The following is a 144,179-nucleotide window of genomic DNA, read 5'->3' on the forward strand; positions in this document are numbered from 1 at the left end:
GATATCCAGATATTTGGCTAAATATTATGTGTGGTTGCGGTTCTGAGAGTACTTACAGACCAGAGAAAAATCCGAACTGGAGGATTAAATGAAATACATTGATTAATGTTGGAGGGGTCTCATACAGACTCACTGAAAGCCTTAGTAGAGAGAAAGACTTAGTGGGAAAAACAATCTTATTATAAGTGGGGTGGGTCTAGAACTTGTACCATCCCTTCTCTGTCTCCGAAGGCTTCTAGGGTCATCCTGGGGACTCTAGAGCTGGGACTATAGAACTGGTTGTCTTAGCTCCCACAATATTGTGGTCCAGTTCTTTAGAACAGATCACACACTGACACACATCCACACCCACACAATATTCCATTGGTTTTATTTCATTGAGCCTCCTCGCTAATGCACCCATGACTGTGTAGTACTAGTTCATTGTAGCGTCAATTTCTCAGACAGCTAATTAGGTGGAGCACATTTACCTCTAACAAAAATTAGCAAAAGTTACATTCAGAAGTATCTACTCAAATGCGTTGCCCATTTTCCCCACTAAAATGGGACTGTATTATTATGCGAGAAGTTCTTTATATATCCTGAATACAATTCTTTGTTAGAAGACGTGGCATTTCATATTATTTTATCTTATTTGCATTTATTCGTTTTTGGTGTGGTGGTGGGGGTCACATGAATTTTGGGCACATTCCTTACTACTACTGAACCACACGCCAAGCTCACTTTCCCCCTACTCCTCTCTCTCTGGGATATGCTCTTGCTCTGTTGTTCAGACTGGCTTCAAACTCCCAGACTCAGGAAATCCTCCTGCCTCAGTCACCCACGTAGCTCAGACTACTGTTATGTGCTGCTGTGTCCTGGGCTGCTATGGAATCTATTGATGGCGACTCTTTTGTTGTTGGGGAACAGAGCCTTTTTATTTCGATTAAGCTCAACTGATCAAGTTTCATCTTACCTGGTAGATAATGGTTTCTGTCCTCTGGCAGGATCCCTTACCTGTCCTAGAGCTGAAGTGACATTTTCGTAATTTACATGTCAGTGTATTGTATAATTTGAACTTTATTTGTGCAGTGTCAAATACTACACAAAGTAAGGGGTTATTTCCCCCCACAGATACCTAGTTATTTCGGTTCTGTTTGTTGGAGACTAGTCTTCCTTTCATCGAATTTTTTTTTTTTTTTGGTACCACTTAAGAAAATAACTTAATTGCTAAAATATGAACCTCTCTCTAGACTCCATTCTATCGTATGCCAGCACCTTTCCTCTTGTTCTCAAGTCCCCAAAGGCTTCATTTACTGTCCATCAGTGGTCTGCCCTTGTCGTCTTCCAATTGAATATTTTTTAATCAATCTATCTTAAAATTCCACGGTATTGATTTCTTGGTTGTCAAATGGGTTTTAAGACCCAGTGATTATTTATTTCTTTACATTTCACATATCCTACGTTTTCAGTTCCCAAACCCCTCATTTCACTCCTTTGTTTTTTTCTGAAGCCTTTTCCAATTCTTTATGCAAACTTTCCCATTTCTTTCCTTATGCTAACACTTTACTTTGTGTCATTGAGATACTCATCCTAACATCCAAGTGTGCTAGTGCATATCTTCTATCATTTACATGTCTTATCAGTGTCAAATGATTTTTCTGCCAAATTATAAGCTCCTTTATTGACTTCTCTCCATTTTCAATCTATTATTATTATTATTATTATTATTATTATTATTATTATTATTATTGGACTTTGGACAATTTGATAGATTTAATATAAGCTTTCATATGGCAGATCTAGTCTGTGGCCAGCGAGGGTTATTTATCCGATCTTTCTTTCTTTGGAGTCACATGAGGGCTGATATCCTGAGTGTTCTCGCGCTGGCAGAACCTCAGCCTTCCCTAGCTCCATGCCAGCTCTGGAATCCCCACACAGCTTTCCCTGCCTGGATACAGTATTACACTGCGTTGGCACTGCGAGCCGAAGGCAGGGATTTAAGGGCATCAGATTCAGCTTTGGGGAGCTCAAGTCCTTGTGGTTTTCTTCTCTCTGCTTTCTATTTCGTCCATCTCGCCAACTGTTAACTGTCCCTTTATTTTCTTTTGTCTTACAATAAATCAGGTTAGAATGTGCTTCTTGCTTATTCCTTACAGAAGGGAAAGCTGTTTTCTTATCAATTTGGAATCTAGGAGAGGCTCAAAATGTGGAGGCTTAGCTCTTGTGGAGAGTCCCTTTCTATTTTTTTCCAGAAGTAACAAAGTACACAAGGTCCTAGCTCGCACCTTTCTTTCCTAGTTTATCTAGACTTACTCTTCCCTTCCTCCACTCCCTCAATCAGCTTTAAATTGCTGCTTATTCCAAGCAGTTTCTCTCTCTCTCTCTCTCTCTCTCTCTCTCTCTCTCTCTCTCTCTCTCTCTCTCTCTCATATATATTGTTTTACTTACATTTCAAAGGTTATTCCCCTTCCCGGTTTCCTGTACATAAGCCCCCATTCCCTCCCCCCCCCCCATTCGGTTATTCCCCCCATATACATCCCCTTATTGCCCTTCCCCATATTCCCCTGCATTGGGGGTCCAACCTTGGCAAGACCAAGGGCTTTCCCTTCCATTGGTGCCCCAACAAGGCTATTCTCTGCTACACATGCATTTGGAGCCCTGGGTCAGTCCATGTATAGTCTTTTGGTAGTGGTTTAGGCCCTGGAAGCTCTGGTTGGTTGGCATTGTTATTTTTATGGCATTGCAAGCTCCTTCACCTCTTTCAATACTTTCTCTAATTCACTCCAACGGGGTCCTGTTCTCAGTTCGGTGGTTTGCTGCTAGCATTGACCTCTGTATTGGACATACTCTGGATGTGTCTCTCAGGAGAGATCTATATCCAGTCCTTTTCCATATGCATTTTTTAGCTTCATCAATCTTATCTAGTTTTGGTGGCTGTATAGATATGGGCCACATGTGTGTCAGGCTCTGAATGGCCATTCCTTGGGTCACTGTTCTAAACTTTGATTCCATATCCCCTCCTATGAATATTTCTCCCCCTTTTAAGAAGGAGTGGGATCATCTGCATTTTGGTCATCCTTCTTCTTGAGCTTCCTGTGGTCTGTAGATTGCATCTTGGGTAATTTGAGCTTTTTGGCTAATATCCACTTATCAGTGAGTACATACCAAGTGTGCTTTTCTGTGATTGAGTAAGCTCACTCAGGATGATATTTTCTAGTTCATTCCATTTGCCTATTAATTTCATGAAGTCATTGTTTTTGATAGCTGAGTAGTACTCCATTGTGTAGATGTACCACATTTTCTGTATCCATTCCTCTGTTGAAGGGCATCTGGGTTCTTTCCAGCTTCTGGCTATTATAAGTAAGTCTGCTATGAACATAGTGGGGCATGTGTGTTTGTTGTATGTTGGGGCATCTTTTGGGTATATGCCCAGGAGAGATATAGCTGGGTCCTCAGATAGTGGAATGTCCAATTTTCTGAGGAACCTCCAGACTGATTTCCAGAATGGTTGTACCAGTCTGCAATGATCTTGTCCCAGTGATGGCTTGGGTATTTTAGTCTTTACTGTTCTGAAAGCCACATGACTCTAATATCTCAGTTTCTGCTGTCTTCCCTGTTCTTGAGTTCTGAACGTCTTTTTCTTTTCTGTTTCAGAATGTGTCCTCAGATCACACCCTGGCACCCTGCAGGAAGCACCTTCTGCTGAGTTTGCAGTTCTAGTCTCATGGCACCCACCGTGCTTCAGCTTTCTCCTACGCCAGTGGGCTTTTGCCACCATGTGCTTCTATTGAGGACCTGAGAATACTTTACCATACTTTTTTGTCCATGTCATGGTTGTTGTTGTTACCCCTTTTCCTTTGCTATTTCTGTTATACTAACAGTTTATGGACAGTCACCGCCAAGGCCACCACCCTAGAATCTTTACACAATTCTCAACACAAACACGTATATTTTACTAGACGAGAGGTCACATGAATTTTAGTTATCAGATAGAAACATTGCAGTCATAAATTAGCGAATCAGAAAGAGCATCAGGTAGACTGGCGTGGTAGTTTGAATGAGAATTACCCCCACTTTAGCCATTCTGATGGGTGTAAAATGGATCGCAAAATCATTTTGATTTGCATTTCCCTGATGACTGGGACATTGAACATTTCTGTAAGTGCTTCTCAGCCATTTCAGCTTCCTCTGTTGAGAATTCTCTGTTTAGCTCTGCACCACTTTTTAAAATTGGGCCATTTGGATTGTTAGTGTTCAACATCATACAGAAAAACAAAAATCCAGGATATTTCTGGAATTCTTTATGTATTTTGGGTGTTAACCTTATGTCAGATGCAGGGTTATTGAAGGTCTTTTTCCAATTTGTAGGCTGTTGTTTTGCCCAATTGACAATGTCCTTAGTCTTACAGAAGCTTTTCAGAACAAACATGTATTTTTATCATGCAAGAGCAGAAAGATATTCATCAATTCTTACACTAAATGTTAAAATCTTCAATGTTGAATTGTAATGTATAATCTTATATAGAATTAAGTATAAGAAGTGTTTAGCAATTAGTACCTTAGTTTAAATGTACCCTACATGTCAGGATTGGAATGTATGTATGTAAGAATGAATACTAGTTAAGGAAGGGCCCAGCCATTGTCTTTGCTACTGGGAGGCCCGGCATGTCCTGACAAAACTAAATGTCCTTGTTTGCCTGGGGCCTTTCACCAGCAAATACTCTGACAATATGATTTATGACTGGGGTTGGAATATGTCACTCTGAAGGAGACTTCCTGAGGGATTATAGGCTAAGATATTAACCTGGATTGAAGATGGGAGTAAGTTAAAAAAATTAAGCCACATGAATAGTTACCTGGTTTAAATAATGATTCTAGATACTAATGGTTTAGATGAGACTTCCTCTTCAGTGGCACTGTGTAGGTACATTGTGGTCTATCAGCGTGTTGGGAGGAGAGAATATTCCAGAGGATGGTGGACGTTTGGAAAACAGAACACCTGAGGATGATCTTGCCTGGTGCATTTTTTTCCTTTAGCAAGTTCTGATCAGTATCCTTTAGCTATAATTAAACCAAGTTCCAAAGGTCAGCCTTGCATTATATTGAAAGTAAATATTTGGAAAAGAGACTTGACTTTATAGCAGCTGCTATAGTAAAAGTAGCTTGGTGTTGTGTTCTGATGATGTACCCTCCAGAACAAAGTCATAGTCAGGATGATGGCAGTATTAAGAGGTGAGGCCTTCAAGAAATTACTAAGACATGAGCTCCTCCATCCTGAATGAGATATAAGCCTGTATCAAAGATGCTTCACACAGCATTTGGTCCCTCTTATCCTTCTGCCTTCAGCTGTATGAGAACTCTGAGTCCTCCTCTGCCTCAGAGGATACAGTGACGGGTACCATTTTGAAAACAGAGAGAAACCCTCAGAGGACAATTGCCTTCAACATCCTTCTGATTCTGAGCTTCCTGCCTTCCAGTTTGTGAGAAAATAAACTTCAGCCTCAAAGTATTTTCTTACAATAGCACAAAAAGAACTAAGACACTTGCAGACTTGCATACACTGATGGGATGATAAACTCCAAAGTTAGGTCATTCTTTAAAAGATTACACAAGTTACTTATCCAATGTGGCCTTATTCCCGGGCATGTGGTGTGATTTTTAGCAAAAATCTTAAGCATATTCGACAGCTCGACATAGATGTATCATATGGTGATATAAACTAATTTAAAAAACTATGTTCTAAAATGACTTAGTAATATTGGGGCTAAAAATCTGCGACAATGAGAGAATTTAAAGAAGACATAGAGATTGAGGTAGGATTTGTAACTGTGATTCCAGTGTCAGATTCTTCCTTGCCACACATCTGCCCAGAGTTCACGATGCGGCTTCAACAGTGAGGAACAATAGGAAAATGAGACTCAAATGATAGCAAAAAGCTACCTTAGTGTAGATCTAAAGGCAAGCATTGCTGGGTCACTATCTGCACAGCTGCCTGCAAACAAAACGAGCCAGCTTTGTCTAGTCTACCCAGCACCTGGAGAGAGCCAGGCAGGAAGCACAAAAGCAAAGGAACACAATTAGACTTCGAGAAAGACTTGCATTCCACAGTCGGGAAAGGATCATTTCCCTCTTTCCCATGAAAGTGGACAGGGGAGGGGATGCCTCTCTTCCAGCAATTTATCTTTTGAGTTGGTTGGAGGCAGTCACATCAGGACAGAGATTACAACGAGGCTGAGAGACGGGAAGAATAGGGATTCTTGGTGATATGGCTGAGCTGCGGAACCAACCAGTCCTGAAACGTACTCCAGATCTGGACTTCTTGTTATGTGAGTTAAGGAAGGTTCGTGTGTGTGTGTGTGTGTGTGTGTGTGTGTGTGTGTGTGTGTGTGTGTGTGTGTGTGCGCGCGCGCGCACGCGCGTGCACAAGAGAGAGAGAGACAGAGACAGAGAGAGAGACAGAGAGAGAGACAGAGACAGAGAGACAGAGAAACAAGAGAGAGAGACGAGAGAGAAAAAGAGAGAGACAGAGATAGAGAGACAGAGAGAGAAAAGAGAGATAGACAAAGAAAGGGAGAGCAAGACACACACACACACACACACACACAGAGAGAGAGAGAGAGAGAGAGAGAGAGAGAGAGAGAGAGAGAGAGAGAGAGAGAGATGGGTATGTGTCTATCTTTAAGCTACCAAAAGATGTCACCTACTAGTTAACACAAGACAGATTTTCTCATATGAAATTTTCTACGCACCCCAAGTAGCATAAAAGACAACAAATGGAGGAGCTTAGATATCACTTGGGGTCACATCAATCGGCAAATCTCCATTTAACAAAAGAGCAAGTAGTCACCAAAGAGGTGTGTGCACATGATTGGAGGTTTTCTCCTTGACATTTTTAGCAGGCTTGGTAGTTTGCAAAGAGAAAATCACTTTGGAGCAAACCCAAGTTGTCGTTCTTATCAATATTCTAAACTTATGTAGGACACGAGGTCAATGTGCTGTTTAATGTGCTGAACAATGTGCTGTTGTTACTAGTGATGCTGGTGACCGTGAACCATGGATGTTTGTGCTGAAGCAAATTGGGGTGCGTGCACACTTGTTCAGACATGCTCTGGCTACCACGAGGCCTGTCTTTATATCACATTGCAAAACCTTTAGGCTTCAGTTTTAGGACTGGTTACTTTTTGCACTCTGACGATTAGAGCTCCATACTCTGATAGAAAGGAAGAAAATGTGAAATAGAGAAGAGCAGAATCAGGCAGTGGCATCCAGTGACATTAGAGCTCCTCTCAACGTTTTATGAACCACCACACTGCAGGGTGAGAACTGTTACCTGTGTAGAGACAATTCCACAGTTCAGTGGTAGTTTTAAATTATTTTTCTAAAAAGATTACAGTTATTTATGTGTTCGTTCCTGTGTGTGAGCATGTGTCTCTGGGCACGCCGAGCCATGATATGCGTGGTCAGGGCACAGCTTCTGAAAGCCACCTGTCTTCCTCTACCACATGGATCACAGTGATCAGACTCAGGTTGTCAGGCTTGGTGGCAAGTACCTTTCCCTACTAAGCCATCTAAAGCAACCCCCAAGGCCAATTTGAAACATTTGTTTAATGCTTGTTTCTGTCATACAGAATCATTTACTTGCCCATTTTCCCCAAGAGTAATTTCTGTCACTCCTGTATGGAACCATCTATGGTAAGAATGGCTCACTCCACTGTGGATTCACGGCCCCAAGCTTGGTCCAGTTTTGTTTTCCTTATTCCATCTCCACAGTATCACTGTGTTTTCTTATCACTTTAATATTTCAATTTAGCAAGACACGCTAAGCCTCTGGTATTCTGGGGACAAATATTTCCTTACTACCTTGTGAAGAAACCCTTCTGTTAAGGCATAACTGTAGTTACAAGGACCATATCCCTTGCCTTGATTTAAATTTCTCTCTCTGAAGCTTCTCTCCAGTAGAATGCATGACACACACCATTCCTTTCTTTAAACATGGAAGACAGTGGTCCCCAATCTTCGTAATGCCACAGCCCTTTAATACAGTCCCTGTTGTGGTGACCTCCCGAACCATAAAGCTATTCTCATTGCTACTTTGTAACTATCATTTTCTTACTATTGCGAAACTTGATGCAAATATCTGATATGCAGGATGGTTTTAGGTGACCTTTTTGAAGGGTTGTTCCAATCCTCAAAGGGGTTGTGGCCCAGAGTTTGAGAACTACTGATGTCAGGTGAAAAGACTTTCCTCGGTTGGGACCATTCAAGCAAACACAATGACTTTATGCCTTAGCCTTTGCTACTCCTTAACTCGAATGCTCATAAACATCATAGATAGCTTCATAGGCAGGGGAGATAAGACTCAGAGCAATTGCCAAATACAAATAGTGTTTTAAGTGGCAAATGGTTCTTAGACATGGTTTTTCTAAGAACGCTTCATCTCTGTGTCTTCGAAAGCTCTTTTCCTCCCACTAGTAAGTCCCCCAACCTTGAAGGGATGAGAATGGTGACAGCAGCACCTTACACATTTGTCTTACTGTTTTAGTCAAAGTTTATCTGTGTTAAAGCTTTTGGGCAAGTGGACTCTTAGGAGGGAAACTGGACAATGAAATTCATTTGGTGCCAAGCTAAGAGGTTACGCAGTAGTCTCTGGTCACGAAGCTCAAATAGAATGGCACGATGGAGGGTTTGGTGGAGAACGTCGGTTTTAACAAATTAGTGGGGTTGGGGATTTGGCTCAGTGGTAGGCGCTTACCTAGGAAGCAAGGTCCTGGGTTGGTCCCCAGCCCGGAAAAAAAAAAAAAAAAAAAAAAAAAAAAACAAATTAGTGGTGAATGAGTTAGGGGTTCTGTCTCGGACATAATAGAACATGAAGTATGCGATTTCACACGCTCACCATGCTCTGCCTGAGTCTATTCATCTTTCAAAAGCTGCTTTCCCGGGACCGGGAGTGCAGCTCAGTTGCTGGAGTGTTGCTCGGCCCGCATGAACACTGTATAAACGGGATGTTCGGGCACACAGTCTACAAGGAATAAAGTAAGAGAGCTCCCAACAGAAGGATTGAAAAATCAGGACCCCTTGGAGGTCAGCCGGTTGCTAGGCCGCAGTAGCCTTTAGAAATAACCTAGCAAAGGAGCCATTCTAGACTAAGCAACACACATAAGACTCAAAAGGGTATTCAGTAGGTGTTAACTATGGCACAATGGTGGTGACACCATTTTCCTCCCATAGTCTACAGCTTCCATTTTTTTTTTTCCAATTCACATGTATTTCTTTTCATCAAACATTGCTGGGGTTCTGCCTGGGTACATGGCTTACCCAGCCTATTTACCATGTTTCCTTGGCTGAACCCCTAGGCTCAACTTTCTAGGGTCCCATTTAAGTTGTAAACTCCATTCTTTAGCAAAATTCCTCAGACATAATAATTTTGGCTAATGAAGTTTTTTTTTTGTTTTGTTTTTAAATCCAACCAGTACTAAAGCAGTTACAGACTTCTCTGGCTTTTGAACAGTGCAGCTCATGTTGCTGACTGTTACAACAGTCTGTTGATCAGGATAAAGATTAACGGCATGGGTTCTGAAGAGCTTAGGAAAATTATTTAATTTTACTAAGAGTCAATGTTTTCATTTGCAAACTGAAAGAAACACAAGGACCCATTTTAGAAGGCTATTACAAGGGCTCAAGCAGCGTGTACACAAATCAATTAGGATGTTAAGGTCATTATTAAAACAGTCATATATAAATACCAAAATGAAAATTGTATTATTTAATAAAACTGGTGCATTTTTGCCAGCTTCCTGATAAAAATATACCTATTAAAAATCAGACCAAATAGATAATCTTCTTTGTCTCACAAGTATGTGGATATAGTTCTAGTTTTTCCTTTTCCTTTTGTTTTTTGTTTTTCCTTTTCCTTTTTTTTGTGTTTTCTTTCAGATTTTTATTTTTATTTATTTGTTTTTTGAGACAGGATTTCTCCATGTAGCCCTGGCTGTCCTGGTATTCACTCTGTAGATCAGGCTGCCTTTGAACTCAGAGATCTACCTGCTTCTGCCTCCCCAGTGCTAGGGTCAAAGGTGTCCACTAGTATCACCCAGTTTCTAGTTTTTCTGTACTGTGAATTCAGTATTTAGCTTGCTGACATTGTATTATTTGAATGTTTGGGGTTAACCCAGAAGGAACCTGGGTATAGTAACCCTGGGTATAGATTTACTCAGGGTTAAGTTTAGGGGTTTGCGATATATATGCTCAGCCCAGGGAGTGGCACTATTAGAGGTGTGGCCCTGTTGGAGTAGGTGTGTCATTGTGGGTGTGGGCTTTAAGACCCTCCTCCTAGCTGCCTGGAAGCCAGTATTCTGCTAGCAGCCTTCAGATGAAGATGTAGAACTCTCAGCTCCTCTTGTACCATGCCTGCCTGGATGCTGCCATGGTCCTGACTGAACCTTTGAGTCAGCCCCAATTAAATGTTGTCCTTCACAAGACTTGCATTGGTCATGGTGTCTGTTTGCAGCAGTAAAACCCTAACTAAGACAGTGGTGTTTCATGATAACAGAAGGTAGCATTTCATGGACCGTCCATGAGAATGTACAAAACAAGTTGTGCCGTCTTGGTAATTGAAGGCTTTATGCTCCCACAAGGGCTGCATTCCATTTGTGTAATCACGTGCATTTTCTTCTAGCTAGTGGAATCATGGTCCTGATATGCAAGGAGCAAAACCTTCAGAATATTATGAGAATATCAATTAAAATGAAGAAATAAGGAGACCATTATTCAAATTGCATCTGCAGGGACAGAGAATCCTGAGTCTTATAGCAAATGCTTTACCTCCAAACCCAGTTAAGCTTAAATATAGAGAAAAACATAAGAGACGAATTACTTCAGTGTAATGTATTTCTTGGACATACATGCAACATAAGAATTCAATCAAAATCATGGATTCGGTTGGGTATTAACCGGGGTTCTTTCTATTTTGCTGGAGTTATACGCTGTTAAGCAATTGAAATAGCAGTGCTTTTCACAGAACTGGAAATTTAGAAGCAGGCCCAACTTCAGGGTTGGCCAGTTCTTGGAGTGTCAGCTCTCTCTCTCAAACGTAATTATCTGGCTCTGTCCTCTTTCATTTGCTGACTTCACAAAAAGGCATTCTTAGTTTACCCTGTCCATAGCTTCTTCCCATGGCTCTTGTGGAAGGGTTCATTTCCAGAAACTCCCAATATGGACCTGACCTCATAGGTCAGAATCACGCCTTATTCCTCGTTGGTGAATGAGTCATAAGCAGAATAAGAAGATTACTTCTGCAGCCCATGGTAAGAAAGCAGTGTGTTCATAAATGAGAACTGGGTGTTCCTGGGAGAAAGGGAGACAGAATAGGACGAGTGGTGAATAAAGTTATCAGGAATCTTTCTGAAGGTGGAACTTTCTGTTGAGTCGAGCAAGAATTCCCCAGAGCCTCTGAAAATTTTTCAAACAATATTCCGTTTTTCTGATTACGAAGGAAAGCAATCCAAACTTTTCCCCATCTGATTTTTCTCCTTTGCTGAAATGACAACAGTAATTATAAATGGGCATAGTAACATTGATCCATGTGCTATCTATCCCCAGCTTGATTTGAGAGTTTGAAAATGGCTGTACAGACTTTTGGATAGTTGGGAGTTTTAAGGATTTAACTGCAATTTCTTCGTAATTTTGGGGATTTTTTTTAAAGATGAAAATGCAATCTGTATATAATAACCTAAATTTCAGAATGTTGCTATGGAGCAGCTATTTGATGTTTGACGAGCTTTTGACACTCCTTAATGAGCTAGTCTATATCTTTAAGAAATAAATTTACTGAGTACCCATCTGAGCGGGAGTATCACATGTTCCGCGTTTTATTCTTGAAGGGGTGGACTGTCACCTAACTCCAGGACCCCAGCTTTCAGTTTCCTTAAAGTAGAAAGTGCTTACATGTCTTATCGTTGGTTGCCACGTCGTTGCTTTTTCTTCGGCTTTTGTTTAAAGACACCCAAACAAGTGAACTAATGAAGTGAACTGAATTCACAACAACTAGAGTCCAGTCTGAAGCTTGCTCTAGAAAACTATCTCATTTACCAAAATCAGGTTTTCTTCTCAGATTGTCAAGCTCAGTGAATTAGTTCTTCATTCATTCATTCTATTCTTCTTCTACTTATTATTATTATTATTATTATTATTATTATTATTATTATTATTTCTTATTCTTATTTCTTCATTCGTCCAATGAACCTTTAGGGTTAACCCAGAAACGTAGAGAATTAGAAAACATAACAAGGCGGTCTTCACTTTTAAGGAGGTCACAGTAAAATGACACCGATGAGACGTGGCCCGAAGGACATTTTTATAGTGAGTTAAATGCAGTGATGGAGGTGTGAGCCTGTATTTTGGAATTAGCTACAAGGCATACTTGTGTCACCTGAAGACTGGAGATGAGGGAGGACAGCTTTCTTGGAGCTGCTGATAGGGAAGCTGAATTTGGAAGGGTGAGTAGGCATTCACTAGGCAAGGCAAGCTTAGGAATGAAGACATTGAGAAAGAGGAGAGACATCATGATTAAAGTATGAAGGGAAGACAACATTGTGTATCAGTGATTCATGCTACTGGGGAGAGACTGTAAAGCCTAGAGTGGGAACAGAGAACACGAGAGAGATGAATGGGAGCCAGGAGGCTTTGAGTGACTTTGCTTCTGGTAGGCAATGACTCACCAAAATTATGTCGTCACTTTAGGGTCAAATCAAAACAATTTCAGTGTTTCTACAATGTCTCCCTCTAGCCTTCTTTAATCCCAATTTTATCTTTGACATTGAAAAACATTCAGTGTTCAATACTATTTATTCTGTGCTCCCTCACCTTCCAAACACTCACCACCACTAAATCAATATGGTGGTACAATGTATATTAAATCCATCCTATTTTTTTTTTCCACCTTGCATAACCGAATCGGGAGAGTTGTGAATCTTTTTTTCTTTTTGTTTTGTTTGTTTGTCTGTTTGTTTGTTTTTGTTTAAAAAACAAAATTGTATGAATTAGTAAATTTTTGTCAAAGAAGTTCACAAAAACTCCAACTATAATTTGGGGGTAAAGAATCACTCATATTTCTTTCCATTTCCTAAGGTTAACTGTTCCCTTCTGCAACAAAGGCCCCAAAACTATCCAAGTACTCTGTTGCCTAGCCTCTCCTATCTAACATGTACAAAGCTCTAGGTATTAAAAATGAGTTTTCTCTATCTCAGTCTCTGCTCCACAACCCCCTCCGCCACCTCCTCCTTCTTTTACTTGGAAAAGTCTCCTATTAAGATGCAAATTCCTGAAGTGGAAGTCATTTTGCTATTATCTGATAATGGAAGTGTGAATTAGCTGACTGTTAGACAGCCAGAGGAAATGGAAGTTTTACAGTTCTATGAGGTTGAGTGTCCACAGGTGGCAAGGGCCCTGGATGTCTGAGAGGGAAGCCCCATGTCTCACTCAGCTCTGCTTCCTCAGTGGAGAGAGCGCCATTTTCAGCCTGATGAATCTTTTCTATAAAAACAATCAAGAGTCAGGAACTGCATAACAGTTCTAATAAAGTACTAGAAGGGTCTCAGATTTGAAGAAAAAAAAAAGCCTCAAGCTACTAAATAGCAGGGCATTTTCCCAACCCAACTGCAGAAACATCTTCTTGGATAACAATAGGATGCTTGTTTCACTGATGTGCTGGGAAATTAAACAGAAAATATTCTGAAGCTCTCTAAAAACAGACACTGCCCTTGAAATTGGGGCACCCACAGTAGTCCTCATCCTTCTGTGGGGAGATAAACTTCCTCTCATTTCCCTTCAATGAACAGTTAAGAGATACCCTGTAACCTGCCAACCATAGAGCACATTTCTTTCAGGATTCCAGAGGATGCTGTATGGAGGTCAGAACAAACTTGGAAAACGGGGAGAGCTGTTCGCAAGATAGACATGAGGAAAGTGTGCAGAGGGAGCATCAGCTTGCGGCTTCCATCTGGAAAGGCCTCCCTGTAGGCTGCAAAAATGAGTAGGTCAGAGAGAATGCCAGTGACTACTGTGCACTCTCATTGGGCTACAAAGCCAACTTCTTGGATGTACAAAATATGAATTTCATGTGTTCAATGGGCACTTCACTTAGTTCAATGCTTTGTTCTTCTTCTGTAAAATTCTTGGTTTTTTTCTCCTTTGTCAGTGAAGCCCAGTGGGACCATAGAGCATGAGTGTAGGACCCAACAAGTGTGCTGCCCTTGTCCTCCTCCTCAGTTATACATCATGTTCTGGGTATCCCACGAGCACAGGATGCTCCAGACCTAAGATATACAGAAAGGCAGAAACTCAAAGCAAGCCCAGGGCTAGCTCCTTCCTCCTCGAGGAGTATCATTATCATGGTCTTAGAGCCAAGCAGCTGTCATGAGATCCTCACAGTATCAGCATGTGTATGAGGATTAGTAGACATAAGGAGAGCATCCTCAGGAGAACTTCTCTAGGCATCTCCCACCTCCAGACACTGCAGTTCCTGCTGTTTAAGACATGACACTTCCTTTCAGCAGTTTCCTTAGAGTCATCAGTATCCCGGAAACTGATAGGGTCACAAAGACATACTTAAATAGGCTCGTTTTTCTTTCTTCCTTCCTTTCTTTCTTTCTTTCTTTCTTTCTTCCTTCCTTTCTTTCTTTCTTTCTTTCTTTCCTTTTTTTTAAAATCTCTTGGTGCCCTCTGTATTTAGGGTGACTTAGATTTCTCTATGTTGCCTTCAGAAGAGTCACCCAACTACACATTTGTTGCATTGTGTCTTAGTAAGCCGAGGCTCTAATGGTGGCAGGAGGCTAGGCTTCCTGCCTGAGTGAGAACACACAGTGAGCAGAGAAACAAGGCAAAAATGAGGAGATGTGTGCAGAAGGAACACATAACAGAAGACACTAGCTTACAAACCGCACATCTGAGAAGTGATTAATACAAAAAACATAGGGAAAACAACCATTTGTTTATATCATTCATGGTGTTCATTTCCTCCTTTGTGGTCAAGGGCCCTATTGATTTTGTAATGGAACTCATATCTTATGTATCTCTTCCTGCTGTTAGACCTTTTTAAGAATTGCTGCATTTTCTTACTCGTGTGTGTGTGTGTGTGTGTGTGTGTGTGTGTGTGCGCGCGCGCATGTGCTCGCATGCACACGATGGTGTGTATATGTTAATCAGAAGACACCTTGCTTGAATTGGTTCTCTGCTGTGTGGGTTTCAGTAATCAAAGTCAAGTTGTTGGCCTTGGTGCCAAACACGTTTACCTACCAAGCCACTTCTCAGTCCTGCCTCACCTCCTGACAACTATCTGAACAGTCAAAATAAATTTTAATATACTTATAACGTATCAGAGTGTTTCATCTATTGTGGTATTTGTCTCCAGCATGCTTCATATCAATCATTCTTAGCATTGGGAACAAAGTAGGAAGAATACTGTATGGAAAAACAACTTGTTGGCATTGTTAATGAATTATTGGAAAGTGAACTTTGATTGAGAGACAATAGGTCCGTTGTTTTGATGGCTCTCATAAGTAAGAACATTTCTTAAGATAAGAAAACTTGAGGAAAGTTCAAAGAGAAGTTGAAATCTACTGTCCTTAACACACTTGATTAACTATTACATAGCATTATATTTCTATCTAAAGCTCACTGAAACAATCTGGCTTTTCTACAACAAAATTTATACTTGTAGCATCTTGCTTTGCCAGGGCAGTGAGGAGAGAGTGGGTGGGTGGGAGGAGGATCACCCTCATAGAAGCAGGAGGGGGGAAGGGACAGAGGGGTTCTGGAGGGGAAACCAGGAAAGAGGATTGCATTTGAAATGTAAATACATAAAATATCCAATAAAAAAGGTAAAAAAAAGAAATGTCATATATTATAATTTGCTTCAAATTCAACTGACAGAAAGAGACTCCAGACCCCATCAAATGGGGGTGATTTCATTATCTGTTCTCTTAACTCTGAATTGTAAGTCTAGGAGCAAGGAAATAGAGGTTAGTATGTGTTCCACCACTTATGGCACAGGTCCCTTCTATTCATGGCTCAGCTATATGTAGCCTCCATCACCAACTACCAAAGATAGGTTCAGAGACCTAGGAAGGAAAGAAGGAAGGAGGGAGGGAAGGAGGGAGGGAGGGAGGAAGAGGGAAGGAAAAATGGGAATGAAAGACGTCTCCTCCCCTTAACATACTTTCAGACATTGATAGAGACGCCATTACTGACCTATTAGGGAAAAGTCTAAGCCTATTGCCACATTAGTCATAAGAGACTGGTAAATATAATTCTGTAATGTCAGCCCAAAGCACAGTTCCCAAGGAAAATCAGGAGAATGGAACCAATACACAGTATAATTTTAAGTCATTCGTGACAGTTCTACAAGGTTTCTCTTTTCAGTAAATCATAGCAGCATGGATGGCTCCTGATATATAATATTGTAGATCATCAATGGGTGTTGTTCAATTGATTTGTCAATTGTCACAACATAAACTTGTATAATTTGCTAATTTGTCTAAAACCTCCTTGTTTTATGTGGTAATCCAGAAGCTAATAAAAGCACAATTTAGTCATAATATAGACCATTTTTAATAAAAACAATCATACCCCATTTGCAAACTATAGTCTGATACATGCACCTGTCTTAGAAACTAGATTTGTTTTCTAGTGTCAAATGATGTGACAGAAAATGACAAGCACATCTAAGTATACATTGCACTGTCCGGGCACTCCTTGGAAGGCTGATTTGGGGATGATATTCACAATGGTTTATACTCAGAGCCCAGGATATGGGTTTTCAGTCAGTGACCAGGCAAGCAGCAATGAGAGACACTGTTGCAGGATGCAGCACTTTGCTCTGTCTCTCTCTGAAGACTGTTTCCCAGAGAGCCCAGCCTAGGACCAAATCTGTAAATGGACACTTGCAAAACCTGTCCTATTTTCAGGCAATCTTTGCAAATCCCAGGCCCCTTCGTCTGTCCCTTCTTGTTTCTACTTTATTTCTGCCTTCCTCTTCCTCTTCCCTATAGCATCTGACCTCATCCACTGAACAGGAAGAGACTCCTGGGATTTTCTTTCCTTTCTACCTACCCAAGGGAGTACAGAGTAGGTGAGTCAGGGAAGAGGAGAATGTAAGCCATCTGCCACTATATTTGCTTGTATTCCCAGTAGGCAAGTAAAATACCAATTTCTTTACGTGGTGTTTCAATTACAGTTCACAAGGGTAGACACTAATCTTACAGCTGTGAAACAGTTTTTAGATAGCTATTATTCTGATATTGATTTATCCTATAGTTTAGTATTTCCAAGGGTGTTCTATATATCTTATATACACAACGTATTTAGAAGGGGCACCTTTGCAGCTTCTAAACTCCAGTGGCTTCCCACTTACTTTTGTTCCGATTCTGAGTTTATGGCAAGCTTCTCTGAATTTCTATTAATGGGAATAATATAAACTAAAAATGTGAGTTAACATAAGGGAGATGCTAAGTAAGAGCCACTTGGGCAAAAATAGAATCACATTCTAAAAGTTTATAGTTGGGTGACCTTGGAATGTATCACTCACACCTCTAATCCTACTTCTTTATTTGTAAAATGTGAATTTAGGGGCTTTGGATTAAATAATGCACATATACATAGTAACTATTCAGTATTAATTGCTATAGTTCATATTAATCTTATTAATTTCTATAGGATTACCATGAGCATTATCATAATATTTAGTGTGAGTTCTGTCTACCTACACAGAGAATGTTTTTTAAAAGATGGTAGTCATTTACAAAGATAGTGAAGGTTTCTTTAGGAAGATATTAAAGATATCTTTATAAAGATATATTTAGAAAAGATGATCGTCTTCTACAAAGAAAAATTGGGGCCTCAAGGATGACCTAAAAAATTGAGATATCAAAAGCCAATTAATATGGTCCATGTTGACTAAATTAGGATTTACCCATTAAGTGGAATCCTCTATCCTATGCAGTCATTAAAGAAAATAGAATTAGCTAGAAGGCAGGTATGAAGAGAGGCACAGGGATGAGGGGATGGGTGGTGTCACAGAGGCAAGTTAGACAGGCTTTATAGAGGAAGCAGAGGCAGAACATCTTGGAACTGTGAAGCCAGCAGTCTGACCAATGAACGTCAAGTATCGCAGACAGAGGAAGTACCAGGGGCAAAGAAAATCTCAGCTCCTCTGTAGAAATGCAGAGTGTGGTTGGAGTGTGGTATGTACACTGGTACACAGCTGGGTTTGTGTCTGGACTGGTTGGTGGCAGACTGTAGAAAGCCTGGGTGTCATTTTAAGTCAGGACAATGGGAGGCCATCGATGGCTCCAAGTAAGGCAGCAACTCCATCATAAGAGTGACCTTAAACAATATTGTCAGTGAGGGATGGTTACTTAAGACGAAGTCGGTATCCCAGTGTAGACCAGAAATGGCAGTCGCGTTAGGGGAGACCCTAAGCAGCGTGAAGCAGCGACAAGGATGAGAAGCCACGACTAACTTCCAGGTCTCTTAACTGTTAGAAAATACAGAGAGACAAAGAGGAGATACAGTGGCAATGATTGGCTCTGCCTGAGGTGCTTACAAAACATCTTAGGGCCCATTAGCGTACGTAAGCCTATGTGGAAGACAGAAACGAACGGCTGCGGTCTGTCAGCCTTAACAACAACCTACATTGGTATATTTCAGTGATTACCTGCCTGTCTTCTGTGCATGTGCATGCAAGTGCATGCGTTTGTGTGTGTGTGTGTGTGTGTGTGTGTGTGTGTGTGTGTGTGTGTGTACATGTGTGTGGAGGCCAGAGAGTGGTCAACAACCTCAGATGTTATTCCGCAGGACCACTGCACATTTTTCTTCGAAAACAAATGCATTTGTGTATTTATCTTCAGGCAGGGTAGCTCACTGGGATCTGGAGATTCCTGATTCAGCTTAGCTGGCTCCCTAGTATGTCCCAACCTGGACCTGCAAGCATGTGCAGCTGTGTGCAGCCTTTGTTCATGTGTGTTCTGAACCTGGGTCCTCCTGCTTGCAAGCACTTTCCCAATCACTGGGCTCCCAAGCCCTGACGAAGTATCGTTATTACCGACGAGCCAGCGTTGTAAGTGTTTTTTTGCCTCGTGTTGCACCTTCCCCCAGAGTGGGTCTTACTACTTGGAGGCTAATGCGCCAAGGCAGGCCTTATTTCAGACTTCTCTGCTAGGCATTGGCTGCCGGTCCAGTCCCTTCCACCTGATTAAAATCTCACAGCCTACTCTACCAGGCATTCCAGGGAGGGCTCCGAGATGCCATTCCCATTCTGAGAGCCACATGAGCCTGTTTGGATGGGGTATCAAAATGAAAGGAGTTCTAAAATGTAGGCCAAAGACCCCCTTCTTATACCTTGCTCACTGAATCTGCAGAAACTCGGTTTTGTGGTGAGGAGTGGAGGGTTTTGAAAGCTGCAGGAAAACCGAGGAGCCCCCTTTAAAAGAGGCCAGATCCATTAGAGTCAGAGGAACAGTGCCATGCCTGTGAAGCTTACAATAATACTTGGCTTTGCCTGGTGTTGAAAGTGACCAAAACTAATCAGGTCCAGAAGAGCATCCCGCAAAGCTGCTTTTCTGACTCTCTGCCTCTGCCCTGCTCGCTTTTGCTGCTGAGCAGATTGCTGGAGCTGGTGCCAAGCCTACATTGCTTAATAATAATTCTCATTAGCATGCTGCCTTGGATGTGTATCGCAGAGCAAAATTTAGCTTCTCCTTGGTGTGAATCAAGAGAGGAGCATGAAATTCTTAGCCGAAGCAAAGGGTTTAAGGACCTTGGACGGGGTTACATTTGCACAGAGTAGCGGCCCCCTCTGCTCCCCAATCAGGGGCCAGGGAGACAAAGAGGAATTTTACTCCCAAATGGGGAGCTTTGTGCTCTTTCTTCCTCTCCACTTGCAGCCTCTGAGATGGCACTGGTTTGTGCCTTGCTATTGAATAGTCTGATACATTCCAAACACCCAGGGCCCGTCCCAGTCCAGAGCTCCGTGGAGTGAATGCTCCTAGCTCGCGCAGTTGCATCTACCCAGCGCAGCAGCTGGCCCAGTGTACCTGCCGTTCCATGACTTTCCTGAGGTCGCTCACATTAGCTTTGGTTACGAAAGTGAGCAAGAGGCTGTTTACTCTCCTGCAGATGCCAGGGTGACTTGAACGGCACTCTGAGGAGACACGCACAACCTTGCACATTCACAGCCTGCTTAACAGGGGCCGTCTTCCCCACAATGGCTTTCACATGCCATCTGCCGTCACATGGTACCAAGTGCCAGGTCCTTACAAGATATGTATTCAATCACTCTCCTTCTCACCCCTCCTTTGGAAATGGCAAATTGAAGACAACTTTAAGCAAGGTTTCACACTGAAGGAATTATGTGCATATCAAATGTATTGAATTAAAAGAGGATTTTTTTTCTTTTTATTGTCATTCCCGGCAGCAAAATGGCAATCAGACACCCTCATGAAAATTTTAGAGAAGTTATCAGACTCAGTGGGTAGTGGAAAAGACATCACTAAAAAAGTAATCTTTTTTGTGTGTGAATCTACTTGCCAAAAGAATGACAGCTACAGAAAAAGGATTGGAAGGAAACAGTCCAAGGTATTTCATAATTCTACCCTCCCTTTTCCTTTGGGCTGGGGACGGAACTCGGGGCTCCATGCACACTGCAAAGCCGCTGAGCTGCCTCGCTGTACCCCCAGCCCCTGTTGATTTCCATTCTCCTGTTGGCGTGTGTGCCCTTCCTCTGATCTGGTATAGCTCTGAGCTCAGTGGTAGAGGAGAGACACTTTCTGAGCGGGTGAAGGGACTGGTACAAAGCCTACCAGGAACAAATGAATTAGCACATCCCGTCACGGCTTGCCCTTGAATGATGGCGCCTCCTTTGTTAATTGAAAAGAAATGTAAAACGGGAGAAAAGGCAAAAGGAAACGAAACAGAACAAACAAACAAACAAAAAAAAATGAAATAGAAAAGATCCCAGTCTCTTCTCTCCTCCTCCGTGACCTGTGACAGCACACTGTAAGGTCTCGAGGCCGTGCATCTTCATGCACTATTCGGATGCTGTCTGTAGGGAGCCTAGAACAGGAGGCTGGCGAGCCGGTCTGTAATTGAAAGTTCTTTCAGGAGAGGCGTTCTACTAGGCCTGCTAAGGGACTGAGCTGCACCTGCTGGCTTTTTTTATGTTGAGCGGCTCTGAAAGGATTCGAAGCATAAAGAAATTGAATGGTGTTATTTCTTTTATAATCTCTCAGCGGAAATACAGTTTTCAAAATTATTGATAAGATGTACCAGTCAGACCGAGGTTTTTTTTTTTTTTTTTTTTTTTTCGGAGCTGGCGAGGTTTTTAAGATGAAGCTGCAATCTATAGCTTGTTTTAAGCTGGTGGATCGTGCTCGGCTTCCCTGACATGCTCTGAACAATTACTATAACCCGTAACCATATACGAACCTGTAAGTTGCTGCCACTGAGGCTCTTAGGGAGGGCTCGGCGTTTCAGATATCGCCTCTCTCAGCCATAGATACTGTACTGTCCATATGTGTGTTGTTTTAAGAAGATTTAGTCTCTTGTGAGTAGCTTAGAAGAATCTATTTAGGATCTAAGGGAAACAATAGTATTTTAACCAGCATAGACTTATCTGAGTACCGCTCCACGTTTCCGAGTGCAGCCACGTACAGTTCCCATACTGCTGTTCTTGGCCTTGAAGGCAATTGCCGAGAGGCACATGAAATGCATTGCCAGCCTGCTTGAGTCTTAATTCCCTGGACAAGGAGATCCCTGAGGGCAGGCATGTGTCTGTGCCTCTTCCAGTCCGCATGCTGTGAGTCTCAGTGCCCATTCAGAGTTTGCTCGTGGGTAAACGGACAAGCTACATTTCTGGTTGGATTCAAACAGGAGGGGGAAAACATCCTTATTTACGGTTCAGGTTTTGTGCGCAGAAAGGCATCTTTACATTATTTTTTATGTGGCCATATTGTAAGTCTTATCGGAGGTGGAAGATGTTAACATACGGCATCCTCCCAGACCCTATACAACAGAACTCACTAAACTGAGACGATTTCTTGTGGGAGTCTCAGCTTGTTTTTTCAGCCTTGCTAACAAGGCTGACACGTGTCCCCAAGTTTCGTCATCTAGTAGCACAACATGCAGTCCTAAAGTGACCAACAACCTGGTCTTCAGAAGTGGTCACATGACCCAGACCCCGTGGTCCAATTAGAGTTCTGCCCTGGACCCCAGGTCCAATCAGAGTGCTGCCCTGGGATTCATGCCCACACGGGAGAGCAAAGACGCTGTCTTCTTGCTCAGTGAGAAGTTGTTACCTTGCAACTGCCTGTGGTCATGTTCTCTTCCAGGTAAAGGGTAGAATAACAAGGCAGAGAGAGCAGTGGCAATGACAAACAGTGGCCGAGAAAAGACCAACAGCATTCTCGGTCCTGTTCAGTTCTGAGCCTGGCTTCCTGAAGCCCTTTTATCTGTTCCTGGTGAATCCGATGGCCAGATTCCGTGAGTCTGTGGTGAGTTTCTGTTATTTGCAACCTGAAGAGGCCTGCAGCATTGCTCTTACAATAGAAAGAAATGCCAGTGGCTGAAACACACTTACAGTGAAGTGAAGGGCCATTCTCTCCCAAGGCTGGAATTAAGGGGAAGAAGAGAAACAGTGCTTTCTCAAGAGCACCTGATAACAACAGGAACTAACCTGGGTGCGGCTGTCCAGTAGTTTTCAACAGTAGTTCCCCAATTCCTTTCTCCTGTGATCTTATATCTGCAGAGGAGAGAGGGTGACATGGCGGGGTAATGTACCAGAAAGCGGCAGGGGGGAGAGTGGAAGTTTGCTTCAAGGCCCATGGCTGAGAAGAAAGGACCCTGCACCCTTTCCTCCTGAGCCCAAGGTTTGGGGCCCAGTCCCTCTGCTTATGACTTTTTCCCTGTAAGGGCCAGTTCAGAAAATTCACACAGTGAATTCCAAACCCTAGGGGCCCCAATGGAATCTTTTGTGGCTATGAGGCATCTTCTGAGATAGAGGCTTAGTTCCCCTGTAGGCTCACCTTGCTGCCCTAAGTGGTGGGGGTGGAGGTAAGGAAAACAGAGAAAGGGGAGCTGAAAGCTAAGGCACTGGGGGCATTTGCCCCAGCCACAGGCGGAGTTAGGAGTTAAGCTGAGGTTGGAAAATCAGCACCAAGGTTAATACTCCAGCATGCTTCACAAGGACCTGCTGGGACTCAGGAAGTCTAAGGAACCCAGGGTTCTGCACTTCCAACAGGTTTCTCATTGATACTGATAGACTTGGTCCCATGATTCCTTGTATGGAAACTGCTAATCTAGGACATCTCCTTCAAATCCTGGACTCCATGTACACAGTCACAGCCACAGCTGCATAGCATCTATTTTATTTTTAAACAGTGCACCAGGCAAGGTAGCATCCCCTATCCTCTTGCAACACTGACATCTCATCAATATTTCAAAAACGTGAGATATTGGGGAGTAACGGTTCGTATCAAATGCTCGCTTCCTGAACACTTCTGCGATTTTGTGCTGTGCATCTGAAACCTGACAAATGGTATTCTGGACCCCGGCGACAACCGCTGAGTCCGGAAGGGAAAAGATGCTAAACCCTGTCGTCCACGCTCCCTCTAAGCACATTTTAACTGAGGAGAGTGTGGTTTGGGAGCCGGGCTAAGCAGCAGCAGAATGTATGGGAAGTGATAAGTTCAGTTCTTCACATAAAATGTACATCAAGGGAAAAAATAAACAAGACGAACTCAAAATACTGCAGCAAATGTTGGGCTGAAATACTGCCAGGTGTGGAGGTGTAGAAAAATGAACACACATTTTGGTGGCAAAGCACAAAACTGTTTAAATCCTTCTACAGAAGTTTCAGAGGACTGTAGTTTTGGCACGGATCTACGAGCACAGTCACCAGGTTTACCACATAGGTATGCCAATGGGATCTGTAAGTATTGCCTTGTCCAGCCTGGGATATTGCATAACTCCTCCAAACATCGCCTTCACATATGCCAAAGAATACAACATGGAGAAAGAAGTCAGAACATTTCTGCATAAAAAAAAAAATCCCCAACACAGAAGGTGTGAATTCTGCATAAGTGGTAGCAAGCTTGTGCTCTCTTCACAAAGTAATATTCTTACAAAGGACTCAAGTGGATATATTTGAGTACATGCAAATATGTGTGTAAATATATACATATACACACATATATATATTTCTTAAGTTTAGCTCACTATGAAATGTAACACTGATAACTTCTGCTCATCATTGATGCTGAAGTAAAAGTTTGAGATGGGAGGATCTAGAGTACCCTGTGTGATGGTGACCTCCATCTTTCAAATGTGAGAATCTGAAATGTGTCCTCCCCCAAATGGTTGGTAAAGGGTAGGGGTAGAGACTTGCGTACCCCAACGCATGTACTCTAAAAATGAACAAAGCCTTTTAGCTATGACCGTTGTTACTTCTGGTTGATACTACCTGCTCCCTGTGCAGTGTTCATGACTGTCTCCAGTGTTTAGCAGCATAGCTGAAGGACAGCAGGGTGGCATGAGGCCTGGGGACCACGCGTTCTCACGTTCCTCATATCCTTATTGTGTTTAGAACCGAAGGGCCAGAGCCCAACCACTCACACATGTGAGCACCCGGCCCATACAGATCGTAACACTAGCTGTGAGGTGGCTTTCGTTGGGCAGGTTTTCCAAATACTGAGATGTTATTTTGGAAGAAAAAAAAGAGGCAGAAGATTCTAGAACAATAGTATGAACAAGGAACAATGAGGACAGTGTGTACTAGTAAAGCCTTTTAGAGAAATGCCTTTGAGTTTGTTCTAAGTTTTCTCCTTCACCACTTCCCAAACTGAAAAGTTTATCTACTATACATCTACTATATACTTGTGTGTGCTGTGTAATACATATTACACACACACGCATGCACGCATGCACGCACGCGCTAGCTTCTAATCTTTACTGTAGTGCTCACGAAGAGGTGTTATTGTAATCTGATAGGTGAGAAGATGTGAGGGAGGGCTTGCACACGATTAATAAATGTGAGAAGCAGGATTGCAAACCGGCCGTCTCAGGCCCAGAGAACTGACATTTCTGCCTGCCTATTGCTCCCTCATGCTGCAGAATTGTCATGAAGGTTATTTTTGGATCCATCCTGTGATAGATTTCAATGATAGTGACCAGGACTTGGGCTAAGCACAAAGGTAGTAGGGTTAGAACAAAGAAAGGTAACGGAAATTTAAGAAAGTCTATAGAGACAGCTCCTTCCAGAAGAAAGATGTCTTGAAGGTTTGCCAGTCCTTGGATTTAGCCTGGACCTGTCCCTGACTGTCAAGTAATGAAGTAATGAAGTGATGAATGTCTTGGGCACACATTTATCAAGTGTTTGTTTTATATTAAGCACAATCCTTGGGCCTTAGGAACAGTCCCCACTCATACAGCTTTCGGGTAAAGATTCTCAAGCTGTCACAATATTCCGATCACTTCTGAAGAGTTCTGATGACAGTGACCTACCTCTAACCAACTTGGATTCACTTCCTGTGGTGGTTTGAGTCCCAGGCCATTTGCTTAGTCCCCAGCTGATAAAGTGTTTGAGAAGGTTTAGGAGGTGTGCCTTGGAGGAGGTGGGTCACTGTCCTAGAGTCTCTGTCTGTCTTTATGTCATTCTCTGCCTCTTAGTTTGCTGCCTGTGGATCTGGACATAAATCTGTAAGGCTGTCAGCTACTGGTCCAATGCTATGCCCGTCTGCTTCTCACTATGATGACCACGGACTCTTAAACTATTAGCAAGCTCCTAATTAAATGCTTCCTTTTCTAGGAGTTGCCTAGGTCATGGTGTCTCTTCACAGCAATAAAACCATGACTAAGATACTTGCTCTTGAGTGAAATCTAGATAGTAACTTTTCAAAAACTCCCAGGCTCAGTGATTAAAATGTAGGGTCAGATCTGAGTACCTGGTTGTGTGTGAGGAAACTCAGGAAGAGGAGAGTGAAGATGAATTTTATAGAAGGAATACTGAGTGTTATAGAGTTTGTAAAAATATTGTTAATTGTTATTCCTTGATTTGATGTAGAAAAAGAACTGGAATACACTGAAATAGTTAGCAAATAGGTCATTCTGCAAAAGATGTACCATGCATCCTAACCTGTAAATGAACACGGATTGTGTGCCTCCATGTGCATGTGTGTTGTGCATGCACACGTGTGTTTCTCTGAAGAGTCAATGAGAAATCTGAAACACAATCTGAAGTACTTGTTCTGAGTAAGAAAAAATATTTTTTTTTTGCAAAATTTCCCTGAGTAGAGCAAATATAGCTGATAAAATCAGAACACAAAGAGGGATCGTAGAAGCTGTCTTCCAGTGCAATCTCTTTTGTCTCTGGAGAGAGGCAGCTACTTCAAATCACAGAAAAAGGCAGGGATGGAGTTTGGCACAGAACCCACTCTTTTGAACATTTCTGGGTAGCTTGACTGTAGAATACATCCCTGGATAGGATGCAGCATTTAATTGCATGCAGTACAAAATTAAATGCTCCATCCCAGTTATATCTTTACGGCGCACCACCCCGCAACGGACACCTATCCTTGTGTCCCTGTCTTCACTCCAGACTCCACATAGTAGGGAAAGTGACAGTCCAAGAAGTAGACGTTCAAGGAGCCAGATCTCCAGAGGCACTGATTATTTCCTTACGATCCACACAGACACAAAAAGAAGAAAAATGACACATGAGGTTTTCCCCAGGTAGATAAAGTGCCAAGCGCCTGCCAACCTTTCTTTCCTCTCCCTGGGTCACCTCCCCCGGTCCCTCTGCCTCCTGCTGTTTCCATTGCTATCATTATTTCTGTTTCTCTGAGGAGAGAGAGTGCTGCCAACCTGCTCTGTCCTTCTCACTCGCTGTCATCTGACGGTTCTCTGAGCTCCCTTCCATCTAGCGCAGCTCACGTCTCCCTCCAGCTCCTACATTATTCTTCACTCTTCCTGCGCCGTTCACCATCCTATCAGTCACTCTCTGCCACGGCTGTTATGGCTGCTGCCATCCTCTGCTGGCTCTGTGGCTTTAATCACCACCATTTCCAGCTGCCCTGATTATAAGATTCTAGTCCTTCACCCCGATCTTGTTTGACGGGACCTCACTAACTGGGCTGACAACACATACTGGCTGCAAACACTTGTTCCTATCTGATGCTCCTATCTGTTCCCCAGTCCTTTGCCCCGCCCTTTGCTACTCTACCCTTCCTCAGGCCCTTCTTCCGCATGTTATTCCTAGATTTTCAGAGTCTCCACGATTGTGTGATAGCTACAGTGACATAGTATTGTTGACTTTGAGGGCTTCAACCTCATCATCTTGCTGAACAGTGCCACAACACTGCTACAACATGTGACCTCAGCCAAGTCATTGACCCTTTTGCTCTCTAATAAAGGGATAATAATATTATAAAAAGATAATAATATTGATTCATTAATGATGTTGTGGATATCAACGGGGAACATACAGTGGAAGCGCATAGCATACATGGGATGTAGAATAGTAACTGCTCACTGACATCAGACGCTATTATTTGGTTATAACTATCAACTCCCTATTTACAGATCCTTCAGTCTCTACATAGTAGAACACACTATTTAAAAAGCCTAGAAATGTAGTCTGTGGTTCTCGGATACTTTATTGGCAAACCATGAAAGGAAGAATAGACTTTGGAGAACTCAAGTGACCTTTATCAGAAGTTCAACAAGACGGAGAGTTCGGTGTGAAGAGAACGGTCATGTACAGGAATGGCTGGGATCTGCTCTGTTCCTCCTCACCTAAATCTGCTCATCTTAAATATTAACTCCATTCAAAACCAAGAGTAGCCCAATTCTTTTGTCTTCTGGTGGGATTGTTGATCAGATCATTTGTTTATCTCTCAGTAGTATTTTATAGATTATAAATAGTCTCTTTAAACAGTATTTATCAATGTAATGCTTAACTCACTACATCCTATAGTTGTGAACCAGGTGATTTGAGCCAACCCCTTTGTAAAAGGCAATGAAAGAAGTTGAAGTATACACATTTCTGAAAGCATAAAAGAAGGCAAGACATTGGAGAAACTTGGGGTAAAATATATAAGAAAATATGGGAAACTAGAAAGGGGGGAACATAGGTCTCAAAATAGATTTTCTTCCTTTGGGCTTTTATCAAGTCTAGGGGTGGGTGGGTGGGGGTTTACAGTGCTAGGCAGCCTTAGTGTTATCCTTTGACCAACATGTAAGCTGAAAACTAAAATGTTCTTGGAGCAAATCCCTTTAAGCTGAGAACATGGCTGCATAGCTATTGATCTCTCTGTCTGTCTTGTCTGTCTACCTACCTACCTACCTACCTTTCTACAATCTATCATCTATCTATAATCTATCATCTTTCTTTCTTTTTCTTTCCCTTCCTTCCTTCCTTCCTTCCTTCCTTCCTTCCTTCCTTCCTTCCTTCCTTCCTGTCTATCTTCAAGGATAGGTAATAAACCCAGGGCCTTGTCCAAGCAAGACACACGAGCTTTTCAACAGGGCTACATCCTCAACTGAAGCCACACTGCTGCCCTGAGGAATCACTTCAAGTGCACCCATCTCGCATGAATTTGTAACAAGTCCTGCCTCACTTTGCACTATTTAATGGTACAAGTAAACTCCAAGTCTGAAATTATAATATTCCTGGAATGGTAACACGCTGCTCCTTGGAATGAAGATATCGTGTCACCGGGCCTAAACGCTTCTTCCAGAGAGTTTGTAAACTATAATATCCAGCATGTGTTGAGGAAAACCTACTAGGCTTACAGAGCAACAGGACATAGTGGATGAGTCCTAGGAAGGACAGAAATCCCAGCGAGCTGTACCCAACACATGAGTTATCGCATTTGTCAGATATGCTGCACAAAAAGAGCTTGGCTTGCTACGTTATGGAATAAATTTTACTTCTGAAAATATCGGAAGTAAACCAGAAGCTCTGCAGTTTCAGGTCACATAGTAAGAAAAACAATTAAAACGTCAAAACTACAGTTCTTAAAAAAATCAATTTGAAGGAGAAATATAAAGGATGGATTGAAAATAAAAGAATATCCAGTTGTGCCATGGTGGCCCACACCTTTAATCCCAGCACTCAGGAGGCAGAAGCAGGTGGATCTCTGAATTGGAGGCCACCCTGGACTACAGAGAAAAATTCTGGGACAACCAGAACTAAACAGAGACTCCTCCATCTTAAAACTAAACAAACAAAGAAAACCCTTAAAAAGACTAAAACAAAACAAAACCCAGTGATATGTGCTCAATAATGGAAAACGTACAGAAAAGGATACAGAAAGTTCACAGGAAAAAGATTCTTTCAAACGCTCACCAGAAGGAATGAACCATGGCTATGGCTAATCCAGTGTAGTCCGCATGGCCTTTAGAGTAATGGGCATTGCTTATGTAGGTTTTGTAAATGTTTAGAACAATGTATGTTGATAAAACATCCTATTTACCATAAAAAAATTACAAGTTGTGAGTTTCCAAGTGCCCAGTAACATGGCCTCAAAACACAGGAAGCCAAGCACTGAAATTATTAAAGCAGAAATCCCACAAATCTACAAGCACAGTGGAAGGTTTTTCAGTTCACAGCTTGGTTATGCATGGAATGAAGCTCCCGAAAGAAGAGTAATGTGAATGATTCAAAGAACACATTCTGTTCTCAAGTAACAGAAACTGTCCTGAGAAAGAACGAGTCTTACTATGCAGCTCTGGCTAGACCAGAGCTCACTATAGAGACCAGGCTAGCCTGGAAGACACGAGATCCCTCTGCCTCTTGTCTTTCATGTGCTGAGATTAAAGATATGGACTCCCGTTCTGGGTCCAACCTACACATGCATTCTTTTCAAGCTCGAAGCCCAGAAACTCCTCAACAGAATGGTCCTCTAATCCAATGACATAATATTATATGTTAATAAAAACATATACAATTTCCTAGACTTTTGGAAATTGAGAGATGCCCTACCAAAGAATTCATAAGAGAAAACAAAAAAACAAAACAAAACAAAAAAAATAAAACAGAGCAGGGGGTGGCAACTCAAGCCTTTAACCTCAGCCCTTGGGTGGCAGAGGCAAGTATATCTTTATGAGTTCAAGGCCAGCCTAGTCTACAAAACAGGCTTCAGGATAGCCAGACCTATATAGACAAACCAACCAACCAATCAACCAACTAACCAAAGTAAATCATGATTAGAAAACAAGTCAAAACTTCTGAGTTGTAGCTCACACAGCAGCCTAATAAATATGCTAGAAAAGAAAAAAGGCTAATTTATACATCAGTGCTTTAGAGCATCGACTGTCTGAGGACAGAAAGTTAAACTGAGATAAACCATGATGAAAACAGAACCAAAGCAAGGAAACAAACACATGGGATGATGAAGACGATGGGCAAAGCCACAAATCGGTCCTCTGAACAGGAGATAAAACAGATAAGGCCCCGGTGGGATTGGGCTAGGGGTCAAAGAACGAACATTACTGGACCACGGAAAGGAAGTCATTGCTATAGATTCTATGATGTTAAGTTGAAAAGCAGGGGTTCTGTCAAGACTTTCAGATGGAGAAATTCCTAGGCAAATTTCCCTCGCCATTAAAAAGTAAACAGACTGTGAAAAGACTCCGTTCAAACCCTTCTCGGGAGAAGTGAGGAGTCAGCAAGAGTCAGAGGGGAGGGACCGTGAGTATACATGTCACAGTGCACTCTGCACATGCATGTACAGAAACTGTAGAATCTTATTCTGGATCCACCCGGAGAGTTTCACTGTTGAGTTTGCCAAGTGTTTAAGGATGAAATTATTATAGGCTTTAAAAAGAAAAAAAAAAAACCTTCTACAAAGTAAAATGCAGGATGCAGTCCCAAAATTACTGTGTAAGACCAGAATAACCTGATAACAGACACTGACAAGTGGAGAAGGAGAAGGGGGATCTGCCAGCCATTCTCACGCACCACACAGATGCCGGTTCTAAATAAAATATAAGCATTCTCATCAACGCATACGTCCTAAAGAATGGGAGAGACGCTCCCACCGAGTTCAATCTCCACTCACCGTGAAACAAGACTTAAACAAGAGCATTCTCACGTCCACGAAGCCATCTGCAGGAAGTCACCTATGTCACATTCCCTGAGGACAAAGTTGACATTTTCTCCTCAGTAGCCACATCTATCCGATATTTCATCTTATAATTCATTTAAATTTATTACTGTTGTGCATGTCGGGGTGTATGTGTGAGTACATCATGGTTGATAAGTAGAGATCAGAGGACAACTTTGTGGAGTCATTTCTCTTCTCCCACCTTTACATGGATTCTGGGTACCAAACCCAACTGACCAAACTTCAGTGGCAAGTTCTTTAGTGTTGAACCATTTTGAAAGCCCCCCTTTTGTCTTTTAAAAATTACTTGGTAATTATTTCATACAAGACAAAGGAGGAAAAAAAAGAAAAATATAGGGAAAAAGAATTATTTACAGAAGAATACAAATTTTTTATGTAGAAAATCCAAAAGAACAAAACATAAATCATTGTAATTCACAGCTGAATATAGAAGTTTGCTGACTAATATTCAATATACACCATGTCAATATACACCAAAGAACTTACAGTATTTTAGAGACTCAATTTTAAGTTACAGCAAAATACTATAGACTCAAGAACACTCCAAATAAAATATGCCTAAGGCTTTTTCACATACAAACATAACCATTGATCATGAGACATTTTGGAAGCTCTAATAAATGGGGGGTTATAAACATAAATTATAAATTGGGATCATAATTATAAAAATTATGTATTTGACCATTCTGGACCTAAACATAAAAGTAGCCACAAGTGGAAAATTCTATGCCATGAAATTCTGTTATGTGTAGAACATTATTTGAAAGCAAAGTATAGACTTACCTGCAGGCTATGCACATATGGTGTGCATGAAACATGGATCAACTTCATCGTCAGGCTGAGGTGAAAGCCCTGAGGGCATCTCATTATGCACACACAGACTATGAAATCTGAAGCACTTTTGCTTTGAAACGCTTTAGATAAAGGATATGGAATTAGGAATTCTTCTAAAATAATATATTCAACATAATCTTCCTCAAAAAACCCGAGGTAAATTAGTAGAACTGCATAAAGCTGCCTTAAAATTTTATATTTAAATGAAAATGGCTGACAGTATCTATGAGGAGCAAGGACAGAGAATTTGCTTTCCTAATGCTGTGCGAATGTGCCAGTGATAGAAGTTCGAGAGAGACTGATTAAAGAAGCAAGCATACACACACATTAGGGCATTTTGACACCTCAGGGAAGAAGAGTATGGTCTTTCAATAAAAGGAAGTGAGCCTATTAGTCAGTCAATGGGAAGAGAAGTTACTTGTAAGTCAACAGTCATCTTGACTATCAACTAGATTGGATCTAGAGACACTTAGTTTAGTAAAGGGTGTCTTCTGGGAGTATTTCTGAGTGTGTTACCAGAGACTGTAAGATACTAAGAGTCTATCCTGATTTATGGTTTAACTCATAGGCTGATGAATATTTTGAATAGACTATTAGGAACCATAGACCTGTGCACCAGAAGACTTAGTTGGAGGAAATGTGTTAGCAGGTGTGCCCTTGAATGTTATACCTGGGCCTTCCTATAGCACTTCTTGGCCACCCCCAGGTGAGCCACTTCATGATGTTTCTTCCTCACCTCAGGCCCAAAGTGATGAGGTCAGCCAAGCACAGACTGGACCCTCTGAAAACAACACTCGAAACACCCTTTCTTCCTTATGTTGTTTCTCCCGGGTCTCCACTGCAGTGCTGAACATCTGCCTAACATTACATCACTTATAGATGGAACGTGGACCTACTGTGAAAGGCAAGGCACCATCATTTATAGATGGCTGCTACGAGAGACTGTCTTCATAACTTCTGTTTTAGTGGAAGCTGCATCTGCACCAGGGACCTGAGCCAATGACACTGATATAAGCTTAAGTGGGCAAGCATTTGGTCAGTCTGCCTGTGACATTCCTGGAGGCTTTTGGCTAGCCTCATCTGGCTATATATATCCTTGGAAGATGTCTCTCCACCATATTTAGTTAGGACTACTAAGACCACAGAAACCTCTGGGGCCTCATGTGATGTAGATAAGCTCAGAACATCTTTATTTAGGGATAGAACTGGTTATTTTCTGACCTGAGAATCCAAGTACCAAATGCCAACTTTACAACAAAGAAGTAGCACGGAGGAAAGAACAAAAAAAAAAATGGTTACTTTCTCCGAACCCTTTATTTTATTGATACCAGCTTACTGTATGTGCATTTATTTGGGGTTCACAAAGTGGAATTAAAGAAACAGAAAATATAGTATCTGCTAGATAGGGTTGGTTTTTTTAATGTTTGGTGTCCTACTTAACTAGAATTTGTATTAACTTGAGTCAAGAAAACCTCAGCATGTAAGCAAAGCAGGTGGAATTTAAACAAATACAGAATGCAAAAGACGGAGGAGCAGGTGGGGACTAAGGAGAGTTCAAAGCCTGAGCAGCCTCTCATCATCCTGAGAGAGGAGAATAAAGGTAGGCAAAGCTAGCAATGCCCTGGTGGGATTTGAGAGTTTTACGTCTTCCCTGATCCTCCAGCTTCCTCCTCTTAGGTTTCTGACATTTTCCATACTGTTGCAACTCTACCTTGGTGGAGTTCCTTTAGTGTAAATGCAAATACAAGAGAAACAACAACATCGCAGTGACTTTCACATAAATAACCCTATAAGGAAATGCTGATGGGAGCACAGAATAAAGCATTCACGGGAGTGAAGGAATGGCTATCCCAGGAATGAAGAAGTCACAGAGTCAGAAGCAGGGGACAGGCATAAGGGGTTGGAGGTAGCTCAGGCTGAGAGACTGAGGGAACAGCTGGTTGGAATTGTGGACAGAGTAGGCAAGTGACTCAGCCCATCATAGCCCCATTTTCCTCAGCTGTAAAATCTAACACCTGCTTTTGTCCAGGGACTAAATGATTCTGTCCATTCTGCAGAAGTTTTTGTATTTTTTTTTGTCATTATTTTGTTGGTGGTGGTGGTGCCTATATTACAGTCTTTGTTTTGTTTTTCTGAGACCATTCTGAGTCCACTCTTTTGTCCCAACCTATTTAAGCATTACAATTCTTCTATTCATCCGATGCTATTGAATAACTTGGGAAATATTCTTTAGAAAAAGAAAGTGGAGTGAGTTTACTTTCTATTTCTTGTGATATGTTGGGAGGCTACCTTTCAGAGAACCTACCAAGCATTCAAAGAAAAATTGCAAAAATCATTTACTTTCACGTGTGCTTTTTTTCCTTACTTAATTTGACAATGCTTTTTTTTAACCTCTGTCCTGATGGAATGGATGGATATATTGCTATTGCTACGGGTACATCGTGATCTGAAATAATTCTTGTACAGCTTGGAACTGACTCAAGGACAAGGACCTCGAGATGGAAGTCTGTAGTCCGTAGAAGCAAAGACTGTGTCTTTGAACAAGGCCAAGAGAGAATCTAATTTACTGAAAAGGAGCCTAGATATTTCTTTGCTTTTGAGCAGTCGCCTTTACACTTTATTTTAAATCACAATCTACCGTAGCAATATGCTTTACATTGTAGCTTGACATGCGCATCTGCCTTGTGTGTTTGTATATCAGAACTAAATATTTCCCATGACAAAGCATGTCCTTACTGTGCCATCCAATTCTGTTCTAAGGTTTTCAAATCCCCATTTGAGAAAATGGCATTAGGTTCCCTGTTCCAAACTCTCGGGGCCTCTACTATTTGTTTTATTTCTCTGAATGAAAAGTCTCCTCAAGTTAGGTTTTTTTGTCATTTAGTTTGATCATTTTTTTTCTGGGGTCTGTGTCTACAAATGGAAATGTGATGAGGGGAGCAGGTAAAATGAAAGAGTATTGAAAGTAGTGAATTTATGACCAACTTGGTTAATTTACCCACACTGTGAACTAAGGCACCAAACACCCACCATCTTTCACGCTCGATTATCCATTCAGTTTCTTTTCACATTTCCCACAAAGACTGGCTTTTCAGGTGTTAGGCACAATAGGCTTCTCTTTGAAAATGGGGTAGCTAAGATACAGTGATCGCCAATTATGCACTTTGACCACATCGTTTCCTCTCATTGACTGTGTAGGACCCTGGCTGCAGTGATGATGCAGTGATGACGTCTCTGAAAGCATGAGCCCCTGAATTTGCACCTCTGACACCCACAGGTAAGCAGGGTGTGGAAGCATGAGGACGTAATCCCCGAGCTGGAGGAGGAGGAACCATGACAGGAGGGTCCCTGAAATGCTTTGAATATTATACTGTTTTCAAAAATAAGGGGGGATCAGTTGCAGAAGACCCCAATCATTGAATTCTGACTTCCACAATCATGTACTTATGCCTACACAGTCATACACACAAACACACACACACTCACACACACAAACACACACAAACACACACACTCACACACACAAACACACACACGAAACACACACATACACACGTATATTCACACACACATAAACTCACACAAGCACAAATAATCACACACTGACACACATATACACATACTCACATGCATACATAAATGTACACATACACACACAGACAGACATACACTTACATACACATATACTCACACACTGACTCACAACACACATATACACATACATACTCACAGACACACATACACTCACACACAGACACACTCTCTCATACACACATTCACACACACACACACACACACACACACACACACACATACAAACAACAACAACAAAAACCTAGGAAGTAAAGAACTTGTCCAGAGTAAAAAACAAAGAAATAAAAACCCTCCAATGCTAGTGTGTGGGAGAGCTGAGCTACAAGCTACAAACCATCAGAATCACTGAAAGGATTTATCTCCTTAATATCAAAGTATGTTAAAACCGTGAAAAGAACATTTAAAAAAAAAGAAAGAAAAAGTAGACCGTATGTTTTTAATCTGTTAACACCAGCCACGCTTGTTTGCATGCTTCTCTTTGAATTGGTTTTTGCTCTTAGGCCCTTATATTTACCAATCATCATGAGGAACACATGCTGAACTTCACATCATGTTTGTGCCTGTGTGTTCTCGTCTCTCCCAGAACATCCTTGAGTGTAGCTGGTAGCCAGCTTAGGCGATGTTCCTCATAAAGATTCCTAGCTGCCCGTGTCTTAACAAAGAAACTCAGAATTCTAGCTTACCTTTTGAACACAGCACTCGTTTTCATTAATTTCCTTAGTAATTGAAGAGAAGATAAAAATAAATGTTCTCATGTACCTTAGTTCTAAGCGGAAACCAGTAGTGACTTTAGTTACTTCATATTATGGTTGTCTTTAGCATGGGAAAGGGCACACATGCCACAGCGCATGTATGCAAGGAAGTTGGGGACCACTTTGTGGAGTCATGGCTCCCTCTCCATCCTTACACGTGTCCCAGGGATTAAATCCGGGTCATCAGGCTTCCGGGGCAATCACCTTTCCTGGCTGAATCATCTTCCTCACTCTTTCAACTGCTTTTAAAGCAGATGCTTGCATTGGAAAATATTTTGCATGATGTGAAATCAGTTTTGCATGCTTTAGAAGAGAGTGGATTGATGGATTGACCCAGGGCTCCAACTGCATATGTAGCAGAGAATAGCCTTGTTGGGGCACCAGTGGAAGAGGAAGCCCTTGGTCCTGCAAAGGTTGGACCCGCAGTGCAGGGGAATGTTTGGGGGGAGGCGGTAAGGGGGAGTGGATGGGGGAGAACACCCTTATGGGGGAGGGAGCGGAGAGAGAGGGCTTATGGACAGCCTTCGAATGAGTAGGCTTTCACCCTTTAGGGGAATAACATTTGAGATGTAAATAAAGAAATATATCTAATAAATAAAAAAAGGAGAGAGTGGATTGAATTAAAATATGGTGGAGGTGAGCAGTGGTATTCACTATCCTATGCCCAATATGCTGAGAAACCTGGACTGAAATTCCAGAACACTGGTCAAGTTCCTGGGGACACTACTTCTAAAGTGGAAGCGAGTAACCAGTGTTGCTGCTGTCTTTCGTTGTTGTTTGATCCGTTTTGTTAAGATAAAGCATACATACTCTATCAGAACGCTAGTGCTGTGTCGACCTACAACGCAAGTCCCAGCTCCCAAATCGTGTTCCAGCTCTTCATTCATGCTTTCACTGTTTGCATGAAGCTAATCTCTTTTATAAATTTGTTCTCTCCCCTACCAGGACTCTCCCCAAGGACCTGCGGGGATTGGATATTGACATGCAGAATGCAGATCTGGGTGTTTTCACACACAAGCTTCCATCACTGGGTGGATTGGGTTTCCAGGCAGGAGCAAGGGGAGCAACTTCATAATGCTCAATGATCGTACAATCACCTCAAGGATACCTGACAACGCCTTCTCTCTGGAGAAAAGCAAAATGCCTCAGAAAAAGGATATTTGAAGTTTAATTCCGAACACCATTAACAATCAACATCTCGTGTGTCTCTTACAACCGCTGGATGGTGGCTCAGATAGGGATGCCCGGGTCCAGTAAGAGTCTGTCAGCCTGTGACGATGCTAAAGTGAGAACACGGGAGTCATTTTCGGCACAGTGTCTTCCATGATGGTAAGGCAGTTCTCATCTTAACTCCGCAGCTCACCCAGGATGCCAGGCACACGGACATTGCTTTAATATCCAAAAATCTTATAAAGAGTAAAAATAAGACATGGCCTCTTCAAGCGGATCGGAAGCCCCTGTCACTCGCAGGTGACAATGGTGTAGAAGATGTTCTGTACCAAGGTGATACACAGGAGATGGAGTCCTCCTCTGGGGAGAAATGTGCCAAAGAAGCAGCTTTGGAGCACCCATTTAGGAAGAGGGGAGAGAGGTGGATGGGACATCCTGGAAGTTGGGTCTGGAAGTGCGATGCTGGAAAGGGCTCTGGGAAAATTGTCAGATGAGACTGCATACCTGGCACTTAGAGGGGACAGATGACACGGAAACGCTGCCTTCGAACCAGTAGGCTTTCACCCTTTAAAGAAGAAGTAACATCAGGCAACCTAGTTATTCAAGTCAGAAAAGAGAAGGTTATCCAAACCGGAGTAGGAAAAACAAAAGCAAAGCAAAACAACAACAAAAACCAAACCAAAACTCCGTGGTACAAGCTAAGTATGACAAGGGCTGAAAACCACTAGGGAAGTTTTGGTGTAGGCCAAAGTGTCAGGGGCTGTGTTTCTCAGAGGTCCACAAAAGCTGGGATGTCTAGGACTGCAGAGGGGAGCAGCATCTTCCCTGACATGCAAATGACCAGCTCACCATAGCAGCACAGAGGGGAGGGAGAAGGTGCCTCATTGATGTTGATGCTGAAATGGCAGTTTTGGCTTATATAACACCCAGGATGTCCTCTCTCTCTCTCTCTCTCTCTCTCTCTCTCTCTCTCTCTCTCTCTCTCTCTTGCTCTCGCTCTTCCTTCTCTTGATAATTTATGGAAACAAGATGTGTCAGTTTCTTCTCACTGCTATCAGCCCTCCCCACAAAGTCTGTGTTGCTTTAGTTGCTTAAGAAATACAAATGGATTATCTTGCAGCTCTCTAGGTCTGAAGTACAAACTAGCTCCCAGTGGGCTAGAGTCCGGGTGTTACAAGGATGTATTACTCCCCCTGGAAACTCTTTGCCTTGTTCAGCACCCTGAAACTGCCCCAGTCTTGGCTTGTGACTCCCCCCTCCCCCCTCCGGGCAACATCAGGCTGAACCTTTCTCACACTGTCATATTTCTGCCTCCCTTTCCCCTGCCTCTCTCGTCCACTCAGAAAGACCCTGTGGACTGCATTGGGCTTATTTCAATAACTCTCTGCTTTTAGGTTAGCTGATTAGAGACATTAATGTTATTTGTGATCTTATTTCTCCTTTGTCATGTAAGCTAACAGTCACCAATTCCGGGGATAGCTAGAGAGGAAGTGTCATTTAGGATGCCATGCAGAGGGTAAGTCCTAGTAGTTAAGTCCTGAAGTTTCTGGTGCTGGGGTTGGTAGGAAAACAGCACAAGCTAACAAAGGGATAGATTTCAGGGCTAGTTCAGAGCCCGCTGCTGTGACATTATGGGAAAGGCCATGGCAAGTAGTCACAATGAGGTGAAACCATTTTTTTTGTTTGTTTGTTTGTTTGTTTGATGGAGGAGTTCCAGGCATGATGAAGTTAGGAAACTGAGCTGCATGACCCAGGAGGATTTTACACGCCACCAGGGCTGCAGAACACTTAATGCATTGATGCAGGATGTAAGTTTGCATATGAGCTCTAGGGCATGAGGACGGAAACCCAGATAACACGTGACTGAAAATCTTTTGTTCTTTTCCGAGTCCCATCAGGAACTTTTGTAAGATGCTACTCTCTGCTTCTCTATCTCATGCTATCAAATTTAGCGTCTGGCCTTCCCGGATACCAAATTCACTTGGGGAAAATAGTATTCTAAACTGAGCCATTATACACTGAAATCATTCTGTCAATCCATCTAAGTTTGTTCACAACACTTAAGAAGGAAAACTACATCATCGAAGTTCACCAACAGCCGTTTATGTCACAATCCCTAGACCATATACTGAAGAGTTAGGATGTGTTTCCATCTCATGTTAGTAAGATCTGCTTCCATTAGACTCCATTCTGTAATATTTACTATGTAAAGCCTTCCTGGTATTTGAATCATTTTACGTATTTTTTTCTAGTTTTGTCTCTTTTCTTTTTATTTTATTTCCTTCTTGCATATAAAAATTGTTGGTAGTTACCATGGCGATTCTAATTGATTTCTTTCCCTGTTTTTTGCAGGCTTTAAAAAAGATTTGCACAATACATCCTTCATATTGTTATTTTTATCTTTGTGAGTCTGTAATGGCCTCTCAAAGGATAAACAAAAGCAAGCAACAAGAACAGCTGACACTACCTTGCTTGGTGTCAAAGGCTTAGGGGAGCAGAAGAAAACCCAAGAAGAGGAAGAACGGCCGAGCCAGGGAAGACAATGAGGAAAGGGTCAGAGATCAGAAGTAAAACTGTGTGTCGCACAAGAGAAAGTTCAGGCACCAGAGGCGTCAGCCGTGCATGGCAAGAAATGTGCTTTTGGAGAGGATGAACTGTGGATATAACTAGAGCCTAGAAGTCCTGTAAATAGTGGTGAGGGGGCCAAAGAGGGAAACTAGGTAGGTGTCACTGTTTTGTTTGTTTTGTCTTCAGGTAGATCAAAAACTTCCATTACACACACACACACACACACACACACACACACACACACACACACACACACACACTTACCTATGAGCATAGGCTTCCAAGGTGCTCTGTATGTCTGTAACCCCAGGTAGGACCAACTTATCGTCTTACGTTTAGGAAGTTAAAAAGTGTTCTTTGGCACGATTGTTACTTAGCGATGCCTTTGGTCACCTGCCTTCTACACAAAAGAGAATGATGCAAATGAATGTAGTCATAGAGGTAAGAAAAGTGAAACAAGTTTCTTGGAGCTCTGGAATGATCTGGTGTGTTTTAGGGTTTTGTATACCTCCGGATCATTTGCATTTTAAATTAGGCCATATACTTACCCAAAGGTAGTAGTTATAGATGTGGAAAACTATAGTCATATCCAGGCCAAATGTGGCGGTACAGGCCTGTGACCTCAGACCTTGGGAGGAGGAAGTTGGAAGGTCAAGAGGGTAAGGGCATCCACAGTTACATACGGAGTTCAAGGTCCAGCCTGGGCAACATGAAATCCCGGCTCAACAAACAAACAAACAAACTCAGCAGGGAAAAAAACCTCTTGCAGTAAATGGTAAATTCCAGATGTAAACATACAGGAAGAGTTCTAGACAACAAAGATCACGCAGGCATTCTCTCCTCTGTGCTTCCAACTGGCCAAAGCAAAGAGAAAACCTGTCCACAATTGAGGTTGACATCCTGGAGGTATAAAGTACTTCCAAGAATTGAAACACGTAAATTTCCTCAAGGAAAGGATATATTTATTTTATTTTATCTTACTTCTGAGATTATAACTCAATTACATTTTCCCTTCACTCCCTCCAAACCCTTCCATATATTCCCCCCACTCTCCTTCAAGTTTACGGCCTCTTTTTTCACTCTTATTTTGTTCATATGTTCATATATGTTTGCATAGACATCTACAAATACAGCCTGCTAAGTCCATGCCATGTTACGTGTATGTATGTTTCCGGGGCTGACCATTTGGCACTGGACAACCAATTGGTGTGCTCTTCCTGGGGAAGGCTACCTCTCACCTTCCCCTTTAATTTTCAATGAAAAATTAAAGGATGTTTTAGTCTACAATGTTCTCAATAACATTCCTGCGAATATGAAACAGCAAGTTCCACCCAGTTATACTTTAAATATTTCCATGAGTAGGTTTCAAAGTATAATCTTAGGAGGAAGAATAGCAGACGCCATTACAAGATGGTCAAGAGCCCAGAGGGCCAAAGATTGTGCACACGTATGAGCTCGTTGCCTGGAGAATTATTCTATACTGGCCTCCAAAGCTGGAATGTCTAATTCAGAGGACGTTTGAACCCCACATGCCCTTCCGTTTGTGCTACAGTCCAGAGGCTGCATCTATAAGCCACTTCAGATCCCCAGCTTATAGCGAAGAAGCATCAGCTCGTGTCCTCCACACCTGGATAAAAAAGATCCTGGGGATGGCAAATGTGATTTATTCAAGAAACACATTGTAAAAATTACATTACACAGGCTTATGTGAAATATGCGAAGGCTTTGGGAGATAAATGCCTAGAATAATCCACCATGAAACTTGTAGATAGATTCTATGACCCTGTTCTTCTGGTGCAAACATAAATGTGTTTCTGATAAATATGTTTTATTACGTTTTGCTTCATAAGATCACCCTATTATAAATTCACAATGGTTAAAAGAAAAATTTAAGAACCTCTCTTCCTCTGGCAGCCAGAACAAGGTTTTTGAAACCAAAAACATATGTTTAAATTTAGCTCCACATGTGCCAGCTGGCCATTGACTGAACACTGACATGTGTTTGAGCTCTAGGGACCCCAAATCTCTCAGAGCAGTAATGCTAAGTAAGGGAGGTTCTTTACCCAGTGATGGAGGACTCAAAGTATGACTTCCCAAGTCTCTTTTAAAAAATGACTGTGGGGTAAGTGTGTGATTGCTTGCATGTGTGCACGTATGTATGTGTGGTGTGGGGGGGGCAAGTATGTATGGTGTGTATGTGTGTGTGCATATGCATACATGTGTGGGGTGTGTGTGGCATGGTGTGTTATTGTATGTATGTATGTATATGTGTGTGTTATGTGGTATATGTATGTTATATTGTGTGTATGTAGTGTGGGTATGTATATGTGCAAGTGTGTATGGTATACATGTGTATGCATCTGCATGTGTATGTGTATGTGTTGTGTGTGGTGCTTTTATGGCATGGTGTGGCCCATGTGTGTATGTGCATGTGTGGGTGCATATGTAGTGTGTGTGTGTGTGTGTGTGTGTGTGTGTGTTATGGTGCAGCATGTGTATACATACGGTGGCACATTCACTGAGCTCGACGAAGACATCAGGTATCCTGCTCTATCCATCCCTTGGCTTATTCTCTTGAGATTGGATAGTTCAGTGAACTAAAACTAGACTAATGGCCAGCGAGCCCCTCCTCTGAGCCTCCTGCCTCCACTGCCTTAATACCCAACCCCACACTCAGCCTTCTCTGTGGGTGCTGGGGATTTGAACTCAGGTCATCATGCTTGCACAGTAAGTGCTGTTGGCTGCTGGGCATTTCCCTAGCCCCAGGCCACTCCTGTTTAATCTTTATGTTTTCCTCCCTTTCTTCTCCATTTGACAAATGCCCTATCAGACAGTGCTCATCGTTGTCCAGTTCCCTCCTCAGTTTTGCTCATAAAGGGCCATCCCCCCAGTCATCCTTGGCTTACTCAGTCCTGTCTGCTGACTCCACTTTAGGGATGGAGAAGCTAACACTCTAGCAGAGGAGAGCCATGCTGTTGCACTATTCACCCAGGGGAAGGCCGACTCCAATTACTCCTCTGCTGGGAAAGTCTGTCAGTTTCAACGGAATATTGCCTGTCTTTGGTTTGGACATAGTCTGAGCCAAGTTCAAGTTCATGAATGACCTTGAAAATAAAAACCTGTCGATTCTCTTGTCTAAGAAGCCAGGATGCTCTATTTAATCCCAGAGCCGTCAGGAATGTGCTCTAATAATGCTGGATTTCGCTCTCCAGGACCCTCCTCTCAGGTAGATCTTACCTACAAATTCTATTGGTTAGATTTTGCTCTGATTAGATATGTTCTGTGGCCTAAGCCACAACCTCCATCTTCCACATGATCAATAGTCCTGGAAATGTGTCTTCTTCCATTGTTGCCCTATGAGAATTCTATCTGAAACAACGTGGACAGGCCCGTGGGAACTGACGACTCTTCTGGAAAAATCCAGCTTTTGCGGGGATTTTCCGAAGTTAACAGGAGTCTACCCTTACTCTGTCTGAATTTAGAACCACTGAAAACACAGATAATGGAATTCCACAGAGGCCAAAATGTCTGCCCCTCAACACTTCATAGACCCAGTCCCCAGGCCATGCATGACTCCCCATTAACCCTATACAGTACAGATAGAACTGTGGGGGTGTGGCTGTGAGCCCCAGGACGGAATGGAAAAACAGTGGCAGGGGGACAGATTACAGACCGAAGAACAAATACTGAGACCAGGCTAGCTCAAAAGTTCAGTTCCCAGCAAAGGGCTAGTGTGGCTTGGGGCACAGTGAGGGGGTAGCAGAAAAACAGATTGGAATTCTTTTGAAATGACAGCAGACTGACTGTGTGGGCCGCACCAAAGACTCTTAAGAGAGGGAAAGACCTTTGCCATAAGACTCCAAGTCCTGGGCTGCCCATGTTGGTCAACGGAATCAGCTCTGCACGTCAAAGCCACAGCGGCATCCGGCTACTTCAAGCATATGGCCAGGCCAGGACAGATGCTGAGAGGAAGGAAAACAAGCAAGCTCCCTTCTCTCCTTCATCACTCTCCACATGTTTGAGAACAATTCATTCAGGATTCACATAAAGTTAGCTATGGGCTTTTCTAAATAGAGCTCTTACATCTTAAAAATAAATCCCAGGCTTTTAAAGCCCTGCAATTATCTTGTCTGTTATCTCATCTGCTGCTTCATCTTTCATTCCCTCCCTTGATCTTCTGTCTGTATGGGGTGTTGCCGTTTCTGCATAGCTTTTAAAGCAAAATTCTGGGTATTTTCAGAGGTGGGGGGAGGGGCGGGAGAATAGATATGTCACGATTTATGTTACTTGCTCGTTTTTTCTGGAAATTAACTCCTTAGCCGCAGGACAAGTTCCAGATACCCGGGCATTTGGTTTGGCATTTTAATTGTATCATTTTTTTTTTATATCTCTGTGATCATACTTCAGGATGAACGCGCTTACAATTCCCTTTACCCAGGCATCCTTACTTTGACTGAAACGATGCTTCTAAGACACACATCTTACGGATCTTGCGATTCATGCTTTAGATCCGGAATTTGCAGCTTAGTGAGGTCTTCACGTACACTAACTTTTCAGAGGTGGAAAATGTATAAGGAAAAAAAAAGTTCTGTTTGACTAAATGCTGCATAAAGAAGTGCAAATTTATGCGGAGCGTTTGGTTTGGAAAGAATCAAATACTCCTGCAAAATTTAGAGATCACAAAATTTATAAAATAGAGGAGAAAAACATAAAATTGGGGAAAAGTCGTTTAAGCTATGCTTTGATAAAGCCGTTGTTAATAGACTGGCGTCTATCTTTATAATATTTAATAACACACTCATCATGTCTATAGATTTGGGGTCTCAGAAACTTAAGTTTTATATCTTTTTCATTTAACATTGTGAGCATGGCTCATGTAAAATGATTCCTAAAATCTTTACTTCTTAATAAGTGTACGTGCACCGTAATGTACATGTATTGTGTGTGGAATCGGTGGCGGTATGCTTAGAGACCAGAGCCGTGACAATACCCCTAGAACTACAGTTATAGGCAGTTGTGATTAGGACCAAACTTCAGTCCTGTGTGAGAGAAGCACACACTGCAGTCCTAACTACTGAGCCATCTCTCCAGCTTCACATGAAATGCTCTTTAATGTCAGCATATATAAGAATCTCTCAAGGTTGGGGATTTAGCTCAGTGGTAGAGCGCTTGCCTAGCAAGCACAAGGCCCTGGGTTCGGTCCCCAGCTCCGAAAAAAAGAAAAGAAAAAAAAAGAATCTCTCAAGGATTTTATTAAGACATTTTTATAGCTATAACTTGCTACTTGTTACACGAACATTTTACTGGCTACAAATGTTGTTATAAACATTGTTATATAACATTTTCACTGTAGTGCATTGTTGGTTACTTCCATAGGAAAGTGTTAGTAGGATAAAAGAATTAATGTTTAGAAAGCAAAAATCCTCTTGATCTTAATTAATAGGCCAAGAAGTGACTAAAACAACGTTCAAAAGAACAATTACAAACTTACTTTGGGAAATTAAAACAATGTTCAAAGGAACAATTACAAACTTACTCTGGGAAATAGTTTTGTAGAAACAGGATCAGTTGAAAGCCAAATGAATAATCAAGGTGTTTGCTCAGGAGTGCAGAATCAGGGCAAATGCTGAGGGGTCTTGAATATTTCCTCTCAGCCATGGTGAGACCCGATGGATAAGACTTCTTCAGCTCAATTGATGTCTTTATGCTGAAATAATTGGTCAGTACCGTCCTTATTCATATTGCAATCCAGATTGGCTCTTGGCTTGCAATATTTCCCATCTTAGGAAGCACTTCAGATCTCTCTGCGAGTGCCCAGATGACTTTGCACAATCAACAAAGAGCATCGTTTTTCCCAGCTGCAGGGCCATTGCTGGACCGGAGCTGCCAGATGAGTGCATGTTCTGGGATGCGGGAAGAGAGTTGACCTAGATCAAGAGAACTCAAGAACTAAATGTTCATAAGGGGGAACAGAGCAACTTAAGAACTGAGATCGACAGCTTCACATGTCACAAACTGAAGAGGAGGGCAATGTATTGACCACTTGGATGTGGTTATGATAGTGTGTTCTGTTAGACGGGTGGTTATTTCCATTTTTCCACATTTGGTATTTACATATGAGGTAATAATACTTTTTACCATTCTATTATTTTCCCAGTGTATTTTATAGGGCTTTGTTTCTCTTGGGAATGGGGTTACGTGTCTATGCATCTATCTCCTGATCCAAGTTCAGATTTGGGTACAGATTAAGAAAACTTGCAAGGAAAAAAGTCCAAGGTGGCTCAGACCTAGAAAACTCACTGTCATCTCGGTAGTCACCTGAATGCCTTTCTCTGCCTGTCTACAAGGCCAAGAGAAATTCAGGCACCCTGAGTGGAGCTCTTTGGAAACAAAATTAGACGAACTTTTTCCTTCCTTCATTGTTGTCTTAGTCAGGGTTTCTATTCCTGCACAAATATCATGACCAAGAAGCAAGTTGGGGAGGAAAGGGTTTTTTCAGCTTACACTTCCATGTTGCTGGTCATCACCAAAGGAAGTCAGGACTGGAACTCACACAGGGCAGGAAGCAGGAGCTGATGCAGAGGCCATGGAGGGATGTTACTCACTGACTTACTTCCCCTAGTTTGCCCAGCTTGGTCTCTTACAGAACCCAAGATTATCAGCCCAGGCAGGGCACCACCCATAATGGTCTGGGTCCTTCCCCTTGGATCACTAGTTGAAAAAAATGCCTTACAGCTGGGTCTCATGGAGGCATTTCCTCAAGTGAGGCTCCTTTCTCTGTGATAACTCCAGCTTGTGTCACGTTGACACACAAAACCAGCCAGTACAATTGTCTTTTGGGAGTTTATAGGCTATCAAAGAAGATTATCTAAAGCATGCATGTAACAGAGCGAGTATGATACAAATGCAGAAGAAACAAATATATGATAGGGTGAAGATACCTCATTCATTGCTTCAGGATGAGTGTCTAGAAAGATGCTTACACTATTTTTTTTTTAATTCACAGCGTGGTAGGCAGAATAGAAAACTAACATGCACAGAGAGGATACAGGTTTAAGGGATATGTGCTGGAGGATGAAGAGGTCTGTGTAAATGGATGGAGAGGGGATAGGGTGCTGTTTACCTGAGGGATTTCAGGAGAGAGGAACGGGAGGAGACAGAAGAAGGGAACAGAGGCGAGCAGAGGAAGGAAGTTGAAATCTGGCCACGTGCCAACATTTAGAGGTCATTAAGAACCACGCTAAGCAGGTTGGGAAAGAACAGAGACGTGGCCAGTAAAGCTGACAACGTGGAGGTCATGGGTTGGATGATTTATTGTCCATGTAATTTATAGTTCAATGCACAAGTTTTTTTTGAGAGTGAGAGGGAAGTTATTAATAATTTGCCAAGACAGTGTGCAAACTGGGTCTGTCCTGGCAAACAAGAACATATGGTCACCCCCTGCCATTGTTGACCTTGATAAGACTAGTTTCATTGAAGGTGGAGTAATGGCGATCTGATTGGTGTGGGCTGGGAGGAGGAGTTGAGTAAAACACACAGAAAAAGGAAACACAGAGGTACCGCTTTGAAGGAAATTTCGCAATAAAGAAAGGAGGGGAAAAATGGGACAGAACTAGAGAGGATTTGAAGCCCAGGAAAGATTGTTTTAAAGTGAAGGTTGTGAGTGTCAGTGTGTGTAGGGCAGATGATTGAGGAGTAGAAGGGAGCCACTGGAGAACAGAGGGAGACGAGCAGAGCTGCAGAGGGGTTTGAGGGGGATTCTGTGACCATCTGAGTGACCATTGTTTGGTATGAATAAGAGCGATTGCACTGTTCAGTGCAGGGAAGCAAAGTATGTGGGCATGCGTGGGCATAAGAAGAAATTTTTTCTTAACTAAAGCAAGAGAGTCTACTCTCTGTGGAAAGTCTCCTTTCCCTCCCATGAGGAGTCCCAGCTTACCACTTGAGGGCAATTTTCTTTACAGGCATTAAGAAGATACGTATGAGCTATGGCTTCTCCTGGGAAAATGTCCCAATGTGGAAACTTCTATGCTTTTGCAGCAAATGTAGAAATTCTCCCAGGTCCAATTTAGATCAGGCAAAGAAGATGGATATTACACTGGTCAGCAATTGCCGGATCACAGTGGGGTCGGCTGAATGTGGACGGCAACAGTTGTCATTGGTCTTTCAGATTTAGAATTAAGAAATAAAGGAAAAGTGCCCAGGGTACATGGTGATCCAGGTGAGAATCAGTCTTTGATTGGATCCACAGAATGTAATTTCTAGTGAGAGTTTTAGCACCTAGGAACTCTGTGAACCTGGGGCTCTAGCTGGGCCTTCACTGCTTTGTGTGGAAAAAGAAAATAGGTGTCCAACAGAACAAAGGCTGTGTACACATAGACACACTCACACACTCACACACACACACACATACTCACACATGCATGCACACACACACTCACACACATATGCATGCACACACACACACACACGCACACACACACATACAAATACGCATACACATCTTAGGAATTCTAGGAAAATGTAAGCTTCTTAGAGGGGCAGCAGAAAATAAAACACGTAAATGGGCATTTTCAGCGATTAGGTGAAGAACACAGGAGTTAAACAGTTTAGATGCCAAATAGCATTCTTTCCAGAGTCGATCCCTCTTGAATAGGCTCCAAGCGGGGATAACAGCGAAGACTATTTTCTCCTACTTTTCTGAGATAAACTTTCATTTCCCCAGTCAGCCAGGAACAGTTGCTTAAAGAGAATTTATTCATCCGCCAAATAGTACCTGGGCAGCTATCTTTGGATGTTCCTTCAGCTACTGCAGGCATTGGCTGTGCACAACAGAGTCACAGTGTGGCCCGTTGCCATCGGCCACTTAAGTCATGCCTGTGTAGGTGCTGCAGGAGAACTACGACCTCCACTAGGGACTTCCTGAAGCATGTTCCTCTCCTATCACCTACGGTGTCTTCCCAGCTAATCAGTTGCCTCTGAGAAAGATGTGGCTTCTCTCGATTGGTTCTTTTCACTGTTGTGACTGAGTTCTAAAGAACAGGCTTTTTTTTAATGGCAGGGGAATACCAATGTATGGGTACAATGTTGCAAGATTAAAGGCTTGCTACTGTTCCTAGTGACTGATCGTCTGGACCATGCTCCGACCTGTATCCTTGGTTTGTGATATTTATTGCATCCAAACTTGTTCTTTGACAGAGAGGGTGGTACCAGAAACATGTGCAGACAAAAACTACTTTATCTTGTACTGATAAAGTCAGTTACAGAGAAATGTATACCATGGGACGGTTTCCCAGCAATATCATTGATTTTAAAATTGAAACTTGTTTATTAAACTTTCCTCTATAAACACAATGTAAACTTGGAAAGAATACAGTCCCTAAAGGATGGGAGGCTCTACGTTCAGCTCTCAATCAGGATTTATGCTTAGATGCTTAAAGCCTGAGGCAGCTGGAGGCGTTTTCAATGTCTCCCGCCAGCCATTCAGATTTCCTGTATAAGTTGCAGAGACCAAAGGCATCCTTGTGGGACTCATGCTGGATGGTAGAGTTAGCTGGTTTTGATGGTTCAGAGGATCTGTGACCTCTCACTTTTGGAGGCCTCGTTATCATATGTTACACGTATTAGAGTGCACTTATATCACCAATTAAGTGTAATATACATAGAAGAATTGAATTGAATTACCACTGTGACCTCATGTCGCAGTTTAGACACATGGAGTCAGAGGCTTGTCATTTCCAGTGAGGCTAACTTCATTGCGTACTACTGAGTAGATAAAGTATGTATCTGTTCCACACAGAATGGGTTATAATTTTGCTATTTCCTTTTCTAGTTTTAGAGTCAATGAGTCCCCTACCACCACCTCTCTCTCTCTCTCTCTCTCTCTCTCTCTCTCTCTCTCTCTCTCTCTCTCTCTCTCTCTCTCTGTATGTTTACATACATACAGGCGTTTGTAAAATTCATGGCCTGGATTTTTAGGCTTGAACAATGTGCAAAGCTTCAGCTTTGAAAAACATCAGAGAAGTTTCAGCAGAATATAAATATTTCTTTCTTCCATCCAGATTTCAAGTTGTCAGGTCCAGTGCAGCATTTGTTTTTTGAAAGGCTGATTTGTCTTCATTTTGTGCATGTGTTTGCCTGCATTTATATATACATAACATGTACATGCCTGGGGCCCATAGACCAAAGAGTGTGTCCCCTTCCCCAGAAATGGAGTTATGAAAGATTGTGAGTCACCATGTGGGTGCTAGGAACTGAACCCAAGTCCTGTACAAGAATAACAAGTGCTCTTACCACTGAGCCATCTCTCTAGCCCATATACATTTTTAAAAGAAACATTTCATCTATCATCGGAGTTTTCTTCTTCAACGACATTTACACAGATGCCTATCATGTCAGACACAATTTTTACAACTGGTTTTTATTTTGCTCTGCTGTCTGAAGGTCTTTCACCAGAGGACAAGCCGATCAGGCTCACTAAAAAGCTAGTCAGCCAAATAATTATAGACAATTTAATTAGCCAATGGAACAATCAAACAAAATCACAGTTATTTGATAGTAATTTACTGTATATGTTTTTTTTCTGTTTGCTTGGCTTTATCTAAACTGTCTCTTAATCGTCCAACAATACCACTCTCCTCCTCCTCCTCCTCCCCTTCCTCCTCCTCTTCTTCCTCCTTCTCCTCCTCCTCTCTCCTTCTCCTTCTCCCTCCTTCTCCTCTCCTCCTCCTCCCTTCCTCCTCCTCCTCTCCTCCTCCTTCTCCTCCTCCTCCCTCCTCCCCTCCTTTCCTCCTTCTCCTCCCCTCCTCTCCCCTTCTCTTCCTCCTCCTCCTCCTCCTCCTCCTCCTCCTCCTCCTCCTCCCCCTTCCTGAACTGCACTGAACACTTCCGCACCCCATCTGTCCTTTAATTTATTCATTCAACAAATAGGGTTTTGGACTCAGAGTCACTGAGGACCCAGCAATGAGTCAGCGTGATCCCTGCCCTTATGCTTCCCTAGCTAAGGTGAAGGTTGAGCTGGGAATGGCATTGCTTTCTTGAAAAGGCTGAGTGTGGATGACAGTGAAGAGTAGGAAGGCAGTGTGGTCCTTAGGTCTGGTGGGACTGGCCCAGCGAGGAGAATCTTACTTCCAGGAACTGTTAATTACTCTCCTGGTTCAAACAGCCTTTGAAAATGTTACTGAATCAATGAATTTATATTTGTTAAATCTAAGAGAGTGAGTGATAATAAAATAATTTAAATTCAAGTGGTATGCAGTTTAATATGCTTACATTTTAATGTTCTTTTCCAGCTATCTTAATATTCTGGGAGATAATTGTTTTGTTTTGTTTTGTTTTTTAAAAAAAGCATGTGCTTTTAGCTGGCCATGGTAGTGCCTAACTGTGGGTTTTATGCAGGAGGAACTTTGGGGTCCAGGAGTCAAGGGTCATCTGGTATCTTAGGAAACTACTCCTTACTTGTCTTGGGCTCTGACTGGAATTAGCAGCGCTCTATCAGATCCCATTTTCATTTTCAATTCTGATGCTTGTTCATCACAGGCTTCGTTCACTAATTTTGGTTCATCGGCAAAGTTTTATTTAAATGTGTTATGTTGGTGCTCTGTCTTCCAACAGTGCCTTACATTTTACCTCCAGTGTGAATCCTTCCCACACCTCTCCCCCTTCTAAGGCAAGAAAATGACATATCTGAGAAAATGGAGGCAAATTCAACATTGATTATCTGAGTTGATGTGAAAACCAAGAGCTATCTAAACCAAAATAGCAAAAGGGATGGACGGGAGGCAGTGAGAGTAGCATCTATGGTCAGGGACCGGGAGAGTTTGATAGGAACCACATGTCCGAGGACGCTCTCTAGCACAAGTGCACTCTCCATTCATGAGGCTCCTGAGAGTGACCTCTTCTTCCAGGGATTCTGTACAGAGCATTTCACAGGGCAGACGCTCCCTTCCTCTTCCTCATGTTTGTCGCAACTCTTTATTGTGATCTCTTGGCTGACACTGACTAATTCACTCATTTAATTGTTTCTCTGATCGTGTAATAAGCACAGTAGATGCTCAGTAAATACTTGTCAAAGGACTAACCCATTGGTGATTGTTCATATTGCCCTAGGGAGAACCTGCAATAATTAAGCATACCGTTGAAGAATTTGAATCTTTTTCCTACAAGATACATGTGTATATATATACATACATATATATATATATGAATATGTGGATATATATATGTATGTATATATATATATATATATATATATATATATATATATATATATATGGTTAGGGCACTCATTTATCCATCAAACATGGCACAAATGAGTTCTTAGGGCCCTTCCAGTGACATGATTAACCACCCTTTCTGAGAAGAGTTTTATATATGTTACTGCTAATAGCAAGAGAACTTCTCCTGGGGCCATTTTCCCTTTTATGTGATTACACTGATATTTTAGAGTAAATGAAATTACTGCATCCCAGATGGGAAGTTCTTTTGAATTTATGAAGCACAGAGATTGCTATAAGGACTCTAAAGTTGAGGAAGGTCTCTTATCCAATCATCAGTGGATAATTTTGGTTATTATCACCCTCCTTACAAAAGTTCCTCTGTGGTTACCAAAGTCCAAAATTTGACATTAGTGTTGCCCTTGACAACTGCATCCGGACAGCTTCTGAGGGAAATACTCTGGCTATAGTGAAAAGATAATTACAATTGTAAAAAAAAAAAAATCTTAATATGTCTGAGGGTGATTTTATTAGATTTCCTTTTGTGGCACTCTCTTGATCCATTCCACTAGAAATTACTATTATTATTCACTATTATTGTCATTACTATTATTTTAGACCAAGGTTCTGCAGTAAAGATTCTTAGAGACTAGATCAATCCCGCACATTCACTTTCTGTCCCACCTTTATCCTTCAATGACGGACACAATGCCGAAGGTAGAGCATATCTACCTGCTTAGGCCGTGTGTTAGCCACATCCAGGCTTCTCAAATAAAATTGTTAATGTGTTTAGGCTGCTGCTTCCCAATCCATTCTGATTCAGAGCTGGCTATAATGGCAGTCTGAGCAGAATACGTTGTGTAGGAGAGAAGTGCTTCGTGCAGAGCTAAGACAGAATTGACTTTGCGGGAGAAAGGAAGAATTGCAAACTCCAAGCAGGAAAGCTGGGATCATTCCTGTGTACTTGATTGAATTGCTGCCTGTATTTCAGAAAAGCTGGGGCCCCTTGATTAGGAGGAACTGGGGCAAAGCCTTTGTGTACTGCCCTGTGCTGGTGCCAGCACTTTTCAGCAAGGCCTTGCTTGTGAGGCCTCGCCAGACTCACGGTGGGGCTGCCAGCAGGGGAGGAAGACACTGTCTTGGTCTCTGGAGTCCTCTTTCCATACCTGGGGTCTCCATATATGAGGGGGAAGATGATTTGAATGCAGCCACTGCGACTATCATAGTAACTGACACACAGTACCCAAAGCCTGATGTTGCTGCTGCCGCTGCTGGTAGTGGTGTGTGTGTGTGTGTGTGTGTGTGTGTGTGTGTGTGTGTGTGTGTGTGTGTGTCTGTTGGAGGTGGAGACCATCTAATGTGCTGCTTCCCTGGAGATGACTGACTGACTGACTGTGCTCCCAGCCAGCAAGAAGGGTAGAGCAGGGACCTGGAGCTAAGAGAGGAGGTTCCTTCTGTTTCCACTCCATAACTAAACAAAGTGCTGGACTGCCCTTCCCTCAAACTCGCAACTTATTAGATTAACAGAGAAAAACTGAAATAATACTAAAGGAAACTATACTTCTAATGTATATTCCTCCCACACTAGTCTGAAAAACACCTATGGCTAATATGATGTTGGGGTTAATAGTCAACTTGGCAAAGTGTCCAGTCACCTGGATGACGGGCCTCTGGGCACACATGCGGGGAACTATCTTTCGTACATTTATTGATATTGGAGACCCATGTTGTAGGCAGGGCCTAGGCTGTAGAACTGGAAAAGGCAGAACTGTGTGAGCCTTCATGGTTCTCTTGTTCTACCACAGAATGAGAAGACAGATACGTCTAGAGTTCCTGACTGTGAGTTCCCCAAATGGTGCCCTGGAACCTGGAACTGTGAGTTAAACTATCCTAAGTTGCATTTTATCACGGCAAGAGGAAAAGAAACTAAGATAGCCAAGAGCCCCTAAAACAATCCCTAATCCCTAGAACAAATTCGCCAAGTTGGCTGGAAGACCCATGTAGCCTGTAAAGGCATCCCCACCGGGCATTTTAAGAAAGACAGCAAATGAGTATGAGGGCAAAGGGAGCCTAGTAGATCCTTCCAGGGAAAGAGACCAGGTCCTGTCCAGCTAGCCAAGCAGAGGAGCAATCCCACGGCAAGGAAGGTCTGGAGAGATGGCTCAGTGAGAAGAGTACCGACTGTTCTTCCAGAGGACCCAGGTTCGGGTCCCAGCACCCACATGGACCATTTGTAAATCCACTCCCAGGGGATCGAGGACACTGCACACAGTGGTGCACATACATGCAGGCAAAACACCCGGAATGTATAAATAACAATTTATTCTTTTTAAAAAATGAAAAGAGAAAGAAAGGGAGTTGGTGTTCCTGCCATGTGACATTTGCTGACCCACCACTGTGGAAGAGTGACTGCTCCCCTTCATCGCCAATGGGAGCATCTCATACCATTTCTGTTCCTTCTGTGCACACTACAGGGAGATGGCTTGCCCTTCGGGGTCTATAGGCCAGCCGAGCCATAGGAAACCAAACAGATTCCCATCTCATTTGTATCCGATTAAAGACTGTATACCAGTACCTGGCCATGTGAAATTGGATTGGAGAAGGCTGTGGGCAGAAAGGTTTAGTGGGGAACAGGGAGATGGAGAAGAGACAAGGCTCAAACAAATCCAAGCATGTATGTATAACAGGGCCATGAAGAAGTCTGTGATGCTGTAGATGCTAATTCAAAAGGCCAGATGCAAGAAACAAGACAGGCTTAGAGGTGACCTCCTTTGGGATGGCCTTTATCTGAAAAGGAAGTGGGTAACGACAAAACTTTAACACTGGCTGGAATCAGGCTGTGCATATTTGCACACAGATATATGTTTATTATAAGTTTTACTGGTTACAGGTGAGCAGTACATAATTTATAAATAATGATAGAGAACAATTACAATAATATGACCTGGTCCTCACAGGATTTTTTTTCAAACAAGCCAACTGACACATGAGTGTCTTCCTACACGAATGCTCCTCGTTATGTTCGTGTGCTCATGAGAAAATTAAAAGCGACATGATGAAACCGCGTGTCACAGCTTTCCTGGTTCGTCAAGACTATCAGTCACATTTTTCAGGTCATCCTTTTCAAACAGGGAACCTGTTTCCTTCTGGGGCAGTTCATGAGACAGGGCCTGAAGTCCCAGAATACGTTCAAGTCTAACTTGCACTAGCAACGCCTTCGTCGTCACCACCCTAAATGTGGACAACCAACAGGACAATGCATCAAACTCAACGCAGGAGCTGATTCTCAGACTGTAGCTCCTCTCTCTGGGGCTGATGTAAGTTTACCATGGCCCTGTTGCTGAGGACAGAACCGGGACACAAAGTGCCACCTCTTCCCCTATACGTAGATGACCCGTACCAGGTTAGCATCGTAAAGTAATTAGGAAGTGATAAAATTTTAAGCAGAGTTTATGCTTTTCTTATGATTTATTAACTCTACATTTGAATAGTTTAACTCTTAATTGTCTCGTTCTAACTGCCAATATGCAAAATTCTTGCAACGTAAACTTAATGGCTTTTATGAGTGGCTATAGACTCCCTTTCCTTACCACTGTACATAATTTGAGTGACGGTAGCAAAGGAATACATTACAGTACACAGTGGTTTTCTGCCTAATGCCAGTCCTCTTATTTTTCTTCTTACTAACAAAATCCAGCCATACTAAGTGCATGAAACGCCAAATTAAGGAATGATATTTCCTCATCTTCTGTTTATAATAGGGTAGCCCATAAGAACATTGTTGAGTAAGACAAATTAAGGATATTAAGTGGGACTTCCATGGCATCTTCCTAAAAGTGGGTAGGAGGAAGCAGATGTGTGTCTTTTGTGATCGGTTCGTCCATTTGTATCTGTCAGGGTAGACTACAGTAGGCTGGAGGACAATTTAATCTCAGCATCTTCAGTCTAAACAGAAGCAGATTCCTCGCTTTGTGTGCGTGGCGGGTTACATGGGTCGCTCTGATCCGTGTGGCAGTGAGGGACACAGTGTGACAAGTCCATCCTTCAACTGTAAAATCCGGAATGCAAGGGTTCACTTGTTGTCAAGGCTGTTCTTTCTCCTCCTCTTCAGCCCAGAACGGAGCCACTTCAAATCCACACAGACCATTAGTTCAAATTATTCAAATAGTTCTATTAATTGAAGGGTGGACTAGGACCCTACCTTCGCTATGTGGGGAAAACAAACATCTGATTTGTGTAAGAGCATTATTTTTAGATTTCTCTCATAATCAAATGCAATTCCTAAGGGACAAATGGACAATACATTTTGTAAGTGTGCTATGTAGAGTCAATGGCATAGACTGTGCTAGAGTTGAATTCTACATACACAAAGGCAATAAGTGGAGCCAACTTGAAGGCTGTGGAATAAACTGACCCCGTATTATAACATGCAGCACAGACCTTGTGTACAGGTGGCCCTCCGAATCCATGGGACCCCGCTCTGTGGACCCAATTAGGTTGAAAACTTGCAGCTGTGTTGAATGTGTTGCATACTTTTCCTGGCATTGCTTCCCAAACAATGCAGTTTAAGGTGATTTTTTGAATGTTTTTGTATTACTTATTATGAATAATATAGAGATGGTTTAGAAGCCTATACAGGAGCATGCCAAGGCTTTCTAAGGGCTTTGAGCATCACGGACTTAGGCATCTGTGGAGTTGCTAGAATCATTGTTGTGTATACTTACAGATCACCGAGCTTTAAAAGAAGAGGGAGGCTTAGCTGGCCGTGGTGGCACTCCTGCAATGCCAGCATTTGGGAGAACAAGACAAGAGGACTGCCTTTAGTTCAAAGCTAGCCTGTACTACACAGCGAGGAAAGACAATCAACGCAAAATAAAGAAACTTATGAGCATCACCGTTCTTACATAAAAATTAGTTTTAAACCCTTAAGTGGTTTTCTCTTCTGCCTTCCTGATGATAAAAACATTTACCCTAATCTGCCCTGTGCATCCATCTGTGAGAGGAGATTAGAAATTGAAGCAGAGGTAATATTCAGTTCTTGACAATCAGAATCCACTTGTGCCCCACCAGTCAGGTTACTTTTTCTTGAGATAGGATTTTCTAAATCCGGCGAGCTCCTTTGGCATATCAACTGCCATGCTTGTCTGTGAGGCGGGCCTGAGGTTAAAAAACACAAAAAGATGCTGTGGGATTAATAGAAAACCCATCCATCTCACTCCTGAAACTATGAGGAAGAGAAAGAAGGAAAGGAGATCGGAGTTTATACCTAGACAGGAGTGTTCTGGCTTTGCCCTCCTTGGGACTAGTTTAAGAGCACACAGGAAGCTCACAGAAAGCATGTAGGAAGTACATAGGAAGCAGGCAGGAAGTGTTCAGGAAGCATGCAGGAAGGACGCAGAAAGTGTGCAGAAAGTACACAGGAAGTATGGAGAAAGCATGTAGGAAGTAAATGGGATGCAAGCAGAAAGTGTTCAGGAAACATGGAGGAAGCTCGCAGAAATATGCAGGAAACATGCAGAAAGCACACAAAGTATGCAGGAAACATACAGGAAAAATCCAGGAAGTATGCAGAGGCACGCTTCACAAACGATGCATTTCTGAAGATAAAAAGGTTATGCCCCTGCAGCTTAGCACTGTCAGCACTGTCCTTGACTCTTACCCTAGACAGGCAGCTGTTGAGTGACAACCTCTGGGCAGTCCATGGGTCTGCCTGGCAAAGGGAACTGCTGAGGTAAAGGACAGGAAAGTGACAGCTAGAGACTGAGTGGGACCTGAGACCTGGGAAGCTGAGGCAAGAAGGCAAGGCACAAACAGCATAGGAGCATCCATGGGGTTAAAATAACGGATCTAATGAAACCTCCCTCGTAGAAGGCAGTAGGGAAAAGATTGTACGAACAGCCCTAGAAGCACATCCCTGAGTTTCTGGCCAGGCAGCCCAGCATCATCCTCCCCAAAGATGACTCTCATGCCCCTAAACACAAAAATGGCATCTGAAATAGGAGAGCTAGGGGAAAGTCGCTTCTGAGGCCAGACACATTTCATCCAGAAAGACTCCAGGAGAGCATTTCAATTGTAGAGCTATATTTAATCGGGAACAGATTATACAGTTAATCTATGTTCCTCCTATCTGGCTGGCGTATACCACATTGTGATTTTATTTTTTCAGGAGAATGTAGGTTATAGCAGAGTCAAAGAACCAATCAATGTTCCGTGTAGTGATATTAAATTTTGTGCACTCACTATGGAATATTTCTGCCAGCCCCTCCTCCACTCCCCTTTTCGTATGTTCAGTTTTTATGATATTTTCACATACACTTTGCTTTTATAATCCACTTCCCTCTCCCTTGTTCCTCTGCATATATTCCTGCAGGTCCTCCTTGTCCCCTGAGTCCCCCCCTCTTTTGCTTTCTTATTGCATATTTGACGATCGTGTCTTCCTTTATTAAGATCCCTGTCTTCCCTCTCATAGTCAATTCCTGTTCAAGTTTGATGACCTATGGCCGCCCATCCCCATATATATAATATGTATATTAAAACTGAGGAGAGCATATAAGAGAAAACATTGGCATTTATCTTTCTGAGTCTGGACCACATCCCTTAATATAATTTCTAGCTCCATCCATTTTCCTTCAAATGTCATGATTCCGGGTATTTTTTTTTTTCCTTTTGCAGATGAATAAAAATCCCATTGTGTGTGTCTACTATATTTTCTGCATTTGTTCCTTCATTGACGGACATCGAGGCTGTTTCCTGCTACTGCGACGAGGGCTGTGGTTTCTGTGGATGAGCAAGTGTTTCTGTGGCTGCTGACCTAGCATGCTGTGGGGATACGTGCCAGAGCGGCCTCACTGGATCAGACGGCCCTGTATGCAGTGGTCTGGGCTTTGTTTTTAGATTATTTTACTTTTATTTATACGTATCTATATATAAATGTGGAGGGGGGTGCGGTGTGTGGTGTGTGCGCATGCGCTTGCGCGTGCGCATGTGTATGTATGTAAGTGTACGGGTGCCCCTGGAGGCCAGAATTGGACGTTAGATCTTATAGAGTTGTAAGCAGTTGTGAACCTCCTAGATTGAGTGCTGGTCATTGAACTTTCTTTGGTCCTGTATATGAGCTGCAAGCTATCCTAACCACTGAGACCTGTTTCTCCAGCCCAATGTTTTTCATTTTTTGAGAAACCCTATGTAAGAGAAACAAGTCTTCCTGCCCACTTATCTGTCTCTCCGGCCCACTCGTTTTAATTTCCTCAGAACTCCTTGCAATGTGCATTTGGTAAATTGTCATGAGCTGTTTGAACTCACTGAAAACTGACACTTGGAGCAGGCTTGCCCTCTCTTACCAGTTACCTCTCCGAAGCACCTCTGTGCTCCAAGTGTCCTCCAGGGCCCCTTGTCCAGGAATGGGCTGCCCCCCACACACACATACACATTAACCCTGCAACTGAGGGAGGTAGGGGGAAAACGGGCAGAACAGCACAAGAGTAAAATATTATATCCCTGAGAGTACCCAGAAAGTGAATCACCTCCAGCAGAAATTAGTACTGTGCATCCCATGATATAAGAATGTCTGCTGTAATGATGGGAAACCAGAAGCTGAGCATAGAAATCCTACCCTTGGGAAGGATGTTCAGTTGGGAGTTCCCACGACTAAACCAACATCCCTGGTCAGTTCTGCTGAGTGTTTGTAGCCTTTAGCCTCTGACTCAGCTATGTTTCTCTGTTATCTACGTCTCAATATCTGCTGCTTACTATTTATGCACTTGCTATTTATACTTTTCCATTTGCTTGCTGTATACCTAGAAAGTTCATCCACTTGAACCAGAAAGTACCGCTGTCATAGACCATTCTCCCGACTACACAGGGCACCCCCATATTGGATTCCATAGTGGCTGTACCATATTACTCTCCCATCTGCAATGAATAAGGGTTCAAGTTTCTCTTGAGAGGATTAGTTTGTTCAGTAGGCTGCTGGTACTGCCCAGAGTGCAAGTTTGTCCTTATGTAGGGATGACTTTTCCCTAGTAAAGATGCTCACTTGAACCTCATACACCAGCCTTCCATTGCTCTAACAATCACTGAATAGTCTAAGACATACCAGTTAACAGTCATGGTATTATTTTCAGGTAATAATACCATCTCTCCTATCTCCAACACATATGCAGAGACAGAAAGAGAAGTAGGGAAGAGCAAGGGAGGGGAGATGGATGGGTAAGATTTGTCAGCAAGTTTACAGGACATAGTGTAAAATGAAAATGTGGAATTCCCTGTCTGAACATCATTAAGAATTTTAATACAGAATAATTGCAAAATATTATACTAACAACAGAGAGGTCCTTATAAGAGCATGCTTCTCTGCTAACTACTCATCAATGTCTGCTAGTTGCTATTTATGCTTTTACTTTTGCTTGATGTATATTTAATAAGTTCATTTAGGCTGTTTATACCTGTGATGTCTGTCTGTCTGTCTATCTCTCTCTCTGTCTCTCTCTCTGTCTCTCTCTCTCTCTCTCTCTCTCTCTCGTGTGTGTGTGTGTGTGTGTGTGTGTGTGTTTGTATGTTTGTCCATCTATTCATCCCATACACATAAAAATCCTGTGCATTCTTACACAGGAAGAATGTCCCGTCCATTTTGTTTTTTAGAGCATCGCATTGAAGTGGTGGTTTGAATGAGAAATATGTCCCATAAGCCCTGGTATTTGGACACTAGGCTCCCAGTTAACAACAGTTCTGTTTGGGGAGGTTTAGGTGTTACGGGCTAGCTGGAGGAAGTACATCCCTGAGGGTGGGCTGTGAGATTTTCAGCTGTGTTCCATGTCCAATTCCCTCGCTCTGTGCTGTGATTTTGAGGAAGAGCTCTCAGCTTCCCACTCCAGCATCCATGCCTGCAGCTTGCTGCCTGTCGTACCTCCCTCCCATGATGCACTCACCCCTCTGGAGCCACTGGCCAAAATCAACTCTCTCCTCTTTGGCTACCGTGCTTTATCACAGCAATGGAAAAGTAGCAGGCACACAGCATCGTATTTTGTGTTCCCCAACCTGATTCTTCAGAGTTGAGCTGGATCTCCACAGGAGGACTTAACCATTCTGTTTTCAGCCTGGCATGGTGGTGAAGAACAGGTACACACTGATTTGTTTCTAGTCAGGGATGGTGGGACATGTTACTTGTTTTCTCTGAGTCCCATCTTTCTGATATGCAAAATTAAGGATTAAAAGTTATTAAGAGGGCTTTAATATTTTTTTTGTTTGCAAAGTGTTAGATGTTGTGTTATGTAATAGACACAATTATAATCAAACTCCTGAAGACTTTACTGTATGATATATAATTCCCCTTCCTTATTCAGGACTGAAGAGAGTTGTAAACTTCTTTCTGAAGGGGACTACTTGGGACCACGGGGTTCTTGACTTGAGAAGGACCAGGCCCAAGGGAACCTCCTGTGTTAATGGATGCAAACCAAGATTCCTTCTTTGGAATGCAAAGGACACCTGGGGTTGCTCCACTGCTCCCTTACTGGTGTTTCCTGTTTGGTTAAGCATAAAGTAAATAAGTCAAAATCAACCACAACAAAACAACAACAAGATGTCAATCAACGCTTTTAGCCATCATGGACTGTTGAAAGTTTAGTGTATTGTAGAGAAGGCCAAAACAAGAAACTGCACAGATGCTTAAGTTAGTCTTCCATTACAGTGAGGGAATGGCTACGGGGAATCACACTGCTCAGCGGGCTGTGAACTGGCTGAGCTGTGTCCTGCAGTGTCTGGACAGCAGAGAAGACAGTGCAGCAGGCTGGAAGGAGGCAGAGGGAAAGACAGAACGACTCTACTTTGCTGATTCTTTAAACCCTGTTCAGGGATGACCTTTGCATGTCTTTCGAAGCCATTAAGCTTCCTCCGTTCATGATCACAGCTCCCGGTGTCCTTGATTTGTCTCCTCCTTCATTTTGTCTCAGCTCTTCAAAGTTTAAATGAACTCATTTGGTCTTTCCAAAGACTTCTTTTTTTTTTTTTTTCTTCTTTTTTTCGGAGCTGGGGACCGAACCCAGGGCCTTGTGGTTGCTAGGCAAGCGCTCTACCACTGAGCCAAATCCCCAATCCCCAAAGACTTCTTTAAAAAAAGTTTTAAAGAGCATAGGAGGTTGTGGTTTTTGAAAATTTATTTTCTCTCTAGAATTATACTTAAATGACTATGCAATCGTGTATCCACCCCTCCACTGATCAATATTGAGAAGTCCCCAGTAAGAAAACACGGACAACGGACTGAACAACTTAAAAGTATAGGCCTTTATTTGGGGGATGGGGCTGCTTTTACGGGATTCTCTGTAAAGAAAAATTAGAGCCCACTGTTTGCTTAGAAGATGGTTTGTATAGGGAGAAGCAGGGCTGGACATAGGAGGTGGAAAGGTTTCCCTTTCTGGTCTGCAGTCGGCCTTTGAAAGAGTAACCACACTCAGTTAAAGAATGTTAGGTTATTGGTAAGCATCACTCCTAGCTGACCACTCTAGGGTTCTACAAAACAGGGCAGTGAAGAATCTAGAAAAACAAATCAATGAACTTCTAGAAATCAAATTTTTCTAGTCACTGGAGTTGTCAAAGTTTACAAAATGGTGTGGTCCTGGTTAACAAGTACATCTCTTAAAAATCTCTTCAACAGCTGGAGTTCAGCTTATACTCCTGTGAAGTTAATCACTCCTTGGTTCATATATACATATATATATATATATATATATATATACATACATACATACATACATACATACATATACATACATACATATATATCATTGCTGTCTTCAGATACACCAGAAGAAAGCATCAGCATCAGATCCCATTACAGATGGTTGTGAGCCACCATGAGGTTGCTGGGAATTGAACTCAAGTCTTCTGGAAGAGCAGTTGGTGCTCTTAACCACTGGGCCATCTCTCCAGCCCTCACTCCTTGATTCCTAAACAGAAAGTGTCACAGAGGTGTGGGGAGCAGGTAGTCTCAACATTAGGTATCCACCACTTTCCTGAAGTAGGAAATCAGCTAGGTTTCACTTCTCTTCCTCCACAAAAAATGCTGACAGACACATGGTGAAGTGAGCATTCATGGCTGCTGTATAGAGTTAGTGTGAAATATAAACAAGAAGAAAGACTGGGCCAAACCATGTCCATCTACTGGACTCAAAAAATGGTGAGCAGAGAGGCTCGGAACGTCTTGACAGCCTCCAGACTTTGCCCCTCCAGACTTGCAGCAGAAGCAGTCAGGACAGGAGACCAGAAGGCTCAGAGGTTCCAGGGTTCTAGAACGAGTGCCTTGGGGATGATGCGTATCTCTCAACACAACCCTCTCTTTAATCAAACCCTCCTTTTAATGAGGAAAAGGACATCCCTCCTTTTGACAAGAGCTTCGAAATGCATAAGAAGTACCTTGTAAAAATTTACAGGCTTTTTTGAAGGATTGCTTTTTTTTTTTCTTTTAAATACTTCCAATTACAGATTTACAACAGAGCTCTTCCTAGGCCTCAGTCGTGCATTTTAATATTCAAATGACTCTTGCAGGGAGACATCTGTTCCATGACCAGGCATGGAAATTCTTTCCAGGGCTTTACATCAGCCTGGGCTGATGTTTGTCATGCTCTAGATTTCCTCAGGCACCTGTGTTTCGATTTAGGAGAGCAAGGTTAGGGGCTTGAAGGCAGGGCATGATGTCTTCCTGATTATTCAGTGGCTGCCACTAAAAACACCTTGTTCGGCATATGTCTCATTCATTGTCTTTCCCCACCAACTACCCTCAATGTTTTCCCTCACTGTGCTAACACAATATTCTGAGAAGAGGACATTTTGTTAATCTTTGAATCTCTTCTAAGAATACGCTTTGCTCATTGCATTAATCAACACATTTTTCCAAAAGTGCTCTATCTTTAAATGTGTGTGTGTGTGTGTGTGTGTGTGTGTGTGTGTGTGTGTGTGTGTGTGTGTGTTTTCAGCTCACTGTCCCCTGAGTACCACTCCTCCAACTGCTGTTATATTTGAACCACATCTATTTTGCTGAATAGGCTTCATCTTTTGTACTCATTCTGGTTGGGATCTGCCTCGAAAGTGTGATGACGGGAAGGGTCTGAGAGTCTGAGATCAGGCTCAGTAAAGAGCAGGAAGATTGAGTACTGTGTCGGATGGGTAGAGTGTGGCTCATATCTGCCATTGGTTTGCCATTTCCTCCCACTGTGCTTTACCTCATCTCCCTCTTCCTGCTCATTAATAAGCATTGTGAACTGGCCAACCTTGAAGCAAGGATAGAGTAAAATTAACTCCTCTAGGTGGGAGATGAACCTGACCTGACAGTAACACGAACAACGGTAATAATGGCAGCTACAGTTGTTGAACATTTGCTGTGTTATAAATATCACTGTTGCTAACTTACAAGCCTTCCATCATTTCATTTACTCCTCGGGAACATCCCACGGGATTGAACGTTTACTCCTCAGGAACAGTTCCCACTTTTTCAGTCTCAGAGAAGAGTGGACGAAAGTTCTAGAAGGTTACCTAGTTTTACCGAATTCATCACTCATATATTCTTATTCGTACCGCTCTGGGTCTTGTCTCTGACAACCACTTTGTCACTCCTCCCTCACATGCAAATTCCAGCTCAGCTGCTCCGTCCACGTGAATCTCCCATGCTAGTTCCCTGTTAAAGGGGAACAGTGGAGCCAGGATGGACCCCTCTGAGTTCAGAATGACTCTTCAGTCTGGCTGTGACATACTAACCCATATGGCCCGTTCTGGGTCATTCACCTGAATTATCAGTTAATCTAATTCAATGAAACACTTCTGTTTCAATTTTTAGCACATTGTCTGAATGTTTCACTTACTGTTATGTAACCCGTTTAAATAACGCAATCAAGACATTTATCTGGGTCCAACATGTACTTTTCTGTAGCTGGTCACTCACCCTCATGTCCTTCGATGTGGTAAAAATACAGCTAGACGTTGTCACTTCCTTGTACATACGAGTAGCCAGGACACAATGATACATTTTTCAATGGTGACTCTGCCCAGTTCCTATCTGTAGTTCCTGCTGCCAAGAGGGCCAACAGCTTGGCAATGTTGATGACTAACTTTTCAATTTTCTAGAAGGAGTTAACTAGTCCACGACACAGTCCCATCTAATTTGCCTGAAGGTACAGATTTTTGCCCAGGGTAGATTTTAATTACACCTCCTCAAGAATCAATGGTATTTCACGTCTTGTAAAAGGCAGCATGGATACCAAAAGGAAACAGTCCCATGGTGTAGAGGCAACACTGGGCAAATGGTGTCCTGCAGTTTATGTGCAGTCGGGTACCAGGAAGGAAGGAAGGAAAACATACCCCCGGAGCTGTCTGTGGGTCTGTTTGCAAGGCTGTTCCTGCTACTTTGCCTAAGCAAAGCTTTTGTTTGCCATGGTGAGGTTTACTTTTTTTTTGCTTTGAGATGTTAGCACAAAAAAGGCTGGCCAACTTGTCCTTTTGAAGCAAGAATTGAGAAGTGAGAAATTCAGACACTTGTAATTTGCTTTTGCTAAAATGCATTTTGAATTTAATCTAGGTTCAAGCTCTTTCTCCATCAACTGCTTGGAGAGAAGTGGGAACACACCCAGTTCACTCTGGGGTTCCTCTATGGCCCAAGAGAGACAATGGCTGATATTTTGACCTACAAAGCTCGGTTTCCTTTATAATGAAGCAGGTCTGTGTGTGTGTGTGTGTGTGTGTGTGTGTGTGTGTGTGTGGTATGTACTGTGTGTGTGGTATGTGGGGTGTGTGTGTGTGTGTGTGTGTGTGGGTATGTGGGGGGTGTGTGTGTTATGTGGGATGTGTGTGTGTGTGTGTGTGTGTGAGTATGATTGCGTGTGCGCGGTGTGCTGATAGGATAAGGAAAAAAGGGCCTTGTGCAACTGTGTGTGCTGTGTGTGTGTGTGTGTGGGGGGTGTGTATGTGCTGTGTGTGTGTTATGTGGGGTGTGTGTGTGTGTGTGGTATGTGGGGGGGTGTGTGTGTTATGTGGGATGTGTGTGTCTATGTGGGTGTCTGTCTGTCTGTCTGTCTGTCTCTCTCTCTCTCTCTCTCTCTCTCTCTGTGTGTGTGTGTGTGTGTGTGTGTGTGTGTGTGTGTGTGTGAAGTAATGAAAGAGATTTGTATCAGTGTTCTCTCCATTTTGGTTTTCTCCAGGATAAGTTACTATCATCTTGATGACTTCAGCAAGACACCCAGCTCCTGTTCTATTTTCCTAATTCCCCAGTTTAGCAAAATCCTGGTTTCCCCCCTATTTCTTCCCCTACCTCTCCAGTGCCAGGAGTGGAGCAATCTCCTTCCTTCCGGGCCTGTATCAAGGATGTGTAACATTTTGGGGTAATAAAAATAAAATCCTTTTTGTTGTCCGTGTCATGTATTTGGATCAAGGCAGCCAGTCTCATTTGCAGACTGAACTCAGGTAACCTCTTTTTCTCCACTGCTCACAGACTCAGGATTTCTACTCACCACAAGTCCCCGCCACCCCCCACAATCCTCTTACCCAACGTTTCCCCTCCATTGCTGCATACAACATGTTAAAACAGGATTGCCTGTCTGCCGACCACTCATCCTGCCATAATTTTTTAGTAGAGTGGCATCCGGAATCGTGGCCACCTGGAAGTCAGCTTCTCTACCAGAAGCCTCTATCTCACTCTCTTTTCCCTCGCCACAACCCCCAACCCCTTTGCCTGCCTGTTCCCTTTAAATTCCACAGCCAGACTCTTGGGCTACACAGAGAGGACAGGGGCCTCAACATCCGCCAATCACCTTGACCTCTCTTGTTTTCCTTTTTTTTTGCTTACTTGCCAACTGGATTGATATGAAAAGGATTTAAAGGGAATGAGGTCTCATTCCTTCCATGTTCTTCAGAGTATTAAAGTGAAAGAATTTTTGAATTAGTTTAGTGCCAGCCACTACATAAAGACTTAAAATCTCTTAACCTATTCATATCCTTAATACTTTTCCATTAAAAATCTTTTTATAATATGTTAGTACACTTAGTATGTTTTCTAGACCCAAGAACTAATTAAGTGTTAGAAACTACTTTTGGGTTATGCTCAGGGGAAAGGGAGATCTGTATTGTTCTGTTTTTTCACTGTAGACCAAGGAAGAATCAGGAAAGAGCGTTCCCTTCCTAGGACCTACATGTCCTTGCTGTTACAGAAAGTATCTGGTAGTTCCTGTGTCTGCTGTAGCATTGCCTGGGGGAAGGGACAACGCATGTGTCCACTCTTCTCTCTGGTTCCTCAGAGGAACACGGTCATTAGCTCCTCCAATCTTTAAACTAGGGAACAAAATGATGAGCCCAGTCTTTATTGCTGCCTCCTCCCTTTTCTCACCCACAGGTCATAGTTATTTCATAGCCAAGAATTCAGTTGATAGTTGGTAGAAAGTCTGTCCTAAGTCATCTATAGCAATATTTCCTGTGGGAAGGGGGACATGAACAAATTGTATGACACATATTTGAATGTTCCTATTAAACAACCACTTAAAAATATTTGATGATCTCAATTCTTCTTAAACATTATTTTTCCACATAGTAATTTCCTGTGGCCTACTGTCAACTATATTCTTTAAGCACTGTAGTAGATATCTCTCGATAGATATCCACATTCTTTCAAAATGTTATGTGTATAGTTGTTTTGCTAGCATGTATGTCTGTTTACCACACGTGTGCCTGGTACCCAGTGAGGTCAAAAAAGGTGTTGTGTCCTCTAGAACCCAAGTTCCAGATGGTTGTGAGCCACTGTTTGGGTGCTGGGAATCAAACAAGGGTTATCTGGAAAGACCAGCCATTGTTTTAAATCTCAAAACCATTGAACCATGTCTCCGACCCACACAGTTTAAATTTTTTTAAATTCTTGTTTACCTCTATTTCAGAAACATTTGTTAGATAATTAGGTAGTTTTAGATTCCAAAGTAAAGCATTTTTTGAGTATAAAATTAGAGTCAAATAACATTGAGTCATACTTTAAGGTACCAAATGGTAAAAAGACTATATTCAGTGAAAAATGTAATAAAGCAACAAGTACAAAGAAATCATTTCATCAACTATTACCTATCATCTGCAGGTCTGTCTATCTGTCCATCCATATATCTTCTACTTATCTACCATCTGCTTGACCCCATCATTATCATCTGTCTTTCACACACATATTTAGAGAAAGCTACCTACACTAGCTCATTAAAGTCTTAGGAGGCAATAGATTTATTACAGCTGATCTTCGACTTTTTCTCCAATTTTATTTTGCACAAACGATATACTGCTCGCATTAGAGTGTTTTAAAGTTAAGAGCATGTCTCACCCTCTTCTGCATGCATCCCATGGCTGACCTTCCAGCAGGACAATGTTGGACTCTCTCATTGTCAATGATTCTGAATGATTAAGGCCACTGCTTTACCTCCCCCATCCTCTCCCGTTTAACAATGTCACTGATAATTTACCAGAGTCAATAAAGAAAACAAGTGAACAGAAGGACGAGATAGAATCAGCTCACTCTTCTGAGCACACGAAACAATCAGAGAACACCCAGCTCTCTGCCAGCTGTCTACTCAGGCACATGGTGGAGAGAAGCATTCTGTTCCAACATGGAGAGAAGGTACGTCAGACATGGAAAGAATTTGGAAGCTTCTTCCCTCAATCGTTCTGAAGACCCTGCCCTGGATATCTAATCTGTAAAAATGTCAAATGTATGAAGGATATGTAGGCTCTTACATGATTCCCATTGTTCCCTCCCAAGTCTATGTGGTGAGAACAACGAATGCCTTCATTTTTCAAATACAAAAGCTGTGGGACAGAGACGTGGCAACCGGCCAACGCTTCCACTAGGAAGCCACACAACTTGGATTGGAGTCAGCACTGCACCCCAAGACTTGTGCTGGTGAGGGTTGTTCTTAGTGCTTTTCGTTTTTTCTCTTGAAGACTCTTTAAACCTCTAGCAATCAGAAATGCCCTCATCTCCAACGATGACAGAGTCCACCTCCACAGTCTCTGTCCTAACAAAAGTTGTGGTGACCTATATGGGTACCCAGGCAGCAGAGCAGGTAGAGGGGTGGTCCTGTCTGCCTCAGCCTTTTTGAAAGCAGGCTGCAGTGGTACACAGAGGCTTTCACTTTTCCTAGAAGGGGTATATCTAAGTTTGAAGTACAATACATAATAAAAGAGAATCCTTCTAACAATGTTTTTTCAGTAGAAGCTATGAGAATATACTCTCTTTTGTTGACTGTGGGTAACTGAAATTCCAGAAAACAAAGCCATAAGCAAAGGAAATTACTGGAGGTGGTTCAGAGGGACTGGGAAGCAGGAAGTGGTAGCAGAGAAACAGGGTAATGATGGAAGAGAAAGAAGTGAAGAGGTTGTTAATTTTGTTGGACACGCTTGCTGGTCAATCTTCCCGGGGCTCTGGGGAATCATAGAAAGCTAGTCTTGGGGCTTTCCCACTCAAGGATACCAGATCTGGATTTACACATCAGTGGTCATTTCTTTTCATCTGATGGTGTTCAGTTGGGGTGAAGCTTCCCAACCTTTCCGTAGGCAGACTGGCTGAGCAAGAAGGCTAAGAATTTACATGGGACACTGTTGACCTGTGTGAGACTCCAGGTCAGAGCTTTGGGAGAATTCAGGGTGGGCTGAACCACGCCTCCCATGGTGACCTTTAAAAATAAGATACATTCCTTTGGTATGTTATGGAAGGAAAAACCAGAGTATAGTCAGGAAATCTCAAAGATTGATCCTGTTAGTGGCATCCTCCTCACCCGGGCTTGTGAAATATTCTCAGGCCTTCCTAAACCTGACTTAGAAACCCAGACTGAGTGACCAGGCAGGAGTTGTGATTTAAAAGCCCTAAGCTAAGGTTTTTGGTTTTTTATAATTTAAATTTAGTTAGATATATGGGTGTTTTGCCTGTAGAAGTGTTTTGCCTGTTTTTATATCTGTCCACCACTTACATGCCTGGTGGCCACAAGGGCCTGAAGATGGCGTCAGATCCCCTTGGACTGGAGTTAGAGATGGACGAGAGCTGCCAGAGTTTGGGAACTGAATTTGGATCCTTTGGAAAAGCAGACAGTGCTCTGAATTGCTGAACCAACCACCTTAAAAATCTTAAGAACCAGAGTTTTAGAGGTACAGAAGATACCTTTCACAAGTTAGTTTTTCCTCTGGAGAAGACTGAGATATGGAACATTCTCGAATGCCCAGATTAAGGTATCCCCCAAGTTAACAAGCTAGCTATAGGGATGATACACTGCTACAACAAAAGAGGACCTAATAAGACAGAAATGTATTCTTCTCTCAAATATAGTTTAGTCAGTATAGGCTTGCAGGGTCTGCAGGATCTGCTACAAAATCCTTTAGGGACCCAGGTTCCTTTTTCTTTTCAGGACCCTGATATCTCCTGGGGTGATTTCCTTCTCCTAGTGGCAAAAGCTAGTCATTGTCACATCCAAAGCTGACCAAAGGATATTGGGTTGGGAAGAGAGAAAATACCTGAAATCTAAGGCTCCTTTTATTTTGCAAGTGACATTTGAATGGCTTTTGGTCTCTCAAATTCCTTTGCTGCATAACTAGCCATGGGGTTGCTTATGACCACAATGGAAGTTGAGCTGTGTAGTCTCTGGCTTGACATTTTTGTTTCCAGGAAAGGGCACTAGAGGACATCCATCTCCACATGAGCTACAGCTCAGACTTTTCTAATGCTGGGGACGTGGCTGCTGTCATCTTGGTTGTTTTGTACCTACTGAGTCATGCAGGCTCCAGCAAGGGAGGAAGGAATGGACTGAGAAGACAGTGGTCAGGTGGCTTAGTTAGATTCATTTATTTCCCCTGGGGAGAGAAATATGACCCATCAGGATCCTTTAAATAGATCCAACCTGAGGCATTCCAGTGAGGTATTCACTATCCTGGACAGATGCCACTGTGAGAATGGGAGGCACTTAGAGCTGTCCTAGAGAAAGCTGAGGTTGAAATTTAGCATCAAAAATCTCAACTGCAGATAAGGGAAAGAGGGGAGCAAATACAGGGAAAAAAAATCCCCAAAGAAGTTGATAGAATTCAAACCTGTGCCAACCAAGGTGTCCTTGCTTGGGAAAGGAATGGATGGATATATCCGTTCCTTATGCATGAGATCCGAATATACCCAGCCAAGTCAGTTGTCTGGCAGGATAGTTCTAAACTTTGTCTTCCACTGGACTAAAATTGGATGATCCTAATCTGCAACCTCTGTCAAGACAAGGAAGAACCTGAAGGCCACGTCAGTGCTGAACGCTGAAGGATCCCAAGGATCCTGGTACAGAAACGTGAATGTCCCAGGAGTTCAAAGGTTACAAGTTCAGAGGAGATCAGTGGAAAGAGAAGGTGAGAACAGCCCATAATTAAACAAGGTGGAAATGAAAGCGAAATGGGCAGTTCCTGAGCACAGTGTTGAATGTTACATGTGATTGATGGACAAGGTCAGTGGATGACTTAAAACATTAAAAAAAAAAAAAAAAGAAGAAGCCAGGTCGAGTTTGGGAGAGGGAAGCCCAGAGACAAAGCTTTTCTGAACAATGTAACTCTCAGAGCCAAAGGCAGAGAACCAGATCCCTATTATTCCTTGAGTAATATGTCAACCTCAATGTAGTCTCTGGGCATGGATTTAAAGTAACAATTTAGAATAAATCATAATTAGAAAGCTAATTAACTGAAGCAATGCATAATAAAAGACATAGGCCTTGAATTGTGCCTCCAAAGCCAGCTGACTTTTGCTTTTGTATTTCTGGTAGGAGGGACTATAGATTATCTCTAAATATATCACAGTAACCCTAACAAACAGGCATGGGCACAATTAAAGCCACTCGACACAAAGCAAAAAGCTTCCCCAATGTCAGCAAGCAGCGGTGCTCTTTTAAATTTAAGGCTTCTATAAAACCTAAAAGGAAGCACTAATCAGCAACCCTTTATCCTTTTAATGAAGGCCAGCAGCTCTCATATATATATTTTTTTAATCTCTCTTTGCTTTACAGTACACAGAAATAGCCCCTGAGAATGTTGTTTTCTCTGTGCTTACCACAGAATTAGCAGAAAACTATGCATTCAAAACAATGCCTCTTACATCCCTTGCTTTTAGAATCTTCTCTTTCAATGATTGAGAAATCTTCAGCAGCACTTGAATATACTCACCTGAGAGGATAACACACTCAGTTTCTCAGACGTACAAAAGAAGCAAGCCTTTGCAGGTTTAGAGCCATAGCACACTCTGGAGTTTAATAACTACATAAAGCTTTGTCCTTGGTAGAATAGCAAGATGGGAAGAGGTTGTCTTCGTACCCCATCTCTCCTTTCATGTTATCATCATCATCATCATCATCATCATCATCATCATCATCACCACCACCACCACCACCACCACCACCACCACCACCCTCACTATCATCACCACCACCATCATCAGAGTTGTCATCTTCATTGTTCATTGTCTTCCTCACTCCTCTCCCCAGGACCTGACACTCTCTGATGATGTGTGGTGTGATATGCATGACCTAGAAGTTTAGACTCGGGTTATTCTGCCCGAGGTCATCCTGTAGTTCTGTCACTAATAAATTGGATTGTAGAAGCTACCTAAGCTCTCAGAGTCCCTATTCCTCATTTGTGGAAAGAGGAGGAAATGGCTGGATTGATTGTGAGGGTTGTGTTAATTCTGATAAGCCTGCTAGAATAGCTCTCAGAGCAGAGAAGCACTATGCCTGTGATGTGTCTTTCATTGGTTCATCTCGTTGGTCAGCATATCTATAACTGTACCCCAACCTTGCCTAAACTATGAGCACTTCAACTCTATAGTCGTTATCCTGCCAGCCTTGTCTTCTGGGAGGTTTAGCTTCCTTTGTGTCCTTCTTTCAGGCAGCGGATGGAAAGAACAGGTTGAGCATAAGCTGGAACATGGCCACTAAATTTGAATCCATGCAAATCATGCACTGGCCTTGTTGAAGTGTAGGGTTGGACTTAGCTGGTCCAGAGCCTGATACTATATTGATGCTGTTCTGTGGACCACACTAAGGAACGGAAGAAGTTCAATTCACCAGAATCCAAGTTCTGATCCACTCACGGGCTTTTGGACCTTATGAAGATTTCTCAAGTTCATCTACTATATCTTTAAGCTACAGATCTTTATTGGATTTATACAAATATTAAACTAATAAATAAATACAATGTGTTTAGCCAAGTGTCTCACCTTTAACAGCCAGCCTCCAATAGGTAAGTTGTTAAGAGCAGGTTGCTAGACACTAATTCCCAAGGGTAATTTCATTTTAGAGATAGCTACTTAGACTAAAGGAAATGCTATAATTCCCAATTGTATTATCAAATGAGGAATTATCAGGTGTTTATTGCAACCAGCTTCCAGGATGCCAAAGAAAAAAATACACAAATCAAGATTGTAATTTCTAAACAAAATCCCCACTTTGGCTCCAGCCTCACCTAATCTATAGCCCAAGCACATATGTTAGGAGCCAAAATTAAGTAATATGGAGAGTTATTTCCCACCTAAAATATTCAAACATCTACAGCAGTGATTCTCAACCTATGAGTATCATACCCTTTGGGGGTCACCTAACAGATATCCTGCATCATCAGATATTAAAATTATAGTTTATAACAGTTGCAAAATTAGTTATGAAGTGGCAATGAAATTTGTAGGGGGTTGTTCTCAAACTAAGGTCCTGTTCCCCAATTGGTTCTTGACCTATCAATAGAGATGCTAGTGGCCAATTGTTGGAAAGAAGGAAAGAAATGGGATTTCTGAGTCCCCACAGGAGGAGGTGAGGAGATGCAGGGAGAGGAAGAGAGATTTTCACCATTTTTCAGAGGGAGAAAAGGTGAGATCTAGGGTAGAGTGGCCATTAGCCACCTCCCTGACTGGGCCTGGAGTAGCAACTAAAGTTGAGGGAATATATAGGGTGTTGAGCTAATAGTATTGGGAAGAGCACACTAGCCACAGGAAGTTAGATGGACCCAGCAATTGAACTAAGAAGGCAGGTTGAAAATAAATTAGTGTGTGTGTGTGTGTGTGTGTGTGTGTGTGTGTGTGTGTGTGTGTGTGTGTTCCGAGGATCCAAGGGAACTAGGGTGGGGCTTGGAGCATGTTCCTTCTAGAGCTTATATCAGAGTAGCAAAAATTACACATTACAGAAATAATTTTATGGTCGTATATCACTACAGCATAAGGAATATATTAAAGGGTCACAGCATCAGAAAGGTTGAGAACCACTTCACAAAAGATCATTCTAGGAACAGAATAGCATGTGGGTTGAGGTATGTTGATGAAGAGTCTGTCTAGGGTTTGGAAAGAGCCAAATGAAAGGACCAAAAAAGTACAGACCTGACACTCTCAAAGGGCCAGAAACACTGACTGTTCCTACAGCTCGCTGAACAATGACATAGTGTATATTGCATTTGGGCAGAATAACTCACAGGTCTACCTCTGTAATGGTCATCAGATACCTAAACTAAATATTGCTTTAGTTCTACCTAAAAAAAATTATAAAAGACCCACAAAGACCAAATGAATTCCAAAGTAATTTGACTGCATCACAGACAAACACATTCAACACCCAGCAAAGTAGAAATGATGAAATCTGGCATAGAGTCAGATTATGAAGCACAAAAAAGAAAGCAAGAGAAATACAGTATGTAATAAAGAGGAAAATCAACCCAGAAACCTGATTTGGAAATAACATTATTGTTAGAATTAATGGAGAAAACAGTTATATGCATTTAGTTGTTAAAAAAATTCATGCAGACACAAAAGATATAAAAAAAAAACCTCATAGAGATGTAAACTAGAAGTATCACAGATGGAAAAAATGTGCTGAATAAAATTAATGGCAAGCTAGATATTGTGAAAGAAACAATCAGCAAAGCTACAAGTCTTTGAGTGAAAACCATCCACACTAAAAACAGAAAGAAAAAAGAAAATTACTTAAAAGACAAACAAAGTACCACTAAGATAGGAGAAATTTTCAGATGGCCAAAAGTATGTACAGCTGGAACTGAGTTCTACACACTGGGACAAAGAACACAAACAGTAAGAACATTATATGATCTTTTCTTATTATTTTAATTACTTTAAAGAATAACTGAAAGGGCTGGGGAGATGGCTCCGTTGTTAAAGTGCTTCCCTGTAAGGCATCAGAACCTGAGTTCAAGTCTCCCACATCAAAAAGTCAGTAACAGCCATAGCCAACTATAATCCCAGCCACTGATGAACACAAGGGAGCTGTGAAGCGGGTTTGCTAGCCAGCCAGTTCAAACAGTGAACTCCATACTCAACGAGAAAGCTTGCCTCAGAAATTAAGGTGGAGAGCAATTGAAGAAGACACAATTTGAACACACACACACAATTCTGATCTCCGGCCTTCTCGTGGAAATACATACATATCTTGTATACACAATAAAGGTAATGGATGACATGTTATGAAATTTGTAACACTATAAAGTGTGACAATATAGGTTGAAAAGGTGGTGGTGGAAATATACTCATCTACAGTAAATAAGATCATTGTAATGTCTAGTATAAGTTAAAGATGTTTACTCTAAGCCCTAAGGCAACAGATAACTGAAGTGTTATAGCTAATAAACTACAAGAACAATGAATACATTTTTTAAAAAAATTAATTAAAAAGAAAAGAGCATAGTAGATGGGATAAATAGAAAGCAAATTACTAAACAGTGTATTTAAGTCTTAATATATTGATAGATACATAAATGTGAGTGGCCTAAACCTTGTAAACCAAAGGTAAAAGACCAAACTGGGTAAGAAGCCAAAACCAATACAAATAAAGGGAAATCAGAAATCACTTTCGAATTAAGTGAAAAAGAAAATGCAGCTTTTCCAAACAGTTCAGTCCATTAAATCAGGAGAAAACCTGTAACAACATGCATATTGGAAAAAATAAAGGTCTCAAGTCACTGGCACCAGCTTCTTCCTTAGGAATAGGGGGGAAAGGAGCAAATTAAACCCAAATAAATAAAGAGAAAGGGAATAACAATGAGACGTCAGATGATAAATTAGAAAACAGAAACTAGAATGTCATGGAGAAAATCCATGTACTAAAATATTAATTATTGAAAAGGGTCAATAAAATTGATGAGTTTTAAACCTGACTAATGAGAGGCAGGGAGGGAGGAAAGGGGGTGCTGTGAGATGGAACAACACACAGGGCACCACTACTGACTCCATTTCGTGGTAAGAAATTCAACAACTTTAATAAATCACTGTCCATACAAGATAAACAACCAGATTTCACTCATAAGAAGAATAGGTAACAGGGATTGCCCTAAATCAATTATAAAGTTTGAATTTATAGTTAAATATTTACCTATGGAGAGAACCCCATGACTAAGAGTTCAATATTGAATACTATCAATCATTTATAGAGAAAACTAATGTCAATGTTACACACACGCTCAGAAGATGGAGGAGGGCAGACAAATTCCAAACCCATTTCTTGAGGCCAGCATCATCTTGAGAGCAACACCAAAGCTACCATAGAAAACAAAGCAAAAAATCAAAAGCATAGATAAATGTCACAAAAATAAATGTAACATTTTGAAAAGTAGCTTAGCAAATCAAACCCAATAACACAGAGAAAGGGAAATAATTTTATGAAGCTCAACAGAGCAATGTATCATTGGTTTGTCATTTCAAAACTGATAGGATTTTTGTTAGATTAGCAAACTTGAGAAGAGAAAACTGTGTCATCAAGTCAATAGTAAATTCATTTTTAAAGCATTTTTAAGGTTGAGTCATTTTTTATTTACAAAAGATAACTTCTCAACAAAATAGGAAAATATCTATGAATGATTATCACCCAATATAATCTTCAATGGACTCTCCTCTCTAAGGATGCAGATCAGGGCATTGATGTTCGTCTTCACCTTTTCTTCTCAGCAGTGTACATATGGCTCTAATCAATGAAGAGACCAGTGGAAAGAACCAAGAAGCATCTGTTGTGCAAGAAAGAAGTAAAACCCCTTTTTATTCATAGAGATATGACAATATAGAAGATTCTGGGAAAATATATATATATCGATATATATTATATATATATATATATATATCGTGGAACGGACAGTTTTAGAGTAACTGAAAAATATAATGTCTGTGTTTCTATGTATCAGCCTCAAATGATCATAGTAGAATTTAATAATTCCATTTGCAACAGTATCAACATGCAAGATAATAAGAGATAAATGAAAACATGGGCAAGGTGCGCACGCTGAAATTATAAAACATTATTATTAGATATGAAAGATTAACTTATTCATCGGTTAAGACCTCTTCTTGTTAAGCCATTACTTCTCTACGATTTGTTGTAAGGATTTAATGTAATTGGTATTAAAATCTCAACAGATTTTTTTTCCTTTTGGTATAAAATTCATTTAGCTTTGAAAGAGAGCTCGGTTGGAAGGACAGATACCAATAGCTAGTTTCATGACTTACACAACTGTACGTTCTCTCGGCTACCTTTCTGAGTCATGTCAAAAAATACAACTTTAAAATAACTTCAAATTTAGTTCTCTCTGATAATTTTGCTCCTAACAACAAGAAAGATGTCTAACATTTAGGGGTTTCGTCTATTTAAGGTATTTTTTATTTAAGTCTTTGATAATCTCATACATTATGTTTCGATCGTACTTGCCCTCCTCCCCCAGATCAGATTCATCCCCGTTCTTTACCTGCCCACCTCTGTGTCTTTATTTTATGTTTTGTTTTTAAACTCATCTATCAAGTCCAGTTAGCACTGCTCGTAGAATACTCTCATGTGTGGCCTTCCACTGAAGTGTGCTAGACTTATCAAGGGTCGCATCCTTAAAGAAAACTGACTCTCTCCCTCCCATCCATTATCAGTTGCCAAAACTCCTCAGCTAGGAATGAAATTCATGACCACCTCCCCACTTTTCTTCTCCATCATGGAATTCTGTGTGGCTTGATCTTGTTCAGGTCACAATGGAGGTTCTATGAGCAACTGTTCTGTTGTTTCTGGAAACACTCTTTTCTTTGACTCATTCTGTCTTACAGTCTTTCTGACCCATCTTTTACAATGATACTAAGCATTGGGATGAGGGGGTAGGGTATAGGTGTTCCTATGCTCACTCTGCAGTCATTGACTTAGTTGTAGGTATCTGTATGAACCAGGCACTCTTTACTGCAAAAAGAACCTTCTCTCATGAAATCGGGGGAAAAATGCACTAATCTGTCAGTCTGATCAGCTGTTAGGAGTCAGTCAATTTAATATTTTGTTCCATTAATGGAGTAACAGTAGTAGGCTCTACTGTAGGACCTATGATCAGTCCAACCACACATTCCCAGACCCAACAACTGTGCTGGCATGGGCTCCATTTTGTGGCGCATACTTTAAATATAGTCAGAAGGTGGTGGGTTACTTGCACGGTATTCGTGCCACCCTCCTGTCAGTGGGCATGTCTTCACAGGACAGTTGTCACTGCAACTTGCACGTTTCAGAGCTGGATAAGATTGATGGAGACTTTCATCCTCTGGTACAATATGCATAGCACCTTCCAGAACTGTGAAAGATAGCTAATAGAAATGAAGTATCCTAGTAAATATCAGTTTAATGTCTTTATGATCAGTGTGTGTGATATCTTCAATGATAGAGTCTAGACGGTAACTAAAGCAATGACATTAGCCCATAACATTTGAGGTTCTCAGGTCCTTACTGACCAACAACTGCAGTTAGAGGACACTTATTCCTGGCCTTGAATTTCTACTTGTTAGCCTGTGATATTTAGTAGGGGTATTAATGCCCTGTTCTATAAACTGCTCTAATGTTATCTGTGTTCACATTTAAGAAGATTTTGTGGTAGCAGTTCTTTCATAAGCCCTTCAGTGTTGATTATTCCCCTCCATATTCTTTTATCTCCCCTTCCCTTCCATTGTCCCCACACCATCTGACCCTTCTGTCACCATCTGACTCATGATTCCCCTTTCCCTTCTTTATATTACTGTATTATATCTTTCTTTCCTCGAAACTTCCTCCGTGGCCCATTACCCAGAATCCTTCTGCACTCCCATCCATCCTCATATCCCACCACCACTGCTTCATAATATCTAATATTTTTTAAATGGCTACCACGAAAGAGGCCTTGGAGTACCAAGAACAGGCTGGGTTCTGAGCTTAAAAATTTAGTAACTCATCTAGGGCAAAACTGTCAAAAATGATTTTTAATATATGTATTAAGTTGACATACATCATGGTTAGTCTTTTGGTCAAAGTCTTTCTTTTGGATTTAGGTCCTTATATATTTTACTCCTATCCCCTCAGCCTTAAAAATATACATCCCATTATCTTGTTCCATGAAAGCTCCATAGAGACACACAGATAATTCATTCCATAATATTTCACCATACATTTTACATGAGGGCTACTTCAGATGAAAAACACCCTTAGTTGTGACGAGAATTAGAGGGCTAAATACACTTTTTAAACCTCTCTGAAGTCTATTGATTTTGCCTTGATCTAAGCAACTAACTCCATTCTTTCATGGGGCAGTCACAGCCTTAACTCCATTTCTGCCTCACCTGTTAGAATCTCTGTGCAGCTCAGATAACAGAATCGTCCACCAAAGGTGGAAGTCAGACCATGCGCTCCTCTCAGTTTTGCATTCCCTTCAGAGGCCCACACAACTGCATGCCCTAGCGTTTCCCTCTGTTTAACTCTCAGAGCCGCCGAGATTCTACCCCTGACACTGGCTAAGCACATTGGTGCCGTGGGATCTTCTCATCCTCATCGAGCCCACTTGTTACCCAATACATCATGAACAGGGCTGACCCCACTACTCTCTGAGTCTTTGCTCCAGGCGGCTTACCTCAATGAGACCCAGCTTCAACTGTCATTTTAAAACTGCAACCCACCTCTCCTTTAGCTTACTTTCTTATTATTTTCTATCTTCTATAGAGGCAGTGATTTTTTTTATGTGTTTTCTTTGAGAAGAGTGTCCTAGCAGACAGCGAAGATGGATAAATATTTGTTGAATCAGTGACTAATTTTGCCAGACATACATGAGAATCATGAAATGACCTTGCCCTGCCCATACACAAACAACCCAAGGCGACCTTTCCTAAGGACAAAAGAACCAGTATTGTCACCGAGGTCAGGTTAGGGTGAGTCCAGGTGGGCACCTCTGGTCATAGTCCAGAAGCTGGGGAGGCCAAGCTCTTAGCCTTTTAACATTCTCCTTGAATTGTTTTTACACGTTCTTATTATGGCTCTCCTGCTTGTTCTGAGAGAGGCCCATCTGTCTCCTCTCTCTTCCCCACTCCATCTGTCTTCCCTTTGCAAGCTCTCTCTCCCACTTTCTCTCTTTGACCTTATGATTTGAATAAGTGCAAAATGTCTTTGGCACTATCCAGAGTGAACGAGAAGCTGAAGGCTCTGTCTGTTGATACAACAAAGAGAAGCCAAGTAAATCAATTAGGGGAACGGGGTGGAAGAGAGAGTGGGATGGGAAGTTTGTTTGCTTGCTTATTAATATACGTGTGTGTGTGTGTGTGTGTGTGTGTGTGTGTGTGTGTGTGTGTGTGTGTGTGTGTTTAAACCTCACTCCGTCTAAAAAAAGATCTTTATTTGAGCCAAGGATAGGATTTGTTCTTTTTACTTCAATTGAAAGAGGAGACTCAATATTTTAAACATCTATAATTTGTGATTAGCGTCTGCATATATAAATATATGCTTTTGGTACATATGAAATATAGGTTAAAAACTGTATTTTATTCATTTTTGGAAGACAAAGGGTTTTATTTGTTGTTCGCCATGGCCCAAAGAAAAAATTTATTAAAAACTGTATTTTTAAGCGAAAGACTTTTTACACTTATTGAAATACCTTAAGCAAACAGAAAAGTAGAAAAGCCATAAAATGATCAATCATATTTTTATCAGTTAGTTATATTTTAGTGTATTTTGATCTATAAATTCCACCTATCACGTATACACTTATCTATAATTTAATGGCATAATCCGCTAATCTGTTTAGACATAAATCAGAGGCACCAGTACACATCACTCGTAACCATTTTAGAATCCATTCCTAAAAGGCAAGGGCTGGCTCCGAGGTACTCACAATAGTGTCCTGACACCTTGTCTCGGCTTCTTTTCTCTCGCTGTGATGAAGCTAGTGACTGAGGCAACTTAGAAACGAAAGCATTTGTTTTGGGGCTTCAGAGGGTTAGCGCTCATGATGGAAGAACAAAGGCATGGTGGCAGGAACATCTGAGATTCACGTCTCAGGAGACAGAGAGCATGCTGGGAGGGGCAGGAGTCAAACAGAGAGCATGCTGGGAGGGGCAGGAGTCAGACAGAGAGCATGCTGGGAGGGGCAGGAGTCAGACAGAGAGCATGCTGGGGGGGGGGGCAGGAGTCGTCTAAGCCCACACCCAGTGGCACACCTCCTCCAAAAAGGCCACAGGTCCTAATTCTTCCCAAACAGTCCCAGCAACTGGAAACCACATATTCAAAGATGAGTCTCTGGAAGCCATTCTCTTTTTTTTTTTTAAAGATTTATTTATTTATTTTGTGTATGTGGGTACATTGTCACTGTCTTCAGACACCAGAAGAGGGCATCGGATCCCATGACAGACGGTTGTGAGCCACCATGTGGTTGCTGGGAACTGAACTCAGGCCCTCTGGAAGAGCAGTCAGTGCTCTTAACCGCTGAGCCATCTCTCCAGCCCTCTGGAAGCCATTCTTATCCAAACTACCTAAAAAAGATAATTGCCTAATATCCAATCCATACTTAAGTTTCCTGAATGGAGCCCCAAACTTACCAATCCAAGACTATATAATCATTAATTACATGATTTATATCTCGATCAATTTTCCTTTTTTTTTCTCCTACAATATTAACTCTTTGAAGAATGGGCCAGTTGCATCATAAAAACAGCAAAGAGACCCACCCTGTCACAATCAAAGTGGAAGGCAAGAGCCAACGCCTGAGGTGGCCCTCTGCTTTCCACACACATGTTACAATATCCATGCATACACATGCACATCATACAAATCTCTCTCTCTCTCTCTCTCTCTCTCTCTCTCTCTCTCTCTCTCTCTCCACATACACACTTGCATGTGCATGTTCGTGCACACACATGCACACATGCATATGCACACACACATGCACATGCATATGCACACACACTTACCCATAAATAATGGGTAGGACTTTTCTGACAATGAAATACAAAGGGACATACTTTTAAACTATTCACACACTTTATTCCACCCAATGCTGCTTTGTATAGCGTTTTATTTAATGTATAGGAGAATCAACAGTAGTAAGAAAGTAGTTGTAGTAAGAAATAAAATATAAGATGTGCAAAATGAAAAAAAGACAAATCTTGCATGGGCAAACATAGACATGAGCCAAAATGAAGGGATATGTCATTTTAAAAGGATTTAGTAATATTTCCATTTACAAAGTCCAACTATATAAAGGTTTTCTCTTAATCTCAAGTTCAGAGTCCTTGGACTCAATTTTCAGATCTGCAAAATGGGAATGGTTATCAGCTGCCTTTTTCCATTCCTAAGAGAAATTTGTGAGACTTTCATGAATGACAAAAAGCTGTGGGATTGAGGTGTTATGAATTAAAAAATAAGTGTTGTAGAAGGAAAGCTGCGTAAGGCATAGTTTAAAGATAGATTTCATGCAATACCAAAATTAAGAGATAACAAAATAAAGGTGGCTTCTACAGAAGAAACATTAATTTGAAGGGTGCTGCTGACCAGGTTAGTGGTACTCACAAAACCACTCTGTTGCAGTTACCAGGCTGATTTTGCAACTTTGATTTTCTGTCTATGTGTATGGGTCTTTCCCCTCTGTGTATGTGGTACATGTGAGTGCAATGCCACTGGAGGCCAAAAGAGGGCAGCACATCAAATGACTCAGGAGTTACAGTTGATGGGTATCATGGTGGGAATTAAACCAAAGCCACCTGGGAAAGCAGACAGTACTCTTAATTGCTCAGCCCTCTCTCCAGCTCCCAATTTTGTCATTTTAAAGCCAGATTGTTTTGCTGAGACAAAGTTATAACCAATTATGTTGTCTCAGATTATACGCATACGTGTTGTCTTTCCTGAGTTATGTTTTCCCCCATATACAACAGACATGACATAGCACAAGGATCATGGAGAAAGGCTTCTAGAAAGTCTGTTGCATATTTAACATGAAGCCGGCATTTTATAGTGAAGATGGATTGAATGTATTATAATCTTAAGAATGAGTTTATTAATCCGTGGAGCGTGAAGACTTACCTGCTGTTCAAATTTTGTCTCCTCTCATTACAGACAGTCGGCACCCAGATGGTCCTTTGAAAGTCTGACTCACTTAATTCACTTAAAAGATGTCATCTTATCACCTGGATGCTGGTAGGTCACAAAATTACCTCCGATGTCACATCTTTCTTAGGCCTCAGTCTCACATATCTGGTGGGTAATTCCATCAAAGGACTGGCCCAGCATACACCCATCATGTTCTTTCTGAGCCTTTACTCTCCTGGTTTTATTATTTGAATAGCATTACCCTCCCTCAATATGACAAAGCTAATGCTTCTGGATTCTCTCAGATCACCAGTCGGTGATCAAACTCTTCTCTAACATGTCACTTGAACAAGCTATTTGCTAATTCTTAGGATCTCAATTCAGATTTGGAGTCAGGTTTGCTTTTATTTAGACTGTCAATATAACTTATTTTTCTCTTGAGTTTTTATCTTTTTACAACTGTCTTCTTTTGGAAACTATCTGGATATTATGGCAAGAATTCAAAGTACTTCCTACCTACCAACCTCGGGACCGAGCAGCTTCCGTATTTGATCTTGTATCGTCATAAGACATAGATACCAATCATTTCACTTTCTGTCCCCACAACCTGCACCCTCACTGCTTCCTCAATACAATAAAAGCTATTTTAGTTCCTCCAACACAGAGCCTCAGGACAAGTCTCCAAACACCCCTTCCTGATTTCTCCAAGTTCAACAGCATAGGACTGTTGTTATTTTCCTAATGCATTGGTTCTTGGTTTTTGGTTATTTTTTCTTTTAACCAACAACTCTACTTAGCCTTTCCAATTTTTACCACTGCATGAACTTTAAACTACAACAAAATTACTATCTTTTTCACCACCAAACTTTGATTAAGAAAAGCAAATGCTGAGTGAATAAATACATTTTCAACAAGGATTTCGTTTCTTATGCTAACAGAGCATTTTGCATCCCCGGCACCAGCCTAGAAGTTGTCTTTGATAAGGGTGAATGTAACATGCTTATTTATTCTCTTAACTGTTATAATCTCCTTGAGGATAAAGGCTGTGTCTTCATTTTTGATAGTTCAATGCACTACCTCTTTGACACGATGCTTGAAATGTTCCTTCATTTAAAAGAGTTGACAAAGCCCGCCACGTTCTGGGAACTGGGGAGAAAGAGCAAATGCCATAGGCATCACAACTAGGTGTTTGTAGTTCAGACGGTTGGAGAAACCAGCTTACAAAAGGTTGATATTCAATATGAAATGTGTGGGGGAAATAGTGATTGATCATGGTGGTGGTGGGAGGGGGGAGCATGTAAGCAGATCTTCAGGAGGGAGGAGGAGCTTATTGAGAGAGGAAGTAATCCAAAAAGCAGAAAGAGCATCCCAAGGACCATGGTAATGAGTTTAGGAAAGGATCAGTTACCCTGAATCATGGTGGCGAGAGATATGGCTTAGTGGGTATAGCTCTTGCTATCCAAGCCTGAGAACCCGAGTTTGGATCACTAGAGCCACATAAGATTGGGAAGTGGTGGGGTACCCGTTTGTGATCCCAGCATGCCTATTGGTGGGTATGTGGGAATTGGGGGGGAGGGGAAGGGAATCTGCTAAGGCTCCTTCCTAACCAGCTTGCCTGTCAAATGCATGAGAAACAGCAAAGCAAGCCAGTCTCAAACCAGGTGGAAGGCGATCGCCAGCGCTCAAGCTTGTCCTCTCACCTCTTCCCATGTGCAAGTGTCCACAGATACATGGCCACCCCAACACATGCCCCACACCCACACACCCACCATATATATACACACCCACACACACACTCTCACACATCCAGACACACACACACATCACACACACATATACACACTACACACACATATACACCATACATACATACACACCACACACACCACACACACACACATACACACACACAGACACACACACAGACACACACATAGACACACTCACACACAGACACACACAGACACACTCACACACAGACACACAGACACACACACACACACACACACACACACACACACACACACACACACACACACACACACACACACACACACACACACACACACACCCACACACACACACACACACACACACACACACACACACCCAACACACACAACACACCCACACACACACACCACACACACACCCAACACACCACACACACACCCCACACCCACCCAAAACACACACACACAACCCACACCCACACACAACACACACACCACACCACACACACACACCACACACCCACACAACACACACACACAACACACCCACAAACAAACACCCGACACATACACTCCCCCCACACACATACACACACACACACTCTACACACACACACACACACACTCTACACATACACTCCACACACACACACATACACACACACACACACCACACACACACACACACATATACACACACACACACACACATGTACACACACACACACACACACACACACACACACACACACATACCATACACACCACACATACACACACACAAACACTAAACACACAGAAATAAACGCACCACAATACATATACACACAATACACATACGAATACATATTACACATAGAGATACACATTGTACACACAAATGAATTAATTGCATAAATCATTCTGTACCTTCAGAACTCTCGGGTTCAATGGAAGGAGGTCAAGTAAAATAGTGAATCACGGCCAGATTAAAAGATCTTAGTTGCCACTCACATCAAGTGACATCACTGGGATAATGTAAGGTAACATTCACTAGTTATTTATTGCACTAAATAACTCGTTTCTCTAGGTAGCTGACTTGCATTTTCTTGACAGTTGTGTGGCTCTTGAGTTTCTGGCCCCAGTGTAGATCAATTCCTTTTACTCGACTGCATCATTGTTTAAACACAACTTCTGCAATCCAGAGTTTGTTCGGCTCCATGCTACTCACAGAACAGTTCTCATCGTTAGCAAACACTGCCGTGCTGTTAACCTGTCCCCAGAGAGGAAGGGACAGTGAGATGCATGTAGGTAGAACAGGCAGCCTCCTTCCAGCCCCCATGGTTCTCATGCAATCTTCCAAGGAAGGCTGAACTGCTGGAGATGACGTAAGCACACGTGTGCATCGCACACCTAAGGTCAAGGGCTTTGCTTTGTTTTTCTCTTTTTCAACTGGGGAGTGTCTCTTCTGTAAACCAGTGGGTGAACTGTTAACGTTCCTTGGCACAGTATATAAAGAATGAATGCTCCAAGCTGCTCCTCCTATCAGTATTTTTTTTTACAAAAAGAATTATTTAAACCTAAACCTGGCCTTCTAAGAAGCAAATCTAGGATCAGGCATTTGCTATATAACTGTTCTCCCGCCTTACCACACACGCAGTCACCAAGCGTCCAAGCTCTTCAAAGACTTGTTTAGGAGAGGACTGAGAATCTATAACTGAGATTATAGTGAAGGTTAGGGTTAGGGTTAGTGTGTGTGTGTGTGTGTGTGTGTGTGTGTGTGTGTGTGTGTGTGTGTCTATTGAATCCTGCTTGGATCTGGGGATGGATGTTTATTCTTTGGAAGATGCTCCTGGTTGGACATTGTAATGAGTTCTTCACTTAGCTCTAGGTCACAATATTGAGGTATGGTCAATTTTATCACTACCATATAATAGGTCTGAGGAACATAAGGTCACAGTCAGAGAGAACTAAAGGCAGTTGTCCTTAGGCTCCCTGTGATCTGCCCAAAATAGTCTGTCTAGCTAGAAAGTGCAAGTCAACATTTCAGGTTTCTACAGCTTTCTCCATTCAACTCCACTACTTCAGTCATGCTGGAGGGGTCAGCATTCAAAGGCAACCATTGATGTTAGTATAAGAATGTGTACAGGCCCAGCTCATCTTTGAAAGAAGATTCTTTGAGTTTGGGATGGTAGAGAGTGTCTTACAACTCTTAGTGGCTTTATAGCATGTGAGTTTGAGTTTGAAAGCAATTTGGAAGTGGCTTCCAATCCTTTTTGCAAAGCTACGCCTCTGTCCCAGTGAGCAGCTAGCATTATAAAGGGAGAGATGTTTTAATGGTAGATTTTCTCAGTCAAGATACTTACTTTATATGCATGTGAGAGATGAGTGGACTTCAAGCACAACATAAAGATTTTAAAATGCAATGCTTCTGGAAATACTTGACAATGGTACGGCGGAGAGCCTTAGGAATTTGTCCTTCAGCTACACAGTAGACAATAGAAATGTTCAGGCAACAGTAATATCATGACAAACCTCTGAAAGACTGTGTTCTATATGGACTCTTGTCACTAAAACACAATGAAGTGCTAAACACAGAGTCTGTAATTAAGATCAAAACTGATTTGCTAATTGGAAAAACAAAGGTTAATGATCACAGAGATTGGTTTCAAATTGGGTCACTTCTCAAATTCTTACCACGGCTTCACTATTTGCCCTCCTCATTCTCTTGGTGCCCAACCGTTGTCTCCAGGTACAATGGCCTCAACCAAGGTGCACATGTTCAACATGCTTGAGGGAGGCAGTGACAGGGGTGACCGCCGTCTGGACTGGAAAGCAACAGATGCAAGCTCAGCTATTCTCTATTAGAATTATTGCCTAATTCTAGGCTTTGGTGCTATAGGAACTGAAAAGGGCAACTTCAGAGATTCAGTCTTTGCCATCATGAACCTCTGTCAGGTTGACTAAACTCTCTGGCTTCCTGGATCTCACCTGGGTGACCACAACTTTTTACAGCTCTGCTGAAAATCAGACAAGAAAAAGAGAGTTCCCTTCTGTGTCTGCCCAGTGACCCCCCTGGGGAGACCAGGATGTTTATGCTAGGCTTGATATAGGGGTTTTTTTTCCTTAGTTTAAAAGGTTAAGTTAGTTTTATTAGAAAGGAAAGCATTCTTTGGTTTGTGGTAATTAAAAAAGGAGGAAAGGGAGACAGAAAAAAAAAAAATCCAGCAGCCCAACAATGAGGATCTGAGAGATAGTTTTAAAAAGCTCATTTAAATTCATCTAAGTGTAGGCGCTACACCATGAATTCTATCCCGGAAAACAAACAAGCAAAAAGAACCAATCCAAGATTGGAAACCATAAACACCAGTAATCATGGTGCACGGTGGCTGCTTAGTATAAACTGGGAGTTCTAAACTCCATTTTAAGGCCACCAGGTAGGTGTCATTCTGGGTGACTACAAATACACACTTGGCACCACCGCTTGTAAAATCGGACGCCTGGAGAATACAGTAAAAATGCACATATTTTTCTTCCATCCTTCTTTTAGGTAACAAAGTTCCTTCATCTTCTGCATGCTGACAAAATACAGACTGGTTTTTGGCTCACAAGTACCCCATGCTGGTCATATATAGCTGTTTAGAAAAAACAGACTTGACCTCAGGAAAGAGCTCTTTAGGCTGGGACTGGGGAGTAAAAGACAAGGGGCCCCCTCCAAATGCTGGCTTTAATTTGGGTTACGGAACAAGGATGATTGACTCTTCGTAACTTTCTCGGAACAACACAAACACACATGAAACGTGAAAGCGACTCAGAAATCTGGCTGTATGGGAGGCCACTGAGTTCTCTCGCGTCCTATAAATAACACGGCTCACGCTGGGAAGTCACTACCGCACACATAGGAGACAGTGCATGTGCACACGTTTAATCTCCACTGACAGAGAGCGCCAAAGTGAGGCTTGTTTAGAGGGATACAGATGCCTGAAGTCTGAAAGAAAGGTCTGCCTTACAAATGAAACGGGGCGCTCGGGGAAAATCTCCTCTGGTTTCTGGAGAGCAGAAGCGAGCAGGGGCTACTGAGCTGAAACCGTGGCTCGGGCTGCATCGCCGCTGCAATGCAGTGCTAAGTTTATTCACCAGGGGTCATCAAAGGTCTGGGTTTTTCTTTGTCTACTTGTTGACACACGTACACTGTATACTTAAGAACTCCCGAATGGCTCAGCATTGCTCACAGGGACACATGTCTTCCTACTGTCCCCCACCCCCACCAGCACTCCAGCCCACCCTACCCCCATTACAGAGCATCCAGTTTCTCTTCGCTAGAGATCTTTACCAACACATTACAGGTACAACGTCCATTAGCTACACCAACAGAAATACCTTTTGTTACTAAACCAACCTGCTCAACACAGAGGCAAGCTGACATTTAATTAGATTTTCATTTATTTATTTATTTATTTATTTATTTATTTATTTATTTATTTATAATACAAAGAAAGAAAGAAAAGCATTTTTCAAAGCTAGGAAGTGAAAGGCTGATCTCACTATTGTTTTCCAGACTGCAAGTGAGTTGTGACCCCATCGCTGAAGACTTCAGTCAGTCCCTCAGGAGCTAGGATCTGAGGTCCAAGCAGGCCCGTGAGAGACCAGGCCAACATTATGTGTGGAGATTTGCACCATTAAACAGTAAAGAATGGAGAACCTGTTCTCAAGGATGATCTTTGGAACTGGCCTGAGGTGCAAGGTCTCACAGGACTTGGTGATGCTGGCTGTGTCTGGAGGGAAGGTTCCCCTTTGAGCAGCATGGAGTGCCTAATCACAGCTTTCCTTCAAGCACCTCCTGAATGTGCTGAGAACAGGCCTACTGTGGGCAGTTTCATTCTTTCTTATCCAGTCCTCTGTGTAGACCAAATTACGACCCTGGAAAGCTCAAAGGTGAAATGTTCTTCAACCACGAGGAAGGGATTCTTCTAGATGTTTCCAGGGCTTCGCAACTCCTATCTAAGGACCCGGGGCCCTCCCCCTTCCCTGAAGGAGGCGGGACAACCACAGTAAGGAGGCAGGGGTGTCTAATCTGTATTCCTTCAGACTATACTTAAAATGCAACATTGCAACACCCCAAATACCTGGTGACAGGTGACAGTGACTTCCAAATACAACTTAGTCCTTTTGTGTTATGCTTTTTGAACACAAGATATGCTCTTTAAGTCAGTTGCGGACAAAAATGGTCTGTATACTTTATCCCCTTCTACCTCGACCCTCTCAAATGAGATGGAAAGACACCTTACACTGCGAGGCTATGCCGCATTAAGAGATGAGTGAGACGCACGGCATGTAAAGCAAGTGGAGTAGACCTAACCATTCAACTGATGCTTTTAGCTCCCAGCCCTCTGCAGAAAGCCAGGCACCGAGATGCCCCTTCCACTTGGCAGTTGTGTCAGCGATGCTGTAAAATTACCGAACACACGAGTATGTGGGTGTGTCCACAGGAGAAGGTCTGCTAAAGTTTGTTATTTGGGGAAGGATTGTGAAACCGATACAAGATGGGGGGTGGCTAGAGGCAGTGAGAATCCAGAGGCTTTGGAAATCTCCACTCAGCCCTAGGGCAGAACAAACATCCAAGCAAATGGAGCAAGCGACAGCAATAGCACTTAACTCTTAAGCCGTTACCCAGCCCCTTAACCTCATGCTGTAATGTGGATTTTACAGTCCTGGGAAAAGGGAGTGGGGAGAGGCAAGACAAGATTGGTCGCTCTTTATTTTCCTCCTGGTATGGAACATTTCTCAAAGGACGAACGAGGCAGGACTTACCCACTGACCTTATTCTGTTTAATGTGAAACCGCATAGCCCAGCGCCAACTCCTGTGACAGCACCTCCTGCGTAAGGCTCCTCCAGCTAAATAGCAGGGACAGTTATTTCAAAAGTGACATTTACACTGTCAATGGGGATCAGAATGGCTGAAGGGTAAGATAGTGATCAAGAGAGGATTAAATCCCAGAACCAAAAGGAGGCAGATATCTGTAAAAGAGATAAGAGTGTCTGAAGCCGTCCAAGCACTTTCTGTTTAAGCAGCTGGGGAAACACTGCAGTTGCAGGTGGCTTTACCAGCTGGGGGTGTGTGTGTGTGTGTGTGTGTGTGTGTGTGTGTGTGTGTGTGTGTGTGTGTGTGTATTTTGGAGGGACAAGAAGCTACTGACTTGGTCCAATATTATTTAGTTGCTTCTTTGTTGTCTGTTCATTGAATGATGGTCAATTTTGCCATTTCCACATTCATCAGTTTGGGTCGACCCTAAGTACCCAGAGAACAGTCAATCGTAAGTATTGTATTGAGTCCAGCAGGTAACAGACACTGGGGGAATGGGCTTACTTTTTTTTAAATCCATAGGTCTTCTCTCATTTTTGGCTGGGGGATTAAACACTTGGTAGTATATATCAAAATTCAGACCTGTTCATGGAATCGTATATTTCATATAGTTCTTCCAGGTAGGGAGAGTGGAGTTCAGTTTACTGCTTGAGGTTGACCGGATGTTTTTAAAGAGGTTTTCAAAGCAAAGATGAAAAAACTGGTGAGTTTCTGCCTTGTAAGAAGAGGGAAAGATCTCAGTGGGCAAAGACTGCAGCTGCTAACTGCTAAAATGCATGTATAGTAGATTCTGCCCTCTGTTTTCTGTTAACACGCAACAACCACAAACAAAGATGGTTGAGAATCTTGACTGGAGGCACAGCTCATTATTAGATTGCTTGCCCAGGATGAGTAAGGCTCTGGCTTCGAGTCCTAGCCATTGTTACATGTCAAAGATTGGTCATGTCGTCTAGGGCTTACTTGAGAAGAAGAGGAAGGGAAAGAGCGGTTACCAGAAGAGTTTGGCAAAGGCAAGCACTGTGGAGGACATGTTGGCTCTCTTGAATAACCACAAGGACTATCAAGAAACAAGTTCAATCAGGAAAAGTTCCATTGGAAGTTTTCAGTAGGAAGGTTCAAATCAAAAAAGTACCTCCCATCAACTCCTATCCTCAGTACTTTCTCACTAGACATTAGAGCAGAGGCCAGATGACCTCTGCTGGATTATCACACGCAGGATTCCTGCAATAACCAGGTGGAGTATTAAATAAGTCCAAGAACTTCTCAGCTAAACTCTGCAGAATTGATATACCAAGTAGATGGTAGGCATTGAGAAACGTGCATTAAACCCGGAAGTAAATAAGTTACAAGGCAGGTACATATGGCTGCCCTGTTCTGTCTACCTTTACTGAAAATTATACAAAGTTAGAGTGAAAAGTGAGACAACTTTCTCCTCCATCACCATACTGCTGATCCACATCTTCCACCATTCCCGTTCAAAGTCAGTGAGTAAGAATGAACTTTGAAAATCACTACTGGATTTTTTGGTGAATTTTGAAGAACATATTAAATGGGATGAAGCAGGGCTGATAAGAAGACTTAGCAGGTAAAGGTGCAGGCTGCCAAGTCTGATGGACTACGCTCTATCCCTGAGATAAGTACATGGGGAGGACAGAATTGCCTTCTGGAAGATGTCCTTTGACCTTCAACAAAGCAACATGGCATGTGTACACACACACACACACACACACACACACACACACACATAAACACACACACATACACACACCACCACATATACACACATACACACAACACACACACTCACACACACAACACACACACTCGCATACATCCACAGAAAAACACACACACACACACAAACATACACACAAACACACACACACATGCTCACAAACACACACACACATGCTCACAAACACACACACACGAACATATACAAACATACACACACATAAACACACACACACACACACACACACACACACACACACACAAAGTAGCAAAAGGCTAAATGTAATTAACTGCAATTATTTGCCAAAACCCTAAAATAACAAGTTTACTGGGATAATTATTACTTTGTTTTCTGATACATAACAAACTCCTGAAGCAAGCATCTGGACACTAGTGAATGTCACAGTGGGGTTGAGGATCCTGAAGTCTAATTGTCTTCTGTATGTGTCTTTTGCTTCATTGTCCGAGATAGATGTTGGAGCTCTTGAGTCTGAAATAGACTCAAATTCCCAAATGTGATGAAGTTTTAGAAATGGACACTGCTCCTTCATAAAGAGGGACGTTTACAGTGACTAAGCCCAAAGTTCATTGTTTAGTATTTTATGTTTGAAAAACCCTTATTTCTCTGGACAATTTAAGGATAAGAATTGAGATAAAGTCTTGAGTAATGAGGACTTTCTATTTTTATGTTTTACTTGGGTAGTTAGGAAGCTAATAAAATTATATATGTGTATAATATATAAGTACTTATCTTGTGTATATATATGTAAAAATAATTGTATATTTATATACATATACACATATATATGTTCATATAGATCTTGAACATTTACCATACACTAAGTATTATGCTAGAAGAATTTTATGTTCTATTTCACATAATATAAACCTATAAAGTTTTAATTTCTAGATTTAAATCATAAGACCTGGAGAATATAAGTAATTTATAAGTATGTAGTGATATAGAGTTTGGGGGAAATCCAAGGTTATCTGACTCCAAGACTTTTGCTATTTACCTTAAAACCATGCTACGCTTCACGGCCTTTATCAATGTGCTTTTAATAGCTTATCATTAATGGAAGAGAAAGGCAGAGAGGAAAGAGTGTTTCTTCCCTGGAAGGCAGAGTGTTTACATCCTCGTGGGTTTCTCAGCACCTACACATACAAGCTAAGATGCTTTCACACTGCAACTCATTGAAACCCTTGATTCAATGGACTTTAGATCAATGATCATCCCGATTTAACCTTTAGATCAGCAAAAACAGAATCAGCTGCGACCCTGGCCCAATGAGATGGCTCAGTTGATAAAAACCACTTGCTGCCAAGCCTAATGACACTGAGTTCAATCCCCGGGACCTACATGACAGAAAGCTTGAACTGTCAGTTGTAAGCTGTCCTTTGACGGCCACACACAAGCTGTGGTATGCATGCACACACACATATACACACAGAGAGAGACAAGTAGATAGAATTTTTAAAATGTAAAAAATAAATTGGGGTTTTATGTTGAAGGCACCCTGACGATACCAATCAAGTCTCTGAGTAGAGTCAGACAGAACCCTGGCTCTCCGATCTCTTCAGGTGATTCAGAAGAGCAGAAAAGTTTGCAAACCACTGGCTGACTTAGCCTGTGGGGAAACCGATTTTCTTGGTAAGCATCAAGTACAAAGGCAGGACGTCTCTGGATACAGCAGGAACAACCTTATTCAGTTTCTCCTCTAATGGTTTCCTTATTTCTATCCATTTGAACAGGTTACCTCTGCTAAGGCTGACTTGCCCACAGCCTTATCAGTCAGAGACAGAAAATGACCCATCTGTTCTTTCCCAGACACCTTCCCCAAAAGTTTCACCAGCGTTTCAACTTTCAAAACGCTGTTACCGGACCCGATCTTCAGTCAATTACTGGAACAGAGTGGGACCTGCATGACTGGCTGAAACTCTCGAAAACACAGCAGTTTCTCTGATCAGGCCAAAGATGAAGACAGCTGAACCCAGAAAGGTCTCAGGGAGGGAAAACTGCAGAGCAAGGGGGTGTTGCACGGAAACGGACAGGGCATAGTCACCAGCAAACGTGTTGGTGGACATTCCAGTGAATTCTCCTGCTCCATGAAGACACCAACTTGGACCATGAAAACTTGATTTAATAAATGGACTGTTGTAGATGATTAGCCTTTGAAAGCTTCAGGTCAGTGTCAATAACCAAACAGCACAACATTTCCCCATTTTGATGATTATGGTCTAACATTTCAAAGCAGCTGAGCATCCTCATATATTAGAGAGGCATTTAGCCGCGTCAGCTAGAGATCTGTTCCATCTATTTTAGTTAAATGCTCTATATTTTTACACCAGGGCTCTGAAATAATTATAATTAAAGGACACAAAACTGTGAGTAAAATATGTATTTCCCTTCTACAAGGCCCTCGTGCTTCCTCAAATGGCAGGCGTTTCTTAAGAAAGTAAATTCTTTCCATGGCTACCTTTGCTATAGCAAAAAAACCCAAACCAAAACAACAACAACAACAACAACAAAACCACCTTGAATTTTAAATAATGACTTTTTAAAAGAGAGACGCTCTGAAGTGATGAACAGATTTCTTTGATCAGTGCTTTGCCGAACAGGGCGAACAGTTGTTTGAAGACAGGTAGGGCACATCAAACATTTCATTTTTGCTCGACTAGCACATGAAGCTCTTAGTCGGGAAGATTAGTAATTACCAAATCCTCTACTCAATCAGACATGAATGCCTCACAGCTCTGCAACTGTTTAGCTGTAATATGGAACCGATCTCCGCAGATGTAGTAAACTGTAGCTCCGATCCATAACAGACTAGAAAATATTCACACAGCCTGTGTCTCATTGTGGGTCTGTGCTCCAGCCTTCCCCGGGCCCTCTCGCTGCTTGAGTCTTTCAATTAAGTGCTCGCCTCATTTATATTCTACATCTGATCAAACACCAAAAAAATGTGGATTAGTCACATTCCTACATAAATTTGAACATTATGTAACGAGTGTCCCAGCAGTTTGAGAACAACTCTCGATGTGGTATTTTGGAAAGAGCCCTGGGCCGGAATACTGAAGCTCACACTAGCTCCATAGACCCCACCCCCAATCTGCCTGGAAATGTGTGCCGATCCATTCCCTTTATACCCCTGGACCTTAGATTTCTGGGGCAAATGTAGGGGCCTGGACTCCGTTGTTTCTGGATTCCCCATCTGTTCTATTGTCCCGGACACCGGATGATTGGTTTGCAAGGCGAGCTGGCATAGTGTGAAAAACCCTTCCCGTCACATCTCAGCTCAGCTACTTATTAACTGTGTGACCTTGGGCAAATTATTTAAAAATCTCCGAAAGTGTTTTCTCATGGGTAGAGAGAGATAATATCAACCTCGCTCTCGGTTGTTACAAGCTTGAAAAAAAAAAATAGACTGGACACATCTAGCATGGCTGGTGCTATATTAATAGCATAATTGAAAAGAAAAGGAGGCAAGTCACCCTATTCTCTCATTTTCTCTAAAAATCTTGGAGAAAAAAAAAAGGTAAAATAAAATAAAAGGCACTGAGCTGAAGAGATGGCTCGGCCGTTAAGAATACTTGCTGTCCTTGCAGAAGACCAACTTCAATACCCAGCACTCATGCCACAGTTCACAACTACCTGTAACTCGGGTTTTGGGGGCTCCACGGCCCTTCTCTAGGACACATGGGCACCAGGCTTGCACATGATACATGTACATACATGTAGGCAAAGTACTCATGCATGTAACATTTAAAGAAGCTCTTAAAAATTGAAGATAAGTAAATAAACAGACAGATGGATGGACAGACGGACGGATGGTATTGTCAGGTCCATTCATGCATCAACCCCTTGCTATTTAGAAGTTGGTTGCTCCTGACAAGTTGCTCTGGGAATGGTACCTGTGTGTGTCTCTAATTTAGAATTCAGGGCTTGCTCGATTCCAGGTTGCAGACGCCAAGCTTCAGGATTTGTGGTACAAGAGATGTGAGAACCTGGATTTCTTAACATTCGCACAGCTAAAGTTACTGTTGGTGAGGGTCACAACTGGCCAGCAGAATGTGAAAAGTTCACAACAGAAGAACAGTTTCAGGACCTTTTCATGGAAGTGTTGGCTCAGGGAGGAAGCCTGGGCCCTGTGGATCTAACTTGAAAACTCCTCAGTTGTTCTCATGTTCAGCCAGTTTGATGGCACCTGTTGTCACCAACTCTGTGTTCCCAAAGTCACCTGGTAGTTTTAATAGTTTCTCTTCATCTTCACTGTCAACGATCATCAGAGTCACCTCATCCTTTCCTGAGTTTTGGGATTTCTTCTTACGTTGATCTGGGCTATTGTCAGAAACTAGGATTCTTGGTGTCTTAAGACTCTCAAGTTTCTGCCTTTGAAGATACTGATCTTTCTGTATCTTTTACTTGTGAGAGAGAGAGAGAGAGAGAGAGAGAGAGAGAGAGAGAGAGAGTGTCTTTAATTTTTCTTTGACCCTGATCTTTTCTCCACATACCTAATAAGATCGTTCAGTGCAAAGATTAAATTCTATTCAAAGCATGTTCTAGAACAGAGCAGCAAACAGCACGTGATCAAAACTAAGTTGCTGACCACACAGAAAAGCCAGTCATGACCAGCTCCACCATCACCCTCAGAAGCCTGTGCCTCTCACAAATGTTGCTATAGCAATAACTGACATTTGTGGAGCTAACTTTATTGCTTTTTGAGTGTGAGGCACTAGCCCAAACATTTATTCTGTATCAACTGGCATAGTCCAGTTAGCCAGCTCAAGGTATCCGACATCCATCAAGGACATAAGTTAAGGAGTCCTTGTCCTCCTTAACTCTGCCTTTCGAGTGAAAATAACCACACCCATCCCTGGAGGTGAGTGAAAATGAGGAGACCAGATGGAAGAGGAACGAGGAAGAGGTCCTAGGCTGAGGGACTGTGTGTCTCAGGCTCTGAGATTCCCAGTCTCTAGAGTCAGCAGCCCTGTGCTTGGACCCTCCACAGAAACAAGCTAACACCTCTTTAAAAATAAAGAGATCTTATTGTCTAGTGGAGGTTTGGGTTCACAGAAGAACTAGGCAGTGAGGTCTGGAGAGTTCCCATAGCCCATCCTCCAACCTGCAACCTTCTTGCCATCAATGTTCCTAACTAGAACAGCACACTTGTCACAACTGATGAGCACACAAACACCTCACAGTCCTGGAGACTTTCCCTGTGTCCTGGGGCCCTCTCTTGGTGCTGCGTATTACAGGTCTGTCTAGACATGTATTTGCTACGCATGCGCTCTTACATAGAGAACACCTTCTGTACCTGCCCACTCATCCCATCTCCTCTAACCTCCATGCCTGTATAGAGTGTCAGCACCAGTCAGAACTTGAAGTCAAATAGGGTAACATGTGGATGGGCACCATAAATTACAGCCTGTACATTTAAGCTCCCTAAGTCTATTTGATTTGTGGATGAAGCTTGAAAGGAAGGACGAACAGAGAGAGAGAGAGAGAGAGAGAGAGAGAGAGAGAGAGAGAGAGAGAGAGAGAGAGAGAGAGTGAATCACTGGAACCTATTTGACAATACCATGTAAAAGAGACATTTTAGAAAATAACCATCCATGTAAGGAATTTGGAAGGGGCACAGCCCTGAGTGCAGGACATTGTGGAAGTCTGCAGTGTTTGTCTTATCAGAGTATCTGTGGATATCCATGATTTGGGGAGCACTTGCTTGTTGGGAACCAAGGCTTTCATATATCCTGCAATGGGCTGACGGTCCTGACCTGTGTACTGAAGGACTATTCTCTCTTAACTGAGTTTTCTAGTCACAGACTTTTTTAGTTTGAGTAGCCAATCATGTAATTAAAATAGTTGTTTATGGGGATCCACATGAAGATCCTTACTTGTTTTAATATAAAAACACCACAAAGTTTTACGTGGTTGTAATATGCACTGAGTTTTCTAGATGAAAACTGCCATGGGTTATTACCCATCTAATTGGAACCATAAGACCATAAGTATTAAGAATGGTTTGTCTGTTTTTATACCATATATGTAGAACATATTCATAAATATACAATATTCATATATACATAAAAATGCATTTATTCGAGTGCTCAGCACTATTACATTATATAACATATTTCACTATGTATTCACATCACCTTTATTTTTAAAACATAAAAAAATAACTTAAATGGAGCGATACTAGCCAAGTGCTACTTTATCGCTTCAACCTTCTGGATCTTAAGTTTGTGCAAGCATTTCCATTGTTATCGTCATTATAGCAGAGCTGTTCCCACACATTTACATACTTAAAACACAGGACTTTGTTCTAAAACCACTGTCTCTTCATTGCCCCTTGTGGTAGAGTAAAAGTACTATACTGATATTTTTTAATTTGTGTTCCAAGAGAAGGGGTTTCACCTGAAGGTTAATTTCAGAATAGTGGAGAGGACTAACACAAATCGGTCAGTCTACAGGGAAGTTGGGAGCAGAATGTGCAGAAATACTGAGTAAAGAAAGGCAAAGACAGGACTGGAGAGATGGCTCAGAGGTTAAGAACACTGGCTGCTCTTCCAGAGGTCCTTCATTCAATTCCCAGCAACCACATGGTGGCTCACAACCATCTCTAATGGGATCTGATGTCCTCTTCTGGTGTGTCTGAAATTGGGATACCCTTTCCCTCAAATGTGTCAGGGGGTTTGTTGAAATGTGTTTGCATATTTAAGAGAGTAAAGAAATGTTAAACTGAAAGCTCAGAGAGACTCGTCCTCCTTTCATATGTAAGCAATTACAATTTAACCAGGAATACGTTCATTCTACTGCTGTCTGAATGGGGACAGACTACCTGAGCTTACTTCAGAGAAACACAGGCTCAGGTGTACACTTGGAGTTTTTTTTTTTAATACGTGTAAAACTAGGGAATCAAGCCTATAGCATGTTGTGCCACAGCCTCTGGCCACACCAGGGAAGGTCTTCTGTGTCTCCAGCTCACACGGACCTGTTAGTTTATCAAAACAATCCGATCCCTGATTGTGAGAAAGATGCAGTGAAAGATTCAACATTGGTTCTGCCTTGTGATATATTCAAAGAATTACATGCTAAGACCACAAACTGGAACATTGCCAGCCACCACTCTACCTTGCCTATCTGGGCACGCCACTCCATGCATCGAGAGGAGAAATCTGTTTTCCACTTCTTTCAATCTGGACAGCATTTGTGACTTGTTTTGGGCTCAAAGGATATGACATACATCTGGCTGTATCATCTCATTACATAGATCTTAAGATCTGTTCAAGATCTAAGATGCTCTACCAAAATACTCAACCACCCCTCTAGATAACGAAGTCAAACCATCCTCTAGCTATCCAAGCTTCCACATCTGAGGCACCAGACATAGGATGGAGCCATAGAGGGTGTTCCGACCCAGTAGAAATGTTTCTAGCTAGTGCTACACAGAAGAGAGGAGCCCTGCTTAAATCCCTGGTCCATACAGCAAAAGCCCCAAGTGTCCTATTTTTTAAGCCATTAACTTTGGGCTTGCTTATTACATGGAAGTATACATTAGAGATAGAAGATAGAAATAGAGACAGGCACTATGGAAGAGAAAGTGTCCTAAAGGGAAGGTGAGAGGGATTCAGAGGAACAGAGTTTAAACTGAAGTTTGAAGGGATTAGCAGCTCCGGAGTCACATTTCCATAGTCTCCCCACCACCACCACCACTCTCCACCCTAAGATAGGAGCGCTTGTCCTAGAAGCAAAACTGCACAAATGAGAATTGATTAAAAATTTGTACAAGAAAAAGGCCTGATGGCCAGAATCTCTGCCACATGGATAAGGTGATGGCCCTGAACCTTAGTCCTCAGTGTGCTGTCCCTCCTCCCCCCATCTCATGTCCCCCTGGCTTTTCTTCACTGACATCTTTCCATTTCTCTTCAAAGGTGCCCCTCAACTTACCCAAGCACTTCTATTTCCTGCCATAACATTCTAATATTTTCCCCATGTCTTAATTTTTATGACTTCAGAAAAGGAGTGCTTTTCCCTAGCAGGTACCCTTGTAGGGGTTGTGGAATTATATGGTGTCCAGTGGGCAATTAATTTGCTATGAAGAAGAAGAAAAAAAAGTGTGTGTGTGTGTGTGTGTGTGTGTGTGTGTGTGTGTGTGTGTGTTTCCTACAAGGGAAGCAATAAAAGTGACTTTTGCTAACTTTCTTCTCACAATTTCTAATGAGTCAACATGTGTTGAGGAGAAATTAGTCAGAGCAGAATGAATCCTGTCATGCAGTTCCACTTTTGTAAGCATGAGTCAGAGATTCCTCTGTGGCTGTGCCGTGAGTGCTGGGCTGCGATGAGAAGGATTGGGGGTAAAAGAACCCTTTCTTAAAAACTTAGAAAAATAGCAGAGAATCCCTCAGGGTGTGAAGAAGAAAAAGAACAAATGCTGTGGTCAGAATTTAGTTTCATTATTATGGGAAAATGCATGGCATTGCTCTCTCCTACCCCTGTACCCTGGTGAATGGTCACGACCCTTATTTGACCAGGTGAAACCCCTATTTTACTACATAAAGTAAACAGAAGTGAGGTGAGAATTCAGCAGATCTGACCTCTACACACACACACACACACACACACACACACACACACACACACACCTTTGACCATAATACCCTTCACATGCTTGCTTTGCATTGTCATCTATGTAAAGCATTGAGTTGATAGAAGGGAGGAAGCTCAAGATGGATGAGACATTGCCTGTCTGCTCAGAGGTTGGTAGCTAAGTGGAGATAATATCCAGGTGGGAATTAGTGGGGTGCCTGTATTCACAGGATATTTGTGACAACACTGTACCTTCAGACGCGATAGGGCTTTGTTAAAACCTTACACTATGCAACACAGGATCTAGGTTAAAAAGTATGAGCTATCATCTTACTTTGAACAAGTGCACACACACTGTATTTCTGGAACTCCAACTGGGAACCCATTGGCTAATTTATTCCAGAACGACAAGGTTTTTAAAGGCTGAAAACCAAAGGTAGTAGTAATACAAAGTAGTCCGAACACAATGAAGTTGGAAACATAGTATGTCAAGGCTGAGTTCACAGCCTTTGCTGTTGCACACAGTTTCAAGTACGCCTGGTAAAATGGATCTTTCCAGTAACTAATATTGTCAAGGTAGGGCAACAGTGTATTTGAATAGTCATAGTATTAAACACTCAAATTCTTTGATTTTTTTTTTTTTTTTTACAAACAAGATTGAATTCGTCAGTAGAAGGAGAAACATATGGGAGGGCACAGAAGTGGCAAGCAATTATTTTTAAGTTGGATATATTCAAGCCTCACTTCGGCAAGGACCCAACCAGTAAATATCACTGTGGGAACGCTAACATGGAAACTGGTTTCCTCTTTGTTTATTTTGTATTGAATAAACATTGATGGGGAAGCTGTGTGCAGGGTGTTGTGCCTCCTACAGACCTGCTCATCCATCTGCCTGGTCAACCTTTCTGTGGAGATAGAGTTGCCAGGACCACAAACTCAGCGTGTCCAATTGAAACTCAGCTGGCCCCAAACCTGTTCAAGCCGTCTGTGTTTCCTATCTGGGTCTATGATGTCATCAGCATCCCAAATGCTCAAGTGTACCCTTGTCATCAACTTCAGCCTTCACCACCTCCATTGCAACTCCCCACACACCATACCAATGGCCAAATAGGATCACATCACTTCCCTGTTTCTATTTAATAGTTCTAGCAACTCCTTGCCTGGTCTGTTTAATCTCCTAGTAGGTAGTCTTTCCATAGGGACCTTGCGAGGTTTTTGCCACTATGTATTTATCTGTGTAGGAACAGGTTAGCTATGGGAGGAGAGAGAGCTCTTCCTGCTCTTGCCAATTTGAATAGGAGAAGACAGGAAAGAGCCAGGACAGAGCCCCAAAGCTACTCGATCTGTAAAAAAAAGAAGCCAACACATCTAGTCTTCATGCCTTGGGAGATACTTAGCTTTGGTCAGACATTCATATTCTCACCCTTCCTTCCAGTTAGCTCCTCACCTCACAGCTTGTTACCCTGCCACAGTCAAGGGCACACTGGTTATAACTATAGATATATGCCCTGTCAGATAAGGGCTAGATTCCATTTAGAATCTAAGTCCAATCTACTTTTCTTCCATGTGCTAATCTCTCTGAGAAGATTGCTTAAGTATTTAAGTGCATGTAAGCCCTACATTTAGACTCGCATCTCTCGCGCCTCAGAAACTGTTTCTCCACAGTTTTGTATCTCTTCTAGGAATATTCTTTCTCCCATATTTATGTTGTAAATTCCTATTGAAACTGTGATGTCCTCCTCAACTGCTGTAGTCAGTATAAAGCTCTCTTTGCTCTAATACCTTGTCATCAGGTTTAATCCATAGCTTTCCCCATGCATGAAACTGTGATCATGTAGGTACAGCTCCCTGCTCTCACTTTCAGCAGCTTGAGGCATTTCCCTAGAGTTTTAGGGATCTCCCTTCAGGCCAAAACAGAGTTCATGGCTTAGGGAATGTCAAGATTAGTCTGCTTATGAAGCAGAGATGGAGATTTTATTAAAGATAATTGAATATAGGCTTGAGCACAAGACTTGAGAGAAAGAGAATCACTAAAAAGAAATCCAGACACACCTATGTGTGACTCACACTGCACAGCCCATCAACTTCACAAGAGTCACATACAGGATTTTGAAGATACTAATTTTTAGTTACTTTTCTATTGTTATGAAGAGATACCACAACCAACACAACGTATAGAAGGAAGAGTTTATTATGTCTCACAGTTTCAGAGGTTGAGTCCATCATGGCGGGGAGCATGGCAGCAGGCAGGCACAACACTGAACTCACATCTTGATTCATAAGCATGAATCAGAGAGAGAACTAACTGAGAATGACAATGGTGTGAACTTTGGAAACCTCAATCACCCCCCCCTGCCACCCCACCCCTCACAGTGACACACCTCCTACAACAAGGCCACACCTCCTAATCCTTTCCAAACAGTTCCATGAACTGGTAACAAAGTATTCAAATACATAAGCCTATGGGAGACATTCTTATTCAAATCACCAAGCTATCTTATACAGGTTTGCTCTTGAGGGACATCTGGTAGAACAACATCCTATAAGGTAAAATTCAGACACACAAGAGACACAGAAGTTGTGTGTCTTTATTGTAAAATGTTCTGAGATTCTTAGGCAATGTCTGAGGAACAGAATCCCGCCCCGCTCCAAGTGATATACAATCAAGTCTTAGGCGTAAGTTACTGCTACTCTAACAGAACACATTTATGTAATTTCATGGCATTATTAATTGTGCTGAGCAGGAGAGATGCTTTACCAGTACTCCAAGGGTACCAAGTTGCTCTCCCTCTTCATGTCCCCATCATTTCCTTGTGTTTCTATCCTGCCTCAAACCACTATGCCTACCATGCTGGGTTTTCTACTTTGCATACCCCTTTTCCTCCTCAGTAATAAATGCTATCCTGAGTCCTTCAATTGTTTGTTGCATCAATAAATAATCTTATTTTCCTTTCAGTATATCATAAATATTTACCAGCATTTGATCCTAGACATTCTGTTGTCTTAATCATCAGAGTAATGACGAAAATTTACATAGTCCTCATTATCTGCCAGGCACAATTTTCAACTCTGTGAATTGCATTATTTAACATTCATAATGCCTAGTACCATAGGTATTATGGTACTAGGACTCAAGTTCAAACAAACCAAATCCAAAATCAGTACCATTAGCTCTACACTCCTCTTCGTACTATAAGACTGCAGGAAAATAGTGCGGCTTGCTTTCATTGCAACCACATGGTTACAAATGCAGATGCTGCCTGATAACGGCACTTCTAAAAAGATCTGACAATTCCAACCATGAAGAAGTGAACAGCATGGGACTACCAGGTACTCCTGATGGCAGTACGGAGCAGAGACACCTGTCTGAAAAACAGTTTAGCACTGATAGTAAAGTTAAAGGTAAAATGGACTTCTAATCCACAGAGTCTATGATAGGGACCATAGAGAAACCTGTGTCCATGTGCACACTGCACAGAATGCAAGTCTGCCCATGCCAACACTGTGCTTTGGAATCCAAACAGCCAAGGGTGTTGTCAGTGGAAGGATGGATGAGCATACCATAATTAGATTCACATCTGTGACTATTTCAAAACAATGAAAATTAATGAATTGTAGTCCTCCCCCCATTCCCACATAAAATGCACCAAGAAAAGGCTGAGTGGATGAAGCTAGCTAGGGCTGAACACCATGTCTGATTTCAATTAAAGAATGAAACTGGGCAAAATAGGAGCTGACTACGGAGTCATACTCACACGATGAAGGTAAAAGTCAGCAGGATGACTAATACGGAAGTCACACTAAGGGTGGCCCTGGGGAAGGCGGGAATCTAGACAAGGTCTGACCAAAGGCTGCAAGGTTAAGACAAAGAGGACTACCTTTTGACTTGACACATCATTTGCCTTAAAATAATTGGTTAAGTTCTAACAAATATAACACTTCTTTCCCGTCAATTAAATTTCACAACAAATAATAACTTTTTGAAAGACAAATGGGGTAACGTATTTCCTGGACCCGTTCCTGATACTTGGAAGCTCTGTTCTGTCTGTCTGTCTGTCTGTCTGTCTACTTTCTTCCTCTGTCTCTGTCTCTGTCTCCATCTCTCTCCCTCTCTGTCTGTCTCTCTGTCTCTCTCTCCCTCTCTGTCTCTGTCTCTCTCCCTCTCTCTCCCTCTCTGTCTCTCTGTCTCTCTGTTTCTGTCTCTCTCTTCCTCCTCTTCCTCTTCCTCCTCCTCCTCCCCCCCCACTTTCTCTTTTCCTTCCTCTCAGGTTCCCCATAGAAGTCTATAATAAACAAGTAAGCACTGAGAGAAGCAGGGAAAAGAAAGATCGTGAGGAGACAATGACGAACCATAGGTGGTTTCTCTGGTCCCTTCATGTCCTGGTACATGAGCTGATACCACACACCTGTATCTTCAAAGGAAGGAGAGGGAGGGAGGGAGGGATAGGCCCTACTTACTGGGAGGCCCTCCCTGCCATACCAAGGAACTGAAAAGCATGGGTTTGAACCTACCTCCAACCCACAGTATCTTGTGAAAGTTCTAGACCTTCCAGAGTTTTTAAACAGAAAGCAACCCTTAGTGTTGTCTTCTCTTTGAATCTGAAAACCCTGCATAAAGCTGGGAGAAGTCTTTATCTGACATTGCCACCCAGAGTGGATAGCCCAAGATATGCTCTTATATTTCTGGTAAGCCCCGGAAAAAGTGACTCCATTTCTAGAAACAAGAGTGGTTGTGGCTAACCTGGCAGAACACACCGAATGGAAAACAACTTTGAAAACAAGCAAGATAATCAAATTTAAATAATCAGTTCATTCTTTCTGTCCTTCCTAAGCATTGAGGCTGGTGAGTTTGGGCCACTTTGCCATGGACCAAACCACAGAAGTGTACTGCCTTCAAATACAGTATTATGGCGGTGGTGGTTTGGAAAGCAGGAACCCGCTGTGTCATTCATTCCAGAAATCTTCCAGGGGTTTTATTTTCCCTTTCAAGAAAGCAGAGAACAACAACATTCCACACGTTCTTTCATAGAAATGATTGACCAGCCCAGAGGGTAATTTTGCTATGCTACCTTGCCTGGTACAGAGACACTGGTAACAAATCCGAAAGGCATGGAACCCCTGTGATCTGGCTGCACATTGGTAGAAGCATAGCACCGTCCCACAGGGAGTAGGACATGTTCTTCCATGTTTTCTCCCCAAACTGAGCAGTCCTCACATAGGTCGAGGGCTCGTGACTTTCAGGCATTCAGCCCCTTTTCCTCTCCTTTGCCTCTCTTGTCTTGGACAAACTCTGCAAGCCTGCCGCAGTATGATGGACAAGTCAAGGTCATTACCCCATTTAGAAGGAATGCTGTGAGGGAGAAGAGAGCAGGCTGTGCGCATAGGCAGATGATGCTTCTTGGATCTTAGCACCGCACGGAGCCAACAATTTCCCGACAAGCACTATCCTTTGTTGTGCAAATAGATGTAGTTTAGGCAAAGCTCAGTGTCCCAATCACTAAACGTTAAACCGTCTTATCTGGAAAATGTAGGTGTGTTTCTGCCGCAGTGTGGGTTAGGCAGCACTTAAGATTTCTTTGTTTGTGTTATGAAAACCTCTATGCACTGAAGAACTTGAAGAATATAGAAACTGAAGTTCACTTGGGAAGTTAAAAATATCACTCATCACCCCTCTACCAGATAACTGTTCAGGAATACAGTGTGTTTGCTAAGTTATATTATAGTCATTTCCTGTATTTACTGGATTTCATTAGAAGCTACATGATACATCTAAATAAAATACGTGAAAGCCCTTATATTTAGACATGCTAATTCATCTCATTCTTAAATTTATACAATTATAGGAAATTAGTCTCAAGTCCAGTAAGTAACAAATCAGTTGAGCCACTCATCCCTACTGCCTCGGTTTCTCCCTCTGCTCCATCATAGCTGATGGTTCTCACTGTGAGCCTCCTATGGCCAGAGTTTGGTCAGATTCTACTATGGCCTGGCTTGTGTCTCTCTGTCTTCTTCCAGAAAAAAGCAAACTGCTCGTACCTTCCAATCCTCAAGCTCCCTTGACAATGTCTTCCCAGAGCCTCCAGAATGGAATGGAAACAAATGTTTCCTACGTCAGCATTAGCATCTCCAGTGTTGCCTTTGTCGCTTCCTACCTTCCAGGAGGAATGGAGGGACATATCTGCAACCACCCCTTTCCCTTCCCTACATTCATACACTCTATCCTTTTTATCTGGTTAATGCTGGTTTTGGAAGCTGACATTTTTATTTATTTCTTTTGAGGGATATGCGATTAAATCTGCAGATATTTCCCCTGCGATGTGCTCTGTTTGAGGCTTTGCTTATTTTATTTCTAAGCAGTTAACAAAGGCCTACACCAAGGTTGTTGTTTACTGTATTGCAGCCTCAATGTTCCCAGCTACTCATTTGAGCTTGCCAGCCACCAGTATGGGATCTAACTGACTCAATTCTACCAATGGGACTTCTGGTCTGAAAACACCTTGTGACTGTGGAAAGGGAATGAGACAGGGACCATGTCTACTGTCTGGACACAGGCACAATTTCCTGTGGGGAGAGATAGGGGTTTGCTTCTTAACATACCTTCTGGAGGCTCCATGACAGATTACCACACTGTGTATTAGGGCAACACCTGCGTGGTAGGGTCTCCCGGCATTTAATGTGTCCTGAAGAGTCCCTTCTCCACACTCGCCTTCCCAAATCCACTCCCAGAGTCATGGATTTTGTCATGTGAGTCTTCTACTTCCTCCCTCTGCCTCTGTCCATCTATTTCCCAGTTCCTAGTCCTTGGTCTGAGCAAAGGAACTAATTATTTCACCCCTGGGAAGCCTAGAAACAAAATCTACCAATGGCAGAGCTGGCCACCTTTTCCCGTATCTTTCACCTTTGGCTTCCTCTGAGGGTTTTAGGGCCAACCTACTGTGGGATCTCTCTCCTCTAGCTTAAGATGGTCAAAGGCTTCCAATGTTGCAAATACCAAGGGAAGAAGACAAAGGCACATTTACTTCAATATTCAAATAAGTTAAATCAAAACAAAGAAAATGCCTTCGGATAAAAGAGCTACATTGAGATAAGGTCAGTCTCTAATGTCAATGGTAAAAATCCTGTCAATCATCCCAAGTGGAATTGCACTGAGCACGCATATGTTTGTTCTTCACATGGTAAGGGAAGGGAAAAGTGAATAATCTATCTGTTGATATCAAGACATTCTAACTCTTCTATCTGTCTCATAGGAATGTGTCAATCTCTGTCGCAGTAAATATTAAAAAATGGCTATACCTTTAACCCCACACTAGCGCAGGCACCCGTGGTGCTGCATGGCATTATGGGCTATCTTTATCCTAGCAGCTCCACGTTGTCCCCAAGTACTTTGTGATCCAGGCAGTCCATGGGCTGTTTCAGTGTGGCATCTTGCCATGCTGGTCTCTAGTGTTAGTTCTGGTACCTGTAGGGCCAAATGGAACCAACCATATTTTATCTCTGGTTAGTATCTCTCCTGGCAGCTCTCTGCTAGCCATGTATTCTCTGGTTCTAGCTACCCGGTAAAATCAGGGCACAAGAAATCCAGCATGGACTGGCCTATCACAGCTCCCTACCACAGACTCTGCTCATACTCCCAACAACCCAGTGAAATCATGACTCAATAAACTGTAATTTATCAATCAGATTTATTTATATGTTAAATTCTCAATCTACGATACATCCTCAAAATGAACTCACAACCAATTGATAAGGATATAAACCGCCCACCTAGATAAGATAAATTTGCCTACAGAAATTCATCCCTTAAATATACATAACTACCTTGACAAATCAAGACCGCCCAGATCTGGGTCAATCTTTTCTGTCTCCATCTTGATTCTCCCCCCTTACCCTTCTTTCCCGCCTTACAAAAGCTTTGTCCCTGCCTTATTTATTTATTTATTTATTTATTTATTTATTTATTTATTTATTTTAACCAATCATGGCCTTGACCTAACTGGTGCCAGCCCTCACCTACCTATAGACATAGTCTCCACCAACTCTGTCTAGAAATAGGTAAAGAATGTTGAAAAGCTTCTGGTTTTCTTCAGGCTCTGCTCTGTGTGGCTGCAACACTAAACCTATAACCTTAATCCACAGGAGGAGGTTTAAGTGATGCTGGGGCTGGAGGAGGTTGTGGTACAGCATTTGTGGTCACTTCTGCTTGATCTTCAGCCAAGAAATTAAAAGGATATTAAAAGATTACAGGACATAGAGGAGTGAGTGACAGTGTACCAGGAGTTAAGTTACCAAGTAAACAAGTCAATCTAATACATATCTATAATGGAGAAATTTACACATTTACATACATGTCGAATGAACTGCATTTAACGTTCTGTAGCTACATATTTTCACATCCCCTAATTATTTCTTAAGTTCATTTTCTTTGAAATGTATGTGTTTTCTCTTTAAATAGAGAAATTTAAACTTATTTTGTAATCAAATCTAGCAATCAAACCCTGAGACAGGCTCTGACTATGTAGCCCTGGCTAGCCCAGAACTTACTATGTAGACCAGGCTGTTTTTGAACTCATAGAGTCCCACCTGCCTTTGCCTCCTTGAGATTGAAGGTATGGGCCACTAAATATAAATTTAAATGGAGTGGAATTTCTATTAGTGTTCTGTTTTCAAAAATCAAATTCCAAAATAAGATTATTATCAATCCGTATCCCTCTATTAATGATCTTGTGTGCCTTTTCATATACAGCCCCTTTCTTAAGGACTTTTATGGTATAAGGTGTTAGGGAATCAAACTTTCTCTAAAAGTGTTAGCAGGTTTCATGGTCTTCTCTTTTTTCCTTTAAATAAATTGGTATTTGAAACGTCCCTCCTAACACTCTGAGCTGTTCTACTCTCAGTGGTTTGTGACATCTGTTTGTTTAAATCCAAGATCAGACTGTTTTAATTATCAGTTTTAAGAAACATTTTATATGTAGAAAATTCATTGTTCTTCCTGGGCACATATTTCAAACCCTAACCCATAGTTCCTAGATTCCTCAACAGCAAGCTCTACGCCATTTAAACACTGTATTTATTGAGCCTGTATTTGGACCTAACACATTAACAGTCGAAATATTTTGAATGTGGTTAGATGGCTTGGTAGGTGAAGTGCTTACTTCCAAGCCTGGTGACCTGAGTTCTGTTCCTGGGACCTACCTGGTGAAAGGAGTGAGCCAGCTGCCTAGGGTCGTCCTCTGACCTCTGCATGGGAAACATGGTGGGCACCCCCCCCCACTCCCCCACACGGCACACACATATACACACACCACATGCACACAGGCGTACATGCACTCACATGCACACCAATATATAAATGCAAGAGACTTTTTAAATATTTTGTTTGTTTTTGAGACAGGGTGTCACCACGTAGTCAAGTTTGGCTTGGAACTCAGTATATATGTAGTCCCAGCCTCCGGGGTGCTATAATTGCAGCATGAGCCACTATGCCTGGCTCAAAATGCTTTTGAAACGTATACTCTCTTCGCTTTCAAAGCATTCTTTGTGTGCTTTTCACCACATCCTAATTCCCTCACAGGAGACAATAGGTATAAGGCAGGTTAGACTGAATGGGCAAAGCTCCTTTGTGTTTCAAAGCCGGGATACAGTACATCCGCAGAGAATTCCTATTTGCTGGCCCATATCGCCTTCTGTTGTAGTCAAGTAGGTACAAGCTGGAAACCAAGGTGAGAATCATTATTTACCACCAGTGAGTTAACACATTGAGGGGCTCCAGTATGTCGAAGAGAAAGCAGCCCTGCTGTAGGGTAAATCAAGATATGAAGTCAAAGAATTAACACCCAGGTCTGCTGTCCTGGAAGGCCATTGACCAGACCAAACAGCGCAAAGGTATGACACCCAGGAAGCAAAGGACAGATGGACAGGTCCTTTCTTTGAGGCCGTTGAAAGAAACCCACCAGCCTAGTGTCCTAAAATATGCATGTATTCACCAACAGCTCTGGAGGGAAGGCTGAAATCAGTGTCACTAAGTGAAGCCTGGGGTGGGTCATCCTCCTGAGACACTGAGGAGAAAATCCATGTCCGTGCCAGAAACCTTCCTTCAGATCTATATTTCCTGCATCTCCTAGCCACACCCATGCCCTGCATCTTCATAGCCAGGGATAGAGTCTTCTGGAATCCATTCTCTGTTAGTTCCAGCTTCAGTCAAATCTCCCTGGACCTCCTTCTCTTCAGGACACATGGAATTACATTTAGGGCTTGCTCCAGATAACATAGGGCAATGTGTTTGTTTCCACATCCTTAACACCTGTAAAGTCCCCAGCAGTTGCTAGAGATCAAATTTATAAGCTAGGTAAACATGCAGTCACTGAGCTACATAGCTTCCCCTTTATTCTTATGGATATAAGCCCCGCTTCCTTGAAACTTCCATTTTAGTTGTCGAAGAGTAGCACACATGCTCACACACACACACACAGGCATACACACTCCTACTTCAACCAAACATATATGCAAAATAACATATATTAGAGCTATTTTTCAAAAAGTGAGGTAACAGACAGTGGTAGAGCAGAGATAGTAGTACTGTTTTCTGTAGGGCATCAGAGACACTCTTTATTTAACATTTCATCCAAGAAAGAATAAGCCAGATCTCTGGCTAGCTGCAGGATATTCTAGGCTACGAAGCCGGAGCATACAGAAAACCTGATCCTTAAGTTCGCTCCTATGTCTAAAGAACAGGGAAGACATAGTCCCAGCCTTTCTCATGGATCCTATCCGACCTCTTCTCGGACTCTCTACTTCTCTTGAAGTGTTTGGTCGATTTATGAGCTCTTTACAAGCAAAGGGAGTCAGTACTGTCATCCTCAAATGTGCCATTTTGAGATACAGGTAATAATGACTCAGTAGATGCAGGAAAAGTTTTTTGTCTTGTTTTGTTTTGTTTTTGCCTAAAGGCAGAGCCTCAATTTCCCAGAGATAATAACACCGTCACCCCCAATATTCCTGTGTCAGGATGTGAGAACATTTCTCGTCCTAAGATACGGACCTCAGAGATGGGCAGAGAAGCACAAAGTCGTCTTTCATTACTGCTCTCGATGTACTGCCAGCCATTTCTCTGATCCTAGGGCCATCAATCCACTTCACTGTTTCAGTCAGCTTCCCAGACTTCCTACCTCTTGCTAGGAGGGCAGACAGACCTCCGAGTCTAAGTATATCTTCCAGCTCTTACTTTTTTTTTCTACGATGTCCCTGTTCATAGGAAAATTTTGACATAAATAAAAATATAAACCCATTTGATTTTTGTCATCTTAATCCACAGGCGCTGACTCTACAAGGGTAGCTGAATGTTTCCGCCTCTCGGACAGTAGCCATTTTTATAATTCTTCTAAAGTAATTCCTTCTAATTGCCCAGTATGTGAGAAGTAACATTCTAACTACAGTCTACAGTTAACCCCCCTTTAACAAATGAGCAAACTAAAGAGAGGTCTGGGCTGGAACTAAATCCAAGCAGTTTGGTTCGCACAGAGCATGCGTACACTGTGCTACCTCCCACAGTTCCCTCCACCCGGCAGTGGGGCTTTCTCTCTCCAACATGATTCTACACATTCTCTTCAGATTCCTCCTAGCTTGCACTTCTTTGCAGAGCTCTGCACAGCCCTGCCCATGACAGTAGGTAGCTAATTTAGCCTGTGATTCCATGTGTGTTCATCTCTCTCAAAGGGAATCTACATTCCCCGGCCTCAGGTCACATCTCCCACACTACGTGCGTTTCTGTTACATTGAACATCTCCAAAGTCAGTGAGTCTGTGGATAATGTGTTGGAGTTAATGTCAGAGAGTTAATTTCTCTTTCTTTATTTCTTTCTCCTTCACAGCCCTCATAGATTTGAGAAAATACGGCCATTAAAAAAAAAAAAAATCTCGTGACAGCCCCCGTAAGATGGCTTAGTGGATAAAGACACCTGTCATCAAGTCAGAGACGATGTGAGTTTGATGCCCCAGACTCTCCATGGTGGAAGGAGAGAACAGACTTGTCGAAGCTGTCCTTGGACCTCCAAATGTACGGGGTAGCATATGCTCACAAAACAAATGAGTAAAAAGAAAATTTAAAAAAACCCAGCCCTTGTCTTGAGTTTTTGTTAGGAGGTTGCTGTGGTCTGCTTCAGCATGATGGGGTAGCGAGGAGGCCGGTGGATGTGCTCACCTCCCCAGTGCTTTATCAGAAAGCTTTTGCACACTATTCAGCAGTGGGTACATGTCCATTTAAGAGACCACTTATGTGACTCTTGAAATAAAAATAAATAAATAAATAATAAATAAATAAATAAATAAATAAATAAATAACTTACACGTAGGAACCCAGAGTAAAAGCCTTAGACCCTTTTTAAAGCATTTAAACCCGGTTGACCAACTGTAAAAACAGAAGCCCCGCAGGGTGGGAAATGTCTCTGAAGCACACAGATAATGGTGTCTACGATTTATTTTCTCTTCCGAAAAAGGGAAACTCGAGCAGGAAATGTTCTAAAACCGAGTCAGTGAAACAGAGATGCCCAGAATCTCCCGCAAGGGTGATTAAAAATAAGAACTCTGCAATCGCAAGGGCCGCTTCTCTGGCAGCTGCGAGGCCCTGTGCACCTCTGGAAGCTGCAAGTGTCGGCGGCTGCACACAGCTGTGCGCAGCAGGTGCCCGTGCATGCCTGTGGGGTGGGGGAAAGGCTACGCTCCACGGCTGATATGAGAAAACACATCAGTTGTTTTTAAAAGGTTTTGGTACTGATGATCGAATCCAAGGCAACGTGTGTGCTAAGGACATTCTCTGCCACCGAGCCTCCTCCCTAGCAGAGGCTTAAACATAGGCCTTTGAGTTCTAGTCAGTAAGCACTCTAGACTGTGTTATATCCACAGCCGATGCTACTTTTGACAAATTTCATTTTTAATTTTTATGCATGTGTATATTCTTGTGTTTACATGTGCATATGTGTGGACAGATAGGTGCTAGAGCCCCGTGTATTAGGGAGGCCAGATGTTTGGTGTCTCCCTCAGTCACTTCACTTTTTTATCTGTCTGTCTGTCTGTCTGTCTACCTATCATCTATCTATCATTTATTAATCATCAATCAATCATCTCTACTATCTATCATCCACCCATCCATCATCCATCCATCCATCCATCTACCCATTCATCATCCATCTATCCATCCATCTACCCATCCATCATCCATTCATCTGTCCATCTATCTATGTATCTATCTATCTATGTATCTATCTATCTATGTATCTATCTATGTATCTATCTATCTATCTATCTATCTATCTATCTATCTATCTATCTATCTATTTATGTACCATCTACCTATCTATCATCTATCTATTTGTGTATCATCTATCTATCTATCTATGTATCTATCTATGTATCTATGTATCTATCTATCTATCTATCTATCTATTTATGTATCATCTACCTATCTATCATCTATCTATTTGTGTATCATCTATCTATCTATCTATCTATCTATCTATCTATCTATCTATCTCTAATCTATCTATCATTTAACTTAGACTGGCCTAATTGACTAGCTTGGCTGGCTAAAGAGAGGCCCCGTGTTTCTAGCTCCTCAACCTGGCATTGCTGGTAGCCATTTTTTTTTTAAATGTGAGTTCTAGAAATCAAACTCATGTCCTCGTTTTCGTGTGCCATGCCACTGAGCTCTCTCTCTAGACTCCAAGTTACTGCTTAATAACTAAAGGTAGGAGTCAAAAACTCATTTTTTTTTTCTTATTTCTATTCTTTTCCAAGCCCCATAATCCTGCACAGCTCTCTCAGGTGAATTCTATCCTCTCATATTAGAGAGACTGAAGTTTCTACCAAAAAGAGGTTGACAAGCAAACATTTGATTTTTTTTCACTTTCCCCTCCCACACCCAAAATACCACACATCACTGCATATGCTCCCTCTGGTACAAACACTCATGGTTGTCCGTCCTTCCTTCCTTCTCCCCCCTTCCCCGAGCTCCTTCTCCTGAATTGCAGCACTCTGGCTGCATCTTCAAAGCAACGCCCAGGGTTTAAGCTGAACAGTTCTCATCGAAGCCTATGGGAGGCACACAGCAAGAATCCTGTAATATCTCAGAGGATTTACTCCTTTTTAAGTTCTTTAGATGAAGCCTTTGCAAAGGGATTTACGAGAACTGAAGATTATTTGGTGATAATGGATGAGAAATGCAGCTGGAAGTGTAAAAGGCAGCCGCATTCCCACCGAAGAAAGAATTCCTTCCGAGCCCAGCAATGTCATTACGGAGCAAAGAATGCCAAATGAATTTAATCATTAGCTTCTAATTGAAGGCCTTGGCTAAACTTGATTCTCCTTGCTACGTTAGCGATTTTCTCTCCGGTGGGACTCTGACAGGTGTAAACAAAGAGAAGATGAAGGCACTCAATTAATCACCAAGTGGGCGAGACAGGCCTGGGCCAGTGAGTCCCGGAAAGAAGCCATCTTTGAGTGCCCTCTTGCCTCTACCACTTACCCCATGAGTTCCCAGAGGGCCTCCTAATGAATGGGTCTGGGCCAGAGGAAGTCAAAGGAGGACTGTTCACGTGTGCCAGGGCGGGAGTCTCTCAAAGTTAAGAACACAATAATGCTTCCTGCTTGAAATTGACTTCTGTCCTTCAGTTCCGAGTTTTCACTAGAAGGAAAAAAAATTGTAATTTGGTACCATACAAACACTTGAAGGCAAAAGTTTTACAGCCAAATAAATGTTTCTAGGAATTCTGAAGGAGGCATGTATAGAAGAGCTTTGCATATGAATCGTCACACAGTTTCAATTACTCAGAGTTCATGACCCAAATCTACTGAGTTGTGTCATTAATTAAACATTAATCCAAAAATGTCACACTTGAACCTCTAACCCTGCAGTTTTTTTTTGAAATGCTTAACCCTCCTCTGTGTCTTATTCCCTGTGGTAATTGAATGACTGCTGAATGCTTTTCTTTTGGTGACTGGAGGTTGGGGTGGGGGTGGGGGAGCTGTCTTCCTGGTTCTTGAGTTTATCTTCCTAAATATTTAGACTATTCCTACAGAAACAGAGATTTAGCGAGAAAATGGATTCCAAGAAATAACCTGGAAATGATTTAGAAGTCCTTGCTATGAGTACAATGTCACCTCTCCTAAAGACAGCTAGAGATCTGGGTTAAAAGAGTCACTTGAGGGGTGCCTGAGAGATGGCCCAGTATTTAAAATGGCTGACATCACTTTCAGGGGACCTGGGTTTGGTTCCCAGCACCAGAATCAGGCAGCTCCTCACTGCCTATAACTTCAGTTCCAGAGGATCCAATGCCCTCTGGTCAGTCTCCAGGGGCATCTGTAAGCACACAGTTCTCAGAAACTTATGCAGGTACACATACACATAAAATCAAAATAAATTTATAAACCATTTAAAGCAGATGCTGAATGCTCACAGTCCTGCATTCTTCTACCAACGTCCGTTCACATAAGACAGCAGTAGGAAGGTTTTCCTCAGGGTCTTCTGATGGACCCTTCACAACTATCAAGGCCTGGGTTGGAAGCAAGGTCCTGTGACAGGGCAGCACATCCTAGAGAGCTGCTTTTGTGTATAATGACGCCATGTTCTTGTGTTTTCCCAAGTGAGGCTGGTGTGGAATGGAGGCCCTCTGCCATCCTACAGAGGAACTGGCCTGTGATGAGCTGGAGACAAGAAGCCAGGTTTGCCTCAGCATGGAGGAGAGAACGGAGAGCTAAAGCCTGTAAAGAAAGGACAGTCTCTCAGAGGAACAGTTGGCATTTGATACACCAAGGTGAACCCATGTCTTTTGAGAGCTTTGCTGAGCAGAGACAATGTATCTATTCTGGTCTCACGCGGTCAAGAACTCCAGAGTAAATTCACTCAGACCTTGCACAGATGGCTGTCAGGGTAAGGGTGACATCAGGACGGACAGCTGAGAATGACTCAAAAGATCAATGCTGCTGAGATACCTCTCCTCAAGTCTGCATGTGAGCCATCAAGACATAGACCACTCCACGCTAGAAACCAAGTAGCCTCCTCTCCAGTGTTACTGAAAGCAAGTTCTGCCCCTGTCACATATTTGGTTGTTATTTAAAGACTTAGCTTTTGGTTTGCGTGTATGAATATTTTGCCTATATGTATGTATGTGTGGATGCATGCATGCATGTATGTGTAGCGTGTGCATATGTAGTATCTATGGAGGTCAAAATGGAGTCAGATCTCCCCAACCTGGAGTTTCAGACACTTGTAAGCTGTCAGGTGGATATTGGGATTGAACCCTACTCTGGAGGATCAGCAAGGGCCCTTAATCATTGAGCTGCCTCAAAAGGGCCTTTCAGTCCTAAATACAGACTCAACTCAGGGTTTCCCTGGTTTGTCTCACCCATCATCATCTTCATTTCCACCTATGGTTTTCCTCTGGCTTCACCACAGAGACAAAGTCCGTGCCTAACCACTATCCATATTCTCACAGTGCAGACCTGCAGAATCCAAAGGATGCTCGGAATGCAGATAGAGTCGTTCAGAGGCACCACACTTGAATAATAGTTGTGAGGCTCTGGGTGCGACCTCAAAGACTAAGACAAACAACACCGAAACCAAACAAAAACCACAAAAGAGAACCAAATAACTAGAAATTTGAACAGATCCCATGAAACCTTCAGCCCACATATGAAGGGGAGTAGCCCCAAAGTGAACCACGCCATCGATCAATGATGTTATCACCTTCTACTGTGAAAACAAACTGCTCATGCCGAATGGCATAATATATACATACATTTTTTGTACAAGGTCCTATATTCAACTCTTCATTAGATAAGCAACATAAAACAGAGCCATTTTAAAGTCTATAGTTCTGTGAGCTTTTTTCTGTGTAATCACTGATATCTAATCCCACAATGTTTGCCACTCAATAAAACAAAACAAAACAAAAACAAGAAAACACACTGAAGCTATTAGCGATCTTTCCCGATTGTACCCCCTTTCCTAGTCCTCTGGTAACCACTGATCTATCTACCTTCTGTCTATATTGCTACTTGTCATCTGGCTCCCTTGGCTTAAAATTATGTTCCAAGTCCAATCCAGGCTGTGGCATGGGTTAGTAATTCATTTGCTCCTTTTGTTTGGCTGAAAAAATTCCATTGTACATATATACTAGATTAGTCAATTTCATATTTTCATCTACACTTTTATTTACTGAGTCAATGACTATTGGACGTGTTTCCACTTTGAGGCTACTGTGAATAACAGTGTTCATTCATGTACGAGTTCTTATGGGAACATGTGTGCCTAGTTCTCTTGGGTTTACAACTAGGGGTGGAGTTTTGAGTCATATGATAATTCTATTTTTAATTAGCAAAGTATTTTCTATAACATCTGCATCTCAAATGTCTGTTGGAAATGCACAAGAGTTCCTATTTTGGTCAGTTTGGGCTGCTATAACTAGTTACCATAGTCAGCGTGACTCACAAATTATAGTGTTTTCTCACAGTTCTGAACTGGAAGGCCAAGTTCAGGGTACAACATAGTAGTGTTCTCGTAAGGGCCCTCAGCTGGGTGGTAAACTACTGCCTTCTGTTTTCACTGGAAGAAGAGTGAAGAGTACAGTACAGTTTCTACATACATCTGAGTTACCTTGGAATTTTCTGCCCTATTATTCCACTGGTCTATAGTATTATACTAACATAGTGATGGCCCATTCACCTGCCAGTGCCATGCTGTTTTAATAATAGAGCTTCATGCTATATTCTAATGTCAGGCAGTGGTAGTCTTTGTCTCTTGGTTGTCCTTCAGTGTCTCCTGATGACTTTTGAATGCTTATTTTTCTATATTAAATTTAACAGCCACTTATCCATAAAACAGATTCTTGGTGTTTTCCTTCTTTGGGAATTATATCTAGTTAATAAATCCATCTAAGAAGAGCCCACCTCTTCAGAATGTTCTCATACTCAAGAGAAAGGAGTAGCTTTTTAGCTGCCAAAATCTATGTTCTTCACATTCAAAATATTTCACAATTACTTTTACATACTCCTAGCCAAATGGATTTGTATTTCATCTGTATCAATTATAAATGGCTAATTAGTACCATATGTATATATGTTTGTATATGTCTACATATGTAGTCTACTGGTTCTACATGCTGATTTTATATCCTATTTTTCTGCATGTGTTGTTTGAGTTAATTTTATTATTGATTTGATGGAGTTTTCAATGTGTTCTATGGTGTTATCTGCAGTCCAATTCCTTCATTCCTGTTCAATGTCTCTAATTGAACTGTCCTGTCTAATGGCATTGGCCTAACACATTTAATATAATGTTTAATTCTTGTCTTACTGTCAATCTTAATGAAAATACCTCCAGTGTACTCCTTTAGATAGAATACTTGAGTTAGGACTAAGGTGCACTTCTTTATAATTCTGAGAACATTTTTCACCTTTTCTACATCCCTGAATGTCTTTTTTATTAATAAGTTATTGATTTAATCAAAAGCTTTCTCAGTATTTATAGAAATTGTCATATGATTTTCCTGAGTTCTTTTTTAATATTTATGCATTTTATTGTATGTTCTAAGTGTTTGCCTGCAGGAATGTATGTGCCCATGGAGGCCACAAGAGAGTCTTTGAGTCCCTGGAACTAGCTTCAGGTAGGAGTAGGAATTGAACCCAGATCCTCTTCATGAATAATAAGTGTTCTAAACCACTGAACCATCTCTTCAGTACCCTGAGCTCTATCCATAGTAGACGGTGTGGATTCTTCATGACAAGCAAACCGTGCATTCTTTCACTCTCCCCTGCCTGATTTCATTGTGTTCTTCTTGCTGTTGGGTCTGACTGTGTCCTGCTGTGTCCTATTGTGCTCTTTGGCTCCCTAACTTTTTCACGCCTATATCGATTCCATGCAATACATTTTCTTCCAAAGTTCAAATTACATTGAAAATTTTTGTTGTTCAGAATTGTTTGAACATTGTAGATCGTATTTATTATTTTCTTTCTTTCTTCAGCTTCTAGCTGTACAATGCTCAGTTTAACATTCACTTCAGAAAAGGATTTAGGAATTTTCCCCCTATCTTTTCAATCTTCTACTAATTCAAAACATTGCATCAGCACAATACAGGCTCTGAGGATTAGGTAAAATTCCTTTATGAAACCAACTAGTCGTGACAGCTTTCTGGTGTGGATTAGTTCCTTATTAATTATATTTACTTTGTAGACATTGGTATGATTAAGCATTTTTGATCTCTTGTTCTAGAAAGTCATCGGTGTTGGCGTGGGGTACAGCTCCACAGTTGGACACTTGCCTGGCATGCGTGAGGCCCTGGGTTGGATGAGTTGGATGACTAGCAGGGCAACACCACTCCATCTAGGCCTTCAGATTTCTTTGCATAGGAACCTGAAAAGGACATGATGTTTTCAAACTTGGTGTCCTCTAGTGATTCTATCCTCCTGTCACTTCTTAATTAGTATGTTTATGTTGCCTCTGATAACAACTATTACTGGTTTACCTATTTTGATGATTTCTTTTCTCTTTTTAAAATTAGGTGTGTGTGAGGGGAGTGTTGGGTGTATGTGAGTGTGTCTGTGTGTGTCTATGTGTATGCCTGTGGGGATGCCATGTGTTTGTGCTTGTCAGAGTGTCTGTGTGTCTGTGCGTCTGTGTGTCTCTCTGTGAGTCTGTATGAGTGTGGGTGATGGGTGTGTCTTTGTATGTATCTGTGTGTTTGTGTCTGTTATTGTGGTGTGCTTGTGTGTGTGTGTGTGTTATGATGTGTGTCTCTGTGTGTGAATGTTTGTGTGTGTGAGATATGTCTGAGTGTATGGTATGTATCTGCCTGTGTGTCTTCATGTGCCATGTATATGTCTGTCCCTGTGTGTGTGTATGTCTGTATGTTTTGTGTGTCTGTGTGTGGTGTGTGTGTGTGTGTGTGTGTGGTATGTGTGTGTGTGGTATGTGTGTGTCTATGGTGTGTGTGTGTATTGTATCTTTCATATGTCTGCATATGTCATGTGTTTGTGTCTGTGTGGTATGTGTGTGTGCCTGTATCATGTGTATGTGTCTGTGTCTGTGTGTGTGTATGTCTATGTGTGTGTACATGTAGAGTCACAGGACAACTCACTCTCCTTTCACAGTGCAGGTGCCAGGGATCAAACTCAGAACAGGTCAGAAACTTGGTGTCAAGTACTTTTACCCACCAAGCCATCTCTCAAGCCTGATGGTTTATTTCTTTAAATATTATAATTTCGACTTGTTAGGGCTGTTACTCTGGTCATTGAGGACTGTATTCCAGCAGCTCCATACAGCTGCAATCTCTGTATACTTTACAGTTCTGACTTCTAGGTATTAATTCTACATTACCTCAGTCCCTCTTTATCGGTAATTCTTTACATTGAACTTTTGATTCAAATCACTTTCTAGTTTTGTTCCCATATTAGATCCTTGGATGTGGTACCTTTACTCTGCCTGTGCAGTTACCAGACTCTTCTAGCCTGTATCATGACAGGTCTAGATTATTTCAGTATTCTTACAACATCTTTCTAATTTCCAAATCTCCAATTACAATCCTTGCCTTAGGTTCACCTCACAATGACATCATACTAAAACACTGTTAATCCAATCATGTTTCTACTCAACTTTAAGGTTCAAAGTCAGCAGTGCCCTAAATGTGAACTCTGATCTCCCCCTAAGCACATTAACACAGGGCTCTTCCCACCCTAGCATCTTCTTAACTCCCCTGCAAGTCTGGTCTTGCCCACTACCTTCTATTCCTCTCAGTTGGACTTGAGACATGATAGATGATTTTATGTTCCTTTATGAAGTAGGGTCATTTCTTTTTTTTTTTTTCTTTTTTCTTTTTTTCGGAGCTGAGGACTGAACCCAGGGCCTTGCGCTTGCTAGGCAAGCGCTCTACCACTGAGCTAAGTCCCCAACCCCAAGTAGGGTCATTTCAATCTCTTCTTCGAACTATTGTTACATTGTTCCCTCTGTATGGGTTTCTGTCTCTATCTTCTGTCTATACAATAAGTTTCTATGTATCCTTCAAGACCTAATTCAGGGATTTTCATATTCATTTCTTAGCTCTGTCCCCATGTTCTATATAGAGAAATAGCCTCAAAGACAAGAATCATATCTTACTTTGAATTTCCAAAGACTGCTTCAAAACAGACACAAACTTATTCTGACTCTTGGACAAGTGGGTGAGTTTTGGTAAATGTGTTCATTGTTGGTATAATACTCAGCTGGGGAAGCTAAGTCTCATAAGAAGTAAGAGCATGTGACTTCTCCAAGATTTCTATTTTCCATGATGGAAGCACAGCGTGCATGCCCTGGCCTGTTCCTGGCTTCTCTGGTTTATAGCTTGGATGGTCTCATGTAAGCCAATCTGAACATGAGTCCCAGTTTCCAGAATAACTCAAGATCACAACAAGAATTACTCAGAGAGCCGGAGAGATGGGTCAGCACTTAAGAGCATTTGCTGTTCTTGCAGAGTACCAGGGTTTGATTCCCAGTGACCACATCAGCTGCTCACAATGACCTGGAACTTTAGTTCCAGAGGGTCTTATGACCTCTTTTGACCTCCAGTGGCGTGTCTCCCACATGCTGCACATACAGACAAGCAGGGACACACATCTACACAAATAAATGTAAACGAAACAAGTGTGCTCACTTTGGATTTAGAAGAAATTATTTATTGGAGTTCTATACATGTTTGGAAAGGGTGGAGAAGGGACACCAGGGCTTTGAGAAACTTGAAGCAATGAGAAGCTATTAGTACCTCCTCACAAGGGGAAACTGAGCAAATAGTGCTTTTGAACCCAGTGAAGACAAGGGACATAGATTTGAAGTGGCAGTTGCCAAAACAAAGCAGCAAGCAAGCAGGTGGCAGGTAGGGAACACCAGGAGCTCTCTCCTCTGCAGTTCGATTCACCGCATGTATTTCCATTGGGCTGAACACAATTAGAGGCCAGGGCCTAGGGAGTCTGGTGAGCCAGGCTGGTAAGTCACCAATGCCCTCCACTAAGTTCAGAGGAGGGCATAGAGGGCAAGGGATGAATAGGGGAGTGCAGATGAAGAACAACTAGTAAACCCTGTGTGTGTGTGTGTGTCTGTGTGTGTGTGTGTGTGTGTGTGTGTGTCTGTGTGTCTGTGTGTCTGTGTGTGTCTGTGTGTGTGTGTGTGTGTCTGTGTGTGTGTGTGTGTTTAAAAGTGATGCCTATTATAAATTTTATGCAGAAAGGTTACTTGGCAAATTTAACATCAACAGATTATTCCAAAGACTCAATAGTTAAATTTGTTATTGTCTTTTTATTTATTTATTTTTAACTGTTGAATTTTTTATTGGATATTTCATTTATGTACATTCCAAATGTTATCCCCTTTCCCAATTTCTCCTCCACAAAACCCCATCCCATCCCCTCTCCCCCTGCTTCTATGAGGGTACTGCCCCACCCACCCACTCCCACCTCACCTCCCTGGCATTCCTCTATACTGGGACATTGAGCCTTCACAGGACCAAGGGCCTCTCCTCCCATTGGTGCCAGACAAGTCCACATATGCAACTGGAGCCATAGGTCCCTCCATGTGTACTTTTTGGTTGGTGGTTTAGTCCCTGGGAGTTCTGGGGGGTGTCTGGGTGTCTGGTTGGTTGATATTGTTTGTTGTTCTTCCTATGGGATTGCAAACCCCTTCAGCTCCTTTAGTCCTTTCTCTACTTCCTCCATTGGGGTCCCCATGCTCAGTCCAATGGTTGGCTATGAGCATCCACATCTGTATTTGTCAAGCTCTGGCAGAGCCTCTCCAGAGACAGCTTTATCAGACTCCTGTCAGCATGCATTTCTTGGCATCCACAACAGTAACTAGGTTTGGTGAGTGTATATGGGATGGTTCCCCAGGCAGGGCAGTCTCTGGATAGCCTTTCCTTCAGTCTCTGCTCCACACTTAGTCCCTGTATTTCCTTTAGACAGGAGCAATTCTGGATTAAAAATTTGGAGATTAATGGGTGGCCCCATCCCTCAACCAGACATCTTGACTAATCTCTGGCTATGGTCTCTACATGTTTTCCCTCCCCTTTGTTGGGCATTTCAGCTAATCTCCCCTTTGGGTCCTGGGAGCCTCTTGCTTTTCTGATATCTAGGACTTTCTGGATGCTACCCTAAGTTCCCCATCCCCCATTGCTACACACCTCTGTTCCTGACCCTCTGTATGTCATCCCAGTCTACTCCCATACCTGATTCTGCCCCCTTTTCCCCTCCCCATCCTCTCTTCCTCCCACCCTCTGCATCCTGTGAGTATTTTGTTCCCCCTTCTAAGAAGGACTGAAGTATCCACACTTTGGTTTTCATTCTTCTTGAGTTTCATATGGTCTGTGAGTTGTATCATGGGTATTCCCAGCTTTTTGCCTAATATCCACTTATCAGTGAGTGCATACCATGTGTGTTCTTTTGTGACTGGGTTACCTCACTCAGGATATTTTCTAGTTCCATCCATTTACATGCAAATTTCATTACTTACGTCATTGTTTTTGATAGCTGAGTGGTATTCCATTGTGTAATATACCACATTTTCTGTATCCATTCCTCTGTTGAAGGACATCTGGGTTCTTTCCAGCTTCTGGCTATTGTAAATAAGGCTGCGATGAACATAGTGGAGCATGGGTGCTTGTTGTATGTTGGAGCATCTTTTGGGTATATGCCCAGGAGTGGTATAGCTGGGTCCTCCTCAGGTAGTACTATGTCCAATTTTTTGAGGAACCTCCAGACTGATTTCCAAAGTGGTTGTACCAGCTTGCAATACCATCAACATTGAAGGAGTGTTTCTCTTTTTCCACATCCTTGCTAGCATCTGTTGTCAACTGAGTTTTTGATCTTAGCCATTCTGACTGGTATGAGGTGGAATCTTAGAGTTGTTTTGATTTGCATTTCCCTGATGACTGAGGATATTGAACATTTCTTTAGGTGCTTCATGGCCATTCAATATTCCTCATTGAGAATTCTTGTTTAGCTCTGTAGCCCAGTTTTTAATAGGGTTATTTGGATCTCTGGAGTCTAACTTTTTAAGGTCTTTGTGTATATTGGAAATTAGCCCTCTATCAGATGTAGGATTGATAAAGAACTTTTCCCAATCTCTTGGTTGCTGTTTTGTCCTAATGACAGAGTCCTTTGCCTTACAGAAGCTTTTCAATTCTATGAGGTCTCAGTTTTGATTGTTAATCTTAGAGCGTAAGCCATTGGTGTTCTTGGGAAAATTTTCCCCTCACTTTCTCTTCTATTACATTCAGTGTATATCATTTTATGTGGAGGTCCTTAATCCACTTGTACTTGTGCTTTGTACAAGAAGATAAGAATGGATCAATTTGCATTCTTCTACATGCTGACATCCAGTTGCACCAGCACCATTTGCTGAAAATGAAGGGCATTTAAGACAAATATGAGACACATGCTTACTTGTCTACTATCGGTAGTGGCATATTTCCTTCAAGTTGAGTTTGATGTCTACAAGATCAATTTGACTAGCTCAGCATCACAGACATAGTCATAGACATGGCTCGGACTCCACCCATAAATACACTGTAGTAATGTATATCAATCTATAAACATGGTCATTATCAGAAACATCTTTTACAATGTAGAAAAAGTTAAGCAATTCCTAATATATATTTAAAAATAACAACAACCACTAAATTCCATATTTAATGTTTCGTGGAGGGCAAGAGCACAGTCTTGGTTATGATGTGATAGTCACCTCAAAATCCCCTGAAAGTTTTTACCCAGCCCATTTTTCTCTGCCTGTGCATTTCTAATGTGAAATGCCTTAAGATTTTCATGTTACTGGCTCTCTTTGGGGTCAGTGCAACAGGACAAGAGTCCCATTGCCAAACACACTACACACAGGTACTCCAAATTGATTGCATAAGTGCAAGCCACTGTATGGTTTTATTTGTCAATTCAGCTATGTGATCTGTTCACTCAGAAAACGAGTGCAGCTAGCCTTCTCTACCTTCAATCCCAGATCTGCAAATTCAGCCCACTGTGGATAGAAAATACTGGTTTTCTTTTAAGTTTGTACTGAAATGTACAAACTTGTCATCATTTCCTAAATAATATAGCATGCAAACTATTCCTATAGCATTGGCATTGGAAGAGATATTAAAGAAGTGCAGAGATAATAGAAAGCATGCAGGAGGATATGTGCAGGTTGTGTGCAAATCTGATATCATCTCACATGAGGGATGAGGACATCCTGGTATCTTTTTACCCTGAACCCAATCTCCCATGAACACCTAGGGATGGAAATTGTCTGACAGCCAACTCAGTACCAATTTCAATTCTTAGTGCCTTCACCCATGGCAAGAAAAGCACAATGACGTAGGTTTACTGGGGATGCACAGTGGGTAAAGAGAACACACAAGGCATTTGGAACTTTTGACCTTCTCAGAGAAGATGCAATGGAGCATTGTGTATGTGCCTGGCAAGTCTCCTTAGGGAATGAAGGGAGACAGCTGTGTGACTGGGGCAGAGACAAATATGAGCTCATCTTGGTTTGGCAAGGAGTTATGTCTGATGAGATTATTTAAATCGTAATGATACAATTATGTGAGCATTTATTATGTGCCTGGTAGATGTTACCATGCTAGAGGTTTCTTTTATCACTGGATTTTCCCTTGTGTGATGGCTATTGAAACACTTATTCTTTCAATGGGAAATCAGTCTAAGACAGGATGTGATTCACTGTAGTCCAAGAGGCTGATAGATGGCAGTGTTGGGAATAGAATCCAATTCTGCCTTTAGAGGCTGGGCTCTCTCCAGTCTACAGCACCATCCTCACAATGGCATGAGAAACAGATTAGTTAATTAAAAATATGTCTTTACCTAAAACGTAGCCATTTAAAAATGCCTAAACAGTAGTGAGAACACACTAAGGCAGGGTGTGTGTGTGTGTGGGGGTCCCTTCCTGGCACCCTCATGAGTTTTGTTTTCTGAAGAAAACTAAGGAGACACACCAACCGGTTACTCAACAAATGTTTGGGGAATGAATAGCTCTGTAATTAAGCAGTTGGAAGTCATGCAACTTTTTATAACACGTAAAACACAAGAAGATGTCTCAATTCCTTTCCGAGAGTCATTTCCCATTAAATTCCAATTTTCCACTTGATGAGCTGCAGACCCTCCCAATATCAACAGAGATTAGGCAGCGTTTCTGTGCCAGCCTGAGCTTCTCCTTCGCTCGCTGTTGAGCAGCAAACTATAACACGTTGCAGATGAACCGACTACAGAATCCACAAATGAGCTAACTTCACTAGGTGACCTTCTGGCTTCCCTGGCTTGCCCCGTTCTCTGGAAATTTAAAACAGGGCAGAGCAGGTGACCCATATGTTTCAGGAAGTCCTTATCCCTTTCTTGGAACAACCCAATAGGGTTAGTTCCCATGGATGGCCTGATCTTCTTCCTGACACATGGTCAGGCCAAGAGCCATGAAGAATTCGTAGGTCTATAGGCAAGTGTTTGGGAAACCAAAATTCACTAGGATCCTGCCCCCAACCCCCACATCGCAGGAAAAGAAAAAATAAAAAGATGTCTAGACTTGTTGCTTCTGCAGATGTGGCTGCTCCTAACCCAATGTTTGTTTCCAGGATATGTCTGACGTAACTCAGGATTAAATGTCAAATCAGTGGAAAAGCAACAGGATACAGAGAGGGAGGGAAGGAGAGAGAGTGGGACAGAAATACAGAGTGAAACAATAAAAGCCTTCCCAATCCAGAAGCTAACAAAGTCCCAGATCTTGCTTACTTTTCTATTGCTGTGAAAGTTCTGCGATAGGGTTAGAGTTCATAACCACCATGGTAGGGAATATGGCAGCAGGCAGGTAGGCACAGCACCGGAGCAGTAACTAAGAGCTTATATCTGACCTACAGGTGGCAGGCAGAGAAAAGGAGAAACTGAGATTTGCTTTTGTTGCTTTTTCTTTTTAATATTTATTTATTGATTGATTATGTATACATCCTACAGCTTTCTACCTGCATGTATGCCTGCAGGCCAGAAGAGGGCACCAGATCTCATTACAGGTGAGCCACCATATGGTCACTGGGAATTGAACTCAGGACCTTGGGAAGAGTAAACAGTGCTCTTAACCTCTGAGCCACCTCTCCAGCAGTTTGCTTTTGTAACAATCTCAACTCCGCCACTGACCTATGAACTGACACGCATCCTCCAACAAGGCCACACCTCCTGATCCTTCTCAAACAGTTCTACCAACCGCTAATCAAACATTCAAATATATGAGCCTTTGGAGGCCATTCTTACTCAAACCATCACATTCCATTCCCTGGCCCCCATAGTTCCATGGTCATATTCTAATGAATATAGTTCACTGGAGTGACCAAGGATCCTTATTCCCATTTCCTGCTTAACACTATAGATCCAGATTCCATCCAGTAATGAGACCCCCGTGACTCATTCTTCCAGCCTTAAAAGCAATGAGAATTCCTGTTCTTACTAAGTCTTGGGTTGTCTCAGGATCTCACCTGGCTTCTCAGCTTCTCCGCCACTTCTGAACGTGTGTAACCAATCCTCTTATGGGGTCCTTCTGTTGTCAACTCTGAGCGTGGCTTCCTTATCAGGCTTCAATGCCCATGGCTTCTTTTCTTTATTGACACAGCATTACTCAGAAAGTTAGTTAATTAAATACAATCTCTCTTTAAAGTCAACACTCACCCTGCCCCACCTGGCTGCCCGCTAGACTACAGACTCGTATTGATAGTGTGAGGAAACAGAATTGTGCCAGAGGCAACTCAAGAAATATCTGCTGGACAAACAACTCTCTGTGCCTCTCTGGCTGTCCCTATGTCTCTGTGTCACTCTGATTCTCTGTCTCTCTGTCTCTGTCTCTGTCTCTGTCTCTGTCTCTGTCTCTCTCTCTCTCTCTCTCTGTGTGTGTGTGTGTGTGTGTGTGTGTGTGTGTGTGTGTGTGTGTGTGTGTTTCAAGATAGGGCTTTTCTATATAGATCTGGTTGTCTTGGGACTCTTTGTGGAGTCAGATGTGCTACCATTCTGCAATGAAGCCACACTTGCGACTGCTCTCTGTGGACCAAGCTGCCTACAAACTCAGAGATCTGCCTGTCTTTGTCTCCCAAGAGCTGGGAAACAGGCCTTTCTCGCAGGGTATAATATCTAAGGCTTCTCTGTCCTCGGAGGTAAATCTTCCCTCAGAGCTCTAGCCACCTCTGAGACCTGAGGTACTGACTGGTGTACTGGTAAATTACTCTACAAATAAACGTTACACTAGGACATGTGTGCTATAGGCTGGATCCGTTAATAGTGCTAGAACAGAAATGATCTAACCACAGTGTCGTAGAGGTGGGACCTTCAGGAAGTGACTAGGATCAGACAATGGCATCAGGGTGGAGGCCCTATGATCAGACTCTGAGCTGCCTCCTGCCTGCTCCATGATGCTCTGTGCCACCCAAAGCTCTACCAGCCAGAGCCTATAGATGCTGCCCTCCAGAATCCTGAGCTGCTCTTAGGGATTTTAATATAGTAACAAGAAACAAAACAAACCCAGCTTAAGAAAACCTGTCAAAATACTATTAGAACAAATTATACAAACCCAATCAAATTAATTTAGCAACAATTAAGTGACTCCCATGACCCAAAAGCACAGAGGTATTGTAGTGTGCACTTTGGACACAACTGCATCTGGAAACTCAAACAAGAGCTTCTTTCCCATCACTCCCTGCTCTCCTTTCTGCTGGCTTTATTCACACACTAGTCACTGTGATCTCTAAAGGGTGGCAATAGGATGATAAAAATGTTGGTCTCAGTGGTACAGTGAGTTTCAGGGTGTCAGCACCCTTTAAGAAAAGACTCAGAAGGTGCTGTTTAGGATGTAGCCACTCCTGGACCAATCATTCTGTCCTTGGGGGTGAGGCTTTGAGAGACCATTCCAAGTAAATGACCCCACTCCTCAGCTACCTACAGGAGGGTAGCTAAGTAGCTCTTGATAGAAGCAAAAGGGATTGAGGTCCTGGGAGGGTGACAGGAATCGTGGAATGCCATGAGGCCACTAGGTCCGAAGAAGTAGAAGCTGGGAGCAGGATGGCCTGACACTGGTCTTCAGTGCATTTCCAGCTCATGGTGGACCCAGGCAAAGTGGTCACCTCTCCCAGCCTTTTATTTTTCGCTCTTGAAAAGTGGGCAGAGCAGCCTTACAAAAAGCAGTTTCTTACAATAATTTTAAAGTCATTTTTAACTGTGGACCTCTCCAAGTAATGGCTTATGTAAAACAGACAAGAGTCTCACCAAAGCTGCTTCAAGAGATGCTGAAGATCCCACTTTGTGGGACTTCTTGAAACTTCCACACACCCCATCCTTGAAAACTGCCAGGGATTCTGAGAATACAGTTTTAAAAAGCTGATCTCTGGGCCTTTTCCAGCTTGAACTTTGGATAATTCTGGGTAGATTGTCCAACCCTCTTTAATCTAATTTTTCTCACTTTCCTTCTATTTATTTTTTTGGCCAAACTCATGGACTTTGGCTATGTCTGAGAGGCCACTTAGGAAAAATAATAACTAATTCAAATCCCTAGGCAATTTCCTCTGGCCTATTTGGAGCTTGCTTCTCCTGACAGAAAGAGAATACATTTCCCAAATTCACTCTTCAAGCTGGGATTAGAAAAGGTGAGATGCGCACAAGTGAAGATGCATAGGAGACGGAAGTTGCCAAAGCTGGACTGAACTGGAAGCTGTACATGCAAACAATCTCCATCTGCCTTCCAGTCCATTTCCCTACTTGGCACTCGGGACCTAGCACTTGCTCTGGAGTGGATAGCAAGGGAGGGTACTGTGGGTACCCTCTTGGCTATGCAGCTTGTGAAAAGTTGATCTTACGGAGAGATGCCTTCAGCTCCGGCATGAAAAGAGGAAGGGGTGGGTGAGAAATTGATTTAAGGAGGTCTAGGAGGCTGTGGGACCTCCGTATTTAGTTTTCATATGACCGTTTCCCCAGACAATATCCAAAGAGGGGCAGCAGTTGACAGGTACTCTTTGGAGAGCATGGGCATAAACAATGGTGGGCTCTGGCCTATGGAACTGTAGGATCATCAAATAGAGGAGGTGGGCAAATCAACGAACAAGACTGCGTGAAGCCTGACACCCAGCTGATATTCACTGGTGGGTGGTCACCAGTGTCTCTTCTGATTGGTCAGCGTCTAGCCTATCCAGGTAGCTATCTATTTTAGTATCACTCCGTTCTGTATGTGTGAGCAGGACATCTGGTTTTATGCTCACCCCACAGCAGTACAGACCACCACCATAACAACAACGAGTAACTAGACGGGTAGAAAAGGATTTATGGAAGTGGAAGCCTTTGGTCTGCGTCCCAAATAAACAGTAGGACATTATTGAGAAGTGGGAGAGAGGAGTGGTATTCTGTAGGAGCTAGGAGTGGGTCCTGAGGTCTAATTAAAGCCACCATTTATGGAGAGTTTAGTCTGTGCTGAGCCTTTATACTAGGTCTCCTCTCTGGAAATCCTCCAAGTGCTCCTGGCTCTACTCACTGATCAAGGCTTCAGGAAGGGGCCAAGCCATTCCACGGGGAAACCAGAAAGAACCAGAATGGACAGAGGAAAGGGACATCTAGTGAGTGTCACCTCTGCCTGGTTCCAGAAAATCTATGAGACAGGTAAACATGACAGGTGATTGTCATAGTCTGCACCCTGGCTCTGGGCAGTTGTACTGTTCAAGTTGTTCAGGCCCCACATTTTGTACGCTGAAACTCCTCTCACACCCCCAGAGGATCCACCAGGAAATCATGTTGGCATTCAAGGCTCAAAGACTAACTAGAAACTAGAATCCTAACATCAGCCCTTCCACACCTTTCTTCTGGAGTCTGCTGCGGCTTAAGACAAGATATCCTGTCTCTATCCTGCCTCCTACAGACCTCCGATGGACCATCCTCCTCCATAACGAGGCCTGGCTGGATTACCTCCAGCCAGTGCTCAAAGTCCTTTACCGACTCCCCTGCCAACCATCGAAGTTCTTAATTTGCTCTAATGACCAGCTTAATCCTACCCTCCAGTTCTCCGAACCTCCTCTCTTTACCCCTTCCACTAGTGAGGGTACTTGGACCACCTCTCCTCTTGACTCCATCACCTCACCAATCACGTTCCTGCCTGGGGACCTGCATCACTCTAGTTCATCCCGAGTCTGGTACTCACATCCTTTCTCCAGGAGCTCCTTGTGTAACTCGCTTATCTTCACTTTTTTTTCTTTTTTTGCTCATGAAGGCTGCACATGCAACTCTTTACAGTTTGAAACCAGAACCCATCACACCACGAAGCACTCCCCTTTGACCTAATCAATGCTTTTTTTATCACATTGCATCAATCACTTTCTGATGCAGTACATGTCTTATTATCTCTTATTGCTGGAGTCTGAAGTCCATGAAGGAGGACATTCTTGTCTGTCTTACTAATGCTAATAGCTCAGATAAGAGCTGCATGGAAAGTAGACAGTACATAGCGGCTGGTAGGAGATGGGCATTTAGTCAATTATGTAAATAACTGGTAAATGCAACAGTTTGACTAAGGTTTCCCTGACGCTCACTCTTGCTTCTTGCTCCCACAGGTGAGTGGAACTGGGGACTGAAGTCTTGGTGGGTAACAGCCTTCATGGTGGGATTTTTTTACACCAGTCATGCCAGCCCAGAACGACATGAATGGCATTGGCTGCAGTGGAGGAGCAAGTGAGCTTTTGTTGTTTGGCTTCATTGGTGTGAGTTTGTTTTTATATTGAACAACAAAAAGGTAGATACAAAGACTTTGGGCTTGTGAGTGTACATGCATGAGTGTGAGAAAGAATAAATGCCTTTGAGCACATATATTAGCAGCTGCTTGTGCATGTATGTGAGGGTGTGTACGTGTGTGTGTGTGTGTGTGTGTGTGGCACTGGCCTTCATCCTAAAGCATTACCTCATTCAACAGGCATTTAACAGAACAGCCTTGCTGAATGGGAACTAATTATTTGGCAACACAGGGAGAGGCAGGAGATAGACGATGTAGAGCACACCCGAGAGCACGACATGCTGGTCCACATGGATGTCTTTAAGACAGAATGAAGCCTGAAGAAACGCCATTTCTTTCGCTGTCATTAAACCTAGAGGGCAGGCTGATTTTACAGGAAAGAACCGAGACCAGCCTAGCTGTTTCTCTACATTCCAGGCTTCTCTGGTCCATATAGAACTTTGGCTAGTTTTGAGAGACTGCCTCTGGCACAGGCACACATTTAGAAGGATGACTGAACTGGGAGGAGAGAAGAGAGAGTCCTCTACCTCAAAGGTACTCAAGACCAATGCTTAATCTCCTGCTTATTGTTAAGGTTGCGATATAAAGGGCTCATAAGTTAGTGACTTGGTTAGTTTGCCTTTGGGGAACTAATTTGAACATGAATATACATGATCTGACTATCAGATGGTCATAATTTAATGGCATGATTGGAAGGTACTGAAATCAGGAGGCGGGGCCAAATTAGAGAAAGTAGCTCACCGTGGGCATGCCCTGGAAGCATAATGTTTCCCATGATCCTCTTCCTTATTTTCCTTTGTTTCCCATGAGGGGAGCAGCTTTGATCCTCCATGTCCCTCTGTTGTGATGCCTGCATCAGCAGAGTCCCTGAAACAGTGGAGCTAACCTAGCCTGAAACCTTGATGTGCTAGTTTTACATCAACTTGACCCAAACTAAAGTCATCAGAGAAGAGGGAGCTGCCATTGAGAAAATTCCTACATAAAATTGGGCCATAGGCAAGCTTATAAGGCATTTCCTTAATTAGTGATTGATGTGGGAGGGCCTAGTCCATTTCAGGTGGGGTCACGCCTGGGCTGGTGGTCCTGGGTTCTATAAGAAAACAGGCTGAGCAAACCAGGCAGAGCAATCCAGTAGGCATCCCTTCATGGCCTCTGCCTCGGCTCCTGCTACCAAGTTCCTGCCCTGTGTGAGTTCCTGCCCTCCCTTCCAGCAATGTGAACTGTGATGTGGAAGTATAAGCCAGATAACCCTTTCCTCCCCAAGTTACTTTGGTCATGGCATTTCATAGTAGTCACAGAAGCACTAAGACACTCCATTCATTCCTCTGCTAGAAGGATTTTCCTCAGATGTTCTATTGCAGGGACAAAAAACGATAAACTCACACTGACGGAGAAGGCTCAGATGTTATAAGGTAAGGCTGGATCTGCTAAGCGTAGGGGCCCTACTGGTGCTCTCCTCAGGAATGGACCACACCTCCTAAGTGCTGTGCTGTGTCAAATGAATGGGGCAAATACACATGCCGTGCTTGGAAGACTTGATGAGGAGTTTCTTCCAAATGATGTTCAAGACACAGAATGGTGCTGTTGCATAAGTGGCCAGTGCACAAGATGGAGGAGGGTCTTGGCTCAGAACTCCACTGATCATCTCCTTCTCCTAACTTTCAAACATACTAGATTAAACACCACAAAGAAAAGAAAGAAAAATGTGATCATCGAGGAGATTGTTTATTTTAATAAATCGTTTGACAATGATTTCTTCTTCCTGAGTAGAAACATCAAACCCTGGCTTGGCCCTCTTCCCTACATCCGCACCCCTACACCCCTATCTCCTCTATCCCACACCCCCCATTTGCCTCAACCGCCCCATCCCTTGGTGTTGGTTGAGCACTGAGATCCATTGATTCTCCAGCTAGTTCTGGTCCCCATGTTTGTCAAAGGTCACACTGACTAGCTACAGCACTCACGCTTCACATCCTCTGTGTCATAAAGTATGGCCTGTACCCTATGCTTTCAGAATTCCTTCCCTACGCATGTGACAGTTCTTCAGCCTGCAATGACTTCGACATCCTTCATATCAGCTATTTTCGTCACCTCAGTTGGATCACGAGCTCCTTGTTGGGTAGGCTAAAGTAAGTATCACAAGGCCTCACCTCAAGTTCTAAATCCAGTTCTAGTCAGCTAAGGAAATGCTGCCTGGATCATTTATCTCAGGCCTCTCACAAAACATTTATCTCCCTTGCCACTATTAGATGTAAAAGTCAGGGTTAGGGATTTAGCTCAGTGGTAGAGCGCTTGCCTAGCAAGCACAAGGCCCTGGGGTCAGTCCTCAGCTCCGAAAAAAAAAAATATCCAATATGTAAAAATCACTGCTGGGTAGGGCAGAACCTGCAACTTGAAAATTTGCCAGCAAGGTTGTCCTGGGTAAGGGAAATAGTGACTGTCCTTTCCCTGGGTCCTCAAAAACTTAAAAAGTCTTTCCCCAAGTCTGAAAACAAAACAAAACAAAACAACAACAAAAAAACCCCAATGCTTTTTCTAAGTGCTATTTTAGTTCTGGGGAGTTTTTAATTATTCCATCATGTAAACAAGCACATGTACAAAGCCATTAGACAGAACAAAGCAGAGGATGGAGCGGTGGCTGAGCCCAGCCCCCATGCCCCGAGTCCAAACAACAACACAGGCAGAGCCTACAAAAGAAAATTTGTTTATTTTTTTTCTAAAATTAGAAAAATTTCTAAAAATAGAAAACAAAAATCTTTCTTTCTGATTCAGCATCCAAACATAAGGATTCTTCTAAAGGACTTGGGCTTCTCAGAGAGCTCTGCTAGAGGCAAAACTTAGATTGGAACTTCAAACATCTTTCCAGGAAGGTGGCTGCAGACTATTCTAGTTGGCCGAACTGTGTCCTGGGTTAAGTCATCACTGACCGTAAAAACTTGCCTCCTTGCTGAAGAGCTGGGCTTGTTCCTGTTACTGAGCTAAGTCATCACTATTTATGTGTTCTGGGAATGGCAGAAGGAAGGCCTGGGGGTAAAGGTTAGGTGACAAGTAGCAAAGCGTATCAAAATGTGATAGGTTATACAGAAAGATAAGGAAGGCATAGGGGGTGCAAGAGAAACCTCCAGACTTCTGATTCCTCCCCAACCAGCATTCTCTCTCCCTCCATCCCCATCGCGCCCCTGTGTGTTCACCTGGCTTCAGTCTCTCTGCGAAGAGCAGAGATCCACAGTTGGAAGACAGCCATCCATCAAAGGACTGACTCCTGCCTGCCTTCTGATTCTTTTGTGATTTAAATCATTATGTCCATCTTCACCCAGGGACAAATCCCAGGGGGAAAAGAAATCCACAGAGGAAACAGGATGCAGAGGGGACTCAGCAGAGCACCCACTGCCACCCAAACCAGAGCAGGATGGAGCTCCCGGGAGGAGACAACCTTCTGTCAAATCCAAGGCCACTGAGGCATCAATGAATGAATGAAGTATTCCTGCTGAAGCTTGCAACCCCTCAGGTTAATGTTTCCTTCACTTTTGCATTTTATATGGGTGTACAAATCAATATATTATAGTGATTTTGAACTATTGGCATCTTGGAACACATTGATTTTGACAACTGCCTACAAGGGTTTGGCTCTATCTATATACAGGCAATTTTACCTAACAATAAAATATCAATTAACATTAAAATAATCCTTGGCAAAGAACTCATAGATGAAAGGCAGGTGATGCAAGAAGGGCCATGATAGGTCCAGCTTGGGTCACACACTTCTCTTCCCTCTTCTCTACTCATCAGATAGGGGTCTACGATAATGTAATTGTGTGGTCCATGTCATGTCATGGCCATCACTGTGTAAGGAACTGAGAACTAAGGCTGCTAACCCTACCTGGATTATATAATTAGGGGGTGAGTAGACACTGTGTTTTCGGGAAGAGGAGGAGGAAGATGTGAAGACACCAAGATCAGCAGTTACGGGAGTCTGGGAGAGTCTAAAGCCCCAGTGACGCAGTAACTGTGATTATTAGCTATTAATATCAAAACTCAGTTTTTACTGACTCTGTGTCCCACCTGTGTGAGGCTGCTTAGAGATGAGTGGTACCGCATGCCAACCTTGCAGAGTTCAAGTCACTGATGGATAGACAGATGTGGAAATAAATTAGGCACCATGGGATAAGTACTACTAAGGTTGAGTGTCCCTCATCCCCAACACTTGGAGACAGAAATGTTTAGATTTGGGCTTTTTGAATAACTGCAGCTATGTAATGAGTTGTCTTGGGGATGAGGCCCAAGCCTAAGTATGAAATTTGCTTATTTTTCATGTATTTTATACATGTAGCCTGAAGATAATTTTACATGAGTGTTTGTTAGTGTATCTGGATTTTGATTGATTATAACCTGTCACATGAAGTATCGTGGAATTTCCCACTTGTACCATCACATCAATGGCCAAAACACTTCTGATTTTGAAGCATTTCAGAATTTGGATTTTTTGTTTGTTTGTTTGTTTGTTTAGGAATGCTTGACTAACTCTTAGAAGACTTTGAAAAATCCTGAGGGAAGACAGAGAAAAGAGGATGAGTTCTGTACCAACAAGGACTTCCTGGGTAAGGGAAGTTTGATGGGGCTTGAATGAGGCATAGGGTATTCGCAGGAAGACCAGATGGATTCCAACTTCCTCACTACTGAGCTTGGAGTTCAGACATTCAACAGAAGTTGCTGGATTGGAGAGCGGTAAGTGATGATCTGAACATGGGCTAGACCAGAAATGGACAGGCAACAGCAGGTAGGCTCAGTGTTTAAGCTGAACTAGAGTGGCCTCCCATATGACAATGTGGTCTGGACAGAAGTGTCATCACCTTCCCAGACAAAAGCCCATTGGAGGAATGCAGACAAAGCACCATGCCATTGTCACGGCTTATGGGAAAAAGCACTCTCTCCTCTTAGTTGCAACACAACACCTAGTCATCCCTAAGACAAGATGAATGGTGACTACCATTAAAAACAAGGAGGACAGTTTCCAGGCATGGTGGAATGCATCTTTAATCCCAGTATTTGAGAGACAGAGGCAGATGGAACTCTGTGAGTTCCAGGTCAGCGAGTCTACATAGCAAGTTCTGGGCTAGCCAGGACTATATAATGGGACCCTCTCTCAAAAAAATATTGAAAATAATAATAAAACAGAGATGAAAATAAAGAGGAAGAAACTCAAAGGAGCTGAAAAACAAAATGGAAAATGAGTTGCCACCCTGCAATGGGACCAAACTCCAAATTGCCATGACGATGGGAAATTCACACAGAATCTGTGCATTTTACCTCATGCAAAATAATTCACCTATGCAAGGATTTTGTCAGCCTCACAGGGAGGCATTTAAAGTACTTTGTATGTTCCATGCCATGGGTATGGTTTTGATATCTATGGGGGTTTGTTGTTGTTGTTTATTTGATTTTGTTTTATTCTGTAGACTAACTTTCCAGATCAGAACCCAGACTCTTCTGTTGCATGGTGTTGGCCAAGTTACCTTGCCTCTGGGAAACACAACTTATGTTTCCAGGAAGTGAGGGTTACAGGAGACAACACACACAGACCACTGCACACAGCACTCAAACACAGCAGGCCCAAATGCCAGCTCTTCCTGTTGCTCTGTGTTGCTAAATCACAGCTTGTCCTTGAGTTGGGAACCGCTCAGAGTAGATGTGGTTCTTGAAAGAACAGAATTTTTTCATCACTGTATGATGTGGTCACTCTTCAGTTTAAGATTGCTTTTTGTAATTGTGTTGATATTGCTCAGGTCATATGCTAGTGACATACCAGCATGCAATAGGTGGTGGTCCATGTGTGTAGCATCCATGTCATGTCCAGAGGATAGCATATCACAGTGTCCTCTCCACATCCAGCTCTTGTATTCTCTCCACTCATTTCTATGATTTCCCTGATCCCGGGGATGAGGGCCATGCTGGTGTCTCATGTATAGCGAAGTCCTCATTGTTGCTTACTCTTAGCACTTTGAAGAATAATATGAATCTTTTTCTATGAAGTGGGGAGGGGTTCCAGAGATCCTACCCTCAGCTGAGGAGCTATGACAATTGATGGCTCTTAGGGGAGTGGGAGTCACTTTTCTTTAGGGATATGGTCATTATAGGTAAATTCCTAATGCACCAGTGGATGGTCTCCCACCCATGCAACTAGAGACAGCACTTAAGGGTCTCAGATTAAAAAATAACAAGAAGATATCAAATTGAGAGGTAGATAGGATGGGGTCAGGGTTCCTACAGGGGGTTGAGAATGAAATTTAAATGGGGGAGTCAGTTAAGACACAATTTATACTTGTATTGAAATTAATAGTTAATAATAAGAATAAATAGATTATTGTTAAAAAGTTGATCGCCTTATAGGTTTCTGTCAAAGATGAAGGCTATTCTTTGTTGTCAACTTGACTATATCTGGAATGAATACAGATACAATTCAGATGTTGAGGGCATATGAGAGATTTTTTTTTGCATAATATAAAATAGGTGAATCCACTTTTAGTCCGGACCTTTGAGGTAAGAACACATACCTCTGCTCTGGATCTTGATGGGGAAAGACAACTCCTTTGATCTAGACCTTGAGGTGGGAAGGCACACCTTTACTCTGGGCCACACCTGCTGCTGGAAGATATCAAAGTGAGAGGTAGATAGGATGCTGCTGGAGGCCTGTATAAGAACTTGGAAGAAAGAAGGCTTTGCTCTTGGGCCTACCTTGCTAGCACACCCACTCCTTCACTAGTATTAGAGCCTACTTCAGTAGAGCCAGCATCTACTGAAGACCAACTGATATACCCAGCCCCTTGGGACTGAGCAGCTATGGAGTCTTAGGCTTCCCATTCATAGCTGGCTATTGTCGAATTAGTTCAACTGCAGCCTGTAAGCCATTCCAGTAAATTTCATGTGTGTGTGTGTGTGTGTGTGTGTGTGTGTGTGTGTGTGTGTGTGTGTGTACATACATATAGATACATACAGAGGGAGGAGAGAGAGAGAGAGAGAGAGAGAGAGAGAGAGAGAGAGAGAGAGAGAAGTTCTGTGGCTCTAGAGAACCTAATACAGATAGTGAGAACCCTGCAGGCAAGCACACTTTCTGAGACTGGAAATGCATGTTTGATTCTAGAACCCACAAAGACCTTTGTTTAATACAGAAAGGCAAAAAAGACCTAATGATGCTGGTAAGTTTCAGAGGCTTCAATCTCAACTTCGTCTGTACCTAGAGCCTTAAACTTGCAGGGCCAGGGGCCAGTTTCAGTCAGCAGAGTGCTCACCTCACAACTTGAAGACCTGAACTCAGATTTGTTATCCACATACACACTTAGGTTAGCTGCCCAGATTAGCTTACTTAACACAGTTGCCAGCCAATGAGAGATCCTGTCTCACAAAACAAAACAAAACAAAGAAAGAAACAAAAAACTGTGGGAGGTGCCTGAGGAATGATACCTGAAGTTGTCCTCTGATACCCCCATGCACACATACAAACATGCATGCACACTCATGTGCATTCGTATACACCAAGAAAGAAAATGCAGAATCTGAAAGCCAATATGATAAACAATTTAATGGGAAAGGACTGTTTCACTATCTAAAATTACTACACTTGCAGAAAATGCTTGGGTGAAATCCTCCTTGACCTTGAGTTGGCCAAAGCATAACACATAAACTGAAAAAAAAATCAATATCTTTTTATTCCATCAAAATTAAAAATATGTATATCTGCAAAGCACCCCTAAAAAAATAGAGAGGTCAGCCACAGTGTGAAAGACAACATTCACAAGTCATCTATCAGACTTGGAAAATAACGATGGCTACAGAAAATAGTACCAACATCTCACTTGTTTAAAAATATGCAAATATCTTTTACAAATAACTGCAAATACAATGGAAAGGTGGAAGAAGATTTGAAAAGAAATTGCCTCTCAAGAAGATAAAAATTGGCTACTATGCACTTGGAAAAATGTTCAGTAACAGTCATTATGGAAATAGAAATTAATAAATACTATAACACCATATCGCCCCATAGTGTTACTTAAAGTCCTTAAAAGTGACAAATGTGTTGACAAGGATAAGGAGAAAATAGAATGTTAAAATATTGTTGGTGTTATATACAGCCACCAGACTAGATAAGATGGATGAAGCAAAGAAGTGCAGGCTGACAGGAACCGGATGTAGATCCCTCCTGAGAGACACAGCCAGAATACAGCAAATACATAGGCGAATGCCAGCAGTAAACCACTGAACTGAGAATGGGACCCCTGTTGAAGGAATCAGAGAAAGAACTGGAAGAGCTAGAAGGGGCTTGAGACCCCATATGTACAACAATGCCAAGCAACCAGAGCTTCCAGGGACTAAGCCACTACCTAAAGACTATACATGGACTGACCCTGGACTCTGACCTCGTAGGTAGCAATGAATATCCTAGTGTTGGGTCCCTAGGGGAAGGGGAAGCCCTTGGTCCTGCCAAGACTGAACCCCCAGTGAATGGGATTGTGGGGGGGAGGGCGGTAAGGGGGGGGGGATGGGGAGGGGAACACCCATAGAAAAGGGGAGGGAGAGGTTAGGGTGGATGTTGGCCTGGAAACCTGGAAAGGGAATAACAATTGAAATGTAAATAAGAAATACCCAATTTAATAAAGATGGAGGAAAAAATATTGTTGGTGTTAAAGGTACACATTGGAAAACGGTTCAGCTTTCCTTTAAAAGTTATAAAATATTGTTTAAACTTGAAATTTTCTCTTAGCACTATGCATTCATTTATGCATTCATCGATGCTTGTCTTAGTTAGGGTTTTACTGCTGTGAACAGACACCATGACCAATGCAAGACTTATAAAGGACAACATTTAATTGGGGCTGGCTTATAGGTTCAGAGGTTCAGTCCATTATCATCAAGGTGGGAGCATGGCAGCATCCAGGCAGGCATGGTGCAGGCAGAACTGTGAGTTCTACATCTTCATCTGGAGGCTGCTAGCAGAAGATTGACTTCCAGGCAGCTAAGATGAGGGTCTTAAAGCTCACACCCACAGTAATACACTTCCTCCAACTGGGCCACACCTACTTCAACAGGGTCATACCTTCTAGTAGTGCCACTTCCTGAACTGAGCATGTATAAACTATTACAATGCTCATAGCAAGATTGTCCACAAGATCCTAAAACGGAGAACCCAGATGCCCTTCAGCAGAGGAATGGATTCAGAAAATGCGGTATATCTACACAATGGAGTACTACTCAGCTATCAAAAACAATGACTTCATGAAATTTATAGGCAAATGTATTGAATTAGAAAATATCATCCTGTGTGAGGTAACCCAATCACAGAAAAACACACATGGTATGCACTTACTGATAAGTGGATATTAGCCCAAAAGCTCAAATTACCCAAGATGCAATCTACAGACCACATGAAGCTCAAGAAGGATGACCAAAATGCAGATGCTTCACTTCTTCTTAAAGGGGGGAACAAAAATATCCATAAAAGGGGATATGGAAGCAAAGCTTAGAGCAGAGACTAAAGGAACAGCCACACAGAGCCTGCCCCACATGTGGCCCATATATATATATACAGCCACAAAACTAGGTAAGATTGACGAAGCTAAGAAGTGCATGCTGATAGGAACTGGATATAGATCTCTCCTGAGAGACACAGTCAGAACATGTCAAATACAGAGGTGAATGCCAGCAGCAAACCACTGAACTGAGAACGGGATCCCCATTGGAGGAATTAGAGAAAGGGCTGAAAGGGCTTGCAACCTCATAAGAACAACAATGCCAACCAACCAGAGCTCCTGGGGACTAAACCACTATCTAAATGCTATACATGGACCGACCCAGTGCTCCAACTGCATATATAGCAGAGCATAGCCTTGTTGGGGCACCAGTGGAAGGGGAAGCCCTTGGTCTTGCCAAGGTTGGACCCCCAGGGCAGGGGAATGTCAGGGTGGTGGTGGTAAGGGAGGTGGATCACCCTTATGGGGGAGGGAGAAGAGGACGGGATAGGGGGGTTATGGACAGGAAACTGGGAAAGGGAGTAACATTTGAAATGTAAATAAAGAAATATATCCAATAAAAAAACCCATGTTGTAACATTTGACAAATCTCAAGGATAACATGAAAAGAGAAATAAACCAGACTGTGTATGATATGAATATATCTGTTTAATTATCTACTGTGGAAAAAAATGACAGAGATAGAAAATAGACCAGTGACATACGTGGGTTAGAGTTAGATGCAAGGATTGACGGAAACTTGCCAAGAAAGAGTTTTCTGTGTTGATGGAAATATAGAAAACCTAATATATCAGTGACTCATGTAGAGCTGTGATCAAAACACCCAAGGGAAAAAGTTCTAGGAAGAAGAATTCATTCTACTTCACAGTGGTGGACTGTGCAGTCCACACTGCTTGTCCTCCTAAACTTGTTTGGGACATTGTCACAGTGGGAGCATGAGGCAGAAGAGCTTCCTCACCTCAGGACAGACAAGAAGTGATGAGTGGAGAGAATCTGCAACAGCCATAACCACTATACGTATACCCACCCCTCGGAACTTTACTTCCTACATCTTGACCCTACCTCTTCAAGTTTCTACCATCTACTGAAATAGTCCTACCCTGTGGGGACCAAGTAGCTATCAGATTAGTCTGCTGAGGAACATTTCGTGATAAATACTAACACATCAGGTAATGTCTGTATAATTCTTTGGCTTTCTTTCCTATTTTAACTAAGTGCATTTTCAACTCTAAAGGTTGAGTTTTATACTAAACAATTAAACCTCAGTGAAGCTGTTTTTAAGATCTTTGTGCCAAAACTTCCCTCCAGATTGACTGCATTTGATTCTTTACGATAGGAGGCTTTGGGGGTAG

The sequence above is a fragment of the Rattus rattus genome, chromosome 2 (assembly GCF_011064425.1).
Source record: "Rattus rattus isolate New Zealand chromosome 2, Rrattus_CSIRO_v1, whole genome shotgun sequence".
Classification (NCBI taxonomy): domain Eukaryota; kingdom Metazoa; phylum Chordata; class Mammalia; order Rodentia; family Muridae; genus Rattus; species Rattus rattus.